General features: G+C 36.9%; 3 protein-coding genes and 2 long non-coding RNA genes across 9 annotated transcripts; 3 read left to right on the top strand and 2 right to left on the bottom strand.

Moving 5' to 3' along the window:
* The first annotated feature begins 412 nt into the window (after positions 1-412).
* Positions 413-3,837, top strand: LOC126827812 (uncharacterized). The gene is made up of 2 exons (XR_007682877.1): positions 413-910; positions 3,195-3,837. It is a non-coding gene; the product is annotated as an uncharacterized LOC126827812 (long non-coding RNA).
* A 13,295-nt stretch (positions 3,838-17,132) lies between these two features.
* LOC126827857 (lysosomal amino acid transporter 1 homolog) lies at positions 17,133-37,945 on the bottom strand (the record flags this gene model as incomplete). Its single annotated transcript, XM_050557425.2, has 6 exons — positions 17,133-19,568; positions 20,866-21,036; positions 31,610-31,696; positions 33,490-33,662; positions 35,689-35,779; positions 37,907-37,945. Coding segments are annotated over 6 exons (672 nt in total), but the record flags the coding sequence as incomplete, so codon positions are not given.
* On the bottom strand, positions 21,033-29,625 carry LOC130013685 (uncharacterized). Of its 2 annotated transcripts, XR_008788911.1 has the most exons (3): positions 28,989-29,625; positions 21,982-28,698; positions 21,033-21,691 (listed from the first exon to the last, which is right to left on the bottom strand). XR_008788911.1 is itself a non-coding variant. In XM_056102575.1 (2 exons), exon 2 carries the CDS (start codon positions 28,145-28,147, stop codon positions 23,063-23,065), a length of 5,085 nt encoding a protein of 1,694 aa, XP_055958550.1. In that variant the 5' UTR covers positions 28,148-28,698; positions 28,989-29,625; the 3' UTR covers positions 21,033-23,062. The 2 variants fall into 2 exon arrangements, 1 of the variants encoding a protein (XP_055958550.1); XM_056102575.1 differs by having other exon boundaries at positions 21,033-28,698.
* Positions 37,946-39,723: 1,778 nt separating the features above from the next.
* On the top strand, positions 39,724-99,228 carry LOC126827803 (eukaryotic translation initiation factor 4 gamma 3). Of its 4 annotated transcripts, XM_050557354.1 has the most exons (30): positions 39,724-39,789; positions 39,935-40,077; positions 41,584-41,615; positions 43,200-43,246; positions 55,124-55,252; positions 56,741-56,911; positions 58,727-59,065; positions 61,392-62,433; positions 72,202-72,338; positions 82,176-82,398; positions 82,731-82,864; positions 83,679-83,768; positions 84,357-84,551; positions 85,384-85,521; positions 85,751-85,810; positions 86,540-86,686; positions 87,233-87,312; positions 89,024-89,180; positions 89,507-89,611; positions 89,755-89,920; positions 90,666-90,778; positions 91,013-91,155; positions 92,476-92,646; positions 92,900-93,083; positions 93,324-93,496; positions 93,979-94,183; positions 94,748-94,984; positions 95,502-95,583; positions 96,443-96,586; positions 97,930-99,228. In XM_050557354.1, exons 2-30 carry the CDS (start codon positions 40,004-40,006, stop codon positions 98,103-98,105), a joined length of 5,094 nt encoding a protein of 1,697 aa, XP_050413311.1. In that variant the 5' UTR covers positions 39,724-39,789; positions 39,935-40,003; the 3' UTR covers positions 98,106-99,228. The 4 variants fall into 4 exon arrangements, with proteins under 4 accessions (XP_050413311.1, XP_050413314.1, XP_050413312.2 ...); XM_050557357.2 differs by lacking the exons at positions 39,724-39,789; positions 39,935-40,077; positions 41,584-41,615; ... (3 more) ...; positions 58,727-59,065; positions 61,392-62,433 and adding an exon at positions 71,872-72,004; XM_050557355.2 differs by lacking the exons at positions 39,724-39,789; positions 39,935-40,077; positions 41,584-41,615; ... (3 more) ...; positions 58,727-59,065; positions 61,392-62,433 and adding an exon at positions 71,879-72,014.
* A 4,956-nt stretch (positions 99,229-104,184) lies between these two features.
* On the top strand, positions 104,185-106,485 carry LOC130013687 (uncharacterized). The gene is made up of 2 exons (XR_008788912.1): positions 104,185-104,288; positions 106,105-106,485. It is a non-coding gene; the product is annotated as an uncharacterized LOC130013687 (long non-coding RNA).
* Positions 106,486-114,488: the final 8,003 nt, after the last annotated feature.

Raw genomic sequence — 114,488 nt, forward strand, 5'->3', positions numbered from 1 at the left:
ACACAATAGGTCGTTCATAGACATCTTAAAATGCAAAATACGATTTTGTTTTAATGTAGACTGGGGCCACAGTGGGTAAGACGTTGGGTTGCTTACATGGAGCCAGGAGAGCCGGGGTTTGATCAGTGTGTTAGCCGAGAAAGTTTCTCTGGATTTTTCCGGTGTAGTTTCCCCTTGTGCAGGATATGGGGGATCTGGCAAGGACAGCTGTCTAGTCGTTCGGATGGGAAGAAAAACCGAGATCCTGTGTATACATTGATGTGCACGTATAAGAACCCTTGAATTCGATCTAAGGGTAGGCGCGTAGCGGTATTGTCTGTGCAAAATTCCCTCATCATACTTATAGCACACTGTATGGCGTATGTCCGTATTCAGTAGCCCAGTCGGTGCAGAAAAGTAGGACGTTAAACCCCATTTCATTTAAATTTCATTATTTGAGTTCTTATTTTCCATATTTCTTTTTGTCTGCAGAATCATCAAAACATTTATTTCACAAAAACATGTTTACATCTTCAGGTGATGCCGGATCTTGTTTAACGGGTCACAATGATACCCTCGTTTCTATTGGCTGATACAATTTCTTGTTTAACGGGTCACAAATGATACCCTCGTTTCTATTGGCTGATACAATTTCTCGGTTATCGCAACACTCAAAACAACTAATTCTTGTCTACTATAAATATGGAATCTCAGGGTTGTGCTTTTAAAGGTTTTATTTGGTAGCTATCCGTGTAGGTCAACTAGTTCGTTGTCGACAAATAATTCCACTGGTTTATTTATTTTCACGTTACAGACTGGGTATTCACGACTTCAAGATGTTGAAATCTTTGATCTTGGTTATCATGGCGTTATTTCTTACTATGGCCTCAGCACAGGATTTTGACAGATACCAACCACCGGACCGAGTAATGTAAGTAAATATTTGATTTATTTCAGGATTATATTGTTTAAACTATACTATTTAGCGACAATTGACAATATTGCCCAAAGTTATGCAAAAAGTGATCGACAAGGTGAGGGAGAGAGAGAGAGAGAGAGAGAGAGAGAGAGTTTCTCTTTAAAGTCCGCTCGACACAAACTAGGTCATTTCGGGACCAACCAACATATGGTTCTTTTTTTTTAACATTGGCATGGCAGGAAACCGAAGGACCTGGAGAAAACCCACGTGGTTGGACAGGCGGATGCGATAGGGAAAGATACGTTATAGGCCTATATATGCTTATTCAATATATTATCTCCGAAAGTTAAATAATTTCATAAAAAAAAAATGACAAAATTATGAATAATTGAAATTTTGACAAAAACGGTCTTACTATATATTCAAAATTTCGTTTTACTTGTCTTATAAAAAAACGAAACGAAATATAGATCTGTATTTTAATCAGGTTCTACATAGAGTTACGTAACAGGTAAGATATATTATAGATATGCATATTCTATACATCTTATCCACATTTTAAATTATTTTATAAAACAAATTGTAAAACATTATGGATAATTTAAATTTGGACAAAAACGGCCCTATAATTACCGACAATTTTAATATCGGACAAAATTAAGTGGATTTTGTCGATCTTACTTTTCCATAATTTTGTCAATTCGTGTTATCTTTAAAGGAACTGAACCAATTTTGACTGATATTCAGAGTTGACTATTCGGTAGATTAAAATATCATCCAAATGGCGAATCGCAATCTGATTAAAATACAGATCTATATTTTGTTTCGTTTTTTTTATAATTTCGATAACGAGACATTTTGCACTATAAAAAACAAAACGAAATTGGATCTGTGTTTGAATCAGAAACATAGAAAAATAGACCAATTACTGTTATGGTCACACAAGACCGATCACGTTTGCTGGGGGTGGGGTGGGAGATTTTATTGAGAATATCTTAGGGACGTGTTGATATAGTGTGCCCCTGACTCTACCCGTAAAATATGTTCATCCGTAAATCACTGGATGTGTGTGGACTGAAATGAAATGAAATGGGGTTTCAGGCGCGTTTCAGGACCCCCACCCCTACTGGCGCAGGGCATATTTCTTCTCTCCTATTTTCATGAAAATAACACCGAAAAAACTAACATGCGAAGTAGGCCTACTGCCGCCGTTCAAAATGCGATCTGCGGTAGAAAGTAGAAAATAAAAAGCAAAAGAGAAAATTCTTATCCAAAATGGACATTTTCGTGGTGCTTTTCAACCTAATACGTCCACCTTTCCAACTTTAAGTCGTAAATATTCTACTTTCAACAACAGAATTTCTACTTTCAACAACAGAATTTCTACTTTCAATAATCAACTTTTGACATTCGACTTTCAACTTCAGATTTTCTACTCAAAATTTTCTGCTTGAGATTTTCTCCATGCATATTACGGAAATAAATTTGATCACGTGACTATTTCTGCATGTCATTATGGGATCGTTTATTTTTACGGGAAAATACCGTATTTTAATGACATGCAGAAATAGTCACCTGATCAAATTTATTTCCGTCAAAAGTTGATTATTGAAAGTAGAAATTCTTTTGTTGAAAGTAGAATATTTACCACTTGAAGTTGAAAAGGTGGACGTATTAAGTTAAAAAGCACGAGCGGTATGTTTCCCACACGAAAATGTCCATTTTGGATAAGATGTTTCTCTTTTGCTTTTTATTTTCTACTTTCTACTGCAGGTCGCATTTTGAACCTGATACCCCGCCATAGAAAATGGTCTCAAAGTTTCTGATTTGATCAAATTTCGGTTTAATCTCCTCTCCACCCCTCCCTAGACTGAACAACAAACTTGACGTTGTCTCCACCTTGGACCCCCCCCCCCCCCGGATCAAATTTCCTTGGACACGTCCCTTGGTTTAACGTCCCACTTTTCTTCACCGACTCGGCTAATGAAGACGCCATACATTGTGCTATGGGGGAAATTTTGCCCAGAAAGCGACACTGCGGCCTACTTTTATAACGAATTCCAACTTTCAAATTAATCTTTAACGTGCACGCAAATGTGTACACGGAACCTCGGTTTTTCGTCCCATCCGAACGACTTGTCAGGCCCTCCGTCCTGCATCATTGACAAGTGGGAAACACGCCGATTTAACGTTAGACATTAGAATATTTAAGAACTCGATCGTTGGGCTTTTTTTTGTTGTTGTTTTGTTTTATATATAGATAAAGCCGATAATTTATAATATTTTATTTTTACAGGACGAGTTCAGGAGTCATCACGATGTTAAGTATCTGGTTGCCTGTTGCTTGTTTGGTTGCCGTGAAATTATTGAACATTGTACAGTAAATATTGGCCTACCTTATATTCAGAACTCCAGCAACATGGATACATTACGTTGCCTAGAAACGATCTGTCACGTGCCCTGTAGGCAACGCTCGTCGCACAGTTTGTGTGATGAATATAATAAGACTTCAATGTATTTCCTTCGTTATAATTATATATATTTGTTACCAGCCTTTTATTTTCAGTGTGTATAATACAGATTCATAGTTTCGACTATAAATACGAAGAACTATTACAGGATATTTAAACAAAATATCAGTTTTAATTCAGTATTTATCTGTATTTGTTAACCTATTGTTTTCAAGTCGTACTATATAATCGACTAATACGAACAGTTACTGCAGGAAATTTTAAGAAGCTATCTATTTGAATTCAGTTTTAAATATCATTTTCGTTTCTGCATATTTGAATCTGATTTAAACAAAAGTTAAATAATATTTTTAAGTCTGCATGCATATTGCAATCCATTATTTAAAATTCTCAACTTGATGTATACCTAACTTAGATATTTATTGGGAACTTTTTTATATTTAATAAATTCTTTTACCTTGCATTAAAGTCTTACCTTGAATTATTATCGGTCAATGGTAAAACCTGGTCATTCATTGTTTGCCAGATCAGCACATCGTAAACAAAACGTGGGAGAGTTCTTCGTGGTTTCGTCTTTGTATGTGGTGCAAGATGGGGAGCCTGGCAAGAGAGAGGGAGAGAGAGAGAAGAGAGAGAGAGAGAAATGGGGTTTAACGTCCACTCGACACAAACTAGGTCATTTCGGGACTAACATATTTTTATTCCAATAATTCGCTTGCGCATAGGGGTCTTTAGCAGTGGGAGGAAACCGGAGAAAACCCACGAGGTTGGACAGGCGACCCTACTCCTTGTCACATACAACCGGGGATTCGAAACCACGCCAGTCGACTCAATGACAGACTTTATGATACAGCACGCGCACGCTAACCATTCAACCACCTCCCACCACCACCACCACCCCCACAAGATAAGAGAACATGAAAGAAAAACAGAAAAAGTCCGTGCATTACCATGTATGAATATAAACACGGAAATGCGCGGACTATTTCTTTTTTTCTCGTGTTCTCCTATCTAATGACATTCAATTAATTTTTTGAATTGTCAGATATACTCTTACAGTCTCATATAACAACTTTTGGTCTTCGAAGGAATTTTTAGTGAGCAGAAATTCGCCCATGTATCTATTATCACTCCTCACTTCAGTCAGTTATATAGAGGGATAACTCGTGTTTTCCTTTTGTGTTCGTCACTTCCGATTGTTCAAGCATTGATTACGCATCTATCGTAGCAATGATCTCTGTCATAAAATAATATTTGGAACGTGTTTAACCAGTTCTATCACATATGTGATAATGACTGGCACCAATATTGTCCTTTAACGCCCAACTGTTCTGCTCCGACTGGGTTAAAGAAGACGGAAACGAAATGAAATGAGGTTTAACGTCCTACTGTTCTGCTCCTATACTGGTTCTTTTACATGCACCCAAAAATGTGTACACGTTACCACGGTTTTCGTCACATTCGAACGACGATACGTTGTGCCCTATCAGGCCCTCTGCCCTGCACCACTGACAAGGGCGATTCACGTCCGATATTCTGAAAGAACAACTAGACGGTGTTCCTTACCTAGTCGTCCTCCAGCAGTAAAAAAAGTAGCAGAACCTAGATCGGAGACGGTCCTGCACATATGACGTCATCAGGCCCGTAGCCAGCCGAGCCCCCCTCCCCCGGAAAAGAATTTGCCGAGGAAAGCTCTAAAATACCTACTGTAGTATGTACCGGATGTGCCCCTCCGCAGCCAACGAGCTGGCTACTGGCCTGGACGTCATACATGTATGTGGATTGTGGGTTACGTTATGGGTTAAGCTTGGTCCAGGGTAAGGGTTGGGTCCTAAATCATACCCTAACCTTAACCCACAATCAAAATATGACGTCATATTATGTGCTATAAATGTGCAGAACCGTCCCCGATCTAGCGTTCTCCTAAAATAGTGGACATACATAATACATGTATATACATGTAATATACTGCTGAAAAGCCATACAACATAATAAGAAGTAAAATTATACGAGGAAATAAATAAGGACAGGGAGACAGAGCGAGAAATGGGTTTCAACATCCTCTCGACACAAACTTGGGCACTTCAGGACTAACTTATGGTTCAATTTTATTTTAATAAATTGCTTGTCTTTAACGGTCTTTGGCAATGGGGGGGGGGGGGCAGGAGAACCCGGAGAGAACCCATGACGTTGGACAGGAGACCCTACTCCTTGTCATGTGCAAGCAAGTAATTCAAACCACGCCCATTGACTTAATGACATACCTTGCGATCTAAAGCGAACTTCTTAGATCCTATTGTTCTGCACCCACTGGGCGAATAAAGACGGGCGTACGTGATACAGAGAAGAATATGGGGTCACCGTCTGACATGACTTGTGGAATATATCTAACCTCGTTCTTCCGAGTTGCTTGTTAATAATTGCGCTGAAACGCATTATGGTACACGATTCGTGTACCAATCTTATGTTTATTTTGTCTTAAATATTGGATATCAGAAGCCTATCTTTTCCCGGTAAGATTACAACACCATTACACCAATGTTGATTAAAATTGACAAACAATTTGTGTTTTCATTGTCGAAGGTTTTGGATGATATTGAGTTAGAGACTTAGCCTACTTTAAATATGCACATTTCAATAAAGCCTTTTTGGGTGAAAATGTACAATATAATAATACTAGCAGAATGCCCGGCTTCGCTCGTGGGTCATAACTCCGACACCGGAAGTGGTAGACTAGCGCCACCTGGCCTATGTTATTCCCCGGTCCGAGCTATACCCCTATACCCCAAATTTCAGACTCGGGGCAGACCTAGTGTAGCCGCCAACAGACAGATAAACGACAGTCACAAATATATATATATATACTAGCAGGATACCCGGCTTCGCTCGGGGGCCATAACTCCGAAACCGGAAGTGGTAGACTAACGCCACCTGGCCTATATTACTCCCCGGTCCGAGCTATCCCTATACCCCAAATTTCAGACTCGGGGCAGACCTAGTGTAGCCGCCAACCCCGAACAGACAGACAGACAGACAGACAAACGACAGTCACAAATATTAGTATAGATAGATAGATACAAATTCAATTCACGCGGTACTTAACCTACTTGTCTCTAGTGATTATTCCCTTGTACGATTCACTGCCTGACACATGCATTTAATATCTGAATCAACTACGTCATTCCTATTCCAAATCACTTCCCGGTCTTTACACGTACAGGCGCCTGTAACATTTCAAGTACTGATAAAGAATGGACACAGATCACCAAATATTCCTACGAAACAAGGGCCAAAGCTATTTTTAGTCTTCCTCTCCCTTTTCCTTTTTCCCCCTTTGCATGGCGATTTGTGTTGACTTTTTGGTGTAGAATCGAGGAAAAGGGTTTGAAAATACATTTTCTGCCAGGTTTTGGCGAATATTCATAATTTTGATGCGGAAGGATACAAGAGTTGAGAGGTTGGTTAGGTTGAAATGTAGGGCCTGAAATTGCATATTTATTTGTCTCTACTTCCAGCTTGTGTATCTCAAGTTTTTCATTAGAACCTCATACGTGCTTTTGGGCAAGTGGTTGCCACATGTTGCTCCATCTGTGGTAGAAAGCGTTCTACCCAACGAAAATTTGGGAAAAAGTTAGAGCCGGTCTAAGATACGAGAATTAACATTGGAGTCAATGGGGAAATCTTTAGTGATCTGTATCCGAATAGGTTTAATACGAGTTATTTGCCCCTTAATCGGATTCAGACCAGTTATTTTATAACCTCCCTTGCACTTCACAGTCTAATATTGACAGAGATTTTCCACACAACAGGTGCCCGTGGGTGTTCGCTGCACTGCCGCGGGTTGAGTCACTGTGTTCACTGTATCCAAACTCCTTGCAGTGTTTCGTTAGATTATACCTTTAATCCCACTCAGATGTTTCGTGCCATTGCTTCAGGATAATAATTTTATCAATCTACGCCCTTTCAGGCGCTTATCTAACTGACGACTGCATAAGAGCCAAATTTTGGAACATGGTTGAGAGGGGGAGGGACTTTACAGCGATCTAACTTGGGGAAAGTCCCAGGATTATTGGATAAATGTGTGCAATATATGTTATGCAGCTATGAAACCAATACTAGTAGAAAGTTACATCTTATGACCTAATGTTTAAGCTAATGCCCCGCAGTGACCGGGCGCCATAATTATATTCTGTTTATCAGGGACTACAAAACAACTTGGCCGTTTGGAGAGTTTGCTATAAAAACTGCTTGAATTCTATTTTCATAATGCGATTCTTTTGTGTGGGTGGGGGGGGCAATGGTTAACGCATGTGGGTTGAATCAGAAGATCTGCCATTGAGTCAAGAGCCATGGTTTCCCCACTTGCACGTGACAAGGCGTTGGGTCGCCTGTCCAACCTCATGGGTTTTTGTCCGGGTCCTCAGGTCATAATCAATGTCATCGGATACTTGAGATTTTAACTAGATTAGAATGGTTCGGCCATTTAATGATTTAATTTAAAATAGGAAAAAAAATAGGAAAACGGGGCTAATCGTTAAACGTTTGCGCATTAGATCATAAATAAAGAAAAACACAGCTATGAACGTACCAGTAGGCTAGACACAAGTGAATGCTCAACTAGGGCTACGTGGTTTTACCAATTTTCTTAGTGTGCCGTTCAAAATTTCGCGGCACACTTAGGAAGATCTCGCGGCACTATAGTTGAGAATCACTGCACTAAAGAAAGGCCTGCAACGGGCAAATTGACATATCTTTAACTTTTTTCCTTCTGCAAATTAAATTAAAAAATAATTTCTTAAATTATTGAGAAAATATATAAATGTGATGGAAGTATACGTGGATAAAGAATATTTCCTATTTAGTTAATTAAATGGGTATATAAAATAGTACGCGAAGGGGTAAATTACTAAAATGAGTAAAAGGTACTAGTTTACGTTTACGTCCTATATGTAACCAGTGCACGCGCTATGGACGCCGTGTGATGTGACGTCACGCGTAGAACTATAATGCATGCGAACTGCGGATTTATAAACGTCAGTCATCTTACGCAGAGTTAGAAGAAGAAGAAGAAGAAGAAGAAGGCTTTCGCACTAGCCTACCTCATGGCTACATGTTTCTCATTTGAATGTCTGTCACTTTGTAAACAAACGATCTGAACTTAGCATTTTTATTCAACAATTTGATATTTTTGGAATATCAGAATCTCATTTACATAACTTAGATGTTAATACTTCTGATTTAGCTATATCTGGATTTAGTTTACCTTATAGAAAAGATGAATGTAACTCAAGTCATTCCGGAACTTTAGTATATATTAAAAATCGCCTCTCAACTAAAAGAAGGGATGATTTAGAAAACTGTAATATTGAAGCTATTTGGTTTGAAGTACATTTTACTAATTCTAAACCACTATTATTGTGTAATTTATACCGAAATCCTTCTTCCACTAGACAATGGCTAGATTCCTTTACTATTATGTTAGAAACTGCCTGGAATTGTGACTATGAAATTTTACTATTTGGTGATATAAATATTGATATAAGTAATAATCAAAACCTATTTTGGCCTGATCTACTTTCACTTTATGGTTTATACCCAATAATTACTACACCAACTCGTATCACCAATTCATCTTCTACCATTATTTATCACATTTTTGTTTCCTGTCCTGAAAATATTACAGAAACCTCTGTTCCAACCTATTCAATTTCTGATCACTATCCAGTATGCTGTACATGGAATAAGAAAGGTACTAAAATCACTAAAATTGGTCACACTTTTATTACATATCGCTCTATTAAATCATTTAATAAAGAAGCTTTTCTGCAGGATGTAGACAATGCTCATTTTTATGTTTATGAATTTAATGATCCTGATCTTGCCTTACAAAGTCTTTATTCTACATTACAACCTATTATAGACAAACATGCTCCAATTAAGACAAAAAGAGTTAAAAATTATTATAAACCCGATTGGCTCACTTCTGAAATATTAACATTAATTCATAGAAGGGATAAGTTTAAGAAAGTAGGTGATATTGCCAATTATAAAATATTAAGAAATAAAATAAGGGATAATAAGAAAAAGTGTCTAGAATCTTTAATTAAAGATAGAAAAAACAGTAAATCTATCTGGAAAGCCATTAATACAGCTAAAAGTGAAGGAGGTTATAACAATACTATTTCAGATATTAGTGCTGATGATTTTAATATTTTCTTTATTAATGCTGCATCTTCCATTATTCCGAATTCTACTACTCAACTAAGTAATGACAATTCTAACTTAATTTCTAACTTTGTATCTGAGCATATTGATAATAAGACATTCTGTCATGTTCCATATATGACTATAAATCAAGTATATAAACTGCTCTCTTCTCTTGATCCAACTAAATCTGTAGGATTAGATGGACTTGGTCCTTTCTTCATCAAACATGCAGCCTTTTTTTATCTGATTCATTAACCTATATTTATAATTTGAGTATTGATAAAAATATATTTCCTTCTTCTCTCAAACATGCTAAAGTTTTACCATTATACAAATCTGGTGCTAAAAATGATCCTAGTAATTATAGGCCAATATCTATTTTACCTACATTATCTAAACCATTAGAAAAACATATTTCTCAATCCATTAATTCTTTCCTTGAGAAATATAATTTGCTTTATTCAAATCAATCAGGATTTAGATCCAATAGCTCTTGTCAAACGGCATTAACTAATATTTCTGATAACATTTATCATGCTATTAATAATAATCTGTATACAAGTATGGTATTTATTGATTTCCGCAAAGCCTTTGATTTAGTAAATCATAATCTTCTTACTCAAAAACTGAAATTATATAATTTATCTTGTACTCTTATTAAATTGTTAACTTCCTATTTATATAATAGACAACAATGTACCAGTATTGGACAAACTTATTCTGCCCCTGCTATGATAACTCAAGGTGTTCCCCAAGGTTCAATCCTTGGTCCTTTGTTATTTAATTTATTTATTAATGATCTACCTTTACATTTACATGTTAATAGTGATTTATTTGCTGATGATACTACTGTCTATTTCTCATCGTCTGATGTTACTTCATTAATTACCACACTGCAAAATGAAACTTATATTATTCAAAATTGGTGTTCCACAAATGACATGGTAATTAATGAAACCAAAACTAAAACAATGAGTATTACACCTTCTTCAAGGCGTAAATTACTTTCAACAAAATTTCAAATTCACATAAATAATTCACCTTTAGAAAATGTCTCTACATTTAAACTTTTAGGCATCATTTTTGATCAAAATTTCACTTGGTCTCCTCATGTTGATCATTTATCTAAGCTTCTTCGACAGAAAAATTTTCAATTACGCAAATTAAAACAGTTGCTTTCTACTGAAGTACTTAAATTGTTCTATTTTGCTCATATTCAATCTCATATAAATTATTGCTCCACTATGTGGGACTCTTGTTCAATTACATCTATATCTAAACTTGAGAGACTTCAAAAATTATCCTTTAAATTAATTTACAATAGACCTATCTCTGATCATTCCTTCTCATCTAATTATCAATTTTTATCTTCATCCTTAAATCTTCAAACTATTTATCAAAGACTTTTAATTAACAAATATATTTTTGTTTATAAAATTATCCATAAACTTTGTCCATCATATTTATATAATATTTTTCATTATAACACCACTCCATATTCATCTCTCAATAATAGACTTTCTATCTGTAGACCTAATAATGAAATATTTAAATGTAGTTTACAATATAGAGGCACAGTGCTTTGGAATTCTCTCCCATATTCACTTAAAAATATTAAAAATCTTCATTTATTTAAGAAAAATATCACTAGGCATGTTATTTCTTCTTCTTAACCTGTAGCCTATATTTAATATATCAACTACTTACTACATATTATCTATCATATTACTTTTAGTTTTAAAGTTAAACTATTTAGCTTATCAATATATATTTGAATGTTTTGTGTGTGAGTATTTGTTAAGTGTCTTGTTCTATTACTGTCTTTTCATTTCTTTGTTATAAAGGGCAAAATTGTAAACAGGCTCTAAGCCTAATTTTTCACCTTTGAAAATAAAGATATTATTATTATTATTATTATTATTATTATGGCCTGCTGGAAAGAAATGGTTAATTGTCGGGATGCATCAAGCCGTAGAGTTCCGATTGTCTGAAATTTTGATAAAGGGGGGATAACTCTAAAGTAAAAATTGATTTTGTTTACCTTCGCGCTTAGCAGGTAACGACGAATCAAGACGACAAGAGGTTAATTTCTTAAAAGAAGGCATTACATTTGGCTAATCACTGGGCGTTTGACTAGTCTATAGATCACTGCCGTAGCAAGTACGTGATCAGTGATAAGAATCGAGTATTTTTCAATACCGTTCTATTTAGTCTTTTAACTTTAGTAGATAATCTTATTTTCTGGATCGTGATCGAGCGCCAACATTCCAACAAACAAAATGAATTTTAAGTGTCACAGTAACCATTTTTATTCAGGTCAAAATGAAATGATCACTGATGTACTATTAGGATCAGTTCCTTTATGAACTGTCTGATGTGACTATATCTCATCGTTCCTGTTGGTAGTGGGGTTTGGTGGCCGAATGGTTAGCGTGTGCGCACTGTGTCATTGAGTCAACTGGCGTGGTTTCGATTCCCCGGTTGTAAGTGACAAGAAGTAGCGTAGCCTTTCTAACCTCGTGGGCTTTCTCCGGGTCTTCCGCTTTCCTCCTCTGCTAAAGACCCCTACGTATATATGTGCAAGCGAATTATGTAAATAAAACTGAACCATATGTTAGCCTCGATATGACCTAGTTTGTGTCGTGTGGATGTTCCCCCCCCCCTCTCTCTGTTGGTCCCTATTACATGTAATATAAAAATAACACATTACCCCACCTTGGACTCAGTTCTAAGGCTATTTTGGAATCCTTATCGTCTATTTTTTACTTTGTTTGCCCAAAGGAATCATGTCTCAACACATCTGGCACAAATTTATAATAATTCAACACTAATTGTCAAGTAGAATTTTGTGATTTAAAACACAAACAAATTCGTTTGAATTGGTCCGCCATTATGAATCCCGTGCTTGCGCAGACTGGAGGTCACAGGTTCGTGGCAATGCTGTACCAATATTCAAAATCTAGGGATGGAAAGTTATCTTAAACTAAAATTCTTGCTGTACTTCAAGACCTTCAAGTAACGGCTTAAACGGTCAATATTGATACCACTAAAGTTGTTGTATTCAAAATACATAAACAATTATTACATAAAATCGATTAATACATAATTGAAGTATAGCAAGAGTTTAGTGGAATGATACCGAGAATGGTGGAATTCAGGGTGGCTCAGACGTTAATCTGTATGTCCTGTGTTTCGATTCATTTCAATAAAAATATGCATGTTGCCTAAGCTGAGGTGTGAAAACGTGGGCTCTTTACAATCAACAAATTAATATAAAATGTTGTTTACTTCAGATTAAATACCAGTTATTAATCAGAATGGAGGGAGACAAAACAAAACAAAGTAAGTAACCCAAATTCCTGAAGCAATAATGGTCCGAGAAATACCTCTCTGTCCATTGCTGGATTGGCTTCTGATACTTGAGCTTTTGAGGGAATGTGTCTATTCTTCCCGTTCAATCAAACCTATCCCAAGTACAGCAACATGACAGCCCTTCTTTTAATCTGGGGTCTACCCTAAAACTTTGGACAGTGATTTAAGGTGTTAAAAACGGTGAAAGTATTCTTCGTCTCCATACAGTATTGTTTACATAGTATCAGTTTTGATGGCCTCATTTGTCACACAATTAGTTTTTCTGCAATGTTCTGCTATGCACTGGTTAATTGGGCATAATAAAATAGTGAGTCATGACGTAACGTTATGTAAACATATTTGGTTCAATTTGGAGCTTTGTTTAAAATGTAATGATATTGTTACGCAGTTAACTATTGGTTGTTAATCGGACTATTGACCCGTCATAATTTGGAACAGAAGTTTGCTTCCATTAAAGCAGTGTTTAGTGAAATTAGCTTTAATCAAACGAAACACTGCGAGAAGTATGGGCTAGCCAAACTTTTCAGAAAATAGACCAATCTGTGTCCGGGACAAATGAGAGAGAGAGAGAGAGAGAGAGAGTGAGTCAGCTAGAGAGATAGAAAGGGTAGGCCATTTTGTATGGGTCTTTAGCAGTGGGAGGAGAACCCAGAGAAAACCCTCAAGATTAGACAGGCGACCCTACTCTTGTCATGTACAACAGGGGAATCAAAACCACACTACTTTGACTCAATGACAGGCCTTTTGATGTAATGCTCATGCATTAACCATTTGGCCAACCAACCGCCCGACAAATGACAGACACCAGAGCCTGAAATTATATCAGACAATGTCTGTGACTGACAGCAAGTGCCTTATTCCTGAATTTCCTTTTTTTGTTCCAGAACCTGAATCGGTCATGGATTTAATGGAGAAACTTCATAATGAAATACAATCATCTGATTGGCTAGCGAAAAATACTGCAGAAAAGTGGCAAGCCGAAAACCCAGAATTGGCTGCGGAATACAACAAGGCTGTTAATAAAGAAAGTAGTACAACCGGTTCTAGTTCGTCTGATTCAAGCACTGACACTGACAAAAACATTACAACTGATACATGATTACAGACCTAACTCATAATAACATGAGAATTATCTCCCTTTGGGAACAAACTGTTTATGTTAGTAATTCAAGGCATGTTTTCTTTGGGTTGAATATGAATCAGCAATTTTCGGACATGTGCAGGAATATTTTTGGATAAAAGACAGGTTATGGTGGCTGTTTAAAACATCATGTTGGAATGCAACAGATAGAGTATTTTCTCTTTATGAAGGTGTCTTCCTAGAATCTGATTTTCTTCTTCAAATAAAAACATTAAAGAATTTTAGTTGTTTCTTATATTAATTTAAAGGCCCGAGTCAGAAATGCACAAAACTTTTTTTTTTAATTTCTAATATTGGTGTTTCGTGCACATAAAAGATCCCTCGATATCAAGAATTTAATGTAAGGTTGGTGCCCACTGGGTGGAAATGGAAACTCCACAGTCCGGATAATGTGTATACCTCGTGTTTTTGTACCATCCAAATAACAAGACACACCTTCCTAACCCTGCGGGCACCACCATTAACAAGTGAGCTGGGCCCTGATTCACGAAATTTTAACTAAAGATAAAATCCAAATTTTAGTAGATACATCAATTTTGATTGGCTAAGCACTAAAATCAATCTAATATTATCCAAACAAATTACTAAAATTTGGATTTGATCTTAGTTAAGTTTTCGTGAATAAGGGCCCTGTTCTTAAAAATGAAGATTCTTCTCATGCCAAGCTAGGATTCTACCCACCTATAGAACCAGTCAACTATCACTCTATCACTGAGCCCCCCCCCCCCCCCACACACACACACACTGTATAATATCACACTGATCAGCAGTGAATAATTGAAATTATTTCCTATTTAGTGTAAATGGGTATTAAAATGACTGAAAGGCAGCATTCTGCTCGAAGCAGTAACGTCTTATGTAAACAATGCACGCGCCATTGTATAATAATATATTATTGTTGATACAGCTAACCAAAGGATAACAGGCCCTTTTGTCCCCTCCCTCTATAGTGGTAGGACCAAATGACTTCATATTCATGTTCATTCACGGATGTTGTCAAAACATGAGACATTTTCTGCCAAATGAGTCAAATTCTGCAATATCTAATATTAATGGGAGCCGCTGTGACTCAGTGCATTGAAGTCGATCTTGGTGTTGGCTGACAAGAGTTTTTTTTTTGAGGTTTCGCCTTTGTACGTTGTACAGGATGGGGAGCCTGGCAAGGAACAGTGTGCAGTCATGCAGATGGGATTAAAATACGAGGTCCTGTGTGCACATAAAAAAAAACCCATGTTACTTCAAATTCTGAAATCAGGGTAGGGTGTAGAGGCCTCTCCAATTAAAATGACCCTCATTGCCTACTGTATGACATATGACCATCTTCATTTGTTTACTTGGTGTAGGTAATTAGAACATCTTATTAAACTAAATATCTTTAAATAGTCATCATTTTATTGAAAATTTAAACATGGGGTTAATAAATATAACAAATTTAATGAATTAAATAAAACATTTTGTGAATTAAAACAGGGAACGTCTATATTAACCCTCACCTTCAAAGTGACAATTTATACATATGGGCAACAACTTATTAAAACAAAAAAACTATTTAAAATTTTGTTGAAACATAACAGTGTAATAAAACTATTAACACTATTTATGGTTAACAATTACTAGAGTTTATTACACTGCAACGTTTCAACAAGATTTCATGAATCATTATCAATCATACATCAACACGAATAAATAAAATATATAAATATACTTTATAATTGAAACGTTGCAGTGTAATAAACCATAGTAATTGTTATTCCATAAATAGTGTGTTATTTGATTATATTCCAATTACTAAATGCCATTCAAAGAATATAATAATTAATAATAAATGCTGTCAACAATTTAAGTGATTGTTTTCTGCATTTGGCTAGTAAGTAGTGAGCTGAGAAAAGCTCTCTTTAATTTGCATAAGTCAAATATTGAACGCCTGAAAAAGTTCTCCCAGTTTGGACACGGTGAGGAATTTGATTAATAAGGAGAGTTATAATATCATAATACAGAGAACCAGACGTAAATACAATGATACAGATTGCAATTCTATAGAATACAATGATACAGATCACACTTCTATAGAATACAATGATACAGATCACACTTCTATAGAATACAATGACACGATTCTATAGAATATAATGATACAGATGACAGTTCTATAGAATACCATAGCTGTAACTATATTCTGTAGAATTGTGTCATGCGTAGTTCCAGTTTAATTAATAAATGACATTAAAACAATTTATAAACCAACTTCAGCTGTGAAATGCAAGGTAAAACCCTAAATAAACCAAATTCAGCTGTGAAATGCAAGGTAAAACCCTAAATAAACCAACTTCAGCTGTGAAATGCAGGTAAAACCCTAAATAAAATAAATTTAGAAACTATTTAAAGGTTTTATGACCAAGATTACAAATCGAAATTTGGAATGAACCAACGAACATTATACATTTAGTTATTATAATGTCAAATACAATTATCACAATTCTGCTTAGTCCTTTGGATGGGACTAAAAACCAAGGTCCATGCGTATTAGAGCGGGAACCCAGGGGGTTAACCTAGCTGAAGAGTGTACCAATTTTCTCCTATATGGTATCAATGTATGTAGATCTGGTATCATCAGAATGTAAGTCTGCCGGGTTGCTGGTGGTGGGTGTGGTATTCCACGCCCAAAATGCCATGCCCCCCAACTAATCTAGATTAGCTCAAAAGTGTACCACATGAAAATCGCACAGCAATGTACAGTACATCTTCAGGTATTACAAAAACACTCTGACGGACATTTCTAGTGGTGGGGTACCCCTGACAGAGCTATGTAATTGCCAGACATTTGTAGTGATGGAGTATCCCTGACAAGAGTTATCTAATTTCCAGAGTGTTTTTGTAATACCTGAAGATGTACGGTACACTGCTGTACGATTTTCATTTGGTACACTTTTGAGCTAATCTAGCCTAGTTGGGGGTCATGGCATTTAGGGCGTGGAATACCACACCCACCACCAGAAACCCGGCAGACTTACATTCTGATGATACCAGATATACATACATTGATACCATATAGGAGAAAATTGGTACACTTTTTAGCTAGGTTGACCCCTCTGGGCTCTCGGTCTATATACACATTGGAGTGCACATTAAAAAAACATTCACTTGTTCAGAGAAAATTTTGATTTGTAATCGATGTGATAGAAACTTTAAAATAGTTTGTCCTAAAATTATAGAAATAAACGAGGAAGTATAAATAATAAAAACTGATAAAAAAAAATTTCTAAAATGAAATCAGACCGAAATAAACAGATGGACAAAGGTCCAACATACACATGTTTTTACTTTACTCAACTCTTCATGAAAAACTAGGTGAGCCAAAAAATCTGGCCCAGTTCACAAAGCATTCTCAGACTTATAGATACATTAGTTAAGAGTTTAATAAAGAGTTGGTCATACTTGCTATAATAATTCAAAAATAGATGATAAAACAAGAAAATATTGAAAATTTCATTCAAATTACTTCATTCTCATTGTTTGTAGTTTTGACAAGATGTGTGCACAGTGGTAACCAGGGCACTGGTATAATCAGGACTTAGCCTCACTTTCCCATTTTTAAATTAAATTTTTAAATGTCAAACCATTTCAATCTAGTTAAAATCTTGTGTATACGATGCCATCGAGAGTTGATTATGGTCTTCTTTTGTTAATAAATGTCTAATTAATAGTTTATATAACATTTCATGCCTAAAGAAAGACCTGCAATAGGCAGATTTAGCTCTTGCATAATGTATGTTTAAGTTAAGGATTTACTCAAAATTGTTTGCCTTATTCTAACTAAAATATAGCCCTTTATAAAACTTTGGTTGTTTTAATGTATCAAATACATCAATAAGATTTTTCTGGATCAAAGATATTTCTCATAAACAGTTAATGAAAGTTGAGTAAATTCTTAATTTAACTCTGAGAATATTTTGTGAAATCGGTGCTAGTGATTTTCATGGATATTCAGATTCATCTACATCAATGGCAGGTTTTTGTTTTGGTTTCAAATGTTATATAAATTAAAGATACACTATGTAAGAGCTAAATCTGTCTGCTGCTGGTCTTTCTTTTGGTTTCAAATGTTCTATAAATTATTAGACATTTTTCATACGACAAGCCCATACTCAACTAGACCATCGGATGGTTAAGATACTGATTTGACAATGTCCGCTATTTCATCATTAAATAATAATATGATGTCCATTCTCGGAAAAAGACCGTCAAATCTTCTAACAGTCATAACTTCGCTCAGAATAAAGAAATTTGACTGAAATTTTCAATATTCATTGTTATTTCCTATTTTTGAACTATTGTAGCAAGAACAGTCAGCTCTTTATCTAAATCTTACATAATGTTAAATGTATCTTTAATTTTGACAACACAAGTGTAACTTACATAGTAGCTTAGATAGATGAATAGTACAAAAAATATAGCTCAAATACCATCTTGTCCTTGATGTTCATGACTAGAAATAAAGTATTTTTCAGTTGTGTCTTAAGACAATAAAGATGGCGATACAAATTCAACAGAAAAGTAATGAGAACTTTATATGGCCATAACTATGATTGATTGATTTTTTGGACCAATAGATTTTTGGTTAAGACTGAAAGTATATTTTTTGCCCTTCCAATTTGAATATTGTGCCTCTAAAATATTATAGCTGCCATGTATATTTTGGACAGTGGTGATATATCAAAATAAAATATACTGGTATACACAAATTGAATTGAAAGGGCGTCAAAGTGGTTAGATCTATTTAATTAGGCCAACTTCAAGTTTGATCAAAGGTCACGAGATGTAAACAGGGCTAGCGCTAAGCCCAACCCTAGGTCAGTGTTTAGGTTGAGACTTAACCTCTCCCCTAAATTCTTAAACCTAACCTACAATCTCGCCAACAATCACGTGTCCTAACCTTTTTTATTACATCTCAGCGACCTTGACGAAAATTGAGCTGGCCTTAACAAATAGATTTAGCCCATGAATGTGGAAAAGTGCCATAAAATAAAGGGAGATAACTCAATTAAACATATATTGCTGCACTTGAATTGAGGTCAGTTATCCATATCGGTTAATATATGTAGGCAAAATTTGGAAAATTCTTTGGACAAAAATATTAATTTAAAAGACAGTGTAAAATATTACAAGACATTGTAAATCAAATGCAGATGTAAGTAAGTCAAAGTGTAATAAATGCCCTTTAGATCCCAAGTTTTGTTGTTGATGCAAGAGTGACCTTCCCTCTCCTTTAATCTATTTTAACTATAATATTTTCAGAAAGGCAAGAGATGTGTATCTGGCTGTATGTCTAGTGGATGGTTGTTCTCCTGCTTTTCATGTTGAGGTCAGATCATCCGGAATCAACGTAAATGGGACTACTGGAACTTTCTTCGGGTAGTAAAGGTTGTCGAGATAAACTGTTAAAATTTCTCCGTTCATAATAATAAAATTGACATAATAACTGATATTGGTTAAGGAATTTAATAACCAGTCAAAAACCAGGTGAATCTCTCTGTAGGTCAGCTCGCCACTTACTGCAGGGTTTACCTATAGACTTGGCAGGTTGAAGCCTTAGGCCTCAAGATGTAGGATTTATCTATAGGCTTGGCAGGCTGAAGCCTAGGGTCTCAAGATCTAGAAGTTACCTATAGACTTGGCAGGTTGAAGCCCAGGGTCTCAAGATGTAGGATTTATCTATAGGCTTGGCAGGCTGAAGCCTAGGGTCTCAAGATCTAGAAGTTACCTATAGACTTGGCAGGTTGAAGCCCAGGGTCTCAAGATGTAGGATTTATCTATAGGCTTGGCAGGCTGAAGCCTAGGGTCTCAAGATCTAGAAGTTACCTATAGACTTGGCAGGTTGAAGCCCAGGGTCTCAAGATGTAGGATTTACCTATAGGCTTGGTAGACTGGAAGCCTAGGGTATCGAGATCTAGAATTTACCTGTAGGCTTGGCAGATTCAGAGTCTAGGCTGTCAAGATCTAGGAAACAGTGTCAGATTTACCATTAGACATGGCGGGCTGAAACCTGTGGGGGGAAGGGGGGCCAAATGGTTAATGCGTTTGATCATAAAGTCTGTCATTGAGTCAACTGGCATGGTTTCGAATCCTCAGTTGTACATGACAAAGAATAGGGTCACCTGTCCAAACTTATGGGTTTTCTCGGGTTTCCTCCACTGCTAAAGACCCCTACGCGCTAGTGAATTATTAAAATAAAATCGAACCATATGTTAGTCCCAAAATGCCCTAGTTTGTGTCGAGAGGACATTAAACCCCCTCTCTCTGAAACCTAGGGTGTCAAGATCAAGGAGGCGGAATCTGGCCATGGTATATAATATTTCAGACACTGTTATAAGCCTTTTTTAATACAATGTAGTCTTAAACATTCGTCTACATCCCTGGCTTTACTCAATTGTGTTGAAAACATCTTTTCATCTAGCTGTGAGGGTGCAGGATTTGGAGGGGCCTGAGGCTTGATCTGTATCTGGCACTGTCGCCCGTGCTATCCTAAATAAATATACTTATATAGCATAAGTTATTACACTTATAAACGTTGCTCTGCTTTTTGGCTTACCACAGTGGCTCAATGAGTAAGGCGCTGACTCATATTACCATGCATTCACAGGCTTCATCTTTCATCCCGTGCTGGTCAGGGTTCATCAGGGTTTTCTAGCCATGATACCTGTTAGTTGTCTTGTCCTGGCAAGAAACATTGTCTAATCATTCGGACAACATGTTAATTAGACGGACAAAAAGGATACTGTTACATCAAGGAAGATAACTCCGAGACTACCAATAATCCATGGCAGATGTTGAAGGATAAACACAGCATCTATATCTCTCACAATGATCGCTAGACCATAGAGAAGATTACCTAATACAGCTAACCAGAACATGATCTTAGCTAAACCTTCTGTAGAACTTCTAGAATACTGAAATAATAAACATTATGTTAGCTAACATCAGTAGAACTTCGAAAATACTGAAATAATAAACAAAACATGACCTTAGCTAGATTTTCTGACACAATAAATTAAAAGAATTGACCGGGTACTAATATTTTTTACATTTTACACTTATATGAAATCATCCATTACACGACCATTACCCTAATGGTAGAAAATACAGATAATACTGTGTGTAACAGCATGCCTCTATCGCTGAAGCAGCCAAATAATATTGACAGAGGAATGATGCTCTGCGGACGAATACTCTGAAGTCAATGCTTTCTACACTGAAACATTTAGCGAAATATAAACAACGACGTGTAGTTCTTCAATGTAATAAACTTTATATATTAACTAACAGCTACAAATATAAACAGTTCACACATCAGCTTACACAAATCAGGTCGCATACGCATGGGCCTACATAGCCTAATGAGAGAATTCGAATACGGATGAATTCCTCTTTTAATTCTGATTATAATCAACGTGCTACATATTATACTGAAGACACCATGGCTGAATATTACTCATTACTGACGATGCTGAATAATACTTGATTACATGCTGAATATTATATTCTGAAGCTTTCACTGAATATTACATGTACATTCTGAAGATTTCACTAAACATTACGTGAAAACTGAAATAAGAAAAATACATCGGATTACCATGCAGTACTGATTGACTAACTTTAATGACGACAATGAACACAACGTAAACAATACGTAGCCCTGTTCAAAGGCCAAGGACGATGACACTGACAGACGACAGCGGACGACAGCGCTGTCTCCACGAATTATAAACCTGACTTAATATGACTAAAACATTGCCTGGCAAAGCACACAATAATACTGACATGTACTTAAACATACAATAAACATATTAGCATACTATAAATATATAAATTATGTGTTAATAAAACGTAATAACCTTTTTGACTTCACCCCTTTCCCGATTTCATTCATTTGGCTGCCATGATGATCTACGAAAGACCACGTATTTTGAGGGAAGCTTATTAGGTAAACATAATAAACTTAACTAAATGCCTATAATCATAATTTGATTCCCTGAATAAATATCTACATATTTAATACTCAAACTAATAATATAAACTATGATATTATACAAGCTTAAGACGTAAAGGCAAAATTAAAGAGAAACAACAAACAACATCAATTAATTCTCCCTTTAATAGGAAATTAGCCGACAAACAGCCAGTAGACAAAGTTAGCAATCGGAACACTTCGTCTATCGCACGACTACCGTTACATGGCTCCCCAAAATTAGGAACTAATTTTCAATTAATCTACGAACAAAGAAAAAGCAGAGATATAAAAGTAAACCAAATAACTAAACGGTTAAGCATAACAGTTTGATAGTTCTACTGAAAGTCTGTGGCTCCTCGATGGGGAATCCCGGTTTACTCATGTTCCAAAATTAATATCAGTTTCTGAATAGGACGTTCAAGAACACTTCTCGGATAGACACGTTTCCCTTTCGCATTAAGCTTCTTATCACCAACTAAAAGTTTGACAGTTCGCACATGATTATCTTTATCTTTGTAAGTTTCTATAATTCGTCCCAAAGACTATTGATTGCGAGCAGATTTATCATCAACCACGAGCACTATATCACCACAATGCATATCACGAGTTTCACGATTCCATTTTTGACGTACTTGTTGATTCTGCAGATACTCTTGCTTCCATCTACTCCAAAATTCATTTGATATATACTGAACGCGACGCCAACGTTTTCGTGAATAAAGATCAGGTTTCTGGAATTCACCAGGGGGAGGCAATATTATCTTAGACTTCATAGTTAAAATGTTATTAGGAGTTAAGGGTGTTAGCGAATTGACGTCGTTCAAGTTATCTACTGTAAGTGGCCTACTATTAATAATTGACATAGCTTCATACATAAAGGTGCGCAAGGAATCGTCATCCAACTGAGAACCATTCTGTAACAAAAGTGACGATAGAACATTTCGAATAGAACGAATGTGGCGCTCTCACAGCCCACCCATATGGCTAGCATTTGGAACATTAGTTTTAAACTGAAAATAGTCACACCCATTTTCTACAAGATATTTCTGAATTCGACCACTGTCCATCTCGTGAAAGGCTTGATGTAACTCGCGTTTTGCTCCAATAAAGTTTGTTCCGTTATCACATCTTAACTGTCGGATAGGTCCACGAATACACTGGAAACGTCGTAAACCGTTTATAAATGCGTCTGTACTTAGATCATTTAAAGTTTCTATATGTATAGCACGGCTAGCCATACATACAAATAATAACCCATATCTCTTAATTTCCTTTCTGCCCTCTTTTACATACCATGGGCCGAAACAATCCATTCCGCAATAACTAAAAGGAGGCGCAGTTTCCAAACGATCTTCTGGTAAATCACTCATTTTTTGTTCCTGTGACCGACCGAGTAACTTACGACATATAACACACCGTAAAATATGACTAGACACAACTGATGTACAACCTATTATCCAGTAACCGCTGGCTCTTATTTCATTAGTGGTTATTCCGCGACCCTGATGCTCAACAATACTATGAAAATAGCGCACAATCATGTTTGTAATGTAATGTTTCTTTGGCAAAATAACTGGGTATTTATCTAACTGATCACAGGTAGCTCGTTTGAGTCGTCCACCCACGCAAATAACATTATCAGAATTCAGAAAAGGATCAAGTTTATAAAGTGACGACGACTTTTTTAAGCGAATAATGTCCTCTTTATTTGCAGATAATTTCACAGCCTTAAGAATTTTTAACTCTTCAGCGAAGGCTTCAGCTTGTACCATCTTAATGATTTGTAATTCTGAACATCTTAATTCTTCAACTGTTAAGGGCGAATGAGTCAGTGGTTGATCAGGAAAATCTTTAACTTTACTGAGCAATATTGCTTTAAATCTTAAACATAAGGCTATCACTCGTTTGGCTTTAAACCAGTCTGAAATGTGATTCAAACGAGAAAGTTCAAAACATGGTTTTGCATTTGTAGCTAAACTCTGTACCTTCTTAAGTTCAGGATCATCAGAAGATATATTTACATGCATTTCTTCAGGATTGTCAGATGTACTAGGTAATTGTGATTTCCATAAAAAGTCTGGTCCGATGAACCATTTAGTCGCATTGAGCTCTTCTGCAGTAACGCCCCTTGATGCTAGATCTGCTAAATTATCTTTCGATTTAATGTACCTCCACTGAGTAGGATTACTTGACTCTCGTATCTGCTGTATACGATTCGCAATGAACATTTGAAATCTTCTTGCATCATTGTTAATATAACCTAACACTACTTTACTATCTGACCAAAATACTTCAGTTAAATTACTATAGTTCAATTCACGTCTTAACTGCAAACTAACTCTTACCGACACTAAAGCTGCAGCTAATTCTAAACGGGGAATTGTTATTGGTTTAAGAGGTGTCACTCGAGATTTACTCATTACTAATGAACAAGATACATTGCTATTATTGTCAATCAATCTCAAATACGAACATTGTCCGTAACCGAACGTTGACGCGTCTGAAAAATGATGTAATTCATTTACCACAATATCACCAAAGTCTTTGGGTTTATAACAACGTTCTATTTTCACGTCTGCAAGTTGAGATAAGCTAGATCTCCATTTTTCCCATCGGAATCTCAATATATCCGGAATGTCACTGTCCCAATCGTTATGAGCTCTACAGAGTTCCTGCAAGATTTGTTTACCAACTAAAATAACTGGCGAAATAAGTCCTAACGGATCATAGATCGAGGAAACAGTTGACAAAATTCCACGTCTGGTGAGTGGCTGATCTTTGAGACATATACGAAACTGAAAAGTGTCGGATTCAATGCACCACTGTAAACCAAGACATCTCTCAATAGGTGAATCTTCGAAGAAAAGGTCATGATTCTGAAGAACCTTTGCACGATCCACAACCGGAACTGATTCGATCACTGTGTTAGAATTTGACAAAAATTTATGAAGTCTCAATCCGCACTTGGCTAACAGTTTTTTGGTATTTTCAATCAGCGAAATTGCTTCTTCGTCAGTTTTGACTGACAACAAACCATCATCAACATAGAAATTATTTCGCACGAAATTAGCAGCTTCTGATCCAAATTCCATTTCAAAATCATTTGCAGCTTGCTTTAGCCCAAAGTTCGCACAACCTGGTGACGAGGTAGCACCAAATAAATGCACAGTCATTCTGAAATCGGCAGGCTTATCATCTCCCTTATTCCACCATAAAAATCTGAGAAAATCACGATCTTGTTTTTCCACATTAAACTGGTAGAACATTTGCTCAATATCACACATAATGGCTACATTCTCCATTCTAAATCGACATAATACACCGAACAAACTATTGGTTAGATCGGGCCCCTTTAACAAATGATCATTAAGCGAAACATCCTTAAATTTCGAATTACAGTCGAAAACGACTCGAATTTTACCAGGCTTTTTTGCATGATAAACTGCATGATGTGGTATATACCAAATCTGTCCAATATTACAAAGTTCATGCGCAGAAATCGGTTCGGCGTAATTCTTTTCGATAATCTCATTCATGAATTTACTGTAATCTTGCTTAAAATTTATGTCTTTTGTAAAACGATTTACCAAAGGTGTCAAACGATTTTCTGCCACAATGCGATTATTCGGAAGCGTTGGTTTAGATCCACGGAAAGGTAAAGGCATTTCATAATGACTGTTTTCATTTAAGCGAATTGATGAGTTCATCTTAAGTACAAATTGATTATCTTCATGAGAACAACCAGAGTCATTATTATTACGATCACTGAAGTCTATCTCCATCATTTTCAGTATGTCAACAGGATTAATAATTTCTCGGATGTGTGTTTTAAAGGAAACAACAATATCACTTGAAGTTAGTGATTGTTCTGATTTATTATTACATGATGTTCGAACTTGAAATGTCTGACTACTACAGCCTATTGAATCCAAATTTTCTGACGCACATTGATCTATAATGCCAACTACACCCCATCCTAAGTCAGTTCTCTGGGCGTAAGGACCATTTCCCGAATGAGGTATTACTTCTCTAGGTGTAAGAGCTTTAGGACAATTATAACCTATTAAAAGGGCAATCTCGCAATTCAGAATAGGAGGAAGTTGATCTGCTATACAGTGTAAGTGAGGCCAACGTCTAGCCATGTCGGAATTAGGAATATGACTTCTATTCGCCGGCATTATTCTTCTGGAATAAACTGGAGGTAGATTGATGATTATATTACTGTCATATCCTCGAACACACAAACCCGGAACTTTACGGCTATTTATTATCTGATTTTCAGCAGTCATTGTTGAAAGTGAAAGCTGGATTTGTTGTCCATCAACACCAAGAGAATCTAACAAAGTGTCTAAAACAAAAGTATTGTCCGACTGAGTATCAAGCAATGCATAAACTAAACGTTCTCTGTCTTCAAAGGATATCCACACGGGTACAATCATTGCGCTTTTATTACCAACGTCGTACCAGTCAACTTTAATACTATGCGCAACGGAAGACCTTGCAACTGGATCGTTTCTTTCCGGAACATCACCATGAAGAGAAGTTGGGTGCCTTTTATGACAGATATTACACCACAATCTGCTTCGACAAAATACTGACATGTGACCCGAGCTTAAACAGCCAAAACACAGGCGATTATTTGCAATGTACTCCTTTCTATCTTTCAAATTCTTCTTTAAAAATTCAGAACATGTGTCCAAGTGATGCTGACCTTTACAAACGGTACACGGTTTTCGTTCGGAGCGATTAAACTGACGATTTTCATGAGTTTCCAAAGCATGAGCCGTTGCAGCTCTCCTAGGTTCATATGGATTACTTCGATTTGAGTTTGACTTATAACTACAGGACGTAACTGGATCGCAAGCGATATCTGCCTCTCTTGATAAATATTTTACAAATTCCCTAAAGGGAGGAAACTGCTGATATTTCTGCTTATAGTCGTGCACGATACGAGCCCAACAATTGACTAAATAATCTGGTAACTTAATCAAAAGTTTCTTATTTTCTCGTGGATCATCGAGAACTTTAAGACTATCAATAGAGTTCATACCAGATTCACACTGTCTGAGAAAGTCTGCAAATTTTCGAAGTGCCAAACCATCGCGAGGATATATCTTCGGCCAACTTTCTAGCTTGTCGCGAAAAGCTTGCGAAATAATAAAGGGATTACCGAATCTTTCTTCTAATAAGGACTTTGCATCTTCAAAGGCGTTATCAGTTTGTAATAAAAAGTAACTCTCAACGGATTCACGTGCAACATCACTTAAATATTTTTTAAGATAAAACATTTTTTCGACCGGTTGAATATTCTTGTGTTCTATCAAAGAACGAAACCCAGATTTCCATGTTGGATACTTCAATGGATCGCCAGAAAATATTATAGGTTCAGGAGCTGGCAATTTACTTAAATTAACTTGTTCTGCAAACATTTTAGCAATTGATGATAAAGTTTCATTGTTACTAATGTTACCACCACAATTTTCCACTGAAACTTCAGTTGGCGAATATCTTGAGTCAGGAATGTTATTAATGTAACTTTGAACATATTGATTTACATCTTGATTAGCAGTAGGTAGAGGTACATGTACAAAATTACGTTGACGATCTTGACGCGCATTAATTTCAGGAGCATTGTGACTACATGTATTATGACGGCTTTTATCAGATTCACTACTGTCAGTCAAGACACAACTGTCTTCTCTTTCAACTTGATCTAAGGCTTGAAGTTTAGCTTCCGCCATATCCAAATCTCGTATCATCTGAATACGTGTAAGTTCTGACTGTTTCCTGGTTTCTTCCTCTAGATATTTGAGTTTTACTTTAAGTGCAGCAGCTTCAATAGCTATGTCAGCTTTTACAGAGTGCGACCGCGATGCAGCACTTCGTGTTTGAAGAGATCTCTTTGATGAAGAATGATGAGATGATTTTATCTTGTAGGTATCATTACCACCGGATGCCATTGTACTTGTATATAATTTATCCGAAATCGAAATCACCGATAATATACTGCTTATTAGAAATATTGTCAATGGTGAAGTTGCTGAATACATAACACCAGTCTCTTCTCAGTATGCGATATGAAGTGTCTACTCATATAACGCAAATGAATTAAAAGTTCGCCTACTTATAAACGAATGTGAATAAAGTTTTCACTGTAACAGCATGCCTCTATCGCTGAAGCAGCCAAATAATATTGACAGAGGAATGATGCTCTGCGGACGAATACTCTGAAGTCAATGCTTTCTACACTGAAACATTTAGCGAAATATAAACAACGACGTGTAGTTCTTCAATGTAATAAACTTTATATATTAAATAACAGCTACAAATATAAACAGTTCACACATCAGCTTACACAAATCAGGTCGCATACGCATGGGCCTACATAGCCTAATGAGAGAATTCGAATACGGATGAATTCCTCTTTTAATTCTGATTATAATCAACGTGCTACATATTATACTGAAGACACCATGGCTGAATATTACTCATTACTGACGATGCTGAATAATACTTGATTACATGCTGAATATTATATTCTGAAGCTTTCACTGAATATTACATGTACATTCTGAAGATTTCACTAAACATTACGTGAAAACTGAAATAAGAAAAATACATCGGATTACCATGCAGTACTGATTGACTAACTTTAATGACGACAATGAAGACAACGTAAACAATACGTAGCCCTGTTCAAAGGCCAAGGACGATGACACTGACAGACGACAGCGGACGACAGCGCTGTCTCCACGAATTATAAACCTGACTTAATATGACTAAAACATTGCCTGGCAAAGCACACAATAATACTGACATGTACTTAAACATACAATAAACATATTAGCATACTATAAATATATAAATTATGTGTTTATAAAACGTAATAACCTTTTTGACTTCACCCCTTTCCCGATTTCATGCATTTGGCTGCCATGATGATCTACGAAAGACCACGTATTTTGAGGGAAGCTTATTAGGTAAACATAATAAACTTAATTAAATGCCTATAATCATAATTTGATTCCCTGAATAAATATCTACATATTTAATACTCAAACTAATAATATAAACTATGATATTATACAAGCTTAAGACGTAAAGGCAAAATTAAAGAGAAACAACAAACAACATCAATTAATTCTCCCTTTAATAGGAAATTAGCCGACAAACAGCCAGTAGACAAAGTTAGCAATCGGAACACTTCGTCTATCGCACGACTACCGTTACACTGTGAAACCCAATATTTGATAAATATCTGATTTAACAGCCTTCCAATTCATAGACTTTCACAAAACATAACTAGTATTTTCATGAAAGCAACCTGTGTGAATTTTTGGAATTTAAATATCGGCAGCAAATTGAGCCATGGTCTTTCTACTCCTATTTCCTTGGATCTGTATAGAAATAATATCGCTTTATAAAAATACTGTAGAAGGCAACTACAGTCAATAGTGACTTGCAGAAGCAATCCCGTTGCGTTGTCCCCCTAAGTCAAACATGCGTTCAGTTTGTGAATAGGTTTATTACTTTACGTTTATAACATCGGTACGTTGCGTTAAATACATACGGGAATGAACATTGCGTTAAATACAGGAATGGACGTTACATTATTACGTTGCGTTGAAATACATGTCCATCATTATTCGTTACTAACACATTTTGTAGAAGGCTTAAACAATTCAATGCCCATTATAAACTGAGCGAAGTGAACATAAGTAGAGCAATTCAACAAACAAACTTGCGGTTCAATCAACAAACGAACATGCGGTTCAATCAACAAACGAACATGCGGTTCAATCAACAAAAGAACATGCGGTTTCACTGAAATTATAAAAATAGCAGCGAATTACAATACTATTACAATGAATAATGTAAGTCAAAGATATAAACTTAACTGATAACCAAAGCTTTTGGCCTAATGGAATTACATTAACCTAACATTATCAAAAGACCTGCGTCTGCCTCATTTGACAAGTCGCCAAATCTTACAAAACCATGTGCGCGACAGACATAACTTTTAAATGCCTAAAATCATCATATACATATGTTAGCAATACGTGAATTTGACATAAAAATGATCTACAACTTCTTATAGCATATTTACAACAATATAAAATCCACTTACAACTTGTGAGGGGACTTAGGGACGTTATTCATTGTTGCGTTTTCGTTTTTACTGCCCAAACGGCAGCCATTTTTGCGTTTACATGGTTATGTATAGTACAAATTATGCACTAGGATTCTGTATCGTCTAATTTATGGACACCGATCAAATATTGACGCAAATAAGGACTTCTGCCGTAACAAATACAATATTTAACAAGCCAACAGTGAGGCTGATGTCCCCCGCCGAAATTGCAAAATAAATAGATGACACATATTAATTAATCGCACATTTATTTTTTCCACTAAGTTTCATCACTCTCTATCAGATAGAATCAAGATTATCTTGTCCCAAACCATCGACAAATGAAATCGATTAGCTCTGCTTAGCTTCAGCTCGAAATGTTAATTATTGAACTCAGTCAAGACATTCACCTAATGAACATCTACATATACATCAAGTTTAAACATTTACCTAATAGACACCTATGCCAAGTTTGAACATTCTACCTCAATTAGAAGGAGAGTTATTGTGTTCCAAAGTTTCTACCAATCAAATTGCTTATCACTCTGCTTACCCTCAGCAAAAAATGTTCATTATCGAACTTAGTTAAGGTATTCATATAATAAATCTATACACCAAGTTTCATCAATCTCACTTAATTAGAACTAAAGTTATCGTGTCCCAAAGCATCAACCAATCAAATTGCTTATCTCTGCTTACCCTAAGCGGAAAATGCTCATCTTCGAACTCCATCAAGGCATTGACCTAATCAACACATACACCAAGTTTGAACATTCTAGCTCAATTAGGAAGAGAGTTATCGTGCCCCAAAGTATCAACCAATCAAATTGCTTATCTCTGCTTACCCTAAGCGGAAAATGCTCATCTTCGAACTCCATCAAGGCATTGACCTAATAAACACATACACCAAGTTTGAACATTCTAGCTCAATTAAAAGTTATCGTGTCCCAAAGCATCAACCAATCAAATTGCTTATCTCTGCTTACCCTAAGCGGAAAATGCTCATCTTCGAACTCCATCAAGGCATTGACCTAATCAACACATACACCAAGTTTGAACATTCTAGCTCAATTAGGAAGAGAGTTATCGTGCCCCAAAGTATCAACCAATCAAATTGCTTATCTCTGCTTACCCTAAGCGGAAAATGCTCATCTTCGAACTCCATCAAGGCATTGACCTAATAAACACATACACCAAGTTTGAACATTCTAGCTCAATTAGGAAGAGAGTTATTGTGTCCCAAAAAGTGTGACGGACGGACGGACGGACGGACGGACGGACAGACAGACAGACAGACGGACAGACGGACGAACCCATTTTAATAGTCCCCTGCTTTCTTCGAAAGGCAGGGGACAAATATTTGAGATATTGAAATACTTACGTTTGTATATATTTGAGATAATCTAGAACCGATGTAGAATACAGCTGAGATTGCTCCTATAATATATCCTGTTAACTCGACATTATTCTATAATCATATAAAACGAAAATGAAATGAAATGGGGTTTAACGTCCTACTGTTCTGCTCCTAAACTGGGCTAATGAAGCGGGCATACGCCATACAGTGTGCTATGAGGGAAATTTTGTCCGGAAGCGGCGCTACAGCCTACTCTTATATCAAATTCCAACTGCCAAGGGATCTTTTACGTGCATTCCAATATGTACATGGGACCTCGGTTTTTCGTTTCATCCGAAGGACTAGACAGCTGTCCTTGTCAGGCCCTCCGTCCTGCATCACTGACAAGGGGAAACCACGCCGGAAAATCTGAATGAACTTTCTCGGCCAATGCAGGGATCGAACACCCGACCTCCAGGCTAGCGAGCCAGCGTCTTACCCACTTAGCCACATGATCCCCATCATATAAAACATCATTATTAATAGGGGTGTCGGTGGCCAGGTGGTCTAACGAGTGTGCATTAGTAGATTATAAGGACCGTCACTGAGTCAAATGGTGCGGTGTCGATTCCAAGCTTGTACGTGACAAGGAGTCCCTAGGGGCTGTCTGTCTAACCTTGTGGGTTTCTTCTTGGTTATAGTCTCTGTTAATTTAATTATCAGACTAATAACTACGACTACACACCCAAACATTTCCAGTCATTATTTTTATAAGGGACATGCTCAGAGACTTCCAGTCATTATTTTTATAAGGGACATGTCCAGAAACTTCCAGTCATTATTTTTATAACGAACAAGCCAAGAGACTGCCAGTCATTATTTTTATAAGGGAAACGCCGAGAGACTTCCAGTCATCATTTTTATAAGGGACATGTTCAGAGACTTCCAGTCATTATTTTTATAAAGGACACACCCAGAGACTTCCAGTGATTTTTTTAAGGCACTTGATCCAGCTTGATCAGCATCAACCACCTGAATCTTATCCAAGAACCACATCCAATTATTTCTATAGTCTATTATATAACATTGCAAAAATGGTCAAAAATCACAGACTAGCGAGCCAGCGTCTTAGCCAGCGGGACCCTCGCATGTAACGGAACCCAGATTTTCCGTGAGGTTTCTCCTTGTCAGTGGTTTAGGACGGAGGACCTGACAAGGAGAGCTGTCTAATCTTTTGGAAAGGACAAAAAACCAAGGTTCCATGTATAGATTGTTGGGCATATAAAAGATCCCTTAGCAGTTAGAATTTGAAATAAGAGTAGGCCATAATACCGATGACTGGGAAAAATTTCCCTCATGGCACACTGCATGCCCGTCTTCATTAGCCCAGACAGCACAGAACAGTAAGAATGTAAATGCCAGTTCATTTCATTTCTACAAAATGAAATGAAATGAAGTGGGGTTTAACGTCCTACTGTTCTGCTCCAATACTGGGCTAATGAAGACAGGCATACGCCATACAGTGTGCTATGAGGGAAATTTTGCCCGGGCAGCGGCACTATCGCCTACTCTTATATCAAATTCCAACTGCCAAGGGATCTTTTATGTGCGTTCCAATGTATACACGGGACCTCGGTTTTTCGTCCCATCCGAACGACTAGACAGCTGTCCTTGTCAGGCCCTCTTTCCTGCACAACTGACAAGGGGAAACCCTGTCGGAAAATCAGGATGAACTTTCTCGGCCAATGCAGGGATCGAACACCCAACCTCCAGGCTAGCGAGCCAGCGTCTTAACCACCTAGCCACCGTGGCTCCTTCATTTTTACAGTCCGGTCACTTATTTTAATCAAACAAATAAATAAGGCACATGCAATAAAATCAAAAATTTAAACAAACTTCAACCGATATATTTTAAATTAATTTACCTTAAACATATGTATATGACCAACTTGTGGGGTCATCAAAAGATTCCTACCACTAGGATGATGGACTGAAAAACTATTGTCAAGGGGAGATAACTGCTGTAATGATTTCAGACTTCCCATGAGAAATAATCCACCTAAACACAGCACCGCTTGTATATTCTTGTTCTTCACATCTGGGTAAGAAAGAAAAGTACAAGATCAGAATACAGAACATTAGAACAACAAATCTATACCAATCAGGATAATTTATCATTATTTAATTCTGAAATGGGGAGAGAGGTGGGGTGGATGGCTGAATGGTTAGTGTCTACGCCATAAGATTGAGTCAACTGGCGTGTTTTCGATTCCCCGGTTGTACATGACAAGGAGTAGGGTCACCTGTCCAACGTCGTGGGTTTCCTCCCACTGCTAAAGACCCCTACGCGCAAGCGAATTATTGAAATAAAATTAAACCATATGTTAGTCCCGAAATGACCTCATTTGTGTCGAGTGGACATTAAACCCCATTTCTCTCTCTCTCATTTTAAAATTGTTGACAGTTCTATGCTCCAGTATTTGCAATATTCTTGACTAATGTACATTGTTTATTAAAGATACATTATGGGAGATTTTTATAGAGAGTTGGCCATTCTTGCTATAACAGTTCAAAAGTAGATGATGAAAGAAGAATATATTGAAAATTTCAGTCAAATTACTTTATTCTGAACATAGTTATCATCGTTGTAATATTTGACTAGAAATGGTAGTGAAATGTGCCTTAACCTTGGCCGATCGTTTGATTGACAGGCGTTAACTCCACCTACATATCTCGATTATCAAGTTAAGTTTTCCAAGGCATGCGGCCTCGATCTAACTGACGAATTCTCATCAGGGTGCGCCATATTTGATTTAATCAATAAGTGAAATCCTATTTAAATCCGAGCTGTAGCCGAGCCATCCGTGGGTCTACAGAGTTGATTTTGGGCTTATTGTTTAAATAAAGATCTAATTTATAACATCTGAAGCCTAAATTAAGACTTGCAATAATCCGAATTAGCTCTTGCATAATGTATGTTTAAGTCGTGAAATATATATTTTCAGAGAAATGCAAGTAACGATCACTGAATCTCAGGTTCTTTATCAACACACTTTAAAGTCGTATCTAACCTCTGCCCCATTCTGCCATTATTTTTTAAGGCACTATATCAAGCTTAAGCACCCAAACCATTAATCAGACCTAAGAAAACAGTTTTGAACATTCTACCTCAATTAGAAGGAAAGCTATCGTGATCCAAAGTCTTGACCAATCAAATTGCTTACCCGAAGCAGAAAATGCTCATCTTCGAACTCCATCAACATACACCTACACCAAGTTTGAACATTCTAGCTCAATTAGAATGAGAGTTAACATCTACTCGACAAAAACTAAGCCATTTCGGGACTAACACATGGTTCAATTTTATTTCAATAATTCGCATGTGTGTAGGGGGTTTAGCAGTGGGAGGAATCCGGAAAACCAAGAGAAGAAATATGAGGTTGGACACGCGACCCTACACCTTGTCACATACAACCCAGGAATAGAAACCACACCATTTGACTCAATGATAGACCTTATCATACAGCGCACACGCACTAACCATTCGGCCATCCCCCCCTTTTTTATCACTATACCCATGCCTGGACAGAAGGTACCTGCCACAGACACAATCAGACACAGATTATCTCTCATGTATATATTATAATAAATACGTTGTACCTGACCGAGTCTTTGACAGGTGCCCTTATGTCTAGGCTTGACGATATGTCATACAAACAGTCACACTGACCAGCAGTGAATATTCGCGAAGCCGCGACAATCACTGATAAGGATGACATCGATGCAACTTAATAAGAAACAAATATTAACTTTTTTCCTCCGATAAATTAAATTCTAAAACATATTTTTTATGTATTAGAAAAATAAATAAAGACGTTTGAAGTATTTGTAGGTAAAAATTATTTCCTATTTTAGTATAAATGGGTATTTAAATGAGTAAAAGGCGCCATTCTGCTCGAATCAGTAACATTTTATGTAAACAATGTATGCGCAAACGAGCCAATGATTGACGCCGCATGATAATGCGTCATGTGTTGAAGGCAGTCATCTTTTACAGAAATATTAGAAGACTTTTGTAATACTCTGTAAAACAGATTAATAAAGAGTATGTCTATTATTATTACCTAAAGCTAATCTTCTTTTCTGATATCTATAAGCTATATACTGACTGAGTAGGACCAAATCGGCCGTCACATACCATACTGCTACATAGATCTAAAACAAACAACAAGGTTCAATAAAGTGAAACAAGGGCCATAACTCTACATGTAATTAATGAAAATTGCTGGAATTCAATAGGCGCCTTTGTTAAACTTTTTACAAACAAATTGCTTATCATACTATTTAAAAGAAAGAACTTAACCTGAACAGAAATATACATAGAGTTTATTTATATCAACATAGAAAATTTCAAAAGGGGTATAGACATGTGTGACATGAATTCACGATGGCGTATATTACCTGGACTTTAAGTTGATTGGTTAATATTGAGCCAATCAAATTAGTCACATCTCCTAGCAACCATTGAAACATTAATAAGAATGATATGCCTGCCATTCCAGGTAAATTCTTACAATTTTGGATCATCTGACTATAATATGAAAATATAAAAAAAATTCTTGTGATTCATGTAGGGATAGAAATTGGTGCTGGGTATTCCCCGTGGAATAATACCCTGGTGATACAGTTATCACACAGTAACCCAGGTATCATTTAATCTTGTGTATCTCGCACTAATTTCTTGGTGGGGTGGATGGCTGAATGGTTAGCGTGCGCGCGCTGTATCATAAAGTCTGTCATTGAGTCGACTGGCTTGGTTTCGAATCCCCGGTTGTACGTGACAAGGAGTAGGGTCGCCTGTCCAACCTCGTGGTTTTCTCCGGGTCCTCCGGTTTCCTCCCACTGCTAAAGACCCCTACGCGCAAGCGAATTATTGAAATAAAATTGAACCATGTGTTAGTCCCCAAATGACCTAGTTTGTGTCGAGTGGACGTTAAACCCATCTCTCTCTCTCTCTCTCTCACTAATTTCTTTCACATTCATTTAATATCAAATCTTTGTTTAAAAATTCGTAAAAATCGTTTAAAATCACCAAAAATCATCTAATTTGTCAAATTTTTCGTACATATTTAGCTCTGTCCAGGTGGGAAGTACTGTATTCTGTAGTGCTAGGTATTGCCACTGCAGTCACGATACAACACGTATTGCGATTGAGGTGCTACGATATGATTGGTACCATGATTCATAACCAGGTCAACATTTACCAAGAAAACAACAGGATAAATGAATAATTGATATTTTTAGTCCTGCCGATGTCGAAGAAGTTAAACTGTTTTATATCACGATGTAAGATGGATACTTAACAGTGACAGGTTACTTACTGAAGCGACAAAAATAACATAAAAAAAGAATCGCGAAAATCAATTCAGCATCTCGCGATTCAATATGCAAATCAAGAGAAGGTGAATCACGATGCACAAACTACGTCATTTTGAGTCTCATATGGTTTAATTTCGTTTTAACAATTCGCTTGCGTCGGGGGGGGGGGGGGGGGGGGTCTTTACTCTTTAGCTCTGGGAGGAAACCGTAGAGCTCCAGAGAAAACCCATGAGATTGGATAGCCGACCCTACTCCTTGTACAAGCAGGGAATCGAAACCACACCACATGACTCAATGCATTAAACAATTCGGCCACCCCCCAACCACGTTAAGTGATTGGGCTTACAGTGGAGGAAAAAACCCTCCTACCTCTCTCTACCCCTCAGGAGCTTTAATGAATGAACTCTCTCTCACTCATTCCCCAACTGTCAAAGTTTTACCATATGCACGCCAATGTGTCCATGGGACCTTGTTTTTGTACCTTCCGAATGACTAGTCATTTTCCTTGTCAGATGCTCCTTCCTGCTCCACTGACAAGGGGAAAACACATCGGAAAATCCTGCGAATTTTCTCGGCCAACCCCGGGAGCAAAACCCAAGACCTCCAGGTTAGAGAGAGAGAGAGAAATGGGGGTTTAACGTCCACTCGACACAAACTAGGTCATTTCGGGACTAACATATGGTTTAATTTTCTTTCAATAATTCGCTTGCGCATAGGGGTCTTTAGCAGTGGGAGGAAGCCGGAGGACACGCGGAATACCACAAGGTTGGACAGGCGACCCTACTCCTTGTCACGTACAACCGGGTATTCGAAACCACGCCAGTCGACTCAATGACAGACTTAATGATACAGCGCGCGCACGCTAACCATTCAGCCATCCACCCCACCCCCTCCAGGTTAGTGGTGATTGAGTGTCTTACTCACTGAGCCACAGCGGTAACTAAACTGTTACAGGCTACTTACGGTATTCCACACAACATCCAGACTACGATGGATCCAAGTCCAAAATATGTGGATGCAATCTGATTATCGGTCACAACACAGTCTCCCATCACAGTCCATATCCACTGAACGCCATTGCTACAGTTGCTATTGGTTACATTGGATGAAGGCGAAAAATAACTGAGGTAGAACATCTTGTGATTAATAAAAAAAAAAAACTTTTGCCTTAAAAAAAATAATTATCTATAAATTTTTTTATACAATACTGGATTTAGGCCATTTGGTAAAATTTAATGGACCCTTTAAAAGTTAAAATGCAAGTTTGTTCCCTGTTACAGATCACGTAAAAGTCAACTTCTATTGTCTTATAAATATTGCCATGGTAATCTAAACTGTTGTCCTCTTGTTATCCAGTCAAATTCCACAAATTATAAAAACTGTCTTTCACATAACAGCAAGACATCTGAAAAACAAAAGTAATGTAGCGTCAATTCAACACAAATGAAATCGAGAGAGAGAAATTGGATTTGGGGCTAACATATGGTTTAATTTTGTCAATAAACCGCTAGAAGAATTATGGGTCTTTAGCAGTGGGAGGAAACCGGAGGATGAGGAGAAAACCCAAGAGGTTGGACCCTACAGACGACCCTACGCGTCACGTTCAAGCCGTGGATCGCAATCACTCAATGACAGACCTTATGATGCAGCGCACACATGCTAACATTCGGCCATTCCCCCCCCCATTAAATAAGCATGCCAATGATGACACAGGGTTTATCATCCTGACACTAGCTACTTTCCTTTACCCCTACGTGCAAGCAAATTATTGAAATAAAACTGAACCATGTTTTAGTCCTGAAATGACCTAGTATGTGTCGAGTGGGCGTTAAACTTCATTTCTCTCTCTCTCTTTACCCCACCCTCTGTTCTGCACCACAGGCAAAAGGGTAGGAGCTTTCGTGGCAAACCCTGAAGTATTGGGTATTGCCACTGCAGTCACGATACGATACATACCTAATTGCGATTCAGGTGCTACAATACGATTCATAACCAGGGCAATATTTACAAAGATATGTGTGAGTTAGTTGTATTTTACTTCCGCTTCCAACGTCTGACAATGTCTATGTCAGGTGCCTTATTTCCAGGTTTGATGGTAATGAATATAATTTACCATGTTGCCATGGAAATTATTTCTGTTTCAGGTCCATTGGCATTGCATGGTTTGGTCACAATTTTATTAAGGCATTCAATTGTGCATATCAATTCATCAGAAATATTAGGCCTAACATTTTGTGGGTGGGTTCATAACTTCTTTCAATCAAAATAATAAAACAAAATAATTGCATTCATTATTTCACTTTATAAACAATTCAACACTATTTTATTTTTAAAGTAATATTTGTCCTGGGCTTATTATTTAAGTTCGGTTAGTTAAAAATAGGGCAAAATAAATAGACCTACAAACTGCATGACCTACAACTTTTTACATATATGAGTGTAAGTGATGCACCCCACCCCTCCCCTCTCATCCACCAGAAAATACAAGTACTGAACAGGTCAAGTGGGGTGAATCTAGGCTCACTTGACACTATTCATTTTTTTAAATTTTTGCCAGAGTTAATACACGAAGTTCATGGACGGGTAAGACCACAGATTTATCGCTAGTACATTTCAATTACACCTGTCGAATCGATAAAATATCGAGTCAAATAAATCACTGATTGTAAGAGCTTTGTCGGGGTCACAAACACAATTACGTACTGACACACTTACCAACAACAACCAGCCATTCCTATTCTTGACATAAAACAACTCGTGATCATTATTATGATCGTCACCCCTGACCTCTGAACCGGAAGTGAAACAACGCTTCACGGAATTCGCCGAAAGCCGTCTCCTCGCAGGTAATGTTGAAAGGCCATATTGTCTTAAAATTTTAAATCAGAGCCATCCTTATTTAATTTTAACATATGTGTAATGTACAAAAGTATTAATCAATCGTGTATTATCATCAGATGGGCTTCCAACTTATAGTTCTATGTTATATAGGGGACAGAGCTTGGGAACAAGCCTCTATTTGGTCCTTACTAGGACTCTACTTCGACTTTTCACGTTGAGATGAACGTTCAGAAAGGGAAAACTTCCGCATCACCCCCAGTTCAAATAGCCCAGACACAAGCCAGAAACATAGCGTATCCTTTTTAAAGAATAATAATAATCCAGAAATATGTTATTTACTCACCTAGACGCACGTAGACAGAAGTATTGTGACCCCCTATGCTAGAATTTGTGATAACGACATGCCATTTTGTCGTGCTATCATCACCCCGGCGAAGACAGATGGTACGATCACCACATTTTACTTCAACATATTTTTATGGATTTTTGCATTTGTGGAATGTTTACTCAAGTGTTTTATTATGCAATTGTGTAGTTCTGTGTGGTGAATTTAGTGAAATAAGGAAGTGGAAAATGTAGGCGGGGTCGGGTCATACTTTCCATGCCGGCAATGCATGGTATTTTCAAATGACACGTGAGTTAACATGTCGTAACATAATCGACGAAGCGTATCAATGTTCCAAATTGCACGAGACTCCCCAGTTCTTGGAATCTAATCTATTGTTTACACAGTCTATTATTATGGTTATGAGGTCATTGTCGGGAAAATTAAAGGGAGTAGATCTAGGCCTACTAAATGGGTTTCATTTATTGTAACCGTTTATAATTTTAAACGTTTTTGGCTGATAGCCAGGTAAACAAGGGAAATTATTAAATATCAACTACACGTAGGCTATTATTCATTGGTTATGAAAATAATTCATATGAATTCCAATTAATAAAATCCTAATTTCAAATTTGCATGACGAAAATTTTTAGTGAATTTGTCACCAAGTAATTTTAATAAAGAAAACAGTGAATACTGAATCCACAGATTTGTGTTATTTTTGGCCACAAAAGGCCTATGACTCAACACTTATTTATATCTCTGATAAACTTTTATTTTCTTTGTTCTTTGATATTATTAAATCAGAGGCTTATTTTATAATTTATTAGGCTGTATATGATTAACAACTCAAAATATTTTTCATCATAAATACCTAGAAAAGTGGGACAAATATTGAATTTTTACGTGGTTTCTTCACTCTAAAGCTATGAAACAATGAAAGTGTACGTTTTTGAATGACAAGTTAGTAGATGAATCTAAACATTGACTAAAATATGTTTGTGGTTTAAACTTTAACTTTAAGAAGGCAGTGGTCATCGATTACTTTTATTTGGACAAAATCAATATCTAATTTATCCACAGCCAAAAAGGAACTCTAATTAACATTTAAGAAATCAAGATCAAAATATCAACGGTTGTTGCTCTTGCTTGAATTAAATATAGGCCCATCAAAACATTTACTGATAGATAAGATAGGCATGTACATATTACATGTTTGCGTACATGTAGATTGGCAGATGGACTGACGTTGAAGATTTTTAGTTGATCATTTCTGTGTAAATATTGAATGGAATTGAAGAATTTTTTGTATTGATATTCTTTCTTGAGATGCATCTTCTTTGATAATATTGTAGTTTACAAATGACGTGAGAATATATGTTTAATATTATAGTGTCCAAACTTCAAAAATAATCACTAAATTTGTTACATTTTTGTTTAGTTTGATATTTGATTCCTTAATCCATTATTTTAGTGGACCACAAAGAGGACAGACACCACCTACAAGTAAGTTATAATACAATAAATTTGCATTCATATTTATAAATTACTGTTTGACCTACATGTAGTGGTGGGAGACAGGAAATGCCTCACATCTAAGTTACCATACATACAGTAGTTTTATTGATAAACAGTGATGAAGATGAATAAACCAACTCTTATTCAATTACAAGTCTGTTTTTGTACTACTGCTGTGTGGGGATTTTTAAATATCTTTTATTTTATTATTGACCTGGGCCCTGTTTCACGAAATCTTAACTAAAAATAAAATCCAAATTTTAGTAGATACTTAAATTCTGATTGGCTAAGCACTTAAATCAACCCAATATTATCCAATCAAATTATTAAAATTTGGATTTTATCTTAGTTAAAATTTCGTGAAACAGGCCCCTGGAGTAGCCTTAGTTGTTGGTCTACTAACCTGTCAAACACGGCCAATGTCTAGTAGTCGAGATCGGGGAAAAAACGTACATCTGATGTAATCTAGAACTCGGTTGGCCAAAAGGAACGACACGCGGGACTGATCATTGACCCGTAATGCTTATAATCGCACTGTAGGTGATTAATATTTGGGATAAATGAACTAATCATGTGGTTAAACATGGCCACATATCTTATATCATTTCTGTAGACTCACGATCGCAAAATAATAATTGAAATATAAATACCACTTTGTTAGTCTTGAAAATGAAATGAAATGGGGTTAAACGTCCTACTGTTTTGCTCCGAACTGGGCTAATGAAGACGGGCATACGCCATACAGTGTGCTATGAGGGAAATTTTGCCTGGACAGCGGCACTACGGCCTACTCTTATATCAAATTCCAACTGTCAAGGGATCTCTTACGTGCACGCCAATGTGTGCATGGGATCTCGGTTTTTGGTCTCATCCGAATGACTAGACAGCTGTCCTTGTCAGGCCCTCAGTCCTGCAACACTGACAAGGGGGAACCACGCCGGAAAGTCTTGATGAACTTTGTCGGGCAATGCAGGGATCGAACACCCGACCTCCAGGCTAGCGAGCCAGCGTCTTAGCCACTGTGATCCCCTGTTAGTCTAGAAATACTGACATAGTTTATGCTCTCTCTCTCTCTCTCTCTCTCTCTCTCTCTCCCTCTCTCTCTCTCTCATATATATACAAAATGCACCTTTGTATGTAAGTAGTTTTAGCTGATGTCCTTGTAATATGGGAAAGGATTAGTGCTGATACCTGAACCTGTTAGTTGAACCAAGCTTGTTTATACCATCTCAGCTAAAATGGAGGCCTATCCTGTTTTCTTGCTTTTATGAAATGGCCAGCTCTTGTTTAAAAAAAAAAAGAGTTGTCATAAATTAAATGAACACATTGACCCGTTTTTCAGCCTTTAACTATGTTTACATTAAATGTGGGCCTTGTCCTTCTAACCGAGATGTCGGGTTTCCAAGACCAGTCTACTTCCCTTATAAATACTCCTTTATAAATAGAATGACATCACCCGACCCGCAACAAGGGTCAATCCCTTTCATGTAAACCAACCCTTAAATTTATATTTGTACTTTTCACAGTAAATTTGTTTACGTTAAACTGATTTTATTTTTATTTATTTTACAGGAGGTGATTACAACAACATAGTGGATTCTCAAGGAAATTATTTACAGGTAGGTTCAACTTAGACAGGTGTAAATTCCTCGTACCCATACACTGGTGTAAACTCCTCGTACCCATACACTGGTGTAAACTCCTCCTACCCATACACAGGTGTAAACTCCTCGTACCCATACACAGGTGTAAACTCCTCGTACCCATACACAGGTGTAAACTTCTTGTACAGTACCCATACACAGGTGTAAGCTCTTCATACCTTTCGTACCTATTCACAGGTGAAAACTTGTTTGGTTTATATCCAGTTTGAATGAAACTCAACTGTTCCCTTCCATTACGATGTAACATGATTTACTTCCTCATGATTCGTGTATTGAATTACGAGATGTTGAATCGATTTATCTCAATTGTTTTTTTGTTTGTTTTTTTTTTTCACTTCAGTAAGTAACCCGTCACTTTTAAATATCCACGTCAGACATAATCCATGGATACATGTACACTAATACTTTTAGATTGTGTGGGTCCTTATTTTGATCCACATCAATTTCGTGATCTCAAACAATTTTATTTTTTCGACATCGGCAAGACCAAAAATATCAATTTTATTCATTTAACCTGTTGCTTTCTTGGTAAATATTGACCTGGTTATGAATCATTATGCGAATCATATCGTAGTACCTGAATCGTTATACATGTCGTATCGAAACAGCAGTGGTAATACCCAGCACTATTATGAACTAGACAATTTAAGTCTTGTCATTTGAGTCAAATGGGGGGGGGGGGTGGATGGCCGAATGGTTAGCACCCATGCGCTGAATCATATGGTCTGTCATTGAGTCAACTGGTGGGGTTTCGATTCCCCGGTTGTACGTGACAAAGAATAGGGTCACCTGTCCAACCTTGTGGGTTTTCTCCGGGTCCTCCCGCTGCTAAAGACCCCTAAGCGAATGAATGAAATAAAATTGAATCGTATGTTAGTCCCGAAATGATCTAGATTGTGTCGAGTGGACGTTAAACCCCATTTCTCTCTTTTTGAGTCAAATAGGATTTCAATCCCGAGCTTGTACATGACTAGAAGTAGGGGTCGCCTGCCTAACCATGTGGGTTCTCTGAATCCTCAGGTTTCCTCACTCCTGATAACTAACACGCAAAAGAATTACTGATTTATTTACCATATGATAGTCCCCACATGACCTAGTTTGAAGTCCATGTTAAATCCCATTTCTCTTAAAGGCAAAATGATGACTGAAGTTATCCCTGTCTTATATTTAATGATGACAGATGAATTCCTCGTTACTGATATTGCCTCGACAATTCTTTTTAATAGAGTTGAACATTTTGTATACGAACTATTCCCAGCCCAGTCTGATTAAAACACAGATCCTATTTCGTTTCGTTTCTTACAGTTCAAAATTTCGTTTTGCTTGTTTTTACTGCACTAGGATCTGGAAGAGTCGTTATACAAACCGCATTCTGGTTGATGTAAGGGATTAGCCAATGAAATGGGTCTGTTGTGGCGAGTTCAAAGCTGATTTGTTAATCAAATGGTTGACATCGGGTCAAAAGCTATAGGGGCCATGGGATATAAATGAAATGGGGTTTAACTTCCTACTTGTCTGCTCCATCTGGGCTGATGTAGACGGGCATACGCCATAATATACTATGAGGGAAATTATGCCAGGACAGTGTGCTACGGCCGACTCTTACTTCAAATGTATACACAGGACCTCAGTTATTTGTCCCAGTAAGTAGCTGGCTCACTATCTAAGGTAGTTCCTTTAGAAACGGTCTCTTATTAGATAATGTCCGCTGACAGTTCCTATAGCTTCCTATATAGCTGCAATATGAAAATACCGCTCTTCCCCACCTCTGTTTTTAGGCTATTTAGGAACCCTTACCTTCTATTGTTCACCGTGATTTTTTTTATTTTTCGCAAAAGGAATCAATTTTCAACATATCTGACACAAATTATAAAAAATTCAACACTATTTGCAAGTAGAATCTCGGGATTAAATAAACATGCGGTCTGCGCATGTTCGAGTCTCATAATGGCTGATCAGTTCAAACGTATTTTGTGTAAGTTTTTAATTGCAAAATTCTATTTGAAAATAGTGTTGAATTATTATAGATATGTGTCAGCTGTGGCAAGAAATGATTCCTTTGGCAAACGAAGAAGAATCACGGTGAAAAATAGTCGATAAGGATTCAAAAATAGCCTTAGACCAGAGGTGGAGAAGAGCGGTATTTTACCGTATTTTCATATTGCAGCTATATAGGAAGTGATAGGAACTGTCAGTGGACATACCCGATTAGACAGTTCCCTAAGAAACTAAAAGGAACTATATCTAGGGAGGTGTTCAGATTCGATCCTCGGGATTATTCTGGCGTTTTTCGCTTGTCAGTGGTACAGGACGGAGTGTACATATTGGTATGTACATGTACGAAAAAGAACATTTGAAATCGGAGTGGACTGTAGTGCCACTCTATAGGCAAAATGTCTGTCATAGTCAGGTTGCAGCAGAAAACTTAAACCACATATAATTTTTATTTGACCATTATCGAGTCCATCTCGAGTATTTCGATCTCCGACTTCTACGTGATAAGTAGTAGTGTTTTCTTCTCTAGGTTGCCTCGGTTTCATCACATTCAAATAAATACCCCATACAATGTATCGTACATGAGCTTCCAGATGACCTACTTTGTCATAAAGGGACGTTAAACCTATTGCTGGGTATTACCACTCTGCAGGGCTTGCCACGAGCAAATTGGAGGCGAGTAGATGACTACTCACGCAAATATAGACTTGCGCGAGTGAGGCGAGTACATGTATTTACTCACGCAGAATGATGTGCGTGAGTAGCCATTTAAATTTCATGTGCCTAATGGCAATGCTCTTGTCACTTCGGTGGAATAAAGCAATTTCACACACAATGACAATGCATACTCTTTTATTTCCTTGGCAAAAAAAAATATCTGTAAATCGTCTTCCCATGACAAGAACGTTGCAAGAGAAACTGGGCTTCCCTTTGCCATCGTTGGCGTGCTGAGGGGATTCGGGTAAAGCTTAGAAAGGTAAAAGAACAGGCAAAACAATTTCAATCCCATCAGTTTGCAGAAAAGATGCGGGATCGAAAGAATTGCTATTAATAGAAACGACAACATCCGCTCAATGTTTGATTATCCAGACACGGCAAAGGACATCCGCTTAAAAACCGTCTGGCAGTACGCGTCTCAAAGTATTTTTAGTAACAACAATTCGCACTGGAAAGACACGCCGCGTGCGCAATAGTGCATCGATATGAAGGCATACAAATTGTTTACGGCTTTTTATATTACGATATTCAATTATTTCTGATTAAATTATTTTTTATATTTGCGCGAGTACTTAATCACTCACGTAAATTTGGTTTTACGCGAGCGTAGCGTGCGCGCGAGTAATTACTCGCGTCTCGTGGCAAGCCCTGCTCTGGGTCGGATGGACGAATGGTTAGCACATGTGCATTGTATCATAAAGTCTGTCATTGAGTCAACTGTCGTGGTTTCGATTCCTGGTTGTACATGACAAGGAATAGGGTTTTCTCCAAGTCCTCCGGTTTCCTCCCACTGCTAAAGCGAATTATTAAAATAAAATTGAACCATATGTTAGTCCCGAAATGACCTTGGTGTCAAGTGGTTGTTAAATCCCATCTCTCTCTCTCTCTCTCTCTCTCTCTGTATTGCCACTGTAGTAGGATACAATAGGTATTGCGATTCATGTGCTACGATTCATAACCCGGTATATATTTATGATGAAAACGGGATAAATGATAAATTGATATTTTTAGTCCTGCGGATGTCGAAGAAATAAAACTGTTTTGTATCATAATATTGGATGAAAATAAGGACCCCAAAAATTTAAGAGTGTGTACCAGTGATGGGATTTTGTCCGTATATTCCGGACTTGTCCGAATCTTGTTTCCAAACGCCCAAAATTGTCCGACCGGGAATATGCCCAATCAGAAATTAAGACATGGTGAATAATATTCAAAATTCCCAAATTACTGAGTGTATAACTACCCCTCAACCCCATTATCGTCGATAATACGCTGCATTTATTAGGTAATTAAGTGATCAACTTATTTATCGTGTTGTACCGTCTAATAATAAACCTACCTTGATTAACTACTTAATCTGCCTTGATTGACTGACTTAATCCTTTGTCGGACAATTCGTCAATCTAATCTTAAACAGAAGTCATTGCTTTCCCTTTGTCAGACTTTTCATCAATCCAAGAAGAGTGATTATAATTTTAATCCACCTGTTTACCTCGTGGTTTCTCAATTGTCGAGCATTTTAATCGCATCGATGTGAGCCGACAGCATGTATAAACTAATCATAGATGTCACATATCCTAAGAGTATATAACACACTAAATCAATGGACAGTCATTTTGTCTACGATATCTTTTACGTCTTTTAAGACTCAATATAGAAATTCTCATCCACAGTGGCACTTTCCCGTGATCTCGAGCGCCGCACGAAAATCGCTTACGATGAAGCTATGTGCCGTGAGTCACGTACGCCAAACGCTGCAGGAAGTTACGTCTTTTTACAAGTAGGTACGGATCGGCAAGCTTTCATTCTATCATATTATGAAAACATGTAATTTTATAGAAATATCACTGACATAAATTTGAATACCACAATTAAATATGAAAAATAGCGAGGTGTTCCCATTTTTATTACGCACAGATTTGAATATTTTTGTGACATTTTATTAAGAAGAAAAAGATGCTTATTCCGAAAGTTCTACATTCATTTGCTGCCGTATAAACGAAGACACGTAATTTTACAGGAATATTAGGCTTACTGTTGTGAATTTGATGCCGAAGCAGTGGACAGTCATTTTATTTGCCATATCTTTTACGTCTTTTAAGATCCATATAGAAATTCTCATCCACCGTACGGGAATTAAATATGAAAAATAACAAGGTTCACCTATTTTTATTACTACAAGAGTTGAATATTTTGTTGACACATGATTTTTAATTGTGGTATGAATACATCAGCTTAAATAACGATAAGAGTTATGCCCCTTTATTTTCGGTGAAATGTCCGACAGGAAAAATTTTGAAATCCCATCACTGGTGTGTACCTATGGATAGTAAGAGTGATAGGTTACTTGCTGAAGCGACAAAAATTCATAAAAGAACACGATACATCGATTCAACGTCTTGTGATTCAATATCCAAATCATAAGGTGAATCGCGATACATCGATTCCATGATATCGTGCCAGCACTAGTTAATCCCTATTTCTTTATCTCTTAATAATGGTGAAGGCAAAATGATGACTGAAGTTATCCCTGTCTTATATTTAATGATGACAGATGAATTCCTCGTTACTGATATTGCCTCGACAATTCTTTCTAATAGTGTTGAAAATTTTATATACGAACTAGTTCTAGCCCAGTCTGGTTAAAACACAGATCCTATTTCATTTTGTTTTTTTATTGTTCAAAATTTCGTTTCGCTTGTGTTTACTGCACTAGGATCTGGAAGAGTCGTTATACAAACCGCATTCTGGTTGATGTAAGGGATTAGCCAATGAAATGGGTCTGTGGCGATTTCAACACTAATTTTTTAATCAAATGGTTCACTACATCGGTTCAAAAGCCACTTGATGCGACACCCCACTTACACTATGACGGTTGATATCTTCAGATATAGGAGCCATGGGATATAAATGAAATGAGGTTTAATGTCCTACTTGTCTGTTCCATCGGGGTTGATGACGGGCATACGCCATAATATACTATGAGGGAAAACCTAGGGTTGACCTAGTTTATCATAAAGGGACATTAAACCTATTACTGGGTATTGCCACTCAGAGTTGGATGTCCGAATTGTTAGCGCGTGCGCGTTGTATCATACGGTCTGTCATTGCGTCAACTGACATGGTTTCGATTCCTGGTTGTACATGGCAAGATGTAGAGTCGCCTGTCCAACCTTGTGAGTTTTTTCCAGGTCCTCCGGTTAGGGTTGCAAAATTCCCGGGAATTTTCAAACAGGGTAAATTTCCCGGGAATTTTGGGAATTTTCAATTTGGTGTCATAAATTGAAACCTGTGTCACTAGTAATGAATTGCAAGTGACAGTAATATTTTAATAACTAAAAGATACAAAACATATTATCTTTCATGTCATATATACTAAAATCTAATAACTAATAATGAGATAGTTCTGTTAAATTGTTTATACACAGGTTACACATTCTATAATTATTGCCCAAAGTTAGGTAACTCTACCATTTCATCATTATCTTCAAAATTTATTATCTACATCATCATCGGTGGATAAAAGGGAGATTTCAGGTTCAGATGAATCCTCGTGAATATCTGAAATTTCTGTGCTGGAAGGATCGTTGTCAGCTTCGAAGAGTTTCAAATTAGATCTTATACAGACAAACTTTTCAACATGTTTATTTGTTAATCTGTTTCTAACTTTTGTATGAGTTGTACCAAACAGAGACAAAATGCGCTCTGATGCTGCTGATGAAGATGGTATTGCAAGAATTAATGAAGCTATACTCGAAACAGCTTCTGATGCACACAGTCTCATCCACCAAGTTGATGCAGAAATATATTTTGATGATGCCCAAATACTTTCTCCTTTCCACAATCCATCTTTTGACCGATATTTAGCCAATCTAACCATTATTTTGCCTTCATTAAGTATGTAGTGTGATGCAAGGGAACTAATGAATCCATATGCTTCATTAATTTCCATCTCACCAAGAGGTAAAGCATTTCGGTAACAGTTGGGATCTAGCATATAGGCAGAAGCATGAATAGGCTTAAGGCAAAATTGCTTTCTTTTTTGTAAAAATCCAAGTACGGACTTCTCTTCAGTTTTTGTAAGTGGGGATTGCTGGACATTTAGTTTATATAGATGAAAATGAAAGAGAAAATAGTTATAAAAATGTGATTTGAAAATTCCCAACACTGGCATTTTTTTGTATACCTTTGAGAGGAGAATTTACATAAATTTATCTCTTTAGTTTTACCATTTAGAACACAACTATTAAACATGGTTAAATAAGTTTTAATAGTTTATATAGATGAAAGTAAAAGAGAAAAGGGAAATTCCAGTAAATAATTATAATTTTAGTATTTTTCAGTTCTAAAAATAGATTTGAAAATTCCCAAAAAGTCTCACACCCTTTGCAGCCTACCACCGTTTTTCTCCCATTAAAAACCCCTACGTGCAAGGGAATTATTGAAAAAAAAGTTCAACAATATGTTAGTCTCGAAATGACCTAGTTGGTGTCAAGTGGCCATCTCTCTCTCTCTCTCTCTCTCTCTCTCTCTCTCTCTCCACTGTAGTCACAATACAATAGGATTTGGGATTCTTGTGCTATGATTCATAACCAGGTCAGTATTGACCAAGAAAACAGGATACATGATAGTTTAGTTTTGTCGATGTCGAAGAATTTAAACTGTTTTATATCATGATCTTGATGTGGATGAAAAATTGAAAATAAGGACCAAAACAATTTAAGAGTGTTTGTGTACCGATGGATAATTAATATGAGTGATAGCTTACTTGAAGCGACAAAAATTCATAAAAGAAAGAACACGATACATGATTCAACGTCTTGTGATTCAATATCCAAATCATAAGGTGAATCCTGATACATCGATTCCATGATATCGTGCCAGCACTAGTTGATCCCTATTTCTCTATCTCTTAATAATGGTGAAGGCAAAATGATGACTGAAGTTATCCCTGTCTTATATTTAATGATGACAGATGAATTCCTCGTTACTGATATTGCCTCGACCATGAATAAAATTACGTACAGGTATTAATATAAACTTTGAAAAATGGGACACTCGTTAGAATGTACGGGACTCAACTCGGATTCATATTTTACACAACTTGATTTTGCTCAGCAATTTATCCAGGCCTGGAAATACTGGTTTTAGATGTACCTGACAAAATGTCAGGCACTAATGAAATGATACCGGACATTTTCAACTTAGTGCAGGACTAATAATATTAAAGAAGACAAATCAGTGCCGGACAAAATGACAGGCACCGGAGGTTTTGTGTCTGAATCTGTGCCTGACATTGTCAGTGACGGGTGCCTTATTTCCAGACTTGAATTTATCGCCATGTAACAGTCAAACAAAACAATCTTGTTTTCTGATCTGTTTAAAAATCCACTAAATCGGACGAAAACTGCCAGACAAAATGGCCGCCCCTCTATACAAATAATGTAAACCTCTCCAGAGGTCACAATTTTGATCCGATTTTGATGAAACTTGAAAAGCATGTTTATAACCCAAAGATCTTGGTTACTATTAATATTCGCACATATCGGATCGTAACTTCCTGAATTATGGCCCTTGATGTTACGTAAAATCGCTTCTTGTTTAGCTTGTTTTCTATCCATCTCTTGAAAAATGTGAGCGTATTCTACCTGGCAGCTGCTCGTTATGTATGTTGTATATTGTCGTCGCCCACGCCTGTCCCGTCACCTATAATTGCCAAAGTTAATATTGAAGTGTTAATATCATCAGACAAAGAAGCTTGATTTTCCACGATGTCCGATAACTTGAACAGTTAACTTCGAATATCTTGTTTTCTCAGTTTTTAATGTCTTGTAAATTCTTTCATTACCTAATGATATCAACAAAAGAAATCTAGAACGACTGCAAGCTAAAAACGCGATTTTTCGTACAGTCAAGGGTCATAATTCAGTAAGTTAAGATCCTATATGCGCACATATCGAAAGGATCCAAGATCTTTGGATTATAAACATACTTTTTAAGTTTCATCAAAATCAGATGAAAATTGTGACCTCTAGAGTGTCCACAAGCTGAAAATATGATGTTTCATACAATCATGGACCATAACCCATGAAGTTACGGTCCGATACATGCCAATATCGAAAGGAACCAAGATCTTTCGGAGATCAACCTATATTTCAATTTTCGTTAAAATCGGATAAGAATTGTGACCTGTAGAGTGACCACAAACAAATTGTTCACGAACAGGTGCGACAACAATATGGGCGTATAAATATGTGACACCCTTGTAGGCTGCTGTTTGTGTATGTTTTGTTATTTGGCAAACTATACGTGCATGTACAGATCTAACTTTCTCGAGAGCTTATTTAATTTACAAACTTGGACAGTAGGATGTTAAACCCCATTTCATTTTACAAATTTGGTGCCACAATTTTTCAAAGACTTGCTGTGTTTATTATGATTATTCTCTTGGACAACTAATGGAAATCTGTGCCGATCTAATAAGTATGTTATATTTATAATTATCCCCATTTAATAATGGTGAATACAGGTCACAATTCTATGGAATACAATTACTGCTTTTTACTGAGCGACGTTTCGACTAGGCTTCTCTAGTCATTATCAAGCTATGATTACTAAATGCCATTGAAACAGTTTAATAATGGTGAAGGCAAAATGATGACAGAAGTTATCCCTGTCTTATATTTAATGATGACAGATGAATTCCTCGTTACTGATATTGCCTCAATCATTCTGTCTAATAAAATTACATAGAATTACTTGTTACCAAGATGATTTAAATTCAAGTGAAATCTGTATGTTTGTAACATTTTGTCATTTTTAAATCCAAAATATGTGAAAGAAAACCAGAAAAAATATTTAGTAGAATCAAAGTGAGAATAAAAAATAACCGTAAGGCCTTATTTCCAGATATATTGCAAGTCTGGAAAGAAGGCACCCGTCACTGACAATGTCGGGCACAGAACCTCTGGTGTCTGTCATTTGTCGGGCACTGATATTATTAATACATGTCCTGTCAGGAACTATTTCATTAGTGCCTGACATTTTGTCAGGTACATCTAAAACTGTTATTTCCAGGCCTGCATATACAGCGTACATGTTTCCCCTAACCCTAGGTATTTCCATGTGTACAGAAAATTACATTTAGCTAAAACAATACAGTTTGTAACCATTGAAGAAAGCTAGTTGAATCCTGCTCATAAAGCGTAAATTCTTTCACCTTAAGCTTGGTAAATATCACAATATGTACAATGTCGTCGGCACTCAAAATTAACCAAGATGAATCACAAAACCATGATGATATCTGAAGCTAGTATGTACTTTACATGTACATCAATATATATTGTTAATTTGGTAGCAAGATGATGAACTATAGTTATCCCTGTCTTATTTCTAATGATGACAGACAGAATTCCTCGTACTGATTTGCTACAGATAGATTCTAGAAACATTATTCACTTAATTCACAATGTGTTTTGGGGAGGGAGGAGGCTAAAAAGTATCTATATGTAGTCTATGATACCTCTTAGAAGGGAGGTAACCCGGGACATTGGAAGACGATAATATTGAGTGCCTGGTATCATTTTATCAATAGGATGATTAACCTCAATAATGAGTCAAGTCTTCTACTCAGACTTACAATTTAATTGCTTTATAGAAAGATAAATCTACAAGTAATTAACTCTTTCATTGCCCATATACAATGTTGGTATTTGATGTGTACAACTATTAGATTGTACCTGTACAACTATTAGATTGTACCTGTACGAGTTGGCTTTTGATGTGCACAACTATTAGATTGTACCTGTACGAGTTGGCTTTTGATGTGCACAACTATTAGATTGTACCTGTACAAGTTGGCTTTTGATGTGCACAACTATTAGATTGTACCTGTACAAGTTGGCATTGTCATCTATTTATATGGAGAGAGAGACAGTGGATGTATGCCTCACTGTTTGTGTTGTTTGTTATGCTTTTATTTCGGGGGGGGGGGGGGGGGGTTGGATGGCCGAATGGTTATCACGTGTGTGCTGTATCATAAAGCCTGTCATTGAGTCAACTGGCAGGGTTTCGAATCCCCGGTTGTACGTGGCAAGGAGTAGGGTCGCCTGTCCAACCTCGTGGGTTTTCTCCGGGTCCTCCGGTCTCCTCCCACAGCTAAAGACCCCCACGCGCAAACGAATTATTGAAATAGAATTAAACCATATGTTAGTCGCGAAATGACCTAGTTTGTGTCGAGTGGACGTTAAACCCCATTTCTTGTCCGCATGTTTGTAATAGGGTTTGTTGGTCAAGCTTCCCACACTCCTTGAAATTCATTGAAAACACCACCGTCTCCATACTCCTTGCAGTGTTTCGTTTGATTAGAGCTAATCCCACTTAACACTGCTGTAATGCAAGCAAATTTCTGTTCCAATTTATGACTGGTCAATATTCCGAATAACAACCAATAGCTAACTGTGTAACAGTATCATTACGCTTTAAACATAGCTCCAAATGGACCAAATATGTTTACATAACATTACATCATGACTCACTATTTTATTACGCCCAATTAACCAGTGCATAGCGGAATATTGCAGAAAAACTAATTGCGTGACAAACGATACAATGTAAACAATACTGTTTGGAGACGAACAATGCTTCACCGTTTGTAATACTATACATCACTGTCCAAAGTTTTAGGGAAGACCCCAGATTAAACAAAAGGCTGTCATGTTGCTGTACTTGGGATACATGTAGATTTGATTGAACTAGAAGAATAGACACACTCCCTCAAAAGCCAATCCAGCAATGGCCAGAGAGGGATATCTCGGACCATTGCTTCAGGAATATGTCGATCAGTGTCTTTGGGGTTGAATGGCCGAATGGTAAGTGTGTGCGCGCTGTATTATAAAGCCTGTCATTGAGTCAGTTGGCGTGGTTTCAAATCCCTGGTTGTACGTGACAAGGAGTAGGGTTGCCTGTCCAACCTCGTGGTTTTTCTCTTTACGAAAGCATAGAAATGACTACCCATGTCGACTGCACGGACGATTTAGCTGCTGTGGGTATGATTCATTGCCTGGCAACCTATATTTCAAGTTATATATATATTATTGAAGTTTTATTTACTATTTACAGCAGGGGTTTGCCGTTCCTGCAAGCCTTCCACATGATATGAATAAACAGGCTGTGGCGTCGGGTCACATACCACAACAAGGAATTCCCCAACAGCCCGGTATATTTACTCCTAGTATACGCCCACCTCAGGTAGGTCTTATTCACATATTTTCATTCAGATTGGGTTACAAGTTTCCCAGGTTGGTGCACAACAGGCAAATGTTAAAGAAATTCACTCAACCAACCTGATCTCATCTCCAACCAACCTAAACTCCTTCCCATCCATCCAGCTGACCTCATCCATCCCATCCATCCAGCTGACCTCATCCATCCCATCCATCCAGCTGACCTCATCCTTCCCATCCATCCAGCTGACCTCATCCATCCCATCCATCCAGCTGACCTCATCCTTCCCATCCATCCAGCTGACCTCATCCTTCCCATCCATCCAGCTGACCTCATCCTTCCCATCCATCCAGCTGACCTCATCCATCCCATCCATCTAGCTGACCTCATCCACCCCATCCATCCAGCTGACCTCATCCTTCCCATCCATCCAGCTGACCTCATCCATCCCATCCATCCAGCTGACCTCATCCTTCCCATCCATCCAGCTGACCTCATCCTTCTCATCCTTCCCATCCATCCAGCTGACCTCATCCATCCCATCCATCCAGCTGACCTCATCCATCCCATCCATCTAGCTGACCTCATCCATCCCATCCATCCAGCTGACCTCATCCATCCCATCCATCCAGCTGACCTCATCCATCCCATCCATCCAGCTGACCTCCTCCATCCCATCCATCCAGCTGACCTCATCCTTCCCATCCATCTAGCTGACCTCATCCTTCCCATCCATCCAGCTGACCTCATCCATCCCATCCATCCAGCTGACCTCATCCATCCCATCCATCCAGCTGACCTCATCCATCCCATCCATCCAGCTGACCTCATCCATCCCATCCATCTAGCTGACCTCATCCATCCCATCCATCCAGCTGACCTCATCCATCCCATCCATCCAGCTGACCTCATCCATCCCATCCATCCAGCTGACCTCATCCTTCCCATCCATCTAGCTGACCTCATCCATCCCATCCATCCAGCTGACCTCATCCTTCCCATCCATCCAGCTGACCTCATCCATCCCATCCATCTAGCTGACCTCATCCATCCCATCCATCCAGCTGACCTCATCCATCCCATCCATCCAGCTGACCTCATCCATCCCATCCATCTAGCTGACCTCATCCATCCCTCAATCAGATTAAAATACAGATCTATATTTTCTTTTTGTTTTCTGATTCTTTTGTTTGCCTCCACTACTTGTACCATTTTCAATTCAGTAGATTTGTAATTTAAAGACATTTTACAGGTATCTTCCCCACCTTAACACTTAAATTCAAGGCAAAAATGATGATTGAAGTTATCCCTGTCTTATATTAGATGATGACAGATGAATTCCTCGTTACTGATATTGTCTTGTAGTTTAACTAATGTCCACATAGGTGATAATTTTACAAACCCCTGTTGATAATTTAAGTTTTTTCGATGGTCACTTCAAGAAATTATAAGTCCCATGCTGAGATCTTCGTCTATTTTTAACACCAAACAACCGTTTGTTTTGTGTTTTAGCCATACTACACTCAATCGCAACAAGCTCCAAATATGAGGTCCACAAGACCATATATGGCATCGCCTAGTCAGGCTAATCAACAACCAATGTATCCAATGATGTATATGAATCAAACCAGTAACTTCCCGAGCACAGGGTTAATGTACCAGCCACAACAACAAGTTCTTGGGGTAAGTTTTCTATATTTAATGTTATATTTTTAGCATTGATTAGTCTGTAAGAAAAGATGATCAAATAGGTAGCAAAATGATGAACTATAGTTATCCCTGTCTTATTTCTAATGATGACAGACAGAATTCCTCGTACTGATTTGCTACATCATGAATGATCTAGAAACTTTATATGTGTTAAGCCACAGTGGCTAAGTGAGTAAGATGCTGGATCGCTAGTCTGGAAGTTGCGGGTTCGCTCCCGGTGTTGGTCGAGAAAGTTTATCAGGATTTACCGGCATGGTTCCCCTGTATCTGGTGCAACAGACAAGGACAGCTGTCTAGTTGTCAGGATGGGATGAAGAACCCAGGTGCCGTGTACACATTGGCATGCATGTAAAAGATCCCTTGGCAGTTAGAATTTGAAGTAAGAGTAGGCCGTACTGCTGCTGCCCGGGCAAAATTTCCTTCATAGCACACTGTACGGCGTGTGCCCGTCTTCATTAGCCCAGTCTGAGCAGAACAGTAGGACGTTAAAAACCCTTTTCATTTATTCAATGTCACAATCTGGAAAATTCTAAAAGGGAAAACATTTCTCAATATTTGATATGTAAGGGAGATAACTTTGATCTATTTGAAGAATATTGTGGACGCACTAGAGACTAAAGTTATACGATTGACTTAAAATTTCTAAACAGTGGTTTTGTTCGTGAAATGAAGCAGCTGATAATTATTGACAGAGTTATTGTCCCTGATTGGATCTTCTTGTGACTTAAGTTTTTATCGGATTGATTTAAAATTGTTATCCATTTTAAGCATCTTGCCGTTATACTGCCCATATGACTTACTTACTGTGGGGATAGATTTTTTTTCCTGACAATCGGTTTTTATACGCCCACATTGAAATGTGGTCGTACATGTATATTGTCGTCGCCCCCGTCCGTCGGTCCGGCGTCCACAATTGCTTGTGGACGCTCTAGAGGCTAAAATTAATATCCGATTGACTTTAAATTTATATACAGTGTTTAAGGCCATGAGACGAAGAAGCCTATTGATTTTCAGCGATTTCCGATAATTACTGCCAGAGTTATGGCCCTTGATCACTTCAAAAGATCTTGTGGACGCTCTAGAGGCCAAAGTTAATATCCAATTGACTTTAAATTTATACACAGTGTTTAAGGTCATGAGACGAAGAAGCCTTTTGATTGTCAGCGATTTCTGATAATTACTGCCAGAGTTATGGCCCTTGATCACTTCAAAAGATCTTGTGGACGCTCTAGAGGCCAAAGTTAATATCCGATTGACTTTAAATTTATACACAGTGTTTAAGGTCATGAGACGAAGAAGCCTATTGATTGTCAGCGATTTCTGATAATTACTGCCAGAGTTATGGCCCTTGATCACTTCAAAAGATCTTGTGGACGCTCTAGAGGCCAAAGTTAAGATCCGATTGACTTTAAATTTATACACAGTGTTTAAGGTCATGAGACGAAGAAGCCTATTGATTTTCAGCGATTTCTGATAATTACTGCCAGAGTTATGGCTCTTGATCACTTCAAAAAAATCTTGTGGACTCTCTAGAGGCCAAAGTTATTATATCCTTTTGATTTTAAATTTAAAAAACAAACAAATTCTAATGGTTTTCTGATTTGTTGCTCTTAATCAGATTTTAGTGTATTATAAATGTTTCATTACCAAAAAAAGTAAAAATATGCGACAACTCTTGTTGACTGCCCAGACTATTTAGCTGATGTGGGCGTATGTTTCGTTGCCTGGCAACCTATCTTTAACAAGTTTTAAGATATCTGATAAAACTATTTATTTTATTTTTTTCAGTATACTCCTCAAGGTCAGCGTATGACAAATCCTCAATACGCTATTTCACCTCACACTGTGCAACAGCAATTTCAACAGTTTCAACCAAATCAACAATACGCCCCAAATAATACGCAACAGTATTTATATTTTCAACAACAACAACAGCAACAGAGCCAGCCGATCCCCGTGGCACAACCACGTTCCTCAATACCTAATCAAACTGTTCCAGCCAAACGTGAGAGAAATCCTATCACTATAGTCGACCCTAATACGCAGAAAGATGTGACTGATGAAATATTACATCATAAATCTACGCCACCAAGCGGCTCAGGAACTCCCGTTTCATTTCCAGTAATGGTATGTATTATATTCATAGATACTGAAACATGACAGAATTCCTAGCAAGGTGACGTATGTCTCAGACAACGTAACCATAGGGATTGACGGGCAAGATATGTTATATATTTTGAAAAAGTATATTTTTGATAGATGAATTAAATGTGAATAAATAGGTTGCGGTTTGGTTTTTAAAGACTATTTATTTTAACGTTACATCCTTAGTAAAATCTCATCGGGATTTTCTGACGTGGTACAGAACGGAGGGCCTGACAAGGACAGCTGTCTTGTCCTTCGTATGATACGAAAAACCGAGGTCCCGTGTATACATTGGAATGCACGTAAAACATCCCTTGGCAGTTGGAATTCAATATAAGAGTAGGCGATAGTGCCACTGCCCGGCCAAAATTTCCCTCATAGCACACTGTATGGCATATGCCCGTCTTCGTTAGCCCAGTTCGGAGCAGAACAGTAGGACGTTAAACCCCATTTCATTTCATTTCTCTTAGTACAATCATTGATTATAAATAGGTATTTAGTAAGGTTTTGATGGGGTTTATCTGTTTTTGGGGAGTCATAATGGCTAAAGGAAGTAATCACTGAAACACAGGTATCATTTAAAGATATATTATGGGAGATTTTTATAGAGAGTTGGCCATTCTTGCTATAACAGTTCAAAAGTAGATGATGAAAGAAGAATATATTGAAAATTTGTCAAATTACTTTATTCTGAACATAGTTATCGTTTTAATATTTGACTAGAAATGGTAGTGAAATGTGCCTTCACCTTGGCCGATCGTTTGATTGACAGGCGTTAACTCCACCTACATATCTCGATTATCAAGTAAAGTTTTCAATGGCATGCGGAAACGCAATACAGATGCCTCGCTAAGTACACTCTATCATTTAGCCTCGATCTAACTGACGTATTCTCATCAGAGTGCGCCATATTTGAATTTATCAATGAGTGAAATCCTATTTAAATCCGAGCTGTAGCCGAGCCATCCGTGGGTCTACAGAGTTGATTTTGGGCATGTTCTTTAAATAAAGATCTAATTTATAATTTCTATAACATCTGAAGCCTAAATTAAGACTTGCAATAATCAGATTTTGCTCTTGCATAATGTATGTTTAATCTTGTGTATCTAGAACTAAATTTCTTTCGCATTCGATTACAGATCTTTGTTTAAAAATCACCCAAAATCAGCTAATTTGTACTTGTCCATTTACTGATTAATTTTGATAGTGTCCAATGTACAAGTATTTAATTTCCTGACCACTGTTCAAAAATCAATTGGGTTTATTTTTAAACCTCGATCGAGAAATTAAACGCTTGTAATGTGGACACTCGTTACCAAAATTGAATGGTCAGCTTTTAACTGGACACAAGTACAAATTAGATGATATTTGCTGATTTTAAATTATTTTTAAGAATTTTTAAAAAAAGAATTGATATTGAATACTAGTGAAAGAAAATACTACTAAATACACAAGATTAGGAAGTTCTGTTGGATGAGACACAGCATCAAGCCCTTCAGGTGACACAAAAATAAAAAATAGGTCTTGAGTACATTAGAGAATCCTTGACGGTTGGAATTCGAGATATATCCAGACATTGCACACTGCATGGCATATACCCATCATCATTGGCCTTGTTAGATAAAATTAGGACGCTTAACTCTAGTTTCCTTTCTTTTGTTTTTGGAAATGATCTGTACAAATGTTGTTAAATTGGTAGCAAGATGATGAACTATAGTTATCCCTGTCTTATTTCTAATGATGACAGACAGAATTCCTCGTACTGATTTGCTATTTATAACTTCATTGAACTGATTGAACTGTGCATTGCAACCTGTGATAATTCTGATTGGAATGTGCATCGTTATCTCTTCAATAAAAATCAGACCACATGCTAAAATTCTCATCACTCAAAAAAATAACTTTACTAGTCTCAAAATATCCAACGTACCCTGTTGACCGAAAGTTAATGGGGAATTTCCAATGTGGTTTCCCCCCTTGTCAGTGGTGCAGGACCGAATTCCGGACATGGACAGCTGTCTAGTCGTTTAGATGGTACAAAAAGCCATGGTCCTGTGTATAGATTGGCGTGCACGTAAAAGATCCCTTGGCAGTTAGAATTCGATATAAGAGTAGGCCATAGTGCAGCTGCCCAGGCAAAATTTCCCTCATAGCACACTGTATGGTGTATTCCCGTCTTCATTAGCCCAGTCAGAGTACAACAGTAGGACATTTAACCACATTTCATTTTACTGTGTTGACCAGACATTTAAAAGTTAATTTTCATTAGTTTTTTTTTATAAACTAGAAAATATTTTGATCATTTCAGGCTCCGGCCCAGGCTCAGACTCAGGCATCGCCTTCACCACCTCAACAGAAGGAAATTTGTGCACAGTTTGCCTCGCAAGTAGCCGCGACATTACGACACAACTCGACCAAACAACAAAGCTCAACTCCACCTAGTGTAATGGACGCTTCCTCTCCACCAACAGGGACCATCATACCAGCAGATGAACAGCAAGAGACATTTGAACCTTGCGTGGAGGATGCTGGAGCTATTATTCCTGGAGAGACGTCTGTCGATCCCCCGTCGATCTGCACAGAAAAAGTCCTGATACAATCAGACATGAAAGAACCTGCGGTTCAGTTTGACGCGAATGAATACAACGTGAACATTGCTCCTCCAGCACCAAAAATAGTCCCTGTCCCTAAAACAGTGAGTGTGTCTGCTGCCGAATTATACGTGAAAAAAGAACTGCTGTCTGGTGATGCTGATCCAGCACCCAAGGTAATTGGTTCCCCTAAAACAGTGAGTGTTAGTGCCGTACTCACTCCAGATGTCAATGAATTTAAGCCAGCATCAATTACGGCTAATAAAGTTAACCAAAACACGCAAAAGGCATCCGTTTCTGTCGGATTGTCTCAAAAACAATCGGTTAGCGTGAGCGTCAGTCCAACTAAGGATACCGTTACACAACCGACATCCGTACCAGAAGTAAAAAGTCAGAAACCTGTCACAGTTACAGCATCTGCTCCAGTTCAGCCATCTCCTGTTGTCACTGCGTCACCAGTTTCCACAGAAAACAAAGATTTAAAATCTACGCCTACAAATGTTTCTGCTACAGAAGAACCAGTGAAAGTGCCAGCATCTGTGAAGATGCCTGCTCCTGTGAAGACGCCTGCTCCTGTGAAGACGCCTGCTCCTGTGAAGGCACCTTTACCTGTGAAGGCACCTTTACCTGTGAAAAGTGTGCCAGCACCAGCACCAGTTGTCTCTAATGTAGCGGAGAAAGAAGTTGAAAAATCAAAACCTGTGGATCTCAAACCAAAAACAGAAAAAACTGAAGAGAAAACAGATAAAATTAAAAATGGTAAGTTTTCCAAAAGGATGAAATTTATTTTTGCATGGGTTTGTAATCCTGGGCCCTTATTCACGAAAACTTAAACTAAGTTACAATCGAAATTTTAAGAAATACTGCAACTTCATTGGATATATGCAAATTGATTTTACTGGTCAGCCAATCGAATTGCAGTATTTCTTAAAATTTCGATTATATCTTAGTTTAAGTTTTCGTGAATAAGGGCCCAGTACTCAGTGTATCGTGATGATTTAAAAAGAAAATTCTTAAAATTTCTAAACTTCATTTTATCAATTTCGAATCACTTGATATGATGAAAGTTGAATCTCTAAAAGCAGACGTATATGTAGATAGGTTCAGTCCTATACAAAAGGGGGGGGGGGGGTGTATCACGATGGCTAAGTGGGTGAGACCCTGACTCACTAGTCTGGAGGTCGGGTGTTTGATCGCTGCATTGGCCGAGAAAGTTCATCCAGATTTTCCGGCGTGGTTCTCCCTTGTCAGTGAAGCAGGACCGAGGGTCTAACAAGGACAGCTGTCTAGTCTTTAGGATGGGGCGAAAAACTGAGGTACCGTGTATACATTGGAGTGCACATAAAAGATCCCTTGACAGCTGGAATTCGATATACGAGTAGGCCGTAGTGTCGCTGTCTGGGCAAAATTTCCCTCATAGGACACTGTATGGTTTATACCTGTCGACATTAGCCCAGTTCGAAGCAGTACAGTAGGACGTTAAACACCATTTCGTTTCTATACAAAGGAGGCTTGGGTGATCTAGTTGGTTTAACATGTGCCCATAAAATATGGTCTGTCATTGAATCATGTGGCGTGGTTTCGGATCCCTGCATGTACGCAACAAGGAGTAAGGTCACATGTTCTGACACCTTACTAATCTAACCAATCACAGGGTCTTTTAGAAATGTCAAATCAACCAAAATGATGACAAGTTGTCCCGTGTCAGAATTCTATGAAGATTCTTGATGTTGAGACCACTGATTGGTTGAAAAATTTGTTAAAAATCCCTCGGCAGTTGAATTTAAAGTAGTCACTTTAACCCCCCAATATCAATTAATCTTGTGTATTTAGCATTAATTTCTTTCACATTTGTTCAATATTAAATCTAGTAAAAATGATTTAAAAATCAACAAAAATCATCTAATTTGTACTTGTGTCCTGTTTAAAGCTGACTGATTAATTTTGATAATGAGTGTCCAATTTACAAGTATTTAATTTCCTGACCACAGTTGATAAATTAATCATTATATATCAATAATCAATTGGGTTGTTTTTATTTTTGAGAAATTATAAGTGGAATGTTATCTATAAAAGAAACTCTTACATGTACTTAGCAATTTAACTCTAAATTCATTAACATGCAGTTACACAATTCCACTCTCTCAACACACATGCATGCACACACACAATGTATTTACATGTTACATGTTACCCTCCACACCAGGTATTTACAATTCCCCCTCCGCACCAGGTATTTAGAAGTTAATGTCCACTCCAGGTACATATATATGTAAATAAAACAATCCAGTTCAGTTCCCTCACCAAACAGTTGTTTGCTATAGTTACCTGCCCTTGCAGGAAATAATCAATGTTCAGACAAGGGAAATAACTCCTCCAGCCATATCAGGATTCAGACTGTTCTCAATCTCATCCACATACATTCAAGGCCTGTAACATTCCAATGAGCTTACACTTTATTGCCACAAAGAGTCCTACAAGTCACAAACATCAGATAAAAATATTGAATGGGCTGATCATCTGGAATTTTATCTGACCCATTTTATCTGATGATTACCTTAGTGGTGCAGGACGGAGGGCCTGACAATGACAGCTGTCTAGTCGTTCGGATGGGATAGAAAACCGTGGTGCCGTGTATACATTGGCGTGCACATAAAAGATCCCTTGGCAGTTGCCGCTGCCTGGGCAAAATTTCCCTCATAGCACACTGAACACGTATGGCGTATCCCCAGTCAAAGTAGAACAGGATGTTAAAACACATTTCATTTCTACCTGATGAACATTCATCAACTTAAACCATACACTGATGATGATTCTAGACCATGGAGAAAGAAAATCACTAGAAATAGACTAACAATATTTGTGGGCACCAAAATCCTGATCTCTCGACAGTTTTGAATAAAAATGAATGAAAAAAAATGAGTTGTCTTTGTTCATGTTTAAAGGATCCCTTGGCAGTTGGAGTTCTGGCAATATTTGATGGTTAAAAAGAAATGCATGAATTATTAATACACAGAACATTTCTTGACTTGTATGTCATTCATTTAGAAGTCAAATCAGAATATAAAATAATGTTATGACTTACGCAGAAAAAAAGAAGTACACGTATCAACTTCACCGTCAACTCCTCCCCCAGCACACACAAAAATATATAAAATTGATGACTTTTGTTTATTTTTAATTTGTAAACTTGTAATTTTAATGATGATTGGAGTTAAAGATACAGTTTCATATTTTTAAGTTATATTGTTAAAATTTATTAAAATAAAGCCTTAAAATCGATGCTATCTATAAACAGTCCTACCTTGTTAAAGAATAATCTTATTAATCCTATAATTCACTAATATTGCCAGTTGAGAAATTGGCAAAAATATCATTTTCAACTTCAAATTCAAACGTTTGAAGATAGCTATTCCATGGTAGGGAATAGAAAAACAAGGGAGGTAATTAGGAGCTAATTGTGTTATCATTTCCGGTGTGAAACAGTTTTGAGTGTGAGAATGATAACTATGATCGTAAAATAGTGAGTTGACAACCTATTGAGCAAAAGACATAGAAATAATTATGTTTTGACTTTCTTAGAATATATGAAATTCTCGCTTTAAAGATACATTATGTACGATTTAGATAAAGAGCTGGCCATTCTTGCTATAATAGTTCGAAAATAGATAATGTAAATGTGTACAATAATTTCAATCACTGTACTGGTTGTTCAAAGCTAAGTCTCGCTCCTCCATTTTTAGCTTACATCAAAATTTGGCTGAATTGTCCTAATTTATTTAATATCGGAAAAATCTGATGCCATCGAGAGTTGATTATGGCCTGGATAAGTTAATTAATGTCTAATTAATAATTTAGAAAACATTTCAGGCCTAAAGAAACACCTGCAATAGGCAGATTTAGCTCTTGCATAATGTATGTTTAACTACATGTAGTCTGAACGTGAAGGGTGTAGTGTCGCTACGAGAAAACCTTCATCACTCGTAGCAGATTGCATGATGGTTGGCAGTCTGTAGTAAACCACTTGGTTCTGTGAATTGTATAACATGTGGTTTTGATCTCAAGGTCTGCTATTGAATTATGTAGGGTACTGAACCAACGACATTTAACCCCGTTTGATTAGATTTGATGAAATGAAGGCGGCCCAGAGTTCACAAAGTATTCTCGTACATGTACTTAAGTTAAGAATTTACTCAACTTTCAATCACTGTTTATGAGAAATATCTTTGATCCAGAAACAGAAAACTTTACACATAGTTTCTTATTGATGTATTTGATATATTAAAACAACAAAAGTTTTATAAAGGGTTATATTTTAGTTAAAATAAGGTGAACAATCATGAGTAAAGGCTTCACTGAAGTCTGAGAATGCCTTGTGAACTCTGATCTCTGTGTGACATAATAAAAACCAGTTTATAGTGTGTTAAATGGAGAATGTCTAGTAGAATCACATGTGTTGATGGATGTTAAAGTCATGTTCCAATCAAGATATTAATTAACCTTGTTCGTGTTTCCCTTGTAGCACACTGTATGACATTAAACCCCATTTCATCTTGGAATCACATGTAGGTATTAAGTCATGGGTTGATAGTAGTGTATACAGCCTGGTTTATATTTCAATGTCATTAAAATATCATTGTCTGTTTATTACATCATTAATTAAGAATTGCTTAAACATACATTATATAAGATTTAGATAAAGAACTGACCATTCTCGCTATAATAGTTAAAAACTAGATAATGTATAGGTAATTTGTTGAAAATTTCAGCCAAATTGGTCCACTATGGACCGAGATATCAGCTTTGTAAATTTCCGCCCAGCCTCGTTCATCATTACTAAAGTTAGTATGTTAAAAAGCATAGTCTCGATTATCCATTGTTTTGATTTAATTATCAATAAGCGTTTGCATCATATAGGATTATAATCCAGTCGATATCGAAGGCTAGCCTTGACATCGAGAGTTGATTATGGTCTGAATAAGTTAATTAATGTCTAATTAATAATTTAGATAAGATTTCAGGCCTAAAGAAAGACCTGCGATAGGCAGATTTAGCTCTTGCATAATGCATATTTAAAGATACATTATATAAGATTTAGATAAAGAACTGATCGTTTTTGCTATAATAGTTCTAAAAAATATATGATGGAAAATGAATATATTGAAATTTTCAATCAAATTACTTTTATTCTGAATGAATTTATATGTTTGAAGTTTGAATAAGTCTTGATTCTCGGGTACCATGGTTACAATAATAATATCAATACACAAAAACACAAACTTATGGAAAATATCCATTTTAGCGATAAATTATTAAACGCAGCTGGTATTCTAATCCATTTTATACCTCGTCCATCCAATGGTCTAGATAATGAGTTTATTATGGGCTTGTTATGTGAATAAGTGTCCAATTTATAATTTATATAACTTTTTGAATCCAGAAAAAAATCCTTCCAAGAGTGTTTTAATCTATTTATATTTAGAATATGAAGTCCATGATTGAGTCAAAGGGGGGGGGGGGTAGATGGCCGAATGGTTAGCCCATTCACGCTGTATCATACGTTAAGTCAACTGGCGGGGTTTCGATTCCCAGGTTGTACGCGACGAGGAGTAGGGTCCCCTGTCCAACCTCGTGGGTTTTCTCTGGGTCTTCCGGTTTCCTCCCACGGCTAAATACCGCTACGCGCAAGCAAATTATTGGAATAAAATTGAGCCGTGTGTTAGTCCCGAAATGACCTAGTTTGTGTCGAGTGGAGGTTAAACTCCATTTCTCTCTGTCATTGAGTCAAGCGGTGTAGTTTTGATTCCCCGTCTGTTCAACCTCATGGGTTTTCTCTGGGTTCTCCAGTTTCCTCCTACGACTAAAGAAACCTACGCGCAACCAATTAAAATTGAACCATGTATTAGTCCCAAAATGACCTAGTTTATGTGGAGTGGAGTTGATCCCCATTTCCCGCTGTCTCTCTCCAGGTTAGAAAAAATGGTAACACAATATTAATGAAAAATAAATCCCTTGTTTTATTGTAAAAGTACCTTTTATGGTCATGGTTTTATGGTCAGTGTGTTGTTTATGACCTAGACAATGCTTTTAGTATATAAATGTTGTACATGTGGTCTATCAACCATCACCATGAGGTCCTGTTGTATATTAACTTGAAGTATAAAACCATATGGTGGTCAATGACCTAAATATTACCATATGGTGATCATTATAACTGTTTAATAGGCCTCTAACTCATTTTAACAACTAAATCAAAATTAGAATTTTTCCCCTTCTGGTATTGATTTTAAATTAGTAATTTGATATAAAGAAAAGAATTCATTCATATTATTGATACATTAAAGACCCAATGTGCCATTTTCAAGATGGTTAGATTTAGATAAAGAGCTGGCCAGCCTTGCTACATGTTAGGGTGACCCACGCACCTACAGAAATACAGTCAACCACTGATAGTTCGAGACTACCACTGAAGCGTGCACATTCGCCGTGTCGAGGCCAACTTTCTGACAGTATGATACTATAAATAGCCATGGCACGTGCAATTCTCTACAAATCTATCAACTATTACAGTCGTAAAAAAATTATTGTTGACGATTTTGAATAGCAGTAAAATTAAGCTTCTTGATTATTACAGCAGATTTAGAAATTACGTTCGTTTCATTTTTTAAATCGCTTTATCATTAACTGTACCGTTAAGAGCGGCATCTTTTGGTTTAGTACAAATAATATCTCAGAAACACTCGGGTTAGACAGGAACATGATACTAGCAGTAGTTTCATTTTACTTTTACAAGCTTCTTAAAACGATTGTTGAGCTAGCTAACGTGCTCATTTCTAAATTCAATTTCTTGTTCTAGCTTTCTGTTATGTTTCGTAAAAAAGTAGTCTTGATTATCCCGACCTGTCAATCAGCCCTAGAATGGTCGATATACTGGTTAAGCGAGACTAATTTCAAAACAAGGGCACGTAACCTATCTTTTACTCAAAAGTGTCTGGATGTTATGGACGACACATGGAACCAGTTTTCAGTCTATTATTTATAGATGATTAATGGTCATAGCTTAAGTACAACATGATCGTTTTTTTAGTGACTATAATTGTGTGAAACGGATTTGAGGCTTGGCATATATATAAATATTGTGGCGAAATTGTCGAGATATATGGAGATATTTATTTATGGTGGGTCACCCTACACATGTATAATAATAATAAGTTACAATAGATATTGTGAAAAATGAATATATTAAATTTCATTCAAATTATTTTCTTCTGAGCAATGTTATCACCGTTTGAAAGTTTGACAAGATGTGGCATCGATTTTTTGTTATCGTAGCAACAGTATTTGTTATTTGAAACTTAGTCTCACTTCCCCATTATTAAATTAAATCATTAGATAGCGACCGTATATTGACCCATTTAAAATTTGCACAATGTGAATAAATGTCTAAATAAATAATATTGAACTTGAAGCCAAAATAAAACCCTTTAGGGAGATTTAGCTCTTACATAATGTATCTATTATGGGAGATTCGATAACGAGTTGGCAGTTCTCACTATAATATTTAAAAACTAGATAATGTAAAGGCAATTTGCTGAAAATATTCAAATTGATCCTCTATGAACCAAGAACTAAGCGATAGAAATTTCCGCCTAGCCTCGATCGTCATTTCTGAAGTCAGTACGATAAACAGCATAGTCTCAATTAGCCATTTAATCGTGAAGGAAAGTTATGCAGTAAATCGGCTCATAATCCACAAAAGATCATAGGCTAGCGATGCCATCTAGAGTTGATTATGGCCTGGATAGGTTAATTAATGTCTTAATTAATAATTCATATAACATTTCAGGCCTAAAGAAAGACCTGCAATAGGCAGATTTTGCTCTTGCATAATGTATGTTTTACGAAGTTATAACATTTATAGTAGTGTTCATTTATGAGGGCTGGGGGGGGGATAGCTGAATGGTTAGCGTGCGCGCGCTGTATGATAAAGTCTGTCATTGAGTCGACTGGCGTGGTTTCGAATCCCCGGTTGTACATGACTAAGGAGTAGGGTCGCCTGTCCAACCTCGTGGGTTTTCTGCGGGTCCTCCGGTTTCCTCCCACTGCTAAAGACCCCTATGCGGAAGCAAATTATTGAAATAAAATTAAACCATATGTTAGTCCCGAAATGACCTAGTTTGTGTCGAGTGGACCTTAAACCCCATTTCTCTCTCTCTCTCTCTCATTTATAAGTTATAATTGAGTGTTTATTAGTTATAATTGAGTGTTTATTAGTTATAATTGAGTGTTTATTTAGCATTTATAAAATGGAAACATTATTTTCTTGTTCTCTGTGTACCTGTAGTTTAAAGATCATTAAGCTTTTGTAGTGTGTGACGTCATTCTGGTTTTCTTTCATCTTCATAAGGAAATTTCCAACAGACATCATAAACATGAGCAATAGAATAGATACAAAAAATTTGAGTGAAATGAAAGATGTATACATGTACATACAATCCTACACCCCGTCTGCTTCAGGATTAGTGAGTAAACAAATGATGATTCACTTAAGGCCAAAAATAAATCTGGTTGTGTTTTCAGATGTTTCAGTGTGCAGGTTAGCCGTTTGGCTTTCTATTTGAAGTTCTGTTAGATTTAAATACCCCATGCCAATTGAATAAAGTTATCAACTAACGATTATTCACTAATCACTATAAATATTCATGTAATCTGGGATTTAAAATATTCAAATTAATCACATTTGCTGAATAGACCTTGATGTATCATTCATTCCTTTGAAAACACTTAGATCTATTTCACATAGCCACCTGCATATTTCTCCAACCTCATGGTTTTCTCCGGGTCATCAGGCTTCCTACAACGACTAAAGACCGCTACGCGCAAACAAATTATTGAAATAAAATTGAACCATATGTAAGTCCTGAAATGACCTGGTTTGTGTCGAGTGGACATTAGCCCCATCTCTCTTTGATTTCAATTGAATGAAATCATTGAAACTTTATAATTTTGAGGAGGGATTATAATAAACTCTATATATGTACTTTTACCTACATGTTGACTAAGAGAGAAACAAACCACCAATACGTTTATAATGCACACTTAGTGTAGTTATTTATAGATGGAGTATATCTGTTGGAATCTTTTATTACTCATTGGTTCTAGAAACTTCTAGGGTTAGCCAAGATTACTCAAACATACTCTCCATTGTCAGTGGTTACAATCACAGCTGGCCCCGCAAGGATTCATTCACATGATTAGATATTATTTTTATTTCTCGCAAAATCCATTTAAATCGCCCAAAATCGTCTTATTTATACATCTGTCCAGTTTAAACACTGTAACCCAAGTATCGTTTAATCTTGTGTATCTAGCACTAATTTCTTTCACATTCGTTTAATATCCAATCTTTGTTTAAAAATTTGTAAAAACTGTTTAAAATCACCATAAATCGTTTAATTTGTACTTCTGTCCAGTCTAAAGCTGACCATTCAAATTTGATAATGAACGTTCAATTTACAATCATTTAAATTGCCTGACCACTGTTAAATAATATACAACCCAATTGATTATTGAAGTATAATGATTAATTTTTGAACAGTGATCGAGGAATTAAATACTTGTAAATTAGACATTCATTATGAAAATTGAATGGTCAGCTTTAAGCTGGACACAAGTACAAATTAGGTGACTTTTGGTGAAATATACGAATTTCAAACAAAGGTCTTCATCGCTAGTTGGGGCAGGAAAGTAGTATATTAAAATTAAACTCTCCAATTTCAATATTTTGAAGAAAATTAAATTCTTGCATAATCATATGTCAGCTACATATTTGGCAACAGATTTATGATACCCCCACCGTAAATCGTATGAAATATTAAATTCCTATTGCCGTGCCTGGAGCTATGATGGTAAAACAAACAGTTCATGAAGTGTCATGGTCAGGGATAAAAACATCTATAAGATTTATTATTTGATAGTTATAAATTTTATTACCGAATTAATTAATTGGTATTGTCCAACATCAATGAGGGAAGTCCCTTTTATTATTGTCCATCAGTCACTTATAATGCCTGTGGCAATTAACTGCCAGAAATGGTCGTGGTGTGTTCTCTTCACATAGAGCAGCAGTGAACTCACCATACTAATGACCTTGACCTCCTGAGTTCCACCCAATAATATCTCTAGCCACCACTCACTGGTTGTGTAAATGAGGACATACCAAGGCCTTGTTGAAGCATGTTGTAGTCTCCTGACTGGAGCAGCCCAGCTCAGATATGTTCTCTCTGAATATAATCCTATAAGCTTTTATACAAGTTATTGGACTACATTAGTGAGTAGAGGTTGTGTGCTTTGATGATTTATTTTATCAATAAGTGTTGAAAAAGGAATAATATCTGTATATAGGATAAGTTTTACCAACTTATGTAAACTTGTGACTGTGTGATTCGGTTAAAAACGGATTTATATAACACATGCTACAATTATAAGGGAATTGTCTGAAAATGGTTCATAATCTCTCCCCTTCAGGCTCAGTATCAAAAGAAGTCAGCCAAGAGCGTTCAGATTCCACGACTACGACGACTACGACGACCACGACGAAACAAGATCCTGAATCATTGGAAGAAGTTCAGAAACCTATAGAAATAAAACCAAAAGATGTCGAGGTGAGTGAAAGTTTTCCAGCTTTGTATTAGGGTGGAACATTGTAAAATATATTCAAGTGTATATAGGCTAAAAATCTTTATGTATTTAGATTAAGTTACTGTTGAATCTGTTGAGGGAAAGTTTTGTAGCTTGTATATTTAGTGAATTGTTCTGGGGTGGTTCATTTTAATATATATATATAATATAAACTATTTTAGATTCAGTTAGGTCAAGTGAGGGAAAGCGTGTTTAGTTATTTGTTCTTCAGTGGGTCATTATATAATACGAATAGGTCAACAACTTTTATCCTATCATATAAACTATTTTAGATTTTGAATCCATTGTTAACTATAAATAATATATTACCGGTAATTATGAAAGCTTTCCAGCTTTTACATTTCATGGTTTATTCTGAGAGAGGTCATACAGGTCAACAATCTTTATCTATCCTAGAAATTATTTTAGATTAAATTATGTTGAATCCTTTGTTAAATAATGTAATCTATGAATTATGAAAGTTTGTCCAGCTTGTATATTTCATAGTTTATTCTAGGATAGGTCATATAATATATATTGGATATATATAGGTCAATAACCTTTATCTTTGATATAAACTATTTTAGATTAAGTTATGTTGAATCCATTGTTTTAATGTGAATTATGATAGTTTTAATCTACGTTGTTTGTATCAAGATATAGGTGACCTCCAATTATTATAGATATACCTCACCTTGTCTTATGACGTCTGTAACTTGTACGAGTTACTGCGGTTACGTAATTAGATTTATTTATAGAATTAAACGTTTTAAATTCAAATTCTTTAATAGACTTGGGGATTGCATCTTGAATTGTTGATTATTTAACCTCTGCGCATTAGAACTGCATGTCCTGAAATGACTTCGTTTCGAGTGGATGTTAAACCATCTCACTTTCTCCCTTCATGCTCTGATAATGTTTCAAGTGGTCTTCAAGTTGTCAGTGACTCCATGTAGATTGTATTTCTTAAAATGTCTTTATAAAATGTTGTTCTTAATGCCCACATTTTTTAATGTCTGATTTGTTCAGTGATAAATCTTTGGTGTAAAGGGTTTGTGATATCTCGACAAAAATCTTCGTGATTCTGTGACCCTTAAATCGTAGTCTTCAAATGAATGCCTTAATAAAATAAAAGTTTCTCTTCACCCATTTTTATTTTTGAATAAAAGGGGATTTAACCAAATCTCTAATAGTCATATTCAATGGGGTTGGAAAAATCTGATTAAAATACAGATCTCAGCATTGACGTTTCTAATCGTTGACCCACAGTTCTGTGCATTGCACACCAAGAACTCGCCATAACAGACCAAATTCATTGGCTAATCCCTCACTTAAATCAGAACGTGTGTTATATAACAAGTCTTCCAGATCCTAGTTTAGATTAAGTTATGTTGAATCCATACGAAATTTTGAACTATAAAAAACGAAACGAAAACGGATCTGTGTTATAACCAGATCGGGATGGACTGGTGGCCTAAAGTGTCGCACTTCGAACCGAGCTATTCGGTCCCCTTTGTCATGTGGTCTGTGATATCACTATCAGTGGAAGCGTATTAAAAACCACGAACAATAACTGTCATATTCTCCACTCTTGACAGAGGGTAAAGAACTTATCCTTTAAGTTACAAGGGGGGGCGGGATATAGACAAATGGTTAGCACGAGTGCGCTGTATCATAATGTCTTTCATTGAGTCAAATGGCGTGGTTTCGATTCCCTAGTTGGGGGGGTTGGATGGCTGAATGGTTAGCGTGCGCGCGCTGTATCATAAAGTCTGTCATTGAGTCGACTGGCGTGGTTTTGAATCCCCAGTTGTACGTGACAAGGAGTAGGGTCGCCTGTCCAACCTCGTGGCTTTTCTCCGGGTCCTCCGATTTCCTCCCACTGCTAAAGACCCCTACGCGCAGGCGAATTATTGAAATAAAATTAAACCATATGTTAGTCCCGAAATGACCTAGTTTGTGTCGAGTGGACGTTAAACCCCATCTCGCTCTCTCTCGATTCCCTAGTTGTACGTGACAAAGAGTAGAGTCGCCTTTCCAACCTCGTGGGTTTTCTCTGGGTCCTCTGGTTTCCTCCCACTGCTAAAGACCCCAGCACACAAGGGAATTGTTGAAATAAAATTAAACCATGTGTTAGTCTTGAAATGACTTGGTTTGTGTCATAGACATTAAGCCCAGTCGGAGTAGAACGTTAAACCCCTTTTCATTTATGTGTATAACAATTAAAAACAAATTAAAATTTGGATAAAGTTAAGAATTATTATACTTTAAGGTTGGGGGGGGGGGGGGCTATCCGAAAAAATTTATTCTGAAATGTTAAAGCTATTGAATTGAAAATAGTACAAGTAGTTAGGAAATGTAATAAACAAGGGGAAAAAAGTTGTTGCCAGGGTAACTCATTTTTTGGGGAAAAAATTATGATAAACGTAGGTACACTATATCTCTGTAACTAATTAAGATATCTTCGTCAAATTTGCATGATATATAAACTTCTGTCTACCACAGAATCAGACAGAAAGCGATTTGAATTATTAATATTTCAAAAGTTATCAAAATATTTCTCCAAAGACAAACTATTGTGGTAAGGCAAATGTTTTATACACCATTTCCCAAGAAACTATAAAAATTATAGAGTAAAACCTCTGTCTGGTTTTGGGGTTATTAAAGAATAGGCAGTCCGAAAAAGGAGACATTTATCTTTATTAGTACCAGAGACATGATGCACCTACATTTTTCATACTTTTTCCAAAAACAAATGTGTTGCCCTAGGAATAACTCTTTTTTCTCTATTTTTAATGTTTTCCCTTGTTTATTACATTTCCTAACTACTTGTGCCATCTTCAATTCACTAGCTTTAGAATTTCAGAAAGCAATTTTCTGGTAGCCTCACCCCTCCATAAAAAATTTCTAAATCTAAGGTGACCAAAACACTTGAAAAACCGACTGTTTTGGAATATATTAAAATGAAATTCCTCAATTACACTGTAATATATTTTGATTTAAAAATTCATTGATGAATCGAGAGACAAATTTCGTGACTTGTCTGATTATTTTCGTCGACTGCCTGAGGCATGATCTATTTCTGTTGAATAGAAAGCATGTTGTATGATTCAGGTCTGATATCTGATATTTTTTCATTTACAATTTTGCCTTATTTAAAAAAAAAAAAAATGGGAACTGTCAATTTAAAATATTGTGATTTTCTGTTGATTTTGTACTATCCCTACTTACCAACATTTCCCGGAGTTCTTGTGGGGTACACACGTCGTAATTAGCCCAGCCGGTTCAAGCACGTTAAGCCCTATTTACTTTATTTGTGGGTTATAACACAGACTAACAATCAGAAATTGTCAACTGGGAGTTGAGGATGATAAGCATATATCGAAAACTATAAAGTGGATTTAAAAGAGATACTGTACTTGTTAAAAGTATCCAGAGTTTTGTCTAATATTTACCCAGTTATTGCCCGTTTCTACCAGGTTTTTATTGTTTCTGGGAGAAATCAACCCAAATATTGGTTAATATTCCCCGAATAAAGGACAGGTTGGATTACGTATCATGTCATCTGTCCAGCCTCGTGTGTTATCTCCAGGTTCTATTGTTCTCTTCCACTGCTCAAAACCCCTATGTGCAAGTAAATTATTGAAATACATGTAAAATTGAACCATATGTTCGTCCCAAAATGATCTAGTTTGTTTTGTGTGGACGTTAAACCCCATTTTTCTCGATCTTTATTAAGGATTTGGACCCCATTTCATTCCATGTTCTTGTTGAATTACCAGACCCTCCTACATGTACCAGACATCAACTTGTTGTATTACCGGTTCCTTCATGCATGTACCAGACATTAACTTGTTGAATTACTGGTTCCTACGTAAATAAAATACGATAATCACCACATGTAGTAATTGATTTTAAAAATCTATTCATAATTTTACTCACGATTTTCCAGTCTATTATTTTGAATTCAATAGACGTTTCACAGCTGTTACGTACAAATTGAATTTTTATTTAATGAAAATGTAGATACGGTAAGAAAATAAAAATCAATTGTAAATTTTATACCCCGATACATGAATGAAGTAAAAGGGTGACCGAATTTAAATATCGTCCCTTTAAGGAAGAAACGAACTAGGGTTTAACGACCTACTGTTCTACACCATACAGTGTGCTATGGCCTGCTCTTATATTGAATTCCGACTACCATAGGTTCTACTACATGTATGTGCACGCCCATGTGTACACGGGACCGCCGTTTGTCCTACCATTTGACTGACTGTACATTGTCCCTTGCCAGGCCTTCAGGGACATAAGGGAACTACACCTGAAAATCCTGATGCATTTTGTTAGTTGCTCCAATACAGTTTTATGCCCAGCATTTCATTTCTCAAATAAATCACTGTTTAATTATTAATTTTCTTATTTTATTGGGGCGGTTGGTGTATCAAATGAATGCATGTTTAGATAAGTTTTATGTGATAAGGTGCAGGGTTGCCTGTCGAACCTTTTGATATTTCTGGTGTTCTGAGTTGTGCACACCCTAATATAGATGTTAAACCCCTATTTCTCTATCTCTTATTTTTAAACCCCATTTCGTTTAATGTAATTGTATTGACAATTATCAATGGTAAATTTTTGAAATCACATGTTGTAAAGGTAGCTATCAATTTACTTTCTAGTGAAAGCTAGGTAACTATGATAACAGATATTAATTTAATTAATAGATTTGTACATCAGTAGAACAGATTACATTCACACAAACTTTATAAGCCTTAGGGATAAACTTCAACATCTGGACACATGTCATAAATTTTTATTTTTTGATTTTCAATACATTGTCAAGTGAAGTTGATGAATGTTGGGCAACTTGAAAAGATTTACAACTCCTTTGAATTGTGTAAAGATAAAGGATTAATTTATTACATGTAGGTTGGTCGGAGGTGAATGAAATGGATTTTCACATAGTGAAATCAACATCTGATTTGACTATACTAATCATTTGGCTTTTCCCTTAGACGATTTCATCAAAACTGTTAAAAAAATATGTAAATCATTTGTGTTTTCTTTTAGACGATTTCATCGAAACTTTCAAAAAAATATATAAATCATTTGGGTTTTCTTGGCCAATTTCATCGAAACTGTCAAAAAATATACAAATCATTTAGGTTTTCCCCATGGCAAAATTCATCAACACTATCATCAAAAAAAAAATAATAAACAAGTCATCTATGTTTCCCCTTGGAAAACTTCATCAAAAAATGTGGGGAATGATCACTTGAAAATGTGAGAATATTGTTTGGTTGAATGGAGAAGTTTTAACTGACGGCCCTCCCTGAGGATCTGATCTCAGTATATTATGTAGGATTAGGAGGGGTATTATGTGTATATAGCCACGGGGGTCGACAGATTAACGGAAGATATATTAAACAATTATTACACCAATTGATTTTATGTGTATTTAGCCACAGGGTGACAGATTAACGGAAGATATTAAACTATTATCACAATAATTGATATTATGACACACTTCAAGAAATATTCTTTTGATGGTATTGGTCAGATAGCTGGCAAGGGACAGTGTTTAGTTGTTTGGATGGTACCAAAAAACAGATCTGTGCACACAGTGATCCCATGACATTTAGAATTCAGTATAAGAGTAGGCTGTAGTGCCACTGTCCAGGCAAAATTACCCTCGTAGCAATATGGCGTATGCCCGTCTTCATTAGCACAGTTGAAAGTGAACAGTAGGATGTTAAATCCCATTTCATGTATAGGTTCTGTTGAATATTCATGATTTTGTGCCAGGGGTTTTGTTGAATATTCATGATTTTATGGCGGAAGGGTAAGAAAGTAAACAGACATGTATTGGGGTGATCGCGTACTAAAATGACGTCCATGTATATAATAATGAAGATAATATTAATCAGGCTGACCTTAAAAATATCTTTGTTTCACCAAACCCGACCCACAATTGAGGAGAAGGGTCGGTAGGTCGGGGTTTTTTTTTTCAGATTTTTTTTTTTTAAGAGCTAATTTGACAGCTTGATAATTTTCCGGGTGCAAACATTCGTCTTCTGTTATTGGCAAACAAATCAATGACATCGGGATTTTTCTTGATGCATGACTCGCACACAAATTGCGACAAACTCACATTTGAAACTCACTCAACACGTTTTTAACACTCGTGCGGGTTAGTTGGTCGCGTTAGGCGAAACAAAGATATTTTTAAGGTCAGCCTCATTCTATTGACCAGGCCCAGCAACAATTCACAATGGTCAATCCCTTTCAATATTTTTATCAGATGATTATGCCTTATTGGACTCTGTGGTTATAAAGATTAAAATCATCGAAAGGTTGAAAATCTTACAGGTCAAGAAATATGGATTTAATGTTGAGGTCAATGGGAATGGAATTACTGTCTGAGACCTCCCCCCCCCCCCCCCCCCCCCCCCCAAATAATGTCATGGATTTTATATTGAAGTCAATGGGAATAGAATAAGTCAATCCTCCCAAAAAATGTTATGAATTTAACATTGAAGTCAATGGGAAGGGAACTACTGTCTGAGACCTCCCCCCAGCCCCACCCCCCCCCAACCCCCCAAAAATGTCAATGATTTTATATTGAAGTCAATGGGAATAGAATAAGTCAGTCCTCCCAAAAAATGTTATGAATTTAACATTGAAGTCAATGGGAAGGGAACTACTGTCCTGAGTCTTCCCAAAAATGTCAATGATTTAAAATTGAAGTCAATGGGAATAGAATTAGTAGTCTGAATCCGTATGGTGTATACAGTCTACCCTATACTAATGTATATATCACATCTGTGGAATGTTCCTAGAACTAGGTCATTATGTTCTTCTCCTTTCTATCATGCAGAATGTAAAATGGTCAGATCAAGTTACAAACCATGTGTGTTTATTATATCAAAACATAAAATACTGACTGCCTTGCTTCATACCTACTTTTATTATACCATTCTAATTATTATAAACAAAAAATATACTGACATTATTCATACTTTTAATGACCATGTTGTACAATATTTAAAAATAAGGGAGTCGGAATTTTAAAATATAAGAGTAGTCCATCGCCGATGTTCAGGCAAAATTTACCTCATGGCACTCTGTATGGTATAATTATGACCGTCTTCATTCGCCCAGTTCGGAGCTGAACAGTTGGATGTTAAACCCCATTTCACTTTTTTAGTCAATTGTTGAATATTATTATGTTATTGTGAAGGTGCTGAATGGTTAGCATTTAGGTGCTGCATCATTAGAAGGACGTTAAACTCCATTTCATTTCATTTCATTTGCATCATTAGATCTGTCATTGAGTCAACTGGTCGCCTTTTCAACCTCATGGGTTTTCTCCAGGTCCTCTGGTTTCCTCCCACTGCTAAAGACCCCTACGCACAAGCGAATTATTGAACAAAAAAAATCATATGTTAGTCCCGAAATGACCAAGTTTGTGTCAAGTGGAGTTAAACCCCATCTCTCTCTTGTGATGGTAGTTATGTTTAATGTTAACATGTGATCTAGCCAGTGATCTAGACAGTGCTACTATTATTATCTACCTAGATTACTCTAACTTACTTGGCACCTTGAATATATTATTTGGAAGTTAGACCAAGGAATGGTTGAAAGATGAAATGTCTGTTTTCATCAAGTGAGTAGTTTTTGTTGTTGGTGGTTTATTTCTTGCTAAATGATATGTTGAGTGGAAATGATTTTAAAATACACTGATATTGGATCTAATCCAAACAGACCATTTTAAACTACCCAACTGTAGAAATCCAATAGTTTTATATGATTCTCAACAGAATTGAACAATTTGCCAACCCTGGTTTGAAACTAACCATGAAATACAGAAAGTACTGCTAAAATAACACAACTAAATGATTCCTGAGTTGTAGTGTAAGTTTCATCATGGATTCCATGTTAATTGAGTTAGTATATTTAATAGGTATTAAACAAATAATTAAAAATGTCTAGTCTTTTGGATGGGACAAAAATCAAATGTCCCGTGTAAATACCTTTGCCAGCATGTTAAAGATCGTTGTGTTATTTTAACAGTTGTTTCTGTATTTCATGGTTAGTTTCAAAACAGGGTTGGCAAATTGTTCAATTCTGTTGAGAATCATGACGGAGAAAGTAAAGTGCTCTTGACCTTGACCTCTCCTTGATCGGGTGGCTTCATGAGTATGGCTCACAGGAGATACAGAAAGTTAGATTTTTCTAGCCGGGTTTCCGTACAACGATTAAAAGGTCCATGATGGTGTCCATTTGTTGCAGATGAATAGAAGGCTAAACCCATCCCAATTTCATTTCATTGGCTTATATTTACATTAATTTAAAATAGACAACAAGGTTGAACAAACTATAAGTGTGAGTTAATCTGTTTTTATCGATCAGGATTATTTTAAGATTAATATTATTACGATATATCAAGTAGAAGCGAGTACAGGAGAGTTGTAAAGTAGATAATTTGGCAGTGAGTTGATACAATTGGCAGAACGTCAACATATCTACTTCTTGAGTTGGAACAGATATAACTTAAAGAGACTATGCTCGCTATATTAGTTATAAAAAAAAAAAAAAAAAAGTAATGTAAATAGAATATGATGAAAATTTCAGTCAAATTGCTCCACTCTGAACACAGATATTAGCTTTTGAATTTTAATCCTAGCCTAGATCATCATTACTAAAAGTCGGTACGATAAACATTGTCCCAATTGTCCATTTTTTAATTTAATCATCAATGAAATCAATCTGAGTTTTCTTTGGGTCGTCTGGTTTTCCCCCACTGCCAAAGACAACCAATGCGCAAACTATTATTGAAATAAAAATTGAACCATGTGTTAGTCCCGAAATGACCTGGGATGTGTTGAGTGGAAGTTGACCTCTCTCTCTCTCCCAATTATTTTCATGGGTATCTTTTTAATCGGGATGCCTGGAGATTATCTAGAGTTGATAAAATCTGATTAAAACACAGATCCTATTTCGTTTCGTTTTTATAGTTCAAAATTTCGTTTTACTTGTCTTTACTACACTTGGATCGGGAAAAGTTGTTATTTAACTCGTGTTCTGAATGGTGTCGGGGATAAGCCAATGAAAACGGTCTGTTACGGCGAGCTTTAGGCGTGTTTTTCATAGAACTGTGGGTAATCCACTAGTAACAACAATGCTGATTAATCAAATGTCTGACGTCAAAAGGGTCATAAGTCGGTCTTTTGACCCCTGACGTGACCTATCGCTATAACTTGTCATATCTTATGTAGTGTAGGCCATCGAAAGTATAAAAAAAAAACGAAACGAAATATAGATCTGTATATCAGATTGAAGTTGATATTTTGATTTTGTGTTCTTTATTAAATGTTAAATAATCATTTATTATGCGGAAAATAAGATTGTCAGAAAAAGACAAATTAGAATCAGGGCTTTAAAGGGATTAACATAATGGTACAAACAAGTTTCTTGCAGTTTGTCGTTGGGTTTGTGCCTTGCCTCTTTCAACATTCCTTCCGGCATGGTTCCTCTGCGAGTAGTGCTGCAGGACAGAGGGCCTGGAAATGAACAACGTTCAGATAAGAAGAAAAGCCAAGTTCCCGTGTACATATTGGCGTGCACGTAAAAGAACCCTTGGCAGTTGGAATTTGATATTAGATTAGGCTGATTCGTCACCTGGGCAATGACGTATGCCTGTCTTCATTAGCTCATTAAACACCATTTCATTTCTTTCAACATGAATCCAAAATTTTGTGAAAAATATATTTAAATCTGAAGAGTGTTTTTTTATAATTAAAATATTTCTGTCTTTGCAGGAACCTGTAAAACCAGTAAGAGAACCAGTTACCTCGGATCCCATTCCAAAACCTGTCCCTGTTACCCCAGATAACAAGGATGAAAAAATTCCCCAAGTTGAAATAAAGATTGAAGATGTTGACGTGTGTAAGGAGAATGCCAAGAATAACGAGATGACGACGGAAGCCTTGAATTCTGAACCTAAAAAACCCAAAATGCAGCTACAGTACAACTATAAAGCGGGTCAGTTTTTTAAATGTATATATTTTGGGTCCAGAAACTGGTATTCAAGCGCGGGTGACATTCTTCCGAAACAAGCTTAAAGGGCATATGGCTCTATGTATGCAAACAGTCCAAACTGAACGACAATCGTTTACGTCTAATTTGGCAATTCGTCATATTTGTTTATTTTATTTGTGAATCGGCCATTACTATTTACTGCCATATTGTAATTTAGGATATCTTTTTCTTTGTTCATTGGTTTTGCGCCCAAAACGATATGGTACATGACTCGTCAGAGCAGAACAGTAGGACGATAAACCCCATTTCATTGCATTTTGTTTTTCTTTTGACAGACCAGTGGAGTCCTCTGAATCAAGAGGGTAAGATGATCTACGACAGAGATTTCTTGCTACAATTACAATTTAGTAACAACTCTGTCTCGAAACCACAAGGCTTACCAAATTTACCCGACATCATTCTAGATAAGGTCAGTATTTCAGGTTTCAAATTTTTTTGTTGGGTTTTTTTTTTTTTTAAGAGTGTAGGTTGACTCCCTTTATCTATACGCCCACATTGGCAGTGGCAATTATAGAAGGAGTAAGGTTTGGAGTGAAGTACTTCCCCTCTCCTTTAAAAGTAAAAATTTCTGTATTTTTTTATTTTTTTTTTTTTTTTATATCAGATCAAATCCTTTGCAGTCTGTTTCTAAAGGGTTGTGAGGGATGTCCAAAAAAAGATTTACAATTAATTAGCAAGATGATGAACTATAGTTATCCCTGTCTTATTTTTAATGATGACAGACAGAATTCCTCGTACTGATTTGCTATTTAAAATGTTGTTTGTGATATTTGTTGAATACTTTTGGGTTACTGTAAGGATATGGGAGTACAGGATTTGAATTCCAAATTAAAGGAGCTAATAAACTTCCTGATTTGAATTCCACATTAAAGGACCAAGGCTTCCTGATTTGAATTCCACATTAAAGGACCAATGCTTCCTAATTTGAATTCAACACTAAAGGAGCTAGGCTTCCTGATTTGAATTCTGCATTAAAGGAGTTAGACTTCCTGATTTAAGTCAAATGAAAGTATTGAATTAAACGTGAATCTTTTGTAAATCACGATGGTAATGAAATTTCTATTTAAAAAAAATAAAACCAGTAACACAATCCAGTCAATAATACTTCCAGAATAGACATGGGTAATACTAATAAATCTATTTAAAAATCATATTTCTAGACCTAAACTCAAACTTATTTCACTTTGTAATAATATATAATAATAATACTCTTTCCATTTCAGCCTGCTATTGTATCTTCTTCAAAAAGGAATGACATGGGTAATACTGTACCAGATTTTACTCCAGATTTCTTCCAAACAATGTCTGGAAGGGTAAGTATCTTTCAGCATGCTTTTGCTTCTAAAATTGATATAAAAATTATTCCATGCTCAGTCTAATGTTCAGTACACCTATACCACCCAGAATACCTTGGATGTGGTACATATAAAAATTGAAACAAAACAGCATCAAGTTAGCCTATGGCAGGCCTGTCACTTACATTGGCTTACGGCAAGCCAGTCACTTAGCCTACAGCAAGCATGTCCCTTGGTCAGTTTGGCCTTCGGTAGTCCTGTCACTTAGTCAAGGCCTATGACAAGGCTGTCAAATTGGCCTACGGCAAGCCTGTCACTTAGATTGGTCTATGACTGGTCTGTTATATTGGTCTCACAATCGGACCCAGTAGATCCCAAATTTGATCACGTTGTGTGGTCATGAAAGTTACCATCTTAACTTGTGCAGGATATATGGCCTGGCAAGCAAAAGTGTCTTGTCATTCCGATAGAAAAATAAAAAATATAATAGGTCCCATGCACACAGTTGGCAGCATGTTTATCAACATTCTTTTTTAAAAAGTCACACAAATTCAGTCCAACTCTAGAACAAGCTTTTTATCAATTTCACACAAATTGTATTTTCAGTCCGGCTCTAGTCAAATGATCAAGAAAAGGAACAGTCAACAAGGACCTCGAAATGATGGACCCAAGAAAATTATAAAAGCTGTGTCTATATCACAAGATATTAAACTACATAAAGCTGAAAATGCTTGGGAACCCGGTAGAAAGGTGGAAACAGCTAAAAGTGAGGAGCTTGATGAAACTGAAGCCAGAACACAGGTAAACTTTTTATATTTTAATGAGATTTACCTGTCTGCAAAGCATATCATTCAGGGATTTTTCAGACCCAGTTCTCGGGCATGCGGGGGGGGGGGGGGGAACAGTGGCACAGTAGGTGAGGCGTTGGCTCGCTAACCTAGAGGTCACGTGTTCGATCACTGCTTCAGCCAAGAAAGTTCATCAGGATTTTCTGGCGTGATTCCCCCCTTGTCAGTGGTGCAGGACAGTGGGCCTGGCAAGGGACAACGTATTATTGTTTGGATGAGACGAAAAACCGAGGCCCTGTGTACACATTGGAGTGCATGTAAAAGATCCCTTGGTAGTTGGAATTCGATATAAGAGTAGGCCGTAGTGACGCTGTCTAGGCAAAAATTCTCTCATAACACACTGTATGGCATATGCCTGTCTTCATTAGCCCAGTGGGAGCAGAACAGTAGGACATTATATCCCATTTCAGTTAGTGATTCTAATGGCACGAAAAACGAAAGTTCACCCGTGTACACATTGGCAAGCACTTTAAAGATTCCTTGGCAGTTGCAAATCAAAAAGATGACATTGAATCCAATTCTTTAACCTTTCCACGCCCTGTGCCAGCCTTATGTAAACATTAATCTTCGTGAAACATTCGGTAAATCTATTTTATAAATGATATGAATCCCTAACAGGCAAAAATGATGACTGAAGTTATCCCTGTCTTATATTTAATGATGACAGATGAATTCCTCGTTACTGATATTGCCATAATGACTTAGTTTTATTTATTGGGTCATGTCGACACAGCTCAAATAGAATCCATAATCTTGTCATAACATAAGTTTGTCTAATCTTACAGGAAATCTACAAACGTGTTAAAAGTATTTTGAATAAATTAACTCCTCAGAAATTCCAGACTTTATTAAAACAAGTTCAGGATTTAAATATCGACACAGAAACAAGATTAAAAGGTGTCACAGATTTAATATTTGAAAAGGTGAGAATTTTCCTCGAAATTTATGGCGCTGACAAAAATAATTTATAATTCCAATGGAATTACGGCAAAATGATGACTAAAGTTATCCCTGTCTTATATTTAATGATGACAGTTGAATTCCTCGTTACTGATATTGCCAGCTTGATTCCATTCAGCTTTTAAGATCTGAGTCGTATCTTTTGCTAACATTTAGTTGTGTAAGTAATTTTGTTTTATCTATATTTTATAGGCTGTGAGTGAACCAGCATTTAGTGTAGCCTATGCTAATATGTGTAGATATCTTATGCAGGTACGTACATCAAAACAAACTTTCTCCTCTAATAAATATCTCATCCTCATCGGGGTTCTTTCGATGAAAATCTGAAAAACATTTTGATGTTTAATTCGTTACAAGGTTAAAAGGATGAACTAGTTCAAATCCATTCAAGTTTTTTTTCTGAAAGGTTGTGAGATAGCCAGAAATAGAAATATTATTTTAAAAATTCTGCGCTAGAGCTGACAATTAGCAAGATGATGAACTATAGTTATCCCTGTCTTATTTCTAATGATGACAGACAGAATTCCTCGTACTGATTTGATATTCATTGAAGAATTAAATGTTACGACATGTTGATGTTTTAAGAAATTAGAATTATTCAGCAGTTAAAACTTGTATTTTCATTATTTTAAGGATTATTTCAGCGAAATACAGCATGTGCCTCAACCCTATAGCAATTTCTAGCGTCTGGTTATTCCAGTCTATTGAGCAGGCTCTCCAGTTGAATATGTCTAGCCCCGTTCTTTCTGGTCACTTGTTGCAAATGACGCTAAAACGCACTATGGTACACGCGTGTACCAATGGTCAAATGTTTATTTTGTCTTAAATATTGGATATCAGAAGCCTGCCTTTTCCTGGTAAGATCACAACATCAATGTTGATTTGAATTGACAAATAATTCATATTTTCAACGTGTAAGACTTTGGATGATATTGAGTTAGACTTAGCTACTTTAATCTAATTAAAATGATTTATTTACAGTTGAAAGTTCCGTCTGATAGCAAACCTGGTGAGAAAGTAAATTTCCGGGTTATTTTATTAACTAAATGTCAGAGAGAATTTGAGAAAGATAAAGATGTGGAAATAGATTTAGAAGCTCGACAGAAGAAAATAGATGAAGCGACATCAGTGAGTTCACTTGTGAAATTCAATTTATATGATAATGTGCTATGAGAGAATTTTTTCGCCTACTCTTGATAGAATTCTAGCTACTGATGGTTGATTTTTAACCCAAGGTTTTTTGTCCCATCCAAATGACTAGATAATCACTGTTTAAACCGATGGTGGGGGGATGGATGGCCGAATGGTTAGCATGCGCGTGATGTATCATACGGTTGTACGTGACAAGGAGTGGGGTTGCCTATCCAACCTCGTGGGTTTTCTCTGGGTCCTCCGGTTTCCTCCCACTGCTAAAGATCCCTACGCGCAAGCGAATTATTGAATAAAATTAAACCATATGTTAGTCCTGAAATGACCTAGTTTGTGTCGAGTGGACGTTAAACTCCATTTCTCTCTCTCTTAAACCGATGGTAATATCGAAGCGCGACACTCTAGACTATTAGACCTATCCCACCACTACCACCACTCTTGTTAGATTCTTCGACTGTTTCCCTTTATATTGTCATTAAGAACCTGATTCATGTGAATTTACCATGGTTTATTTCGGATTTCCAGGAAGATGTGAAGAAACAATTACAAGAAGAAATGGAGATTGCTGCAACGACAGCCAGGAGAAGATCTATAGGAAATATCAGGTAAAAAGTTTAACTATTTCATTTGTTGTAATTACTAGACGTATCATCATTACAAACAAAAAAAAGTCAATTTTAAAATAAAAAACATGACCAAAAGATTTCACTTTTTAAAATGGAATCTTTTTATGGATGGAATTCAGGCAAAATGATGACTAAAGTTATCCCTGTCTTATATTAAATGATGACAGTTGAATTCCTCGTTACTGATATTGCCAGCTTGATTCCATGTCATGAGGCTGACCTTAAAAATATCTTTGTTTCACCAAACCCGACCCACAATCGAGGAGAAGGGTCGGTAGGTCGGTTTTTTTTTCAGATTTTTTTTTTAAAGTTAGAGAAATCAATACAGAAAACTTATTAGCTGTATACTACAGATTCATTAATTTTGTTTAATGTATTTGGGGTCTGACGTAAAAAGTAACGAACTGAAAGTTTTTTTTATTAAACTTAAGAGCTAATTTGACAGCTTAATAATTTTCCGGGTGGAAACATTCGTCTTCTTTATTCAATTGGCAAAAAAATCAATGAGTGAATGTCATCGGGAATTTTTCGTGATGCCCGACTCGCACACGATTTGCCACGAACTTGAAGTGTGAAACTCTTTCAACACGTTTTTAACGATACTGCGGGTTGTGCCTTCATTTTTCTCGAAAACGGATATTGAAAATATCGTCATGTTTAAAACTATGCACCACAGACATAGAAGCAGAATCATTTCGTGGGAATGGACGTGTATTCGTCTGCAACCATTTTGTTGAGAAGCGACACCTATGACGCTTTCGTCTTGATCAACCAGTTTCAATAATGAATCAAACCATAGCCATAGTAAAGGGAAATAACTCTCGTGATATATTTCAGGTTGACACACAAAATAAAATAAAAAGATCGTGGAAAAGTGCAATAAAATAATTTAAGTCGGGGGTGGTTTTAGTTAGTCGGTCGCGTTAGGCGAAACAAAGATATTTTTAAGGTCAGCCTGAGAGATATCCAGACTTTTTTCAAGCTGGTTTGATGGTCAGTGCTCATCCTTGGTTCCATTGACGATGGGGGTGTTGGATGGCCGAATGGTTAGCACGCGCGCGATGTATCATACAGAGTGTCATTGAGTCAACTGGGGTGATTTTGAATTCCCGGTTGTACGTGACAAGGATTGGGGTTGCCTATCCAACCTCGTGGGTTTTCTCTGGGTCCTCCGGTTTCCTCCCACTGCTGAAGACACCTACGCGCAAGCGAATTATTGAAATAAAATTTTAAAAAACCCAACAAAAAACGTATGTTATTCCCGAAATGACCTTGTCTGTGTCGAGTGGACGTTAAACTCCATTTCTCTCTCTCTCCATTGACGATCGGAGCTACAGTGGCGCGCTAGCCTGGAGGTCGCAGGTTCGCTCCCGTGGTCGGTAGAGAAAGTTCATCGGTATTTTCAGAGTGATTTCCCCTTGTCAGAGTCGTTCAGATCGGACAAAGAACCAAGGTCCTGTGTACACATTGGCGTGCTTGTAAAAGATCCCTTAGTTGTAATTCAATACAAAAGTAGGCTGTAGTGCCACTGCCTGGTCATATTGTCCCTCTTTGCACACTACATGAAGTATGCCTGTCTTCATTAGCCTAGTCGGAGCAGAATAGGACATTAAACCCCATTTCATTTCTTTTTTTTAATAAATAATATTGTCAGATTGATTCCATCAGTTAGTGTATTGTCTTTTTACAGATTTATAGGAGAATTATTTAAATTAAAAATGTTAACAGAGAACATTATGCATGATTGTGTATTTAAATTATTACGGTCGAGAGATGAAGAGAATTTAGAATGTTTATGTAGATTATTAACCACAATAGGAAAAGAATTGGATATAGAAAAGGCTAAGGTAAGACATACTACACTTGATGTTGTTGAGTAATAAAATTGATCCTAACCATATTTGAATTTCATGCAGGAAGGGGGAGATATTTACTTCAGCCATCATGCAGACAGAAAGGTTAACCGGGAAAGAAGGGGTTACTATTCTCGGACCTCCAGCAGGCAACCCAGTAAATAGGAGTGGTTACTTTCCATTGACATCTGGGGCTGGATAATCATCACCTGATCGAGCTGACATACTCTTTACTATTTTTGATTTTGCTTGATATCAACTGTAAGCGACATGTTTATTTTTGTCATCACGATTTGCTAAGAAATTCTTTTATCTTTCAGATTCGAGTAGATCAGTACTTTCAGAAAATGCAGAAAATCGTTGGAGAGAAGAAAACATCGTCAAGAGTACGATTTATGTTACAGGATGTTATAGATTTACGATTGGTGAGTTTTTCGTTGTTCAGCTATTTCTGATCAGTGATTCATTGTTTTATTGTTCCCTATATCTGGATATAACTTGCTTGAACACAATGTTTATATATTGAATTATTTGATGTTCATTGATGAATAATATATTTATATTGTAGTGTAACTGGGTGCCAAGAAGAGAAGATAATAATCCTAAAACTATCGATCAGATCCATAAAGAAGCTGCTAAAGAAAACGCACAGAGAACTTATATGCTATCCCAGAATCCACCTCAAAGTTCAAATAAACAGAGCCGTGATGGTGGACGATCTCGTGGTGGAGGACGTAAGTTAATGTATTTTTTTATTACATGGCTGGTTAATATAGAACACCAAGGGCGAACATACATATTTCTTTTCAAAATAAATAAATCCCTTTTGTCAGCTAATGAAATAACGGTAAAATCTGATGGTTCAAGGGTTCAGAGTTACTTGGTCTGCCAATAGAATACATATTGATGTTGCAATCAGTGGTAGGCCTACTGAAAGTAATTAAATGAAATGTAACAGGGTTTAACGTCCTACTGTTCTGATTCGACTGGGCTAATGAAGGGTATATATGCCATACAGTGTGCTATGAGGGAAATTTTGCCTGGACAGTGGCACTATGGCCTACTCTTATATCGAATTCCAACTGCCAAGGAATTTCTTACTTGCACACCAATGTGTACACAAGATCTCTGAACGACAAGGGGAAACCAAGCGAACCCGCGACCTCCAGGTTAGCGAGCCAGCGTCTTACTCACTTAGCCACAGTGGCTCTCCTGTTATATTCTAGCAGTAATAAATTGGACTGTATGCATTGGTCTAATTTTACCTTAATTTGGTCTAAATTAAACTGTACTAAGATTAATAATAGAAATGAAATGGTGTGCGTGCTTATCATCCTAAGTATAAATTTGTATTATTCACCTTTTTATTTTCATGTGAATATAACATTTAAAGCCAAAATAAAGACCTGTAAATGTCAAAATAATAGTTTAAATAAGTCAGAATAAAGAACTTTTGATATATAATTTGGTTATTTGCAGCCCCAAATAGAGGAGGACCACAACAGAATAATCAACGTAATGATGATGGCTGGAATACTGTCGCTTCTAAACCTCTCCGTAACATAGATCTGTCAAAAATGAAAATTACCAAGGTAATAATTTTAAGTCAATTTAATGTAGATTTCGTCTGTTGATATATAAAAAAAAAAAAAAAAAATGGTTCCGAACAAAGGGGCAAAATGATGACTAAAGTTATCCCTGTCTTATATTTAATGATGACAGTTGAATTCCTCGTTACTGATATTGCCTGACTTGATAAAAATTATCTAATTATTCACACACAAAAAAAGTATGCTCTAACTTAAAACAAAATCCTTATATTCCAGACTACAGTAGATGAGAACATCCAGTTGGGACCTGGAGGAGGTTCATCTCGATTTGGTGTTTGGGGTCGTGGAAGTAGTGGTGGTGGACATACAAAATCGTCGTCTCAAGAAGGCGAATCACCGGCTAATGCTCCTGCTAATAGGTAATTATAGAATTCGTTTTGATTTCCATTTCTGGTTAGCTTGATGATCTAAACAACCATTCAGTGGAAATAAATAATGTTTATGTTTGCAACAAGTATATATCTTGATTAACCATACAGCTACATGTAGCGGTTAAGGAGTTGGTGTTCGACGTTATAAAGATATATACTCTAGCATATATTTACATTTCTTGACAATAGTTTCCTCTAACATAGAATTACATTGATCGACAAGAGTATGCTGGAGTATCCTAATTAACCATATAGCTACCTGTAGAGGTAAAGGGGTCTAACATATTTAGACAATAAGATGCTGGTGGTAGTTGATGATGACTTAATTAATCACACAGCCACTAATAGAGATAAAGGAGTCAGTGTTCTATACACTGTAACATATATATTTAATCAGATACTGGTGGTAGTTGATCATGCTATAATTAATCACACAGCCACTAGTAGAGGTTAAGGAGTATGGTCTACAATGATCGTTTATCATGACTTAATTAACCATGCAGCCGCTAATAGAGGTTACATCACTGTAACCCCGGTATCATTTAATCCTGTATATCTAGCACTTATTTCTTTCACATTCGTTTAATATCAAATCTTTGTTTAAAAATTTGCAAAAACCTGTTTAAAATCACCAAAAATCATCTAATTTTTTAATGTGTCCAGTTTAAAGCTGACTGATTAATTTTGATAATGAGTGTTCAATTTACAAGTATTTAATTTCCTGACCACTGTTCAAAAATTAATCATTATACATCATTAGTCAATTGGGTTGCTTATTTTTTAAGTGATTGAGAAATTAAACACTTGTAAATTGGACACTCATTATCAAAATTGAATAGTCAGCTTTAAACTGGACAGAAGTAACAATTAAACGATTTATGGTGATTTTAAACAGTTTTTGCGAATTTTTAAACAAAGATTGGATATTAAACGAATGTGAAAGAAATTAGTGCTAGATACACAAGATTAAATGATACCTGGGTTACAGTGCATGTTGGTATGCATGTAAAAGATCCCTTGACAGTGGTGCCGGATGTACGGCCTGGCAAATACAGCATCCAGTTGTTCAGATGGTACAAAAAAATCAAAGTCCTGTATACATGTTGACATGCACAAAAACGAACCCATGACAGAATTAGAAATAAGAGCTGTATGGGCAAAATTCTCCATAGCACACTGTATCGCGTTAGCCCATCTTTATTAGCCCAGTGAGTGCAGAACAGTAGGACGTTAAACCCCATTTCGTGTATTCCTAGCAAGTGGGTACTTGATAATATTTCCTTTAAAACTATGTTTATCTATCTGTAGGTTTACTGGATTACGTACTGAAGAGGAAGGTGGTAGACCCTTTGGTCGTGGAATCAGTCCTGCTCGTAGCGATAGCAGAAATCGTGGACAGGGTGGAGGATTTGGTCGAGGTCGTTTAACACCACGATCTTCAATGGAGGGAGAAAGAGACAGAGCTATAGCTAATGTCAGGTAAATATCGTGGAACATGTTATATATGCAAACAGCCACTGTGGCTCAGTGAGTAAGACTTTAGTTTGCTAACCTGGTGGTTAAATTTCGACCGTTTATTTGATCTGTTTAAATGACGGCCATCTGATGCTCTAGAGAGTTGATTATAGACGAGCCATGTTAATAAATATCAAAATAATAAAACATTTGAAGCCAACAGGCAGATTTATCTTTTACATAATGCATCTTTAGATACAAAATTCTTGGTTTAAAGGAATCTAACTGGAAGGACGACGCCCTCATCTTCTAATCCTGCCAGTAGAGAAAGTAGCCGATCCCGAGAACCCAGAATGGATAAACCAGAAGCTGCTCCGGTTCCTGGTATTTTATCAGAAGATGAAATGGAAAAGAAAACAAAAACTATTATTGATGAATATCTTCATATTAATGATCTCAAGGTAAATATACTGGAGCTTGGTTACCATGGAAACAAGGCAATCTTTATGTATAATTAATAATTTACCTTTTGGGGATTATACAATGTTTGGGTATATTACCTGTGGATTAACTAATGTTTGGGTCGTCCGGGGTATTTTACTAATGTTTTGGGTTGTCCTTGGTATATTACCTGTAGATTAACTAATATATATTTGTTGATGAGTGAATGTGATTTATAGAGTTTGGTTATTGTTTTACAGGAAGCTTTAATGTGTGTTTCCGAGATCAGCAATCCAGCAACTGTCCATTTATTTATAGAATTCTCTATTAATCATGTGTTAGAAAGATCGTCTAAAGCACGTCAACAGACCGGACATCTTCATCATGAATTAGTTAGCAAAAAAATAATCTCAGTTGATTCCTACCTTAAAGGGTAAGTACAAATTCAGCGTGGAATATTGGTAACAAAGAACCCTGATGGTGACTCAAGGCATCAAGTCTTTTAGAAAGTTTCTTCCTTGAGCTCTGAACTAAGCAATGATTCCAACACTTTGTAATCTTGTTTTTCTGGGAGCATCTCTTTTTTAAACAAGTTCGGCCAATTTGAATCCGATTGACATTAAATTTGCCATGCTTGCTCTTTGAACAATTGCACATCGATTGACGGACAAAATAAGACAGGCCATAGCGCCTCTATGCAGACAAAATTACAGTATAGCATATGCTAGTCGTCATTAGCCCCGTTGGGCCTTAAACCCCATTTCATTTCAGCCATTGAGTCAAGTGGCGGGTTTTCTCTGGGTCCTCCAGTTTCCTCCCACTGCTAAAGACCTCTATGTACAAGCAAATTATTGAAATAAATTTGAACCACGACAAAGTATTTCTGATGATTAACATAGAATTACTTTATTTTAGATTGAATCAAACGTTACAAATAGCAGAAGATATGGAGATTGATATTCCAAAGATTTGGCAGTATTTAGGGGAATTGATCGGTCCTATGATCCAAGATGGAAGTGTACCATTAAATTTCCTGAAACAAGCGTGTGAACCTTTACAAGCCAGTGGCAAGTCTGGAGTGGTTGTGGCGGCTGTTCTGCATGACGCTAGTCAACGATTGGTAAGTATCGTCAAGTGTCCTTGCGTTGTGGATTATCTCACGGACATCTCATTTATTCCCACTGTCATACTTCGACTTGACAGTAGATAGAATATTCAAATATGGATGCCAATGATTTACAGATCAAAACTGTATACGGAAGCAAAGAGGCATAATGTAATAGCTAATTGTGCCTACTGCAGATCCTTCGTCTAGATGTTAAAATTCACTTGATTTGATATTTGTTTATTTGGTGCAATTTCTATTTTCTGTCTTGTCCGCAGGTTTATCTTGTAGATTTTTGTTTTACGTGTAGTGCGGTCCTCCTGCACTTACTATTAGACATGTATTCACATGACAGGCCCATCGTCAACTCGATGGACCTTCTGATAGTCTTGATTTTAAGTAGATTTAGAACACTGGTGCCATTTGAAAATTTAATGATGAAATAGATAATCGAGACTTATTCTTGATTATTGAATAACTTCACGTAGAGTAATTGGACTGAAATTGTCTATTCACTTTTCAATCCCTATTTTACGTTTATATACAGAATATTGACAAATATTGATTTATATTTTCCAGGGACACAAGAAAGTTGCGTCTTTATGGAAGAGTTCTGCATTAGAATGGACTGATTTTGTGTCTGCTGAAAATGTTACCGAATTTTTGGCTGATGAAAAGTTAGAATTTACAGTTGCGGCCGATTCTCAGCCTTCCACTCCTGTGGATAAAGTGTCGTTTGAAACTATTCAAGAACAATTATTAGTTCGTTTACGTGATGTGAATTTTGATAATGAACATATGTTTGATTGGATTGAGGTAAGAAAAAGATGCAAGATGCAAGATATTGGGGTTGGGTGGCCGAATAATCTCAGGCATGTGTTTTAGGTCTTGCGGTCCGTCGAGGTGTCTCGTTTTCGATTCCTCACTTGTAGGATCGCCAGTCCAACCTTGTGGGTTTTCTCTGGGTGTGGGGGGGTGGATGGCTGAATGGTTAGCGTGCGCGCGCTCTATCATAAAGTCTGTCATTGAGTCGACTGACGTGGTTTCGAATGCCCGGTTGTACGTGACAAGGAGTAGGGTCGCATGTTCAACCTCGTGGGTTTCTCCGGGTCCTCCAGTTTCCTCCCACTGCTAAAGACTCCTACACGCAAGCGAATTATTGAAATAAGATTAAACCATATGTTAGTCCCGAAATGACTTAGTTTATGTCGAGTGGACGTTAAACCTCATTTTCTCTGTCTCTCTCTCTCTCTCTCTCTTCTCGGGGTGATTCGGTTTACTCCCACTGTTGAGTGAATGAATTGTTCCGAATATAATTTAAATATCTTTTCAGGCCAACATCCCAGATGAATCTACGAAAAATCCCAAGTTTATTCGTACGTTGATGACTGCCGTCTGTAAAAGTGCCGTATCTGGTGAGTGTTGATCTATTTTGATTATTTTTTCCCTGTTTATAAAATCGGGAACGAGTGAACTGTTGTCGTTAAACTCGATTTCATTTTGGTGATTGGGAGGGGGGAATAGGGTGGCCTAATGGGTTAACCCGTGCGTAGTAAATTATAAAGTCTGTCATTGAGTCAAATGGCATGGTTTCGATCTCAAAATTACTTGTGACAGGGTCTACTGGCCAACCTCTCTTGGGTATTCCTCTGAAATACCAATTTCATTTCCTCCAACCTCGTGGGTTTTCTCTGGGTCCTCCGGTTTCCTCCCACTGCTAAAGATCCCTACACACAAGCGAATTATTGAAATAAAATCGAACCATATGTTAGTCTTAAAATGACCTAATTTGTGTGGAGTGGACGTTAAACACCATTTCTCTCTCTCCCTAATTTCATTTCCATTCTATACAATGTTTTTTTGCGATTTACAACTTGACAATTAGCAAGATGATGAACTATAGTTATCCCTGTCTTATTTCTAATGATGACAGACAGAATTCCTCGTACTGATTTGCTATTTAAAATGTCATGTTTAATATTTGTTGAATATTTGAGTTAACGTATTTCCTGTAAATGTGCAACTAGTTAAATTGTTGTGTGAAAATGTAAACCACTTAAACACACTAAATACGTTTTACGGCTGATGTAAAAATGTATGATCACGATTGTTATTTATCGTAACAACGGTAGCAATGACAATCGAGGCTACACTCTTTATGTAATGCCGATAACTTGGCTCATGCGTAAAAGATCCCTTGATAATTGGAATTCGATATAAGAACAAAATCTACATTTAGAAGTATTCTATAATTCTAATTCTGTTATTTTTCAGAAGGGCCAAATTATAAAGTAAATGAAAATGTTATTAAACAACGTCAGTCGTTATTAGTAAAATATTTAGATAGTCAACAAGAATTTGAAATACAGGCATTATATGCTCTACAAGCTTTTGTTAACGAACTTCAACATCCCGGAGGTAATTAAACATCTACTTATTATTGAAATCCATTTTATTATTCCAATGTTATTTGTATATTTTATTATTCCAATGTTATTTGTATATTTTATTATTCAATGTTATTTATATATTTTATTATCCAATGTTATTTGTATATTTAGCTATTTGTGGAAGTGATCAATTTTGGAACAGGTTTTTTGTGATTTCATATGTTAAAATTCTCTCCCTTACACTGCATATTTAGCCACTTAGAAATGTAAAGAGTCATTGGGATTACTGAGCATGGATTCCCCTTGTTGATACTGGAAACACACACTTCAGAAAAATTGGACATAAAACCCCATATACTTTTCATTCTATTTGCCATTTATCTGGTGGCTTAATAATGTTATTTCAATATTTTTGGCCATTTACAATTTACGAATTGACAATAAGCAAAATGATGAACTATAGTTATCCCAGTCTTATTTCTAATGATGACAGACAGAATTCCTCGTACTGATTTGCTTCTTTTAAATGTCATTTGTAACATTGTACGAGTTAAAAATAAGCCAAGGTCCTGTGTACTTATTGAGAGTGTCGTGCAGTTGAAATTTGATATGAGTAGGCTGTAACACAAGATTTCCCTCACAACACACTTAATGGTGTATTCCCATCTTCATTAGCCCAGTCGTGCAGAAAAGCAGGATGTTGGACTCCATTTCATTTCGTTTCTGAATTATCAATACATCGTGGTTAGTAGATTGATGAGTCAGAATATTCAATAGGTCGTGGTTAGTAGATCAATCAGTCAGAAAAGTCAATACATCATGGTTAGTAGATCGATCAGTCAGAATGGTCAGTGCATCGTGGTTAGTAGATCGATCGGTCTGAATGGTCAGTGCATCGTGGTTAGTAGATCGATCGGTCTGAATAATCAGTGCATCGTGGTTAGTAGATTGATCGGTCAGAATAGTCAATACATGGCTAGTAGATCGATCGGTCAGAATAGTCAGTGCATCGTGGTTAGTAGATCGATCAGTCAGAATAGTTATATTGTTATATTTTAAAAATGGCTGTAGAAACCAGGCTCAAGAGTTCACAAAGCATTCTCAGACTTCAGTGAAGAATTTACTCAAAATTGTTTGCCTTATTTTAACTAAGATATAGCCCTTTATAAAACTTGTGTTGTTTTAATATATCAAATACATCAATAAGAAACTATGTGCAAAGTTTTGTGTTTCTGGATCAAAGATCTTATCATAAACAGTGATTGAAAGTTGAGTAAATTCTTAAGTCTGAGAATGCTTCGTGAACTCGGGGCCTGGTGATTGAATAAATTCTGTCGAGTGAATGTTAAATTCCATTTCTCTCTCTTTCAGGTGTGCTGAGAACATTCTTTGAAACCTTGTACGATGAGGATATTATATCTGAAGATGCCTTTAATCAATGGTCTAATAATACCGACCCCGCGGAACAGGAAGGAAAAGGAGTTGCCATGAAACAAGTTGTTCAGTTCTTTGCCTGGCTAAAGGAAGGCGAACAAGACGAAAGTTGAGAACGGTTCCCCGTGATTAGCTATTTATAGAATTTCTAGCAGGGATATCTCTCGTCTGTTGCAATATTATCACGTGACTGACTCAAAACTTCAAATAATTTATACGGCAAATATTGAGTGCTCGATTCACATTGTAAGCTTGTGAATTGTGATTAATTTATAGTTTCCGCTGTACATAGGCTTAAAGCTTGTCAAGTTACAAAGGTTGCTATCACATATTGCCTAGATAGTGACCTATTTTGTGACCTTGAACTGGCGACCTTTTGTTTATTGAGAGTAATATATAATTATATATATATATATATATACATGAAATTTGAATAATTGATTTTTTTTGTTAATTAATTAGCTACAAATGAAGTATGTGATGCCATGGTGACGAAAATAAATAAAATAAAATCGACCTAATTTAATTTAATCGTTATGGAGATATAGCAGTTGTGGGGATGGATGACTTCTAAATGTGATCCAAGAATTTTTGGAAATTTTGTTTTTCATATTATGTGAATGTGTATGCAGATATATTTTCTTTTTCTTTTCTTGGAATTTTTGGATTTTTTCAAATTGAAATGATCATGAACAGTGATCGCAGATTGTGGACTGGTTTACTTGCATAATCTATATGCAAACTCGACAGATTTAATATTACGAATACATGCATCATATGTGTTAACGGAGAATAAACAGACAACAATCAGTGTCGTTATGACAGACATCAATCGTGTATAAATGCTATGTGGTAGACTCAATTGGAGCATATTAATAATTCACGGTGAAATAAATGACAATTTGTGACTGGATAACCATGAATAAACTAAACATTGTGGTGTATATATATATAAACCGAGTTATCGACAAACACGGTAACTATGGTGAACTTGAGTATATTATACATAAATTGAAAAATATTGCCATTGCCATTGCCAATGGGTTTTTTTTTTTTTTGCTAAACAAACTGTGATTGTTGCAAATACGATTTCTTGTGCTTCTTGACAAGCTGAAGATGAAAAGGGGAAATATTTAAATATGATGACGTAAAAAAAAATAATTTGACAAGTTGTAAATAAATGAATGGTGAAGATAAAAAAAAAAATTGTTAATTATTAAATTGTATTATACTCAACTTCTTCCATTATCATTCAATATACCCCAGTCAATATACCCCAGTCAATATACCCCGGTCAATATTTAATATACCCTGATCAATATACCCCAGTCAATATACACTGGTCAATATACCCCAGGCAATATACACTGGTCAATATTTTATATACCCTGATCAATATACCCCAGTCAATATACACTGGTCAATATACGCGGGTCAATATTTAATATACCCTGATCAATATACCCCGGTCAATATACACTGGTCAATATACCCCGGTCAATATACGCGGGTCAATATTTAATATACCCCGGTCAATATACACTGGTCAATATACCCCGGTCAATATTTAATATACCCTGATCAATACACCCCGGTCAATATACACTTGTCGATATACCCTAGTCAATATACCCTAGTCAATATAACCTGCTCATACCTTCTTCCATTATCAGTCAATATACCCCAGTCAATATACCCCGGTCAATATTTAATATACCCTGATCAATATACCCCAGTCAATATACACTGGTCAATATACCCCAGTCAATATACACTGGTCAATATTTAATATACCCTGATCAATATACCCCAGTCAATATACACTGGTCAATATACGCGGGTCAATATTTAATATACCCTGATCAATATACCCCGGTCAATATACACTGGTCAATATACCCCGGTCAATATACGCGGGTCAATATTTAATATACCCCGGTCAATATACACCGGTCAATATACACTGGTCAATATACCCCGGTCAATATTTAATATACCCTGATCAATATACCCCGGTCAATATACACTTGTCGATATACCCTAGTTAATATACCCTAGTCAATATAACCTGCTCATACCTTAGTCAACAAAAAAAAGGTAAACAAAAAAGACTTTTATGAGAAAAGTATCACGTGTACTTTATCATCAGTTGGTGGGATGGGATGGGCATTCAAAGCGGGAGATAATGATATAGACATGTGTGATATCATAATTAATGCTTTACATCGATGAAATTGAATCGAATCCTATTAATTTATAATAAAAATTGACATCAAACAAGGTGTATGTATGCATACGTAATTTGGAGAGGGAGGATGATGGCATCATGCATTGCAACTGTCAGATTTCCTTAACAGGAACCTGACAATTGACACAACCACACCCTCCCCTCCCCTGCAAAAATTTCTGGATCCACCCCTGGTCAATACTCAAAATACCCTGGTTAATATTCGATATGCTCTGGTCAACAATCTGTTAATGCTTATCCAGATTCAGTATACCCCGGTCAATATTTAATATGCCTTGATGACTGATCAATATACCCCGGTCAATATTTAATATACCTTGATGACTGTTCAATATACCCTGGTCAATATTTAATATACCTTGATGACTGTTCAATATACCCCGGTCAATATTTAATATACCTTGATGACTGTTCAATATACCCTGGTCAATATTTAATATACCTTAATGACTGATCCATATACCCTGGTCAATATTTAATATACCTTAATGACTGATCCATATACCCTGGTCCATATTTAATATACCCTGATCAATGTACCCCAGTCAATATTTAATATACCCTGGTCAATATTTAATATACCTTGATCAATATACCCTGGTCAATATTTAATATACCTTGATGACTGTTCAATATACCCCGGTCAATATTTAATATACCTTGATGACTGTTCAATATACCCTGGTCAATATTTAATATACCTTAATGACTGATCCATATACCCTGGTCAATATTTAATATACCTTATTGACTGATCCATATACCCTGATCAATGTACCCCAGTCAATATTTAATATACCCTGGTCAATATTTAATATACCTTGATCAATATACCCTGGTCAATATTTAATATACCTTGATCAATATACCCCGGTCAATATTTAATACACTGTGGTAGTGTCGCCCTTTTTGCTAAATGTATTTCAAACGACTCGCCCAAACTCATCAACTTCTCTACTTGCTTGGCGTATTTGAGCCAATCAACTGTCATGCACGTGCATGCTTCGACTATAAAACTGGGTGCGTATCATTCATCGGATGAGTTTCAGTTAGCAACTCCCTAGGTAAGGTAACCTTATCATAATTAAGACACAGGTTGGTTGTCAGAGTCGATAATCGCCTCATATCAACCAGGTTGTGTTGATTTTCATCCGTTTCATATTTCGGTTTGATTGTTTTAGCGCATTTCTTACTCTTAGATAATAGTTCTGATTCGGGGAAAAATAGTATAATTTATATCTACTTGTCGCTTCGCTGTGGGGAGCGCTAAATCGATACTCGTACTTAACCATATCGTAATTTGGTCACTTGATTCGTGAGGAAGAATTCGGTGATTTCGTTTTTAATGGTGTTCTAGCAGTTTAGACATGGCGTTCTACTGTCAGACATTGGAGATATAGGCATTGCGGCCTTTTCACTTGATTCGTGAGGAAGAATTCGGTGATTTCGTTTTTAATGGTGTTCTAGCAGTTTAGACATGGCGTTCTACTGTCAGACATTGGAGATATAGGCATTGCGGCCTTTTCACTTGATTCGTGAGGAAGAATTCGGTGATTTCGTTTTTAATGGTGTTCTAGCAGTTTAGACATGGCGTTCTACTGTCAGACACTGGAGATATAGGCATTGCCGCCTTTTCACTTGATTCGTGAGGAAGAATACGGTGATTTAGTTTGTAATTGTGGGTTAAGGTACTGTACAGGATCGATGAATTTATTCCGTAGTTTGAGAAATAGACTTTGGCGTATAAATTTCATGATTTCTATTTAGTATTTCGGGCAAATCAGTTAGTCGAGAAATTAAGGGCACACGTCACATTTCCAGAATCCATTGCTGTTTAATTTATAATAAAAAGTATCAAATTATATCTTGTTTATTGTTTGTTTCACGACATTAGCTGCCGCTGCATCCAGTATCCGAACCCTGTCCTACTACAATACCTTGATGACTGTTCAATATACCCCGGTCAATATTTAATATACCTTGATGACTGTTCAATATACCTCGGTCAATATTTAATATACCTTAATGACTGATCCATATACCCTGGTCAATATTTAATATACCTTAATGACTGATCCATATACCCTGGTCAATATTTAATATACCTTAATGACTGATCCATATACCCTGATCAATGTACCCCGGTCAATATTTAATATACCCTGATCAATATACCCTGGTCAATATTTAATATACCTTGATCAATATACCCTGGTCAATATTTAATATACCCTGATCAATATACCCTGGTCAATATTTAATATACCTTGATCAATATACCCTGGTCAATATTTAATATACCTTGATCAATATACCCCGCTCAATATTTAATATACCCTGATGACTGTTCAATATACCCTGGTCAATATTTAAATATACCTTAATGACTGATCAATATACCCCGCTCAATATTTAATATACCCTGATGACTGTTCAATATACCCTGGTCAATATTTAATATTTCTCATTTCAAATTAAAATTGTCTTCTGATTGCGAAAGCCTGCATGAGGGTCTTTAATGTGGAAGTAAGCATAATTTAGGCATGGAAAAGCTGGGCAGTTACACTTGGGACCCCCATTCTTGGAAATGGGTCATATAGTCTCAGTCACCCAGAAACCCCAGTCGTGGTCAACGTACGGATATTCGTAGAATATTTTTCTGGGTGATAGAGGCTAATACCCTTTTAAAGTTTTATATTGACCTCTTTTTAACCCCTAGAATTGTCTTGGTTTTGTTCGAGCTCAAGAAACTTGATCCGAATAAAAAAAACTGCCTTCATTAACCTCCCTCATCTTTTGTCTTGGTATTCATTAACTTTGTGGTTTCGAATCCCCGGTTGTACGTGGCAAGGAGTAGGGTCGCCTGTCCAACCTCGTGGGTTTTCTCAGGGTCCTCCGGTCCCCCCCCCCCCACTGCTAAAGACCCCTACGCGCAAGCGAATTATGTAAATAAATTAGACCATATGTTAGTCCCGAAATGACCTAGTTTGTGTCGAGTGGACGTTAAACCCCATTTCTTTCTCTCTCTCATTAACTTTGTGAGGGTGCAGTGCATGGTAGTCATTCTTTTATCTCAAAGTTATTTTTTATACGCCCACATTTAAATGTGGTCGTCTATTGTCGTCGCCCCCGTCCGTCCGTCCGGCGTCCACAAGCTCTAGAGGCTTATTGATTTTCAGCGATTTCCGATAATTACTGCCAGAGTTATGGCCCTTGATCACTTCAAAAAATCTTGTGGACGCTCTAGAGGCCAAAGTTAATATCCGATTGATCTTAAATTTATACACAGTGTTTAAGGTCATGAGACGAAGAAGCCTATCGATTTTCAGCGATTTCCGATAATTACTACCAGAGTTATGGCCCTTGATCACTTCAAAAAATCTTGTGGACGCTCTAGAGGCCAAAGTTAATATCCAATTGACTTTAAATTGATACACAGTGTTTAAGGTCATGAGACGTAGAATCTTATTGATTTTCAACGATTTCCGATAATTACTGCCGAAGTTATGGCCCTTGATCACTTTGCAAAATCTTGTGATGCTCTAAAGGCTAAAGTTATCATCCGGTTGACTTCAGATTGATACACAGAGTTTAAGATCTTGAGAGGAACAAGTATATTGATTTTCAATGAATTTTTATGACTTGGAACAGCTAAATCCATGATATTAAAAGTTTTGTATACAAAACGTTAGCATGGGGCAGAACTTTATAAAAACCAAACAAATTCTAATGGTTTTCTGAGTTGTTGCTCTTAATCAGATTTTAGTGTATTATAAATGTTTCATTACCGAAAAAAGTAAAAATATGCGACAACTCTTGTTGACTGCCCGGACGATTTAGCTGCTGTGGGCGTATGTTTCGTTGCCTGGCAACCTATCTTAACCCTTTCTCTCTTATCTTAACTCAAACTTATTTCACTCTGTAATAATATATAACAATAATACTCTTTCCATTTCAGCCTGCTATTGTATCTTCTTCAAAAAGGAATGACATGGGTAATACTGTACCAGATTTTACTCCAGATTTCTTCCAAACAATGTCTGGAAGGGTAAGTATCTTTCAGCATGCTTTTAACTTCTATGCTTCAAATGATGATGATCATCACCAAACAATGTCTGGAAGGGTAAGTATCTTTAAGGATGATGATGATGATTATGATAATGATGAAATATTTATTTATAAAGCGCATTAAAGCGAAAATTGCAAATTTTCTAAGAAAGTCAAAACGTAATTATTTCTATGTCTTTTGCTCAATAGGTTGTCAACTCACAATTATACGATCATAGGTGTCATTCTCACACTTAAAACACATTTACACTGAAAATAATAACACAATTACCTCCCAATTACCTCCCTTGTTTTCTATTCTCCGCCATGGAGTAGCTTTTTTCAAACGTTTGAAAATGAAGAGGAAAATGATATTTTTGCCAATTTCTCAGCTGGCAATAGTAAATTATAGGATTAATAGGATTATTCTTTAACAAGGTAGGACTATTTATGGATACCATCTATTTTCAGGCTTTATTTCAATAAATTTTAAAAATATAACTTAAAAATTTGCAATTTCCGCTTTAGAACTAAGGAACAGCCAAAACTGTACATTGTGCAAACATTCTGCCAACGTAGATGTGGTTGACCCCCATGCGTCTATTTTTTTAGATTTTGTTTTTTTTGGACAAACAGGAAGTGCTTTGCGGATGAGACAAAATCTAATCTCACATTGCCCATATCTCGATTATTTCTCAAAGGATCTTCTTCGGGTTTTCATTTTTGGATTCTTTGGAGTTTGGACGAATCCCATTTGGACTCTGACTGACGGTTTTTCGAAATTCGAAAGTTCGCTCGATTAATATTAACATCAAAGATTTGCGAAAGTTTTCTTCATCATTTTTTTACATTCAAGATGGCGTATCTCCGTCAGTATTTGAGGTATCAAGTTGAAACTTGGTAGGAATAAGGAGCACATTTCGTCAGATGGGACGAAAAACCGAGGTCCCGTGTACACATTGACGTGCACGTTAAAGATCGCTTGGCAGTTGGAATTCGATATAAGATAGGCCGTAGCGCCGCTGCCCGGGCAAAATTTCCCTCATCGCACACTGTATGGCGTATGCCCGTCTGGATTACAGTGCATGTTGGTATGCATGTAAAAGATCCCTTGACAGTGGTGCCGGATGTACGGCCTGGCAAATACAGCATCCAGTTGTTCAGATGGTACAAAAAAATCAAAGTCCTGTATACATGTTGACATGCACAAAAACGAACCCATGACAGAATTAGAAATAAGAGCTGTATGGGCAAAATTCTCCATAGCACACTGTATCGCGTTAGCCCGTCTTCATTAGCCAATGTTAGGAGCAGAACAGTAGGACGTTAAACACCATTTCATTTCATTTCTCTCCATGTTTAAAATAAACCAAAAATGACATGGTGGTGTTAGCCCCAGATATTATCTATCATTTTCAAAGACCTTGTTCGATAACATTTTCAACCGCTTGACCGCCATATTGGATTTTACCAAAAAAAACCATCCAAGTCGATATTTAGCCGCCATTTTAATTCCGAATTTGTATTGATTACTTCTATGGACATCAGATTTCCGTTCGGGAGATTGTGGACCTTCTAGAGGTCGCAATTTTTACCAGATTTTGATAAAAATTGAAATATATCGTTATATCCAAACGATTTTGAGTCGTTTCGATATTGGTCGATATTGGTGCAAAATGGACCATAATTTGTTAGATTATGGCCCCTGATTGTACGAAAAATCGGGTTCTTAGCTTGTTGAATATGGTCACCATGCCCCAAGTTTCGTTGTCTGACAACCTATATTTCTACTAATCCCATCAATTCTGTATTTGTAGCCACGAAAAACAAAAACAAAAACAAAAACAAAAGAAATGGAAAGAAGGCTTCCATTAAAACCACCAAGTTTACCACGACTGGATCAAGATGGTTCAACAGAAAAATGGGAAATATTTGAGCAGGAGTTTGACCAGTATTTGGTGGATAGTGGATTAGGGTCTATGGATGATACTGTCAAGTGCCCATTGTTACGTCAATGTATTGGAAAAGAGAATATGCATATTTATGATTCGTTTTATTTTGAGAAAGACGATGATCGATATATATTACACGAATTAAAGACAAAATTCAGTAATTATTGTAAACGTCGCATGACAGGAGATGGTGTGAAGAAAATGTAATGTAGCAAATTATTGAAATAAAATTATACTATATGATAATCCCGAAAGGCATAAATTATTGATTTGCCTGTATTAGATCAATTATTCAGGAAGATCAATAGTACAGGTAGGTCAATGGTACAGGTAGATCAATAGGGCAGATAGATCAATAGTACAGGTAGATAAATAGTACCGGTAGATCGATCAATAACATAGGTAGCTCAATAATACAGGTAGATCAATAGTACGTGTAAATCAATAATACAGGTAGACGAATAGGACAGATAGATCAATAATACAGGTAGATCGATCAATAATACAGATAGCTCAAAATTGATCAATACAGGTAGATCAATAATACGGATAGATTAATAATACAGGTAAATCAATAATACAGGTAAATCATTAGTATGGGTAGACCTATAGTACAGGTAAATCAAACAGGTACATCAATGAAATTTGACGTGTTGATGACCTAATACTAAGTGTAAAACTGAAAAGACAATCCTGCGGATACAACAACACAGACATTGTAAGAAATAAACAGCAATCATCAAATTAAATTAATGGATCCGGAGACCAGCTGCAAGCGTCCACTGTACGTTCCGGTCCTCTACTTATACATTAAGGCTTCTGACTGAATCTCCAACCCTTACGTAGTATTGAACTCAATACAGCCCTGATTGACGAATAACAATTGTCGTATGCACGATTATAATTTTCTTCTGGGTCGTGGGTACGGTTGTATAACTCAGCTCCGTACAAGTTTGTCCAGTCGGGCGTATAATTAGGTTGACCGTTAAAGGCCGGCCATTCTGTGTATCTGTACTGCTCTGTACGTAGCGTGTAGCCCATGATATCTTTACCGTTTTGAGACCTCGGGAACTGGGAAAAGGCAGCCTTCTTTAGTTCGAAATCTGGGTTAAAGACAAGAGGCATTAAACTCTTCCCCTCTCTACAAGTAAGGATTCCGGTTGAATTTTCTGGACATAGGGGGAGTGGAGTAAGTCCAGCGGCTTCGACTAAGGTTGGGAAGAGATCGACGAACTCCGTCAGCTGTTCCGTTACTATTCCGTCATCCGTTTCACCAGGGATGTGAATCATCATAGGAGCATGAACAGCGTTTTCAAAATTAGTTTGCTTACACCATTCTCCATGCTCTCCCAACTCCCAACCATGGTCTCCCCAGAAAGAAATGATGGTGTTATTGGCAAGCCCTAAGTTATCTAACTCTTGAATCACTTGTCCTACCAGTGAATCCACGTATGAAATGGCGCTGTAATAGGCGCGACGTAATTGTTTAACGACGTCATCAGGAAATGTTGTGTTGATAGCGCCAGAAGCATTGAGTCTTTGGATATCACCAAATGTCCTCAAGTTGCTGAAGTCAAACCAAGCGACTTCCGGCATATTTACAGGCGCGTATGGGTTATCTGGAAGACTAATGTTCTCCATTGGGTACAGATCCAAGAACTCTTCCCTAAAAACAAAAGGTAGATGGGGTTTTAGAAATCCTAGGCCTACGAAAAAGGGTTGTTCACCACTCTTAGCAGCAGGGGCCACTTCCCTCAACACTTTAATGGCGTGGTCGGCTAATATATCATCCGGTAACGGGTACATCTCATACTCGGATTTTGGAACAGCTACCCAGCTGTGGTTCTTTGAAAAGTAATGGCCGCCCTTTAGCTTAGCTTGATAGTATGGTACTGACCACGAGATGGGATCGTCGTAATCTGAAGCTTCTTTGCCTGGATGGAAAATTTTACCCATTCCAACAGTCATGTAACCATTATTTTTAAAATATTGAGGTAAGGTGGTGAAGTTGCCTCCGACTGTTCTAAAATAGTGTGTGAGGTCGTAAACGTGCGTCGTGTCAGGTCGTCTACCAGTCAGCAGGGACGACCTGCTGGGGTTGCACAGAGCTTGTTGAACGTAAGCTTTCTTCAATAACAGACTTCTCTTCGCCAACGCATCTATATTTGGTGAATACGCCCGGGGATGAACAGGACTTGGAAAATCTCCACCTTCATAAGCCCCTAGCTGTGGCCTCATATCATCTGAGACCAAAAACAAAACATTTTTCCGAGCTTGAATCGTGACAAGGCAGCACACAAATATTATAATCAGATCCATGTCGAGGACTGTTCGTGAAACATACACAAAGCTACAGAGTTCCCATATATATATCTATGTTTATCATCAGCCGTGTCCTAATACTGTTGTGGAAATGGGTTATCGTTTTAAAAATATCTCAGGGTCATCCGTGTGTTGTTGATATCGTTTTTTGACTGTCCCAGGGTCATTTGGATTTGGTAGCAGGACGTTAAACTTCATTTCATTTGGATTTGTGAAATGAAATGGTATTTGACATCCTACAGTTTAGCGCCAACTGGGCCAATGATATCGGGCATCCGCCACACAGCCATCTATGAGAAAACATTTGACCGGACAGCGGCTTTTCCGCCTACTCTACATCGAATGCCAGAGTTTATTTGTTAGTCCCACCCGAACGACTAGACGCTTTTCCTTGCCAGACTCTCCGCTCGGCTCCGCTGACAAGGGGAAACTCCGCTGACAAATCAAGATGAGCTTTCTCGGCCAACATTGGGAACGAATCCGAGACATCCTGGTTATTGAATTGACTCCATAACCCACAAGGCCACCGTGCTCCCCTGTTTGTATTTGTTGCCCCGTATTGAGCAATGTAGGGACGGGATGAGGCTAGAAGCAGAAGCGGACAGGGAGGGTAATAAGTTGATAACCTGCACTCATAAATACATATATAACAGAAACGGGCAATGATTGATAAGGCTCAATCTGAATAAAACACAGATCCAATTTCATTTCGTTTTTTATAGTTCAAAATTACGTTTTACTTGTCTTTACTTCAGTAGAATCTGGAAGATTTGTTAATGACCCGCGTTTTGGATGATGTGAGGGGATTGCCAATGAAACGGTCTGTTACGGCGGGTTTTTGGCGTGAGGTGCACGGAACTGTGGGTAACACACTAGAAACATCAACGTTGATTGGGTAATCACATATCTGACGTCATAGGTCAAAAGCCGCTCGTATGTCAACTGACCCTTGCAAGAGACCATTTCACTGACCAATTCCTCACATCAATCAGAACGCGTGTTATATAACAACTCTTCCAGATCCTAGTATAGTACAGACAAGTAAAACGCAATTTTGAACTATAAAAAACGAAAAGAAATAGGATCTGTGTTGTAATTAGATTGGCTTGGTACTAATTCGTATATAAAATTTCTAACTTATTTTAATCAGATTGTTAGGGTCTATTATAAGTCTTAACCCGGCACTGACTGCATTATCTTTATCGAGCTTTGCATTCCAAAAGGATAAATATTTTAAGTTACTGCTCTGGGGTTTTATTGTTTGTGGGTTGTATATCGCCAACCCTTGCGAAGCGTGGCACTCAAAACCTCTCTCAACCCAGCGTAACTCGCCTCAAAGGCGTGGTTAAAGTTTTCCTCTGGGTCGGCCGTACGATTATACAGTTCAACACCGTACAGCTTACTCCAATCGGGAAGGTAGTCGGGTTGTTGAGAAAACGCCGGCCACTCGGTGTATCTGTATTCTTGTGTTCGTAACGTATATCCCATACACGGTTGATTATCAATGCCCCTCTGATACTGTGAGAACACCACGTTCTTCAATGGCGTGTTGGGGTTGGAAATAAGCGGCATGAGACTCATTCCCTCAGTACATAATGCGACATCCGTTGAATTTTCTGGACAAGGACTAAGCTGCTGTAAGCCAGCAGCTTCTACAAGAGTGGGAAAGAGATCCACAAATTCAGTCAATTGTTCCGTAACTACACCGTTGTCTGTCACTCCCGGAACGTGAAGCATCATTGGAGCGTGAACAGCATTCTCAAAATTAGTTTGCTTACACCACTCTCCATGCTCACCCAATTCCCAGCCGTGATCTCCCCAGAAGGAAATAATAGTGTCGTTAGCAAGTCCCAGATGATTCAGTTCCTCTATAACCTGTCCGACTAAGGAATCCGTGTAGGAAACAGCGCTATAATACGCCCGTCTCAATAGTTTAACAGTGGCATCTGGAAAGGTTGTGTTGATCTCCCCAGTGGCATTCAATCTCTTTATATCATCAAACGCCCTTAAACCCGGAAACCCGAACCATGCAACTTCCGGCATGTGCACCGGAGCATATGGGTTATCAGGAAGTCTAATATCATCCAGAGGATACAAATCCATAAACTCTTCTCTGAAAAAGAAAGGCAAATGTGGTTTGTGGAAACCAACGGCTACGAAAAACTGCTGCTCGCCACTTTTAGCTTTGGGAGCTACCTCTCTTAAAACTTGCACAGCGTGATCTGCTACCATCATATCTGGTAATGGGAATTGTTCATATTCGTGTTTTGGGACAGCCGACCAACTGTTTCTATTAGTTTTATAATGAGTTTGGTGAGCGTGAAAGTACGGTACCGACCAGGAAACAGGATCGTCGTTACCCGAAGCTACTTCTCCCGGGTGGAAGATTTTTCCCATGCCGACTGTCATGTAACCATTATTTTTGAAGTACTGTGGTAATGTGGTGAAATTCCCTCCAACTTTTCTCCAATAATGTTGCAAAGATGTTCTGCTGGGATTGCACAATGCTACCTGAACAAACGCTTTCTTTAACAACAGACTCTTCTTGGCCAATGCATCTAAGTTTGGTGAATGCACTTTTGGATGAATGGGGCTTGGAAAATCAGGACCCTCGTAAGCTCCTAGCTGAGGTCTCATATCATCGGTGACCAGGAACAGAACATTTTTCCTGGCTTGTGTGATGCTGATCAAACACCAGAAAATAAAACCAGATTTCATGTTGATATGCCTGTAGTCAAAACAAACCGTCTAATGATCCGAATCGTGAATATGTTCAGTATGAGTGGTGAATTCGTGATAAGATAAACACAAATAATTATAGATTCCATAAATAGATACCGTGAGCTAAATACGATATCATATCATATTGTTTACTCAACAGTGATGAAGTTGTGACTAATTTATCTTACTAACCATGAACACGGGGAAAGGGGGGGGGGGGAGAGAGAGGGGGCGAGGGGGGAGAGGGGAGAGAGAGGGGGGGAGGGTAGAGAGAAAGAGGGAACAGAGGGAGGAGAGAAACAGGGAACAGAGAGAGAAAAAAAGAGAAAAGTAGGAAAGATAGAGATGGAGAGAGGGAAAGAGAGAGGGGGAGAGAGAAAGAGATAGAGAGAGAGACAGAGGGAACAGAAAGGAAAGAGGTGGAAGAGAGTGGGGGGGGGGGTAACTTCTACTCGCCACAAACTATGTCATTTCGGGACAAAATGAAATGAAATGAAATGGAGTTTAACGTCCTACTGTTCTGCTCCTAACCTGGGCTAATGAAGACGGGCATACGCCATACAGTGTGCTATGAGGGAAATTTTGCCCGGACAGTGGCACTACGGCCTACTCTTATATCGAATTCCAACTGCCAAGGGATCTTTTACGTGCACGCCAATGTGTACACGGGACCTCGGTTTTTCGTCCCATCCGAACGACTAGACAGCTTTCCTTGTCAGCCCCTCCGTCCTGCATCACTGACAAGGGAGAACCACGCCGGAAAATCTGGATGAACTTTCTCGGCCAATGCAGGGATCGAACACCCGACCTCCAGGCTAGCGAGCTAGCGTCTTACCCACTTAGCCACGTGATCCCCATTTCGGGACAAACATGGTACAATTTCATTTAATTAATTCGCTTAGGCGAAAAGGTCTGTAGCAATGGCGGGAACCGGAGACAATATAACATTATTTTCTATGGAAACCGCGTCTGCGACCCACGGTTTCGAAAATAATCTTTTTAGTCCTGCATTATTTGTTTTTTGTTCACCAACTCATCGGGTGTGTAGCGGTGAAAACTCTTTGGTCTGTCACGCGGGATTTTCGTCATTATCACGGGAACACACTCAGGGGTCTCGTTGGTCGATGGCACCATAACAGGTACTGTAGGTACTGATTTCCTATGTACCACTATCTTACAATTATAGACTGAATTGATTGCTATGTTTATAGGTTTTTTTGTAATACTATAACACTATCTTAGTGATAACAGAGATCAGTTTCGTACATATAGGGTTTATTTGCATCAGGTATATAAAACAGCTACATACATAGAACAACAATACAGGAAATTAAACTATACAGGACCACATCAGGATGGTACATTAACTATATTAAAACCACCATTCCGCCCCCCTGCCAAGACAGAGGCTGAACTCGGGTGAGTCCAAACACTCGTCCAAGCCTGTCTTCTCCTCCCTGCTCGTCTCTCTGTTAGCACACTCCTGGTTATATAAGGTCCGACAATAGGGAAAATAGATAAGATTCATGATCATATATGGAATTGTCTTCTTATCACGTCATGGTATGATTTCTGACCTGTGCGTATTCCTTTGAAGTCATGTGGATCTTGTAAACAGATCATATGTTGTTTGTAAATGACATATAGGATTAATTACATGTTTAATTAGATCGTAGCCAGTTCGTGTCTTAATAGAAATATATACAGAGTTAAAAAGTCAATGTCATATATTATCAAAAACTAGCTAGGGTCAATAAGTTCTAGAGTACTTTGTCACATTAACCCACAAGGTTGGACATTCGATGATCAAAACCACGGCAATTGACTCAATGGCAGACCTTATGATCGAAAGTGCACTAATTTGATCCCCCACCCTCCCAACACACACATTAAAACATATTTTACCCATATAAGTTAACTTTAAGTTTCGATTGCTCGGATTTTTTTTTTTTTTTTTTTTTTTTTTTTTTAAATTTTTTAGAATCTTTTATTATATACAAATTGTTGAATATACAATAATTACAAATATATAATAAGTTTTAATATATAATAAGTACAAGTATATAATAAATATAAATATATAATATATTACATTAAAATTTGTGCAGTCCGGTTTTATTCGGCAGACTATACTAGGTGTCAGTCGTATGTATCTCTGAGAGACTGGATGATGTCGATGAATACTGTAACCGGATGTTTTTATTTCACTGGTGAACAGGTAACGGTTTTCTTATTGTGTTATCTATATTAATGTCTTTATTATTCTGATAAGAGTTGATTAGTTTTTTTGTTTTGTTCATAGATTCTTTCATTCTACATGTCCTGTGTCTTATTTATAATTATTGTAGGTTAGAAATAGCATGTGACTTCGATCGTGGTCAGTGGGTGACTGGGTCAGTGTTACACTACTAGGGCAGTTGGGGGTTATCTGTGTTTGTTGTTAGATTATACATAGCTATAGTGGCATTTAAATCTTTGAGAAATTGTTGCGTCAAATCTGTGTTTATTTTGTTGTTTATGCTATTCTTTGGTTTGATTTTACATTTATATTCCCACAATGTTTTCAGGTAATACAGTATTCCACAAATTAAAATTGGTGATGTTACATCATGGAACAGTAGTGTGTATTTATTAAATTCAAAATGATTATTTGTGGAGAATTCTTTTAGGTAGGTTTGGACGTTTTGTTTATAGAGTTTTATTGTCTCACATTGTAGGAAGATATGTGTAAATGTTTCCTCATGTTTCATGCATAGGCTGCATTTATTGTTACTACATAGATTTCTCTCGTATAATATTTGTTTTGTAGGCAGTGTTTGATGTGTTACGAAAATGACGAGGTCAAAATCGAAGAGGGTATATGGCATACTAGCAAGTTGTTGCCATATTTTAAAGAAGTCTATTGTTGGATATTTGTACATAATACTTGGTTTATTAAAGTCTAATTTGTTTATTTCATTGTAGATATGTTTTAATTTTGTGGTGTCTGAAAGATTTATTTTATCGCGGTAGTGAAGGTAAGTAGTTTTTATGTTTTTATAAATTTGTGGTGTATTTACTGTATGTGATAGTTTGTTGGATGCTAACCATGGCAATATTCCTTTATGTGTATACCCAAACCAATACGCAAACAGATTAATCCATGGGTTTATGTTATTTTTCATGATTATAATTCGTTGGAGTGCCATTGCCCTTATTTTATTTTC

The sequence above is a fragment of the Patella vulgata genome, chromosome 7 (genome assembly GCF_932274485.2).
Source record: "Patella vulgata chromosome 7, xgPatVulg1.2, whole genome shotgun sequence".
NCBI lineage: Eukaryota > Metazoa > Mollusca > Gastropoda > Patellidae > Patella > Patella vulgata.

Excerpts from the sequence above, each read along its gene's own strand:
- LOC130013685 (XM_056102575.1), bottom strand. The coding sequence starts at position 28,147 with ATGTATTCAGCAACTTCACCATTGACAATATTTCTAATAAGCAGTATA.
- LOC126827803 (XM_050557354.1), top strand. The coding sequence starts at position 40,004 with ATGAACGTTCAGAAAGGGAAAACTTCCGCATCACCCCCAGTTCAAATA. Across the intron at positions 83,769-84,356 it reads TCCAAACAATGTCTGGAAGG|TCCGGCTCTAGTCAAATGAT; the intron begins GTAAGTATCTTT and ends TTGTATTTTCAG. Across the intron at positions 85,811-86,539 it reads TGTGTAGATATCTTATGCAG|TTGAAAGTTCCGTCTGATAG; the intron begins GTACGTACATCA and ends ATTTATTTACAG.